Source organism: Schistocerca americana, chromosome 3, assembly GCF_021461395.2.
Source record: "Schistocerca americana isolate TAMUIC-IGC-003095 chromosome 3, iqSchAmer2.1, whole genome shotgun sequence".
Taxonomy (NCBI): domain Eukaryota; kingdom Metazoa; phylum Arthropoda; class Insecta; order Orthoptera; family Acrididae; genus Schistocerca; species Schistocerca americana.
In genome coordinates, this window is record NC_060121.1 from 147,998,437 (window position 1) to 148,108,748 (window position 110,312).

Consider the following 110,312-nt stretch of genomic DNA (forward strand, 5'->3'; position numbering starts at 1 on the left):
TCTCTATGGCCTTATTTTATCGTATAGTGGCAGAGGGGTCATGACCTCTGTGAGCCAATGAGATGGTAAATAGAAATCATTTAAATGTGAACATAGGTTTTTGCAGTCATTGTCACAGTCAATAAAACTGTTCGGGATATGTAACCTTAACGATGAGGTAGACACAAAAGGATTGGTAACGCTCCTACTCAAATTTTTTGTAGTTATTTATGTGTCTTACAGCGATGTCAGAAACTCACTAAAAATGCAAAAGTTTTATTGTGCTGTGATAGGCTACACGCCTTTTTATTCAGCCCAGGTGCTGTCACTAACTGAGACTGACGCTGCCCATTCATAAGTGCTAGTTTGGAAACAGGATGATTGGTGGATCTTGATTCCACTTGGTACAGAGGGAAAGGGGGAGAAGATGACACTTAAGTACAAAGCTGGTCACATATTTGCAGATCCATTTGGACCTGTTTGCTATGGGTTGTATGGCTCTCCTTGGAGTGCCTGAATCCTTAGCAGCGTTTTTTCTGCCGTCAACCATGTCAGTCTCATCAGATACGATTATACCTAAAATATTGCAAATTTCTTAGCCATTGCTGGCTCCGTGCTTGCTGTCATGACCATAATCCACACATATGTATTCAATGTGTAGCCTACCCCTACATGTGCCACATAGTCCTTCTGCTGCTGTATACCTTTGCTCAGATCTATGTACCTCCACTGATACACAGTTGTTGGAGATATGGGTCAGCCCCATAGACAGCTATTTTGTGTGCTGTGCTAATTTTTATACAAACATAATGTATCTGTGTATGAAATTCGGTAAACCTCAGAATTTTACTATATCATAAATTTGCCATATTATTATTATTTCCAACAAAACATTCATCTCAATACGTAAACTATGATATCACACAATCTAGAAATGCGATGATGGCCTACCAAGGGTTTATCTATCAGGGTGTGGTGCTTCTCATACATATAGTGCCTACAGTTCACAATCGGCAAAATTTCAGTGATTGTAGAATTTGCCTTCTTCACTAATTTTGTGACATATGTCATGATGTTATTATTTCTATCAGTAGGAAAACATGTTCACACCTAGCACATGCACTATAGCATCACACACATTGTAGTAACATAGTGGTGGCTTAGCAATGGTGCTTAGCAATGATAAATAATTCGGTGTGTAATCTGACACTGCAAGCCCTTATCAGTGACCATGATCTAATGCACACTCTCTCTCATATCTGCACTGCTTATCTACAGATGAATCCTCTCTGTCATGCAGCACAGGTAAAAGAACAAAAGCATAAGATTATCATCAGGAGATAGTATATGGAATATTACTTAATATAGAAATATATTAAACTGAGTAACTCAACTGTATAGATATAGTTTTCTATTTATCAGTTAGAAAATGTGTCAAATAACAGAGCTGAAATGGTACAACAGCATGGTTACTTGGTCAAGCATTTTATTTATTGAATTATTAATGATGACTAATATAGAGATCTTTGGTTTATAATGTGGATTCATGCAGGAAAGAGCATTTAGATTTATGCTGAATCCAATGTTCAAGGTTACTAGTAGCTATTATTATGTATAGTAGTATTAAATCAGGTAACATCCAGCTATGATGGAACTAGTAGTGACTCTGGCATAAGATACATTTTAGTTGATAAAGGTTTGTATAATTCAGTTTTTTTCATGTTATTTGCTAAGTAAAAATCTTTTATCCTGTACCATTCTCCAAGTATGAGTTCCTAGAATTGATTTTTTGTACCCAAATTCCATTAACAGAACCTAAGGACACAACAATATTCCTTGTCTGCCTGTATCACATCTAGCAGGATGACCAACAGAATATCCAGTAGCCTTATCAGTGTGATCTCTTGTTCCCATTCAAATATGAAGACTCCCTTGTTGTATCAATCATCTATTTCCTATCATTGTTCACTGACTTGGGGTAATACCCCCAATCTCTGATCAGAATCTAGTTGGTCTGTCAGAAGTAACTCCATAATCTATGAGTGCATCAACTGATATACACAACTTTAAATATAGCAACACACAATTAAAACATACAGCATGTTGTGCTGATGTCCCAGCTCAGTAATGTAAGCTGGGACATCTGTATGGCATGTTGTCAGTTTTAATTGTGTATTATGTTACTTGCGGCAAGCTGATGTCCTCTGCTATATATTATTTGATGCAAAATCACTATTTTACTTCCAATATTGTAGCAAGCATGTACAACTACTGCAATAATGTTACAAGATACAATGGTGACAGCATATTTCTGTCAAAGCAGGTTGCCGTAATAAAAAAACTGCTAGCGAACTTACCTAACTCGATTCTCCAAGAATAATATAACTCTCAGATCACCCCCAAACTCATGCAATTTCAAAAATATATGAAACTCAAATGCTTTGTTTGGAAACAATTGCACCATTTGTATAAGTAAAAAAATTGATGTTTTATTAAATAGAATTAAGTTTTCTCGTACATAAGTGAAAATTACAGCTTTTAGAGGAATTTGAATAGGTTTACACTTATTCTATGATCATTGGTGGTATTACACATGTAATGAATGCTATAACATTATTGTAAAATAAGTTTAACTTGAAACCTATTGGTGAAATAGATAAAGAAAATTTAGAATTGATAAATAAAACAAAGTATAGAGTAGAAAGCACATGTTGTTAAACGAAATAATAGAACTATGAAACGGTATTGTGCAAATTCATCGTAAATAATGAAGGATTTTTTGGTCTTCTTGTACAATTTATCAGAAAACACAGTATCTGAGATTCAAAATTATTATTTGGAAACTTCCTTTTCATTTAAGGGGCAAAATCACACTCCAACCACGAAACAGCTGAACTCTAGATCTCTTAGTCTTTTACTTCAAAATGTCATTTATTTTGGAAAGAAAAATAAAGTTAACACAAAGAATAATTATTTACAGAACTGTAGGCTACGAACATAAATATAACCCTACACACGACTTCAAAAGTCTTTACTACTTGGCAAGAAAATACAGACATAATTTTTAAAAAGATAGTTCAAATTTTAAGCTCATTATTTCAAATAAAATCTGTGTACTCATAAAAGAGGCAAATGAACACCACTTTGGCTCAAAAAACAATTGATGGGATAGTAAATGGTTAAGCACATGCAAATTAATCAAATTTTAGTTATGATGATGTAGAAATGCATATTCTTCAAGATGAAGTTTGGTACTTTAAGACAGATAAAAAACTCTAAAATAGAAGATAGGGCTTTATAGCATTATTTCATAAAATCGCTTTTACTTTAGGAATTGCACATTCTGGTGATAATATGGCAATAAGAACCCATTTTAGAATATTTCAGATATAGAATATAGTACAACAAGTGTACAGGAAAAAGGTCTTATAATTGATAATGACAGTGAAAGAAAAAAAAGAAACTGACAATTGAAACGATGTAAATCTTCCATAAATATGTAGATGAACAACAAAATTAACAATGAGCCTACTGCTGATGATGATCTATACATCTGCAATGCAAAATTCATTTGTATAAAGGTTTTTGATAATTTAGTCGCAAATAAAACCACAAGTGATTACTTAAATTTTCTTCTGAAAGGATTTAAAAATAGAACTAGAGCATAAAAAACCAACTAAGTTGTTGTTTTATTAGTTGATTATAAACAATATTAATCTAGTTTTTGACAAAGAAAGAATGTAGCTATCCATTAAACTGGAAACACATACAGCAGAGTCCTGCTAATTCGAAACCCCAGTAATCCGAACCTTTGCTTAATCTGAACATGAAATATGTTAGTCTAAGTATGGAAAACTGTGCGGTAATTTACTGTACATACACACATTTTTAATTTACACAGTGCAGTAAATATGTATTAGAAAAATTGGGAAGAAAACATTAGGTTTAAGCAATGCATAACAATGAAAGAAAAGCTTTCAAACCAACTAAAATACAGTGGACATTTTAACCCTACGTTTTAGATGCCAAAAACTTACTTATTGTTTTCTGGCGCAATTAAGACAGCCTGTTACATGACGCACAGTTGCGCCATCGTCTCATAAACATCAAATCAGCAGGTATAGCTCCAAACAACGTACTGCGAGGTCAAGGGCTTCTGCTGCGTCACAGTGTGGCACCAGCTCTCCTTTGTCGCTTTCAGGCTCATTGTCACTTCGGTCACAGCAATCCATTTTTTCCTGTCTTGAGTCACAGCAGCAACCTAATCAGCGTCAGTAAGGTTCGCCACAAATGCCTCATCCGCTGCCATCCACTTATCTATGTCTCCTTCACTAGCCTCTCCACATCCCGAGATTGTCTGTATCATTTTTAGTAGATTTTCCTCTTCATTTTCAACTAGGTTGTCCTGAAGGGTCAAGAGATGTCCACTGTTTTCTCCACGATTTTCTCAGAGTATTTTCTGAGATATTCTGCCATGCCTCAGCTGCCCAGTAAACAACATCCTTCACATTGGTATTTTTTATTTTCTCCATTAAAGGAATGCTATCATCTTGGATCAGTATTCTTAAAAACTGTTTTCTGTAAATCAGTTGTGGTGTTTGGAGTACACCCTGATCCATCGGTTGTAGAGGTGGTGTAACATTCAGTAGCAAAAACTTCGCCACAATTTCTCCATCACAAAATTCCTCATTGCTGGAGTGAAATGGCGTGTTATCAATCAGAAGGATTGCATGGGGAGACAAATGATTTTTCTGAGAAAACCGTGAACAGAGGGACAAAATGGCAGTGAAACCATTCTTTGAACAGTTTACCATCCATCGATGCTTTCTTCTGGTTGCGGTAATATATGAGCAGGAACTCCATGTTGCAGTTTTTAAAAGCTCTGCGTCTAGGAAATTTGCCGATCGGCATTGAAGGCAGTTTGTGATCACCAGCCGCGTTGCTGCACGCTAATAAAGTCACAAGATCTTTGCACATTTTAAAACCAGGAGCATTGCTTTCTGCTTTTGATTCCAGGCTTTTAGTTGGCAATGCCCTGAAATTGAGGCCAGTCTCGTCAGCGTTATAAATTTGTTGGGGAGAGTACTTTCCCTCTCATATCATTTTTTCAAACTCACCCAAGTGTTCCTTCGTTGCATCACGGTGAGAAGGAAGCTTCTCTCCAGTAATTGTTAGCTGACGGATTCCATGACGTTTTTTGAATCTGTCCAACCAACTCGTACTCACACTAAGAGACTCAACACCATAACTTATTCAGGTAAACAGCCTCCTCCTGAACCACAGCTTCACTCAAAGGAGTTCCCCTTTCTATTTCCTTTTTAAACCAAAGGAAAATAACTTCATCCACTTCATGGTACTGGGACTGTTTCAAAGACTGCTGAATTTCGAGTGTTTTTCCCAAAGACATTGCATAGGACAGTTCAAGTTTCACTTGGTTCTTCTTCCAATCACAAATGGTTGCTTTACAAACACCCAGTTCCTTTGCCAATTTAGATACATTCTCATCACTGTCTGTCCACTTCAAAGCATTCATTTTTCTTTGAGAGTTAATGTTGTATGTTACCGTTTCCTCATGACGAAAGTACATACAACACTACACGATCGATAACACATAACCAAGTGCTGTGCAAGCCAATTGGCAGTGCACGGACCTCAGACACTACAAAGGTCTCAACAATACACAACAACAAGAGCAGGGAGTGAGAGTGAACCATTGTTCCCACACTTGTTCCCATTTGTTACCATGGTGTACCAACTGATCTGCTTGGTATACTTCATTCTAGAAACTCGTCACTGTAATTCCAGCCAATCTGAACAAATTGGTGGTCTGAACAAGGTCTGGTCCTAATTAGTTTGGATTATTGGAACTCTACTGCATTTGTATAAAAGTTACATTTTTTGGCTACGTTAATTACTTGGAAATTGATGTATGTAAAGGAAATAATAAAAAATATAGCCAAATAAAACAGTATTTTAAGAAATAGCACCAATGCATCGAAAAAAATTAGAAACTTAACATGCGTAAAAATATTTATGTCATCCAGCATTATATAAATTGATTAATAAAATCAAGATCTTTTTAGCTGTCAGTAAAGATACACAAGCTAGACAAATTGTATTTATAATACTAATGAAATTTTTAATGTAGTTAATATAAAATAGTATTAAGCATCAGTTATGATATGATTTTTATGGAAGGGGTATTTCTTCTGCAGTCGATTATCACCTAACAAATTTATTTTGTAATGATAAAAATGAACATATGAAATTTGAATTCCTAAGTATCTAAAAATAACCATCTGTAAATTTAGCTCCTTAATTTTTCTAATATAATATATTATTTTATTATATCATGGATTTAGAACATTATTATCACTTCTACAGCATGTAATCGTTGTTTAGCACTTATTAGGATCATTGTCCTGCATCACTCTTTTTGTTGAATAAGCAGTGCTTATAATCATCAAATAATGTTCTATGATTTATAAATCATTTTGTCAGACATTTGTATTTTATGAGTCTCTTCTCCACTTATTCTCCTTTAGACCAGTTTTATAAATTCACTCATAATTTTCCATTATATTCAGTTTTCATCTTTCCTACAGCTTTATTTTTCACTTTTCGAATCTTATATGCATTTGGATAGTCGCTAGTATCAAACAGCTGGATCATATATCTAATATCTTTATAAGGCTCTTCATTTTTTGGTTCAAATGAATGAATCTGTACCTCGAAAGCAAAATTCAGTTATTTTTTCCATATTGTAAGACTAATAAATATTGTAATGACAATCATACATCAATTCTTTTGATAAATCAAAAAGACTCATAGCCACATAAATCAGTTTACTGAATAAAATTACCTTATTTTCCACAAATTTTGGCGGTAATTTTTCATTAAAGATTGACCTGCTTTAAATAATTATTTTAGTTATTAATTTATTTTTTCTGAAGTCATATCTAAATACACTTTATTTCTTTGTTTTCCACAGCTTTTCCAGACACTAAATTGTTAATCAGAGTGTATGTATCCATCTCAAAATCATTTGTTGTTTTTGCCTACATTTGTGTACTGATACATATGTAGTTCTACAAGCAATTTGACTGATTAAAGTTTATATTTGTATTAACCTTTTTAAACTATTATCTAAGTTCTCAATGTTGTTTTAAATTTCAATATTGCAACATGTTCTGATTTGGAGTATGTAATTTTGGTAGTAATTTAAATTCATTTGCTCAGGAACTATTTCATTCTCTGAAACTTGTAGCAGGTCTTTGGATTCAACATGCAGTTATTTCTTATACCAAAAATCTACTTCAACAAAGTAATTTAATCTGAATTATCTTTTGTGCTAAGTATACACTTATTAAATAAATCTAAATTATATTTAGGTCAATTTAACACAATAAATCTTCCATAAGACAAACTCCACATCATTGACCATCTATATAACTTATTAGCATTGTTGTGGTCTTCAGTCTGAAGAATAACTTAATGCACCTGTTCATGTTGGTCTATGCTGCGCAATCCTCTTTATTTCTGAATAGTTACTCCAGCCTACATCCATTTCAATCTGCTTACTGTGCTCATACCTCCCTATACAACTTTTACACCCCCTCCCCACACACAAACACACACACACACACACACACACACACACACACACACACACACACACACACACACACACACACACACACGCTCACACACACTTCCCTCTACTACCAAGTCTGTGATTATGTTTCAGCATATGTCCTCTATCAATTGGTCTCTTCTTTTAGCCAAATTTCCCCAGTCTGATTCAGTATATGCTTATTTTTTATTCGCTCTACCCATACAATTTTCATTATTCTTCCATAGCATCATGTTACAAAGGCTTCTGCTCCTTTGTAGTCTGAACCTCTTATCTTCCACATTCCACTTGCATACTGTACTACAATCCGTACACATATGATCAGAAGAGACGTTCTAAAAGCTATATTTGCATTTGAAGATAAAAAATTCTCATTTTTAGGAACGCTGTTCCTGCTATTGCCAGTCTGCAACTGGAATCCTCTCTACTTTAGCCATCATCAGTTATTTTGCTGTCAAAGTTGTAAACCTGATGTACTACTTTTAGTCTCTCATTTGCTAATCTAACTCTATCAGCATCACATGATTTAATTTGGCTACATTTCATTATGTTCGTTTAGCTTTTTTTATATTCAACCTATAAACTATCTTTAAGAAACTTTCCCTTCCATAAAACTGTTCTTCCTAGGCCTTCATCATCTCTGAAAAAATTACATTGTCATCAGAAAACTGAGAATTATTTCTCCCTGATGTTTGATTGTTTAACGAAATCGTGGAAATGAATGGAATTGATTTGAAATTTCGTTAAAGAAGAATAATAAATTTTATCTTTTGCTTTTAAGTTAATTTTCTTTCGTGCGAACTTTGTTGTAGAACCACTCTCTTATTTTCGTGTGGTAATAAAAATTTTTACTTTCTTAAGAATTACGTACATTTAAAGAAAAAATAATATTTACGTGAACTCATATGAACTGGTTAAGAATATTAGGTTGAGAATTGAGTCCTTTAAATCATTCGGCCTTGGCATACACTTTCCAGATGCAGTGGGTTTTTTGTTAAATATTTTTACTGAATTTTATCCCGGCACTAGCCATAGAACACAAAATTATCTCTATCAGCAGAAAATGTTTTAATTATTGCCAAGCCGACATTTATCACTGATCAAACCTACTTCACTATGCATTTGAGTTATTTTAAAGAACCAAACTGTTTAAATTTCAATGTTAACTAACATTAACTATCCACCTACGAATGCACAAACGTATAATTAATTCAAATTTTATCAGCCACAGGATCACTGAAAAAGAAGAACAATTTCTTAATTCACTATTGATTTTTATGCATCTGTTCCCGATTTACGGGTTTGATAATTTTTTTTAAATATGCCGCCGCTGCTATTGTTGGTCGCGGCACAGCCCAGCAACACCGCTAGAAAATGCTGAAAAATTCTTAAAGAAATTTTATAAATGACGTGGGCAAGCTAATTTACATAAATAATTCACACATTTGATAAATTCTAATATATTTAGATCAAACAGTAGTACAACTCACATTAATTCGTAACGCATCGTGTAATGGCGGCTAAGTCCAGACAGAGACAAAAGAAGTCTACACATTCGTAAAAAACTCTTTCACAGTGTCCTACCGCAATGACTTCTGAACAGAGAAGACCAAAGAATACATAATGCATTGTGCTTAAATAGTATTGCTGACTATTAACATTTCTTTGCAAATTGACGATATTATTCTCTTCTGACAACATTTTATATCTCTGCTATCGCAAATACTGACACATTTTACAATCACATAATAAATACAGAAAAATTCCTATCCTAAATACAGAGAAATATTACAACAAAAAATATAAGGAGAATAACAAATGTCTTTTACACCACATTCAGTAATATTTTTGTTCAATAATTACGATATATACAACTTGCCCAGAGCGGCGTATATGGTACAAATAAACTCTTGTTCTTTAATAACGTGAGTTTGCCAGGGAACGTTACAATTGCCTGTATGAACGTCTCCTGGTTTACTTTACTGCTTGATCAAAGCACAGATTGAGTAACGCTGGGGATAGACTAAAACCTGTCTCGCTCCCTTGTCAACTATTGCTTCCCTTTTCTGCCCTTCAACTCTTGTACCTGCAATCTGGTTTCTGCAGAAGTTGTAGATGAATTTTCGCTACCTCTTATCTTTCTGAATATCAAAGGGTATATTCCACTCAACATTGTCAAAAACTTTTTCTAAAGCTACAGGTGGTATGACTATATCTTTCCATTTCTTCAATCTATGATCCAAGGTAATCTGTATGGCCAATATGGCATTGCGTGTCCCTGTTATTATAAAATATAAATTATTAATTTTCCCATTTGGTGAATTTTGAACTCCATGGCTGTGGACTATATTACTTTAAAAACCCAAATTGATTCTTTTCGATTACCTTGCTTCTTTTGTGAAAGAGCTCTCAATGGAAACATTAGCCAAGTGTCACTAAACATATGTTGTTTCTTATTAAAACAAAGCAAAATATTGAAATAAATACTATGAAGAGGCAGAAGTATACAATTCACTCTACAATATGTTTGTGCACGGCGAAAAAGGTTAACTTTTGACGTTAACACACGATGACATCATTTTGTTCATCAACATCAAAATTTTCTCGATGTGAAACGTTGTCCTTGGCATTTCATCCCATTCTGTCCCATCGTGTTCTGTTCTGTTGATGGCCTGTGTGAATTGAAATGCAATGTGAAATTTTTTGAGGTTCCATCATGTTTCATTTCATTCTGTCAATTAAATAAAAAATATAATGAATCCTATTTATATGTAAATTATAACTAGACAATTAACCTAGGAGAACGAAACTAATTACATAGTCCACTTTTATACTCTAGCTTCCAAAACTAATGCCCCACACCCATCCCATTATTTACTGAATCTAAGTCCAATGTACAAGACATCATATATGCTGAACTACTGCTGTGTGTTATGCAATGATAGATATGATTTTTCTAATACATTCAGTGGTGCATGTGGATACTCCCTGAAAAATATGTTAGGAATAGAGTTATTCGTAAAGAAGCAATAATTTAAATGTCATGCATAATGCTGAAGTTTACCACAAACAAAGAAAATATAGTAAGCGATTAACCTTTCTTCCTTTCATTGTTTTGCGAGAAGTAACAGGCATTAAAATTTTCAAAATGTTTGAAATTTCGTGCAAAGTTTGTTGGCAGCCACTAAGCACTCTCAATCTCAAATACTCTGGTTAATTTGCAGGCTTGAGCTATGCCGCCTCAAGACAAATACACACTTTCTAACTTTAATGCTTAACTTCTTGTGTTAAACTGTAACGTAAATTATTGTACATCTTAATGAGTAGATTATGGTCATATTTTAAGTTTTGTAATTCAGCAGAATAAGATACCATACTGTAGATCAAATCTTTCATGCCCGCAAAGTCTTTACATAGGCAACCAGTAACTGGTATTTAACAACGAAAATCACCAAAAGACTTGAGAAGTTATTTTATGTTCACAACCAATTTCGGAAATTTAATATGCCTTATTCAGTCTCAATATGTACCTCATGTACAGACAATCAATTTGCCGATATTGAGACATTTGAATGTCTGTACTTGAGATGCACATACGGCATCAAGATGGCATATTGATTTGCCAATACTGGTTGTGAAAATAAAATAACTTCTCAAGTCCTATGGCTGTTTGGTGAATTTCCTTGTTAAATATTCAACTAGCCGCTGCCCCCCTTCCACAATGGATCATAGAGTAACTTGTATTGTGCACCAGTTAGTAATTTAGATATGACAGCATGTAGATATTTTTAGGCTTAGCAGAACCTGAAATTAAATAGTTCATGTGCAACAGAAGTAGAGTTCCATAACAGATCCTATATAATAGTAACTATTTACCGAGCACCTGCAGGAAATTATAATCTATTCATAAATCATCTAGAAGCTCTTCTGGGTTATTTAACAGGAAGAAACAAAGAAATTTTGATTGCTGGTGACTTTAATACAGATTTTCTAATGCAATCTTCGAGTAAACATTTACTGCAGTTAGTAACGTTGTGTTTCAATCTAACTCACACTGTAAACTTTCCAACTAGGATCACTAAATCCTCAAGGACAGCCATTGATAACATTTTTTTAGACAAATCAAAGGAACAAAATCACATCATAAAACCTGTAATAAATGGACTATCGGATCATGACATGCAGCTCCTTGTTTTAGATGTAAATTCTAAGCAGATTATAAAGACTGCTAAATCTGAGTACAGGAGAGTACTCAATCAACCAAAAATTGAGTATTTTAGAAAACTGCTCAAAGATATGAACTGGAAAGATGTTTATAGTGTTCATGACATGAATGAAAAATTTAACACATTCATGAACAATGTCAGTACCATGTTTGAAAACTGTTTTCCTCTTAAAGTTACTCAAATTAAACAGAAGTCTATAATAAAACCATGGATCACACAAGGAATAAAGATTTCCTCTAAGACAAAAAGGAAAATGTATCTGTCGACCAAGAATAGCTTCAATGCTGATGGTTTAGCTAAATACAAGGAATACTGTAAAATATTAAAAAAAGTAATCCAGACATCTAAACAAATGCACTACAAGAAGAAGATAGCAATGTCAGGGAACAAAATAAAAACAATATGGGATATAGTGAAAGAGGAGACTGGTAGAACCAGAAAGGAACAGGAGCATATAGCACTAAGTGTAGATGACACATTAGTAACCAATGGGCATAGTGTGGCAAATCTATTTAACAAGTACTTTATACCCGTTACTGATAGAATGGGATTGTCAGGATCAGTAAATAATACCCTTGAGTATCTGAAACTAGCCTTTACAAATAGCTTCAGGTACATGAATATGTCACTCACTTCACCAAAAGAAATAACTTCCATAATAAAATCTTTAAGAACAAACCATTCTAGTGGTTACGATGAAATATCAACATAGTTAATTAAGGCATGTTCTTGTGAGTTTAGTACAATTCTAAGTTACTTGTGTAACCAGTCAATTATAACTGGGACATTTCCTGACTGGCTGAAATATGCAGATGTTAAGCCTCTATTCAAAAAAGGGGATAAAGAGATGCCATCAAACTACAGACCGATTTCACTTTTGCCAGCATTCTCAAAAATTTTAGAAAAAGTAATGTACAGGCAGCTTCTCAACCATCTGACCACAAATAACATATTATCAAGAACACAGTTTGGATTTCTGAAGGGTTCTGATATCGAAAAGGCTATTTACACCTACAGTGAAAATGTACTTAATTTATTAAATAACAAGTTACAAGCAGCAGGTATTTTCTGTGATTTTTCAAAGGCATTCGATTGTGTAAACCACAACATCCTTTTAAATAAATTAGAATTCTATGGTGTCACGGGCAGTGCTGCAAAATGGTTCAAGTCATACCTCGCTAACAGGAAACAAAGAGTGTCAGTGCAAGGGACTAGTGAATTAAATCATCAGTCATCATCAGAATGGGAAGAAATTACATGTGGTGTCCCACAAGGATCCATCTTAGGGCCATTGCTTTTTCTTGTGTACATTAATGATCTCTCATCAGTTACACTGCCGGAAGCAGAGTTCGTTTTGTTTGCAGGTGACACAAGTATTGCAATAAATAGTATGTTGAGTGTAGTTCTAGAAAGATCTGCTAATGATATTTTCATGGATATTAATAAATGGTTTACAGCCAACTCACTGACATTAAACTTCGAAAAGACTCACTATCTGCAATTCAGGATTTGTAAGAGGTTTCCACCCAGCATATGCATAAAGTACGAAGAAGAGCAGATAGAAGAGTTTCACAGTCGTAAATTCCTGGGATTACAACTTGATAATAAATTCAGTTGGGAGGAACACACCACAGAACTGCAGAAACGCCTTAACTAGTCTGTATTTGCAATTCGAATGTTAGCAGACATAGGCGACATAAAAGTGAAAAAGCTTGCATACTTTGCCTACTTTCATCCCATAATGTCATATGGTATAATATTTTGGGGTAACTCGTCAAGTCAAACAAAAGTTTTCAGAGTCCAAAAGCGTGTAATACGTATTATTTGTGGAGTAAATTCAAGGATGTCTTGTAGAAACCTCTTCAAAGAACTGGGTATACTAACTACTGCCTCTCAGTATATTTACTCCATAATGAAATTTGTCCTAAATAATATATCTCTTTTTCCAACAAACAGCTCAGTTCATACATACAATACCAGGAACAAAAATGATCTGCACAAGAACTTAAAAGCACTTACTTTAGTTCAAAAAGGGGTCCACTACTCAGGAACACTCATCTTCAACAATTTTCCAGCAAACATAAAAAATTTTGCTACAAATAAAGATCAGTTTAAAAGGAGCCTGAAAGACTTACTAGTGGCCAACTCCTTGAATTCCATTGACGAATTTTTTAATAGAAACAAATGATGTATTGTATATATTCATACCACTAGTATTGTTACTTCAGCTTAAAAAAATAGTGACATGTTCCACATCCACGAGGATCTCCTCAACACGGATCTATGGAACGAAAAACTAATCTAATCTAATCTCATTATAAAGAGCATTGCGCCGTCGATAGCCTCGAACTTCCCTTGCTGCGGTGTTCTTATAAAAAAAAGTTTTCGAAAACGTAGTTTTCTGAGTGGAAAATTTTGAAACGAGCGCAAGGTAACTCTCAGTACTCTTTTGAGATACTCATTCAATCTAGCCGCGATTGTATGAAAATTGAGGAGAACTGAAATGATGACGGAATGCATAACTGTCATTTTTAGATGATTTTTGTGATGTTTCCAAACGGAGTTGACTCTTTATCGACTGACAATGTCCGAATCGATTTTGAATACCGCAAAGGCGCAAGCATCTCGAAAGACTCGAACACATTTCGTGGTTGGGAAGCCGCAAAGACTAAAAATTTCTTTTGTACTTTTTTAGGAAATTGAACTTGATACAGTAATCTTTAAAAACACTATCAACTGTAAACAAAAGATTTACAACAATGCAGCAGTTACAGTTAAACAGATTATTGTTAAGAGTTAATTCGCACCCTAACACTGTATGTAGATGTTTTGATGAGCGTGTGGAGAAATGGAAGAGTCAAGGAGTAAAACCGGTCTTTTGCTTGTTGGCATTACAGGTGTTGTTGGCATTAAGGAATATTGCTATGTGTATAAGATTTAATGTACTTCAAAAAATTCAGTTCCAGGCATATATTGAGTAAAAGCTACATAATGCCACTCATGCACTTTTGTAGTTTTTATTTTCGTCATCTGTACATAATACGTCTAAGTACTCGTCGGAGAATTTACCGTGCGGTTTAAGTTTTTACTTCGAAAAGTATGTTTATTATGGCGAGGACGTAAACGCTAGGCTACGCTACAGACCTAACTTACCACCGTTTGTATTTACTTTGGGTTACACAACAGATCGGGCTATCACGGCAATCAATATTTAAAAAAAAAGAGGGGGGGGGGGAAGTTCTTTGGCGACAATATCACTCACTAACCAAAATATGTGTAAATTGTTGTGATTGATTTCCTGTAGGTTTGTTTCGGTACTGTACTTTGATCAAATTTTATTGCATTAGACAAATAGTTGAAAAATACTGTGAAATTTCCTGCACCGACGTTTCCTTAAGCTTGACGACAGTGTTTTGAAATCACACATTAACTAATATAGGCCTATTTAAAAGGCTAATAAGATTTGTTGGATGAAATGTAGCCAACAACATAGCAGAGGGGGAACAGATAGGCCGATATTTCAGGGATTATCAGCGTTCATTTTTCTTTGAGTTTTGGTTGTACTAATATGCTAGAGAAGAGAGAATTTATGAATATCAATGACTGACATGTAATGCAATACATTCCTATGTGTACTTAAATCAAAAGTATATGCCTCAGCTAACCAAGACTAGTTGTGTTTTAGGCCTTACGTATAATAAGAATCAATCCCCAATTGTTTTGTCAACTAACAAACAGAAGCTTGGATTATTTTGTTTCTGTAGCTTTCAGTGTTCAAATGGCCACTTGGATTGGTATATACCGCTATACTAAACAATCAGTCCACCACCATATGGTATCAGGATGGTTCATGCAGAGATGTGGGGTTGGTTTGTGTTCCATACACATTTCACTCTATTATTATTTCACCATTAACATGTGACTCGTAGAACGGCTCCATTTGGAAGGTAAGGGAATGGAAGGGATTTCCTTGGGGGCGGTTGCACAACGTTTTCTGGCACTATGAAGTTAATATCATTATTGTGATACATTGCATGAAACTTGAGTGCCTAGAAGAAACCTTCATTCTGAATTGATGTTTTTTGTTCAGCAGAAGTTTAAAAGGCTGGTATTTGCTATCTGAAGTTGTGACGTTTCATATTCTGCCCTCCCAGTGATGGATCAACTGAACCTACCAATACAGAATGTTGCCATCATTCTATAACATAATGATGATGTGGCATGTGACTTCATGTATACACAAACAGAAAGAAAGCAGAACACTGCCAGTATTTCTTTTTTTTCTGAATTAGTTTTTGGAATGTCGTTTGCGGTAGCAGTCTGATCTGTAGTGTATCTCAAGGTCAAGGTTAGGTTGAAAAGTAACATTTTATTGCGAGTTAGGAAAGCCAACAAATGTATGAAGTCATAGATGTGGTGACATACTTATCTGTAAGGACCTAGAATAGGCCGAAAGGTGGCAGTTTGGTTGTGAGTTTTCAAAGGAGTACCAAATGCTTCTGTTAATCTCCAGTGACTTTCCATGTCAGATCCATTAAATACTAGTGCTAAGGCAGAATATCCTGAAGTACCTTAGCAAATAAGTGTTGAGAGATAAGTGCAGTTTTACAAAGAACTTGTTCAGTCCTGATTTGAATGAAGTACAGTAAGCAGTTGTCAGGAGTAGTTGTTCTGACTTGCAGCAAGTTGTTCTGTTCATCTCACTCGGTAAAAACCTAGGCCACATATGGTATCAACATACACACAAATGTTCCTCACATTTTACTGTGTTGTTTTTCTTTTCGATGGGTACCAAGATTGATTGCAAGAAGTCATTATGCCACTCTACCTTCGACTATATTTCTGTGCATATTCCCAACAGCTCTTCCTTTACATCTGAAGTTTTTAATGTTTCTGTTGGCAGCTCTCAGTGCCTGTGCCCTTTCATTTTTCATCTCCTTAGGAACGGCTTCCAGTTCTCTCTTTATTATACTTTCTACTTCGTGTTCATGTTGTTCTGTATTGTCTTCATCCACCATTGTATAGCCTCTCATTGTATTCCTTCTGCACCTCCTTCACTTCACATTGGCCATTCACCATCCTGCCAACCTCAATCTCTGTCTCGATGCTTCCATCCCTTCTTCTTACACATCAGCGCCATCACTTCTTTATACATTGTGTCACGACGGCTGTCAGTCACTCTAACTGTTTGACGTTGTTACATTTCTTCCAGTCTACTTTATTAATTTGTTATTTAAAGTTTTGTAGATTCATTTTCCATCTTCCATGTTAATGCTTTTCTACCTCCGCCTTCCCTTCATTTTACTGATGATTTAATCCATTATGAACATTACATTATTCTCTCTCTAATCTCTATCCCTAACACTTGTTTCACTGCTTCTTTTGAAATACTTTTAAAGTTTTTCTACCTTTCATTGATGTTACCCGGGTGACTGAATTTTATTACAAAATATTCTTCTGCTTTGTTTGACTTTCCCCCTTTCTTTAATGTCTCTAAATTCATAATTTCTCTTTTCATACCTTTCCAAATAATTTTAATATTAACTCACAATTCTCTGATGACTAGGTTGTAATCTGAGTTGATATCTGCTCCTGGATAAGATTTGGCATTTGTCAAGCTATTTTTACACATTTTTTGGATTAATTAATACTAATATGTTGACATTTATCATTTGGTATTGATTTCTAGATGTAGCTCCTTCTTTTGTGGTTCTTGAACAAGATGTTTTGTACCATAATAGGTAACATAGGATGCAGGATGTTCATGACACACAGTTGGTGCTGCCAGAGTTCCCTCTATTACTACCAGCCATGACTTCCCACAGCATGATGTGAGGAATAGCACCACTGAGTCTCTCCAAAACACTGGAAGAATGGGGCCTCACCGTAGATAACTCCAGTACTCATTGACAATGGTCATCTGAGGTACAGCAGAACCGCGATTCATCACTGAACACAGAGCAGTCCATTCTTCCTGGTCATGCACCACTCCAAATGCAACCGTTTGTGTTATGGTGTTAATGGCACCGTATACCGGGGGCAGTAATGCTCTAGTCCACCTGTTTGTATTCTCCAACTATTGGTGCAGTATGACACAGAATGTTGCAGGGGATCTGTTACTTGTTGTTGGATAGTAGGCACAGATTTGAAGGGTTTACGTTGCTGCACAATATGGCGATCCCCCCTTATGGTGGTCAATCAAACAGAACCGTAACAATTGGTATACCAGCTCCCACATTGCCATACATAGGACCACTGCTATGTCCAAATGCCTCACAAATTTCTATACTGCACAATTTGACCAGGCAATGAAATAGAGACCCATGACAAAGCCCCAATCTAAAGCTGTCAAGTGCTGATAACACTGATTCAAATGTGTATGCGGCATCTCCATGTCCTTCACAGTGGTCATTCAGCATCTGACATTGTTCGTGCCCCTTTTGTACCCTACCAGATCTGATAACAGCATTAATGCACTCTGGTGGCAATTCTACTTGTCTATGTGCAACTCTAATCATTTATATACCTGCCGATGGTGTGTACATGTATGAAGTTACATTGATAATCCAGAACGTTATTACCACAGACCTACTGTTGATGTAAACCTGTACAGGTGATAGTAGTGTCACCTGGCTAGGAATGCTGTGTGTCAGACACACGCACGGTGCATGTATCAGTGAGCGTGCTGTCCATGCGTAGAATGGGAAAGGTGTGCCTTCCATACAAGTTTGATCAAGGGCAGATTGTGATGGCCTAGAGGCTCGGCACGGGCATTTCAGAAACTGCGTGACTGATCGGATATTCGAGGACTGCTGTGGTTGCAGCTTAACTGGACCCCCAGTTGCTGAGCACACGGCCCAACACGACATTCTTAATTTTAATGACTGCTTCACAGCCTGTGACATCTGGACCCTTTCTACCACACCATCTTTTCGGAATTCCACAGGTGGGAACTCTCCTTGCTGTACTTACCATGTTCCTGTAATCGTCATGGCTTCAGCCATCATTAGTCGTCGTTCTACACCCATCTCTCCCCTTCCCTCTTCCCATTGTAGTGCTACACAGTCCTCTATTTCACCACACAACAACAGTCTTTTTAATTCTCTCCTTTTCCGCTGCCCCCCCCCCCCCCTCCCCTCCAAAACATGTTCTGGGAGCCCTCTGGTTGCTGCAATCCTTATTGTCTTATAAATCACTGTTTAGAAATTTATAACAAACACCGTCTGATGCTGATTCAAGAATCCCTGATTACCTTATTATAATATATGTAACAGATGTTAAAATTTGGAATCAGGGATGGATCGGTCAGGGCCTTTGCTAAGTAAAAAAGCTAAGCAGATTTAAAAAATGGAAAAAACAACAAGAATGTGTTATACTCAAAATCAGATTATAATTACGTTTTAAATGACCACTGTGGACTTTTGGTTAGGCGTACTGATGAAGTCAAGTTGAGGGATGTGCTACTTTGAGCTATCATGTTTCCACAGCTGATTTTTGAAGTTGTGTTTCTGAATCGAATAGCATATATGATATAGAACTTTTTTATCCCCTCAAATGCATTTGGATGAGATGCTAACATAGTTAAACATCTGCTCACATACACTCTATCTCTGGTATTCTGTACAGAAAATGTACGCAACAGAAAAAAAAAAGCTTTATAATATTCACAACACACTCCTAAACATATTAACTCATGAAAAGCATTAAAAGAAGATGGCATTTTCTACTTCTGCTGTATTAACATTATTTGTTCACAACTAGTTTCAGCTGTATAGACCATTCTCAAGTGGTTTGTGGTCCTATGCAAAATGGAATATATCATGTTACCTCCACATATACAGGGTGATTTTTTTCCCACCTTGTACAAACTGTAGGGATCAATTGATGAGAGCACATGGAATAAAAAGGTCTGATGAACTAATGTTCAAAAATGTATGGTTTCCACAATAGATACCATTTATTCTATCATATATTGTTACAGAGATTGTGGTCTAATACACGCTATACCATGCAGCCACTGTTACAGTACGTGTTGAAAATGGTTTCCATGTGCCTCAATGCTTGTGTTTATGCTCCTTAGCATGTTCTGTCTCAAAACATTCACATCAGTGAGGCTGCAAGCAAATATTGTCAAAGGCAGCATGAATACGCTGCTCCAGTGTCTCGATATCTTTAATGGGCTCTGCTTACACGATACTTTTCAGATGGCCCCCTTAACCAGAAATCACATGGGTTGAGATCCGGCCACGCAACTGGACACCCTCGTCCAATCCATCGACCAGGGAAGAGACAATTGAGAAGGCTGGCCACAAAATATGGTTGTCAGTTATCCTGGCCCACACAGTCCAGCTGCACCTATGCTGATGATTCGCTGTCACCATACAATGGGGGTTCTGCATACTATTCCACAAATGACTTACGAAAGCTGAAGATACCAGTCCTCATATAAAGGTGGCCTCTACTGCAAATAGGGTGGATGACACAAATCCTGGAATCGTGGCGGCCTGGTGAAGAAACGAGTGACGAAACTCCTCCTGATGTGGAAAGTCTGTCACTAGCAAGTCCTGCACATGCTGTAAGTGATAAAGGTAGTAACAATTGTCGTGGAGAATGTTCCACACAATTGTCTGGCTTATTCTCTACTGGTGTGCCAACTTCCTGGTACTGACACGCTGGTCACTTCCACATTGTTAATCACATTTATCTCCAAGTCTGGTGTACAAACGTTTTGGGCACATCCTTCATGGTTTCCTGCTTCCTGAGATGAGTCTGTCTCAGACAAACAGTGAAACACTGTTGCAAGCAGTGAATGCTGTGGTTGTTGTCAATAGGAATAGGTCGCCTGATACAACTTTACTGCCTGTTGGCATTTGCCTTTCTGCATGTAAACGCCATGTCGGCAAGCTCTCGATTCAAATCTGGAACCTTCATGTACAATGCTGTGTCACATCCACTACAAGGTGAGTCAGCAAGAGAAGGGAATTGGACACAACAGCACCAATTACTATGGCAGGAGAGGATGCTAGGGCATGATGTATGAGGAACAGTACCACCCTCTAGAAGGAAACCATGCATACTGTAATCATGGCTGCACAGTACAGCGTGTATTAGACCGAAGTCTCTTTAACAAAATATGATTGGATAAATGGTCTCTAACATGGAAACCGTGCATTTCTGAACATAAGTTCATTAGCACTTTTTTGTTCCGGATCCTCTCATTGATCAGTCCCCAGAGTTTGTACGTAATGGAAAAAATCATCCTGTAGAAATGTAATGACGTGAATGTAAACATGCTGTGTTTTCTATTCATTTTGGCTCATAAATGCTGTCTTGTTGGTTTGACAACTTTACATTTACAGTGTTAGTATATCGATCAAGGGTTAATGTAATAAGGCATAGTAAATGAAGCTCGAATAAATCTGTTTGTACAGAGCTTATTTAAATATTTAATGGCATGCATCTCAATGGCAGATAGCAATAATTTAAAAAAAGTGTCCGAAAAAAGGAAGTTAACACAAACCAAAACAAGAACAGTGTTGCCACCTTAAAACAACATTAACATTGTACCACAAACACCCTTCCACAATGTTAATTATCGATGTTACAGAATCTAAATTACAAGTTTTAAATAAGTCCTAGCCAGGCTCTAAATTAGTCAAATTTTATTTCACATAGTGGCTTTGTCAAAACATCAGCTGTTTGTTCATTTGTGCTAATGTGCTGTAACATAAGTTTCTCAGCTAAAACTTTCTCCCTAACAAGTAAAACTTTGAAATCAACATTATGAAAAGAATAGACTGTTATTCACCATGTAGCGGAACGTTGAGTCACAGACAGGTAAAAAAAAAAAAAAAAACCACACACTCAGACAAATAAGCTTTCGGACAAGAACGCTTTCTTCCGAGTAAGACAAAAAATACACACACACTCGTGCGTGCGCGAATGCAACTCACGTGCACATGACCACTGTCTCTGGCTGCCGAGGCCAGACTACGAGCAGCTGTGCGTGGTGAGAGAAGCAGTCTGGGTGGTGGGGATAAAGATGGGGCGGGGGTGGGGAGAGGGAAGGCTAAGAGGGTAGGGGTGAGGGGTGGTAAAGTGCTGCATATGGGAGCACATAGGGATGAGGCAGAGAGAGGGCTGGGCAGCTAGGTGCACTCAAGAGGTTTCACAGCGGGGGGGGAGGGGGGGGGGGGTGAAGGTTCTGCAGAAAATTAGAGAAATAAAAAGACAGTGGGTGCCTTGACAGGTAGAATGGAGGGTTGTGTAGTGCTGGAGTGGGAGCAGGGAAGGGGATAGGTGGATGAAGGACAGTGACTAACGAAGATTGATTGCTTCAGAGCATGACAGTGGGAACACTTCCTGCAATATATCCTATGTTCCTGTAACCCTCCAGGCCTTTCGTGCTTGTCTGAGACTCAACATCTCCACTACATTGTAAGTAGCAATCTATGCATTTCATAATATTGTCATTTTTCTATCCTGGACTTTCCATTTTTGAAAATTTTTATATCTGTATGATTAAGTTTATGATCGAACTGTGGGTTCTTGCAAAGGCTTATTACTGGAATATTGTCTTTATAAAGTACAAAAGCTCTTTGATTGCCAGAAAGATTATAATACAAATTATGGAACCAACAGGATTTGCTATTGCAGTGGTTAACGGTACAAATTTTTATAGGGTGAAGGGTAAGTATAACCACGTTTTGTCATAGTTCAACTTTGACACCAAATTGCCAACTTGTTATTGAAGATATGATTTTGAAATTTCTCATGCTTAAAGTTTGACTTATTGACTTTTAAACAATATACATTTTGTTACTGAAAAAATAAATTATATGGTCAAATAACTGTTTTCAAAATTTTGTGTTGTGAGGTTACACTTGCCCCACGGTTCGGGGCAAGTGTAACCCCGCATTGTTGTACCCATACAGAGCATTGTAAAAGAGACTTGGTGTAAGTGACCTGATTACCCAATTTTTACTGAATTTGAGGATTTTTAAATTATTAAAATATCTTAAATTTTACTCAAGATATGAACTTTTTTGCACACGCCTCTTTGTATATTATGAAATACGCAGAAAATGTTAGCTGAACTAAAAAATAAGTGTTAGCCTAAACCATAAAACACTGAAACAGAATGCTTCATAGATGATTTATTTTTGTTTTAGGTGAGTAATTTATTAGTTTAAATTCTACAAAAGTAATATTTTTTCTTTAGTAGGCACTTTAACAAAAATAATAAAGTATCTAGTATCAAGAGAAAAGAAAAATTCACTTTATAAGTTCACTTTCTATTATTTTTCATGGTAATTGAGTTAAAGTTGTTGGCAATTTGTGTTTAATACTAAACTGCCCTAATTCAACTTATTATATTCACACTTATGCCCTAACTATTATTTAGTCACTGAACGTTGTATGAATCAAATGTAACACCAAATGTCAGGTCTCCCCTGTGACCCAAAGTAGGCTCAGACAGCACTGAAATGACATCAGAGGATGGAACTTGCATCTCATCTCTTCTATCTGGCCAGTAGAATGTGGTGCCATGCTTTGTCTTATTTTTGCATCTGAGGAAAATCACTTCTGGATCTTCCAAATCACTAATTTTGATAACTTGGCCAATGAAATGAACTTTCTTACATTTTGTTGCAAAAGCTACCAGAACATAGTTTCCAACTGTCATTTCAAAACTGGCTTCAAAAAAGTTTGCCTTCTTCTTCTTCTTCTTCACAGTTTATCATTTCTTTCCTGAGATCTTCCAGTGTTATTATGGTCCCATTTTCTTCATCACTACTTATTAAAGATAGGCCTCCTTCAGTTTCACTTTCTTCACTTACTGATTCAACTTCGTCTTTTTTTCTTGTTACTCACATGAGCAATCAGGGATTTTTTTTTTTTTCCACAACATTCAGAGATGCCATTTCGGATAAAGAAACAGCACTTTGTTTGGAAGATTTACTTTTCATTACCAAGCCCTTTTTTATGCCGATGATGCTTTTTTGTTTTGCTTTCTCCTTATTATTCTTGTTTCCTTTAAAACCTTTTTCTTTATAGATGGCATCTTGAAAAGTGATAACTTCAGCTCCTGGTGCAATCCTTTTCTTCTTTGTTTTACCAGGGAGACTACAGTGTTGGACTGTTTCCAATAATGAGCTTTCAAATGACAAATCAGAAGTTCCAGAACATAATGAAATATTGGTTAGCTTGGGAATGGTTTACAAAGAACTCTATACTGGGAGAACTGCAGGGCTCAGTCGATGTAGGCCTATAAAATTCTTGAGGTTGTTCAGCTGGAAGCTTCCCAAAAATCCGAGTACTTTCTGTTAGAGACATAGCTTCCACACAGTCTATGGTTGCATTATCGTGAGCTGGCAATGAATTTGTTTCTGCCAAAGATTTGGTATGAGCTACGTATCTTTTATATGCCTCTAGATCATATTTAGTTTTATCAATTACTTCTCTACTGTAAGGGAATATTCCTGCTTTTTGAAAACCACTTTTCAACAATTCAGATGGTGTTTCATTCCATACAGCAGTGAGGAGATTGGAAAAGTCACATTTGCTAATTTTTACCCTTGATGATGTCTCTGGTGACGAGTTAACTTTTGGTCCCAAGTAGATTTCACACTGCTACATCCATTGGGTGCAGGATGAATTATCATGCTCAACATTGTTGTCAGTCAAACAATGCTTCACATAATGTACTGTAATTGAAATGGTGGCATTCTTTACAGTTCTGTGTCATATTTTATAAAAGGAAACGTGGTTTAAAAATATAGTAGACTTAAATAAAAAATAAAATATATGTCACACAAACTCAGTAGACCTACAAATCCAGCACATCAGGTATTCTGGTATCCATATGTACAGGAAGGCCAGTTTAGTTGATCTAGTGCGATAGCAATAACAAGGTTATGACTTAAATAGATAAATATGTTCCAGTAAGTTTGTTTGGGGCAAGTGTAACCTCCCCTGGTTACACTTGCCCCAGCCGATTGGTTACACTTGCTCCACATGGGAAAAAGTCGGGGTAAGTGTAACCATGCCTGGCATATCAAGAGCTTTATCAGAAGAGTAAAACGAATCTCATATTTGAAATTATCGTGCAAAAGTTAGATTGTAACCAAAAAATTGTGCAGTTATCTTTAAAACTGGAGTGAAAATGTAGGTGTGTGTGTGTGTGTGTGTGTGTGTGTGTGTGTCTATATATATATATATATATATATATATATATATATATATATATATATATATATATATATATAACAAAGAAAGGAGTAAATAACATGTGTGATAGGTCGGAGGTAAAAATACAGCTTCTTTAAGGCACTGTAAGCCGTGGTTACACTAACCCCATGGTTACACTTACCCCACTTCACCCTACTGTAGATGGTAGAGACACTGTGGGTTGCTTCTTAGATGCCCACGAAACACTACAACCCAAAACCTTAAAAAGGTACCCACATGCAGCTTCCGATTTTTTGTCTCCTCCCACCAGCCCAATAAGAATCAACATAACCAGCTATAGTATCAGTACAGATTTTATCACTAGCATATAACAGACTCAGTTTACGGGCTCTCTTAATATAACACCATAAACATTTTAAAGCATTCTATAAACCCAGACCTGCACATGATGGGTACCTAGTTAGCATACTTATTGCTACACGGATATCTGGTCTGGAACATAACATTTCATACATTAATGACCCTATTAATTTTCTACATCTTTTTTCAGTGTCTTCATTTTCAGATTTTTCTCTTCTTAATACATTGTGATCAAAATTTTCCTTTGTGGGAGTTGAAACAGAATTGCATTCAGACATATCAAAAATTTTTAATACTTTTTCAGGATAGGTACTTTGACAAATAGTAATAGTACCTCCCTTTAAATCTTGAACAACATTCATCCCCAAATAGTTCTGCACCCAAGAACGAGTATTGGAATTAATTTAAGGAAAATAAGTGGAAGGGCGGCCCAACTTGATGTATCGTTTATCATTCCCAAACAAATATTTTTATTCAATAACAATTGGATCATGAGTCAACTGACAGTTGCCAATTTCTTGCAAAATATGTACAGATAGTTAAGAGTTTTAAATTAAATTCATAATTTATTAGGACATTTGCATTGTACATAAAATTACAAACAGTTCTCAACAAATTCCAATTGTGCAACACAATGTGGCCTGACTGTAAACAGTTAATTAAATAAACCTGCTGCGGCTCACTGTTCTTGGAACTAGATCACAACTGTGGCTAATCCCACAAACGGACTTGAATATAAGTTGAACAAACATTAAATAAAAAAAATTGAAATTCATACATCTCCACTGGTTATTCTGCTCTCATACAGACAAGATGTAGCCAAGCTGCCCAAAGACTACCCGCATGTAAAACCAAAGCAACAGTATTACTTCAGAAACCTCCAGATTGAGACACACAGCCCCAAAGGGTTCACCAAAAAGCGTAAAGAAACTGGAGTGCTGGCCAGCACACACTGAACAGAATTAACAATCTTTAAGCACAGTACTTACTAAACAGTCTTCATAGATAACTTCAAACAAATGCCAAGGAGGCCAATAGATTCAGGACTCCAGGTAGGCATGGGATAGTACTGCCCTCATTCTCGTGGCTACAGATAAGTTGATCAATACATCTCGGAATATATAGCACACCACAGTTGAACGATGCCACAAGCCTGTTCCACATAAATCATTTTAAGTGCTTAAATAAACTGCTGGGCCCCTAAAACACAATTAAAATGATAATGACAATTAAACCCTTATTTTTTTTTAAGAAAACAAGGAACCCAGTGCTCATTTTGCCTAAAGACTCACATTACATGCCCACAAGGGCCTTACAATAACAGAAATACTGAGTCAATTACTTCCTAATCCGGTGACACCCCCGTCATGACACTTTATACCAAAAGAATAAGAACAAACTGTTCAGTGTGAGACTGGAGTGGGAGATCCACAGAATTGCATGTGACTTAGGTCTTGTGTGATGACAAGAAGGCTGCGGAAGGAGAAGGAAAACACATCCCTGCCCTGGACCTGCAGAACAACAACAACACATCAACCACTGCTGATGCAAGGCTATCAACATATACCAAACAACAAACAGCCCACTCATAACATTGCAAGTTAACTTTCCCAGCAATATCAAGAAGCAATGTACAAGGTCATTTAAAAGAATAATTACATAATAATTCCAACAAGATTTAAAAAATCAAGGTATACCTCTACTGGGGCCTCTAAGGGACTAATAGACACTGTAATTGGGATACACACTGAATGGCAGGTGATCGGTTAAACTGTAGAGCCATAATCCAAAGGGCTCGTTAACACAGAGTAGAAGAGAGTGCAAATACAAGCATGCACACACACGACCCATACATGCATACCTTTAGTTACAGGTGAAATCCAATATCTTGCCCCAGAAAGATCCATGTGGTCTCCAACAAACAGAAATTACAATCAGTAGTATCAAATACTCAATAATAACAAGTTTAACCATGATTTCAAATATGAGATTAACATTGTAAAATACCAGCTTGGAGCATATTGAAACCTCCAGATTGAGACACACAGCCCCAAAGGGGTCACCAAAAAGCGTAAAGAAACTGGATTGCTGGCCAGATCACACAAAGCAGAATTAATAGTCTTTAAGTACAGTACTTACTAAACAGTCTTCATAGATAATTTCAAACAAATGCCAATGAGGCCAATAGATTCAGGACTCCAGGCAGGCATGGGATAATACTGTCCTCATGCTTGTCACCTTACCAACACTAGCACTATTCTGCACTCACCCCACAAAGTTTCTAACAAAAACCTTATCTCCCATTGTACCCTGACAGGGTCGTCTGCCACGGTTGTAGTGCCTTTCCAGATGGCAGTGTGCCAATTCAGTATTCTTCCTAGCTTGCTGCCAATTCTCCTTGAGGAGACCAGAGTGATTGAGGTGAGTAAAAGGTCATTAAAGCTTCACAAAATGGAGAGGCTAGAATTAAGGGGATATGCTAATGTAAGAGCAGCAGGAACAGCCTCTGAAGCCTCCTGCTGAGTGGAACTGAACGCGAAGATGAGCCAGGGGGATGTGGCATCCCATTTGTGCAGAGACGGAGCATGTTATAAGATTAAGGCCGCCTTATGATTGATCCTCTCCACACAGGACGCCTGGGGATAATACAGCATAGTGGTAATATGCCTAATGGCTGTCTAAACTGCCTGGTGACGAGGGCCAGAGCATTATTGCTCACAAGGGCCTTGGGCCTTGGTTAGGTGATGGATGCAAATGGCAGTTGTAACCCCTCAGTTAGGGAGCAGCCAAACAAAGAGAGAATGCACCGACAACAACCAAGATGTAGCAGTTGCCCCTCTTAGTATGGGGAAGGGGTCCTACGAAATCAGTAAAAAGTTTGTCCATAAGATGCTGCTCTCACTCGGACTGCAGCAACTACATGGCCAGGTAGTGATCGGTTTACCCCTGTTACAGGACCCGCACTCATTAACCAAACGGCAAATATCCTTGTACAACAAAGGCCATGTGAAGTGAGCACATACCTTCGCCAATGTTTTCTAAAGGCCTAAATGATCATCCACCATGAAGTTATGGAAATAATGAAAGATGGAGGGAACTAACTCAACAGGGAGACAAATTCTTGGCTCACTGAGTACACCTCCTTGTTTACACAAAATGACTTCCTTTAAGTAATACTTTGGGACACACCCTCCAGACAATGTTTACTTCCTAATGGGTCCCCACAATGGATCCAGATCCTGCTTGGCCTTATGGTTGCCAAACAGTTGCAGTACTTTGGCGAACACATCACACACAATATCATGAGGCTCTCCAATCTCACTTTCGCCTGGCGGATCCTCCTGTTCAAACAAGTGACTAAGCTCATCTGCTGCCGGGTTATCGGTGCCTTTAATATGGGCATACCTTGAAACGGAAGGCTGATATGTAGACAGCCCATCTCTCAATCCTACCAGTTTTCCTGGGCCTAGTCAGAACCCAACTGAATGCTTGATTTTCGGTTCTTGCATAAAATTCTCTATGTTCGAGATAAAATTCGATCTTTTCAAGGATAAATAGAATGGCTAATGCCTTACACGACTATGTAATTTTTGGACCCGTCAGTCTCCTCGATGCAGAAGCTAAAGGATGCCTTTCATACAGATCCTTGTGGAGAAGAATCACGGTGATGCCAGCTTTTGAAACATCAGTCTGGACAATAAATCTCTTGTCGAAATCAGGCACAACTGACACCGGAGGATTATTGATGGCAGTCTTAATAGTCTCAAAAGCATACCGCTGACTTTCTCCCCATGCAAAGCTCTCTACTTTCCTGCACAAATTATTAAGGGCAGCAGCAAGTTGAGGGAAGTTGGGAACAAATTTACAAAAATAATTAGCCATTCCTATAAAGCTGTCCACCTCCTTTTTAACCGTACATGGAGGAAATTTCTTCAGGTCCGTTGTTTGTTCCTGGTCGATCCTAATGTCATCATCTAAAAGGAGGTGACCGGAAAATAAGATCTGGCACCTGGCGAGGATAATCTTGGATGGCTTCACCGTTAACCCAGCAGAACAAAGTCTGGACAACACCTGACCAAGGTGAGAAAGGTGTTCCTTGAACAAACGACTATAGACATCCACATCGTGAAATTAGCTGTAAACACACACAATTTCAAATCCCCAAGACACGATCCAATAAACGAGAAAGAACAGCGGCTCCAGTTGCGAACCAGAACAGCACGCTACTAAACTCATACAGATTCCACTCCATGCAAAAGGCAATGACATGATTAGATTCTTCGGTCAAGGGAATCTGGTAATAGGCTTGATTCAAGTCGAGCATGGTGAAGCAAACAGCCCCACAAGACCACTTAAAACAGTTGTGAAGATCAGGCAAGGAGATTGATTCCAAAATGACCTTGTTTAAAACCCTGTAATCAACTACCAGCCTATAGTCCTGTCCCTGACCTTTAGGGGCGAGGATTATTGTTGAAGTGGAAGGCCTAATTACCCCATCCCCCAACACAGCACTGATTTTCTGCCTCGAAATTTTCATTTGAGGCCAGGAAAGATGATAAGGGGCTTGTTGAACTGGAATATCACCAGCTAGATGAATATTATATCAAATTAAATTAGTAACACCCAGTTTGTCAGACAAGAGATCCAGAAACTCCCGCACGATGTCCAACAACTGTCTCGGCTGTTCTGGCTGAAGATAACCAACCTCAAACTCCCTGATTTCGCAACTTTCAGAATTAATCAGGCTTGGACCATGACAAGAGCAGAGAGTTTTCTTTTTCAGTAGAGAGAATTTAAAGAACAAAGTACCACTTGCAAATTCGAAGACCAGTCTGGTCAGCCGAATAAAATAGAAGCTTAACAACAATGTGACCACCAAGTCCTTAGCTACGAGAAGTCTGACTGGCCATGAGTATGTACAAATGGATAAACTACCATGTACCTCGCCAACCGGAGGCAACTCTTGCCTATTGGTCCACGACATCTCTGGGAGGCCGAGTGAATGGGAGACAATTTACACAAGTGGCCAAACCCCAGGTACCATTTGTAATCAGGTAAGGAGACCGAACTGCCAGAGTCCAATAATGCACAAATTGGTTCCTGTCCAATACAGGCACAAACATAAGGAAGGGAAGATCTTTCCATAGCGTTAATACACATACAATGAAATGGTAACCTCCTCTGACGTGATTGACCTCTCCCCGATGGCATCGGTTGTTAGGCCTGGGGCTTCTCACAACAGGGAACTCGCATCACCACAGCAGAAACAACACTTGCAACTGGTCCAGTCATATTTGGATCATGGTTTGTTACCTCGCAAAATAAAAGGTATCGATGGTAGAGTTCCATCTGACCCCGCTGCTCATCAGAAAAGGTCAGTACCTCAATTGACTCCAGCTATTCCTGAAGTACATAAAAATTAGTTGGATGGCACGCAAACACCAAGCAAGACCGATCCTCTTGGCTCATACCCTCTACAACACTGAAAATACTATCAAATTTGGTAACCCCCATTTTGAGTGCTGACACAGCCATATGCACTCATTCAACATATTGGCTCAATGTCTTGGAAGATGCTTGCTCCCACCAAGCTCATGCCTGCATCTCTGCTCCTGCTCATTGCGCATGTGCACCAACAATTTTCTTTCTATAATTTGAGCCTTGAGCTGCCCTATGGAGTCCTGATGTTTCAAGGTTTCAGAGACCAAGATACTCGATGTCCCTTTTGTTAATAGATAAAGCAATGAAAGGATCATGTGGTGCAGTATGCACAGGGCATCAGCATGAGACTCAGACTGGACAAGCAGCCACAGAACTTGCTGCAATTGATGCAAATCATCAATAGACAACTCAGATATACCAGTAAGGAGGCACATAATAGGTTTGGGCAAGTTGGCAAAGTGATCAGAGGACAAACTAACAAGACCTCGGGCATCGAACGGCTTATCAGCAAAGAGCTGATTATGACTTACAGCTTCCTGCACCAACCCCACTCCCTCACTTTGTAAACTCAGGGATGCCACCCTAACCTGCAAGTCCCTTACCCACTTAAGTAACTGTTTAACCCCTGGCTTCTCAGAATCATGAAGTTCAATATGACTGAAATCCATTCCCCAGTGTGCTAGTTTGCCTGGATCGTACAAGGCTGCTTACAGGTGGGTTGGCTGCCTTCCAGGAAAGACATCAGCTGAAAAAATAGGAAGAGAGGCACCTATCTCCCCAGTGGTATCTGAAGAAAGGCAAAGTAGACTGTTCACCGATGCATACAATCTGGCTGCCAGTTTTCAGATGCTACTTTCTATAGACAGGCCACAAACCTTTAATTCACACTGCAGATGCTCCCTCTTAAGATGGAAAATCCTGGGGCACCCCCTGGAATCCATGATAGGTACTCACCTCCGGGAAAGCAACTAAAAGCAAAAGTCAGGGACTGACAAATGTATTAGCACAATAGCTCAAAGGAATGAAAAATGATTCCAAAGGGTAGACAACTCTAACCCCATGCCAGACAGTACAAAACCATGCTCTGCTACCAACTGAGACCCTAGAACAATGATCAGCATTAATTTAAGGAAAACATGTGGAAGTGTGGCCCAGCTTGATGCATCATTTATCATTCCCAGACAAATATTTTTATTTAATAGCAATTCAGTCATGAGGCAACTGACCGTTACCGAGATCCTTGCAAAATACATGCTAATAGTTAAGATTTTTAAATTAAGTTCACACTGTATAAGGACATTTGGTTTATACATAAATTTACAAATAGTACTCAACAAGTGTCAACCGTGCAACACAATGGTGGCCTGACTGCAAATAGTGTTAATTAATTAAATAAGCATGCGGAGGCACACTGTCCCCGCAACTAGATCACAACTGTGGCTGATCCCACAACAGGGCTTGAATATAAGTTCAACAAACACATTACATAAAAACCGTTAAAATGCATAACATCTCAACTGGTTATTCTGCCCTCACATAGACAAGATAGGGCCAAGGTGCCCAAAGGCTACCCACATGTAAAACCGAAGCAACACTAGTACTGTGTTAAGTACTTAAATAAACTACCGTGCTCCTAAAACACAATTAAAATGATAATGACAACTAAACCCTTTATTTTTTTAAGAAAAAAAGAAAAGAAACAGTGTTCAGTTTGTCCAAAGAATTGCATCACATTCTGACAAGGGCCCTACAATAACAGAAATACTGAGTCAATTAATTCCTAATCCGGTGACACCCCTGCATGGCACAATACCAAAAGAATAAGAACAAACTACTTAACTTGAGGCTGAAATGGGAGATCCGCAGAATAGCGTGTGACGTGCCAACATTTAGGCCTTGTGCAAAAACGGGATGGCCGCCAAAGCAGAAGGAAAAAGAGTATCGAACAGGAACACGTCAACTGCTGCTGATGCAAGGCTGTCAGCGTATGTTGTTGTTGTTGTGGTCTTCAGTCCTGAGACTGGTTTGATGCAGCTCTCCATGCTACTCTATCCTGTGCAAGCTTCTTCATCTCCCAGTACCTACTGCAACCTACATCCTTCTGAATCTGCTTAGTGTATTCATCTCTTGGTCTCCCTCTACGATTTTTACCCTCCACACTGCCCTCCAATGCTAAATTTGTGATCCCTTGATGCCTCAAAACATGTCCTACCAACCGATCCCTTCTTCTAGTCAAGTTGTGCCACAAACTTCTCTTCTCCCCAATCCTATTCAATACCTCCTCATTAGTTACGTGATCTACCCACCTTATCTTCAGCATTCTTCTGTAGCACCACATTTCGAAAGCTTCTATTCTCTTCTTGTCCAAACTAGTTATTGTCCATGTTTCACTTCCATACATGGCTACACTCCATACAAATACTTTCAGAAACGACTTCCTGACACTTAAATCTATACTCGATGTTAACAAATTTCTCTTCTTGAGAAACGCTTTACTTGCGATTGCCAGTCTACTTTTTATATCCTCTCTACTTCGACCATCATCGGTTATTTTACTCCCTAAATAGCAAAACTCCTTTACTACTTTAAGTGTCTCATTTCCTAATCTAATTCCCTCAGCATCACCCGACTTAATTTGACTACATTCCATTATCCTCGTTTTGCTTTTGTTGATGTTCATCTTATATCCTCCTTTCAAGACACTGTCCATTCCGTTCAACTGCTCTTCCAAGTCCTTTGCTGTCTCTGACAGAATTACAATGTCATCGGCGAACCTCAAAGTTTTTACTTCTTCTCCATGAATTTTAATACCTACTCCGAATTTTTCTTTTGTTTCCTTTACTGCTTGCTCAATATACAGATTGAATAACATCAGGGAGAGGCTACAACCCTGTCTTACTCCCTTCCCAACCGCTGCTTCCCTTTCATGCCCCTCGACTCTTATAACTGCTATCTGGTTTCTGTACAAATTGTAAATAGCCTTTCGCTCCCTGTATTTTACCCCTGCCACCTTCAGAATTTGAAAGAGAGTACTCCAGTCAACATTGTCAAAAGCTTTCTCTAAGTCTACAAATGCTAGAAATGTAGGTTTGCCTTTTCTTAATATTTCTTCTAAGATAAGTCGTAACGTCAGTATTGCCTCACGTGTTCCAGTGTTTCTACGGAATCCAAACTGATCTTCCCTGAGGTCGGCTTCTACCAGTTTTTCCATTCGTCTGTAAAGAATTAGTGTTAGTATTTGCAGCTGTGACTTATTAAACTGATAGTTTGGTAATTTTCACATCTGTCAGCACCTGCTTTCTTTGGGATTGGAATTATTATATTCTTCTTGAAGTCTGAGGGTATTTCGCCTATCTCATACATCGTGCTCACCAGATGGTAGAGTTTTGTCATGACTGGCTCTCCCGAGGCCATCAGTAGTTCTAATGGAATGTTGTCTACTCCCGGGGCCTTGTTTCGACTCAGGTCTTTCAGTGCTCTGTCAAACTCTTCACGCCGTATCTTATCTCCCATTTCATCTTCATCTACATCCTCTTCCATTTCCATAATATTGTCCTCAAGTACATCACCCTTGTATAAACCCTCTACATACTCCTTCCACCTTTCTGCCTTCCCTTCTTTGCTTAGAGCTGGGTTGCCATCTGAGCTCTTGATATTCATACAAGTGGTTCTCTTCCCTCCAAAGGTCTCTTTAATTTTCCTGTAGGCAGTATCTATCTTACCCCTAGTGAGACAAGCCTCTACATCCTTACATTTGTCCTCTAGCCATCCCTGCTTAGCCATTTTGCACTTCCTGTCGATATCGTTTTTGAGACGTTTGTATTCCTTTTTGCCTGCTTCATTTACTGCATTTTTATATTTTCTCCTTTCATCAATTAAATTCAATATTTCTTCTGTTACCCAAGGATTTCTATTAGACCTCGTCTTTTTACCTACTTGATCGTCTGCTGCCTTCACTACTTCATCCCTCAGAGCTACCCATTCTTCTTCTACTGTATTTCTTTTACCCATTCCTGTCAGTTGTTCCCTTATGCTCTCCCTGAAACTCTCTACAACCTCTGGTTCTTTCAGTTTATCCAGGTCCCATCTCCTTAAATTCCCCCCTTTTTGCAGTTTCTTCAGTTTCAATCTGCAGTTCATAACCAATAGATTGTGGTCAGAATCCACATCTGCCCCAGGAAATGTCTTACAATTTAAAACCTGGTTCCTAAATCTCTGTCTTCCCATTATATAATCTATCTGATACCTTTTAGTGTCTCCAGGATTCTTCCAGGTATACAACCTTCTTTTATGATTCTTGAACCAAGTGTTAGCTATGATTAAGTTATGCTCTGTGCAAAATTCTACAAGGCGGGCTTCCTCTTTCATTCCTTCCCCCCAATCCATATTCACCTACTATGTTTCCTTCTCTCCCTTTTCCTACTGACGAATTCCAGTCACCCATGACTATTAAATTTTCGTCTCCCTTCACTACCTGAATAATTTCTTTTATCTCGTCATACATTTCATCTATTTCTTCATCATCTGCAGAGCTAGTTGGCATATAAACTTGTACTACTGTAGTAGGCATGGGCTTTGTGTCTATCTTGCCCACAATAATGCGTTCACTATGCTGTTGGTAGTAGCTAACCCGCACTCCTATTTTTTTATTCATTATTAAACCTACTCCTGCATTACCCCTATTTGATTTTGTATTTATAACCCTGTAATCACCTGACCAAAAGTCTTGTTCCTCCTGCCACCGAACTTCACTAATTCCCACTATATCTAACTTTAACCTATCCATTTCCCTTTTTAAATTTTCTAACCTACCTGCCCGATTAAGGGATCTGACATTCCACGCTCCGATCCGTAGAACGCCAGTTTTCTTTCTCCTGATAACGACGTCCTCCTGAGTAGTCCCCGCCCGGAGATCCGAATGGGGGACTATTTTACCTCCGGAATATTTTACCCAAGACGACGCCATCATCATTTAATCATACAGTAGAGCTGCGTGTCCTCGGGAAAAATTACGGCTTTAGTTTCCCCTTGCTTTCAGCCGTTCGCAGTACCAGCACAGCAAGGCCGTTTTGGTTAATGTTACAAGGCCAGATCAGTCAATCATCCAGACTGTTGCCCCTGCAACTACTGAAAAGGCTGCTGCCCCTCTTCAGGAACCACATGTTTGTCTGGCCTCTCAACAGATATCCCTCCGTTGTGGTTGCACCTACGGTACGGCCATCTGTATTGCTGAGGCACGCAAGCCTCCCCACCAACGGCAAGGTCCATGGTTCATGGACAAACAAAAAACGGCAGACCAAATTTGATAAAAATTAACATACACAGTAATACTTAAACGGGCAATTAAAAATTCACGCATAACATTTCAAGTTAACATTCCCAGCGATAACAAGAAGCAAAGTACAAGGTCATTTAAAAGAAATATTACATAATAATTCCAACAAGATTTGAAAAATCAAGGTATACCTTTACTGAGGCCTCTCAGGGGCTAATAGATACCGTAATTGGGATACACACTGAATGGCAGATGGCTGGTTAAACTGTTTAACTTAAACCCAAAGGGCCCATTAACACAGAGCAAGAGAGAGTGCAAATACAAGCACGCACACACACGATCCATATGTGCGTACCCAGGGTTGCCACAAGTTCTGGAAATCAGGGAATTTCAAACGTGTCAGGGAAACTTAAAAATAAACACTGTAAAAATCTTGTTTTTTGTCTCAGTAGATGAAATGGTTTGTTTACTGAGATGTCCTGCATCATCACTGGCTGTGTGCAGCTAAATATGCGCACTGTTTCCCTACTCCCTCATTCTTACTGCTTCTCCCCTCATATGTTTCTTGAAAGAAAAATCACACAATACCTGTGAAATAATAGACACAACACAGTGGGTAATAGCCTACAATAATGAACATAGTAGAACCAATATTTTATTGGCGGTCACCTATAATGTTGGTTTACACAACTCTTCCCTATCTTATACACTTCTTTCAAGAGACCTTCTTTTTTCTGAGGTTGTTTCTGAAATCAGGGAAGGTATTTTAAATCTGCCTTGCGGCTCCCAGGAAATGCATATTTTTGTCACCAAATGTGTTTCATTTTATTGAAATAAAATAACAACAGTGGTCTTAATGAAACACACATTCCATTTGGCTTGCTTTCTCCGTCTAAAAACAGCTCATTACAAAAGATGTTGATGTTATTATGTAAGATTTTTGCCCAAACAGGGGAGAGATACAGAAGTCTTTACATTTTTTTTGTCAACTTATTTCTTTACTTACACTTGAGAGCTCAAAATTCATCAGGGAAAAATGCTAAAACTTGTCTGGAAATCAGAGCAATATCAGTGAGCCAATTGTGTTACCTTTAGACTGGGTGCTCACAACTTTAGTTACTGGCCAAATCCAATAACTCGTCCAAGGAAGAGCCATGAGGTCTACAACAAACAGAAATTACAATCAGTAGTGTCAAATACTTAATAATAACAAGCCATAATTTCAAGTACAAGATTAACATTGCAAAATACCAGCTTGGCGCATATGGAAACCTCCAGATTAAGACACACAGCTCCAAAGGGATCAGTCACCAAAAGGCGTAAAGAAACCAGATTGCTGGCCAGCTCACAGCAGACTGAATTAACAATCTTTAAGTTCAGTACTTACTAAACAGTCTTTATAGATAATTTCATATGCCAAGGAGGCCAATAGATTCAGGACTCCAGGTAGGCACCAGATAATACTACCCTGCTGCTCGTGGTAGCTAACAAGTTGTTCAGTACATCTTGGCATATTTAGCACACCACCAGTTTGCAGGCGACAAGAGCCACTCCTTGCCCACTAAACTGACTGGTAGCAACAGTCATTGCTGCAGGAAAACATGGGCCCCCATTGCCCAAAGGTCAATGCTGTTAACTTGCTGTAGTAGCCAGGACGCCAAGTACTCAGGCACACTTATCCAGTTCCATGCCCGACACTATTTGCCACCACGCCACCCCAGAGAGAACACACAACCCATTTTCACTCAACAGTGTACCTTTATAAGTTTTTGTAAACTCCAGTCCATTATCACTCCTTAGAACTTTAATTTTTAGATCAGCTTTTGCAATAAAGTTCATGATCAAACTTTTAACTTCATCCTTTCGTTTTAAAGAGTGCTTTGTGATAATGTAAGTAGTCATCCTTCCAAAGTAAAAAGTTTCTTGCTCCTCCAAATGAATGCATCTCCATAGGTCCACAGGCGTCCGCATGAGTCACTTCTTGACAAACTAACAGGTAAAGATGAGCAATGTTGTTTATCATCAGGTATTCTTCAAAAGTGACAAAGTTCACTCCTTTATGCGACAATCACAGTTTCACATGCATCCCGTATTTTACATACTATAAGACGCATTTCTTTTCTTCGAAAAATTGCCTCAAAAATTCAGATTATTCTTATACTCAAAATTGATATAAAAATGTTCAGTATTTGATTTAAAATTCCTGCCAGCCTTAAAATGGCCTTATATTTAACACTATGAGAAAACATTGGATTCAGCTGGCCGCAGCAATGCACCAATGTGACGAAAATGAGTTGCAGCGATTCACAAGCTTGCTAACACAGTCTCCCTCTCTCCCTCCCTCCCTCCCCACTGTCACAATCCCGGAACACTGTCTAGCCTGTGATGTATCACTTCAGTCTACAATGATGATTTTCAGGGATTTTAAAAGACAGTTTGATTTATATAAGAATTTTTTTAGTCTGGATTTGCAGCCTAATAATAAAAATGATAAGAATGACATTCTACAAGAAAATTGCTTAAAAATTAAGGTGCATCTTGTTGGCTGTGGGGTGTATTTTTCCTTCTTTTCCTGCTGCTGTTTATTTTATAAGATTTGTAGTGGGTCTTATACCTTTTATACCAGCACTAGCGGGAAGCTTCACGCCTGGCCAATATAACAGGGCAACATTTTGCTGACCCCAATACACCGCCAGGTGAAAGTAGTATTACCTTTATCTTCTCATCTCAGAGTAATTTTTTTGGTAGTATGGATCCTTCTGTGCCACCTCCCTGTCGATCCAACTGTGGTGAAGATCCCTGGAATGCTTCCGTAAGTTCTCGCTATTGCGCTACTAAATAAATAGCCACACTTCTAACAAACAGGGGTATATTTTGCCCAGCATTTTCACTATTACTTTTCACAACACAACTAACAATTGCTATGGTAATAGCAATTACATTCAATTACATTAACATTGCAAGTACATTCAAATGTCGGTACATGCATACTGTAGCACCCAAGAGAAAAACCAGAGAAACAACTACCGCTCTTCAGTTGTTCAATACGCCCTTTCTGGTGCGTTGTTTATTTTATGGCTCTCGGATTCAGGCACTTGCTGCACCATGGGACAAATGACTTTGGACGACCAGTGGTTGTAATATCATTTTTACTGGTCCCCTTCTCACCAGTTCCACCACTGCTCCACATTCACTGCATACAAGAAAGGAAAACGCACAGTTTCCCTTTCCCACTACATTTATCCTTATTCAGTTAACTTATGAGCATCTCTTGTCGGCAGCTTTCCAATGGTGTATTGGGATGTTTACAAATATCCCGAAACGCTACAATCGTAGTGTCTTATAGTCTGTAAAGCGCAGTATTGCTCTGATGGCACAATTTTTTAATTCCAACCACTCAAGTTTTCAACACGTTTAGACAAACGTACCAGACCACTGTCAATACTGACTCATGAAAGCCACTAGCGTCAATAAGTCAACCATAGAGTGTATTTTATCTGCACACATCAAAGTAACCATTGACAGTTTTGATTGTGTTCCATTTAGGGGAAATAACATACAATATGTTTTATTGACACATTTGGATAGTGCACAAAGTTCACCTTTACTGTTCAAGAATTCACATTGTTTGTTATTTGACACTAAACATATACCTTTGTCCAACACAGTTCCTACCAAAAACGGACTGAATTTCAGGTCAGGGCCAAAATCACTCTCTAAGCAGTGTTCTTATAAATATAGTCCCATTCCATGCATACATTACCACATCCAATGACATCAAGAAGTTTACCAACACCCACAACAACTTTCATTGAGTGTTGCACAACCCAAAGAAATTATGGTCGTATGTAAAAGCTGTTAGTGTCACCAAAGTTAGTGTACAGCCCCTAGCGAATGAGCCAGGAACTGAAATTAAGGGTAGCAAAGCAAAAATTGAAATGCATAACTCTATTTTCAAAAACCCAGGAGAATTGACCCAATTTAATCCTCATACCACTGAAAAGATAAATGACATAAATATTAGTCCCAGTGGTGTTGAGAAACAGATGAAATAATTAAAATTGAACAAAGCTCCAGGCCCAGTCGAATCTCTGTCAGATTCTATACTGAATTTGCGGCTGAGTTAGCCCCTCTTCTCACTATAGTCTGTCATAGATCCCTCAAACAAAAAACCGTGCCCAATTCTTGGAGAAAAGGCACAGGTCACACATGTCCATAAGAAGGGTAGTAGACATGATTCACAAAACTACCATCCAATATCCTAGACATCGATTTGTTGTAGAATCTTAGAACATATTCTGAGCTTAAACCTAAAGAGGTGCCTTGAACAGAATGACCTCAATGCCAACCAGAATGGTTTTCGAAAACATCAATCATGTGAAACCCAACTCACACTTTCCTCACATGACATACTGAAAGCTTTGGATCAAGACAATCATGTAGATGCAGTGTTTCTTTATTTCTGAAAAGCATTTGAGTAGTGTTGCACCTATGCTTATTGTCAATTTATGATCGTACGGGATATCAAGTGAAATTTGTACCTGGATTGAAGACTTTTTGGTAGGAAGGATACAGCATGTTATCTTGGATGCAGAGGCATTGTCAGATGTAGAAGTAACTTCGGGTTTGCCCCAGGAAAGTGTGCTGGGACCCTTGCTGTTCATGTTGTATATTAACGACCTTGCAAACAATATTGATAGTAAAATCAGGCTTGTTGCAGATGATGCAGCATCTGTGATGAAGTACTGCCTGAAAGAAGCTGCATAAATATTCAGTCAGATCTTGATAAGATTTCTACATGGTGCAGAAATTGGCAACTTTCTCTAAATTTTACATTTCTGAACAGAATGAAAAAAATGTAGTCTTCTTTAACTATAATATCAATGAGTCACTGGTGGAATAGACCAACTCATACAAAGCCCTGAGTGCAGCACTTTCTAGGTATATGAAATGGAATGATCACATTGGTTGAGTTATGGGTGAAGCAGGTGGTTTATTGATAGAATACTGGGGAAGTGCAATCAGTGTACAAAAGAAACTGCTTAGACATCACTCATGTGACCAATCCTAGAATATTGCTCAAATGTGTAGGACCCATAGCAGATAGGACTAACAGGGGATATTGAATGTTTACAGAGAAGAGCAGCACAAATGGTCACAGGTTTGTTTAATACAATGGAGAGTGTCACAGAGATATTGAAGGAACTGACATGGCAGATTCTGGAGACAGATGTAAACTATCCAGAGAAAGTCTGTTAACAAAGTTTCAAGAACCAGCTTTAAATGATTACTCTAGCGATAGAGTACCACCCCCTATGCATTGCTCACACAGGGATCGTGAGGGTAAGATTAGAATAATTACTGCACACATAGAGGGATTCTTCCTGCGCTCCATACGGAATGGAAGAGGAAGAAACCATAATAGCTGATACAATGGGACTTCCCCTCTGCCACGCACCTCATGGTGGTTTGCAGAGTACAGATGTAGATGTGGACTGTCCAGTTTCTTAAACAATTGTCTCTTATTCTACATATGCTCACTGGCATGTGTATCCATGAATGAATAATATTCTAGGTCAACTCCTTGACTGACACACATAAGGCATTTACTTCCTGAGCCTAAGCCTTCCTTGGACTTCAACAATCTGCAGTCTGCCTTCAAATGACCTCTTTTCTTACAATAATTGCAGTCTCTTCACTTTATTTTAACAGTTCTTTGCAAAATGGCTCTCTTTACTACAAGCATGGTAGGTAATTTTTTGCTGCCTGCTTGCATTGGTCAAACTACCTCTAGCTGACTAGACTGTTTCTCCCTTGCTCAGTTGGCAATCCTGAAGTTAGCTTGTTAAGTGTTTGCTCCTCAAGGAGGACATTCTCCCATGTTGAACAGAAATGTTTATATCTCTCTGCCGATGGCATTGACAACTTTTATCATTTTCTCTGAAGGTAGTTCACCTGCTTGCTTCAATGTAGTATTGACTTCTTCTATTTTCGACATAACTGTACTCACCAAGTCATCACCAAATGTTGAAGTCGGTGAATGCTCACTGGATACTCTTTCTCACACATGGTATTCAGTTTAGTCCACATGCCAGCTGACATCATACATGAAAGCAGTTGAGCGAGTGGCCCTGCATTCATCTGCATCACAATAAGTTCCTGCATCCTTCTCCGGTCATGTTTTTTCTCAGCTTGTTTCTCCTTCAGAGGCTCAATAACTGTGCCTCTGAAAGTATCTGAAAAGCCTTTTTCTCTGAATATCACTTCCATTTGGAATTCTTACACCACTCAGTTGGCCCCTCCAGACAGCTTTTTCTATTGAAGCTGATGGGATGAGCTCATGGCAAGAACTATGGTATCTTTATCAATTTATACAACAAGTAAAGGAACTAGCTTGCAGTTGCATGTAGTTATAAAAATCACTGATTATTTAATTAAATTGCACTAATGTAATACCATTGATTAGCTGTTTCATAATAAATGGTGCAATTACACTCATTATTATTGATTTCATTTTAGACATTACACTCGTCATTACTGATTTAATTTTAGACAGAGAGTATAAAAAATTTGATTAAAAGTAGTGTTTCATTTGTAACAGTGGAGCAATATATCAGTATAAACGCTGGTTGGACATCACAGTGTTATGTGAAATTGTAGTTACCTACCACGCAAGTTGTTTTTCCATGTCTATAACGATTTTCACCATTGCTTCACTATTTATTTTAAATAGCAACTGATACATCTACGTTTACATTCTGCAGACCACAAAGAAATGCATGGCATATGGTCTTCCTCTTCTGCCACTTATTTGGGCTTCTTTCTGTTCCATTTGTATATGGATTGGAGAAGAATGGTTGTTTAAAAGTCTCTGTGTGCATTGCAATTAACCTGTCCGTGTCTCTATGGTCCCTACATGATTAAAATGTAGATGCTTCTTGTATATTCCTTATGTAATGCTGGTTTTTGGAACTTCTTAAGTAGGCTTTCACGGAATAACTGTTGTCTATCTTTTGTCTGGCATTTTAGCATCTCTCTGACAGTCTCCCATGGCTCAAGCAAACCTGTGACCATACATGCTGCCCTTAATTGTAATGTTCACTATCCCTTGATAGTCCTGTTTGACAAAGGCACCCATATGATAGTTTGTAAGGGGGGATCCTAGACCTGGGAGTATGGAGTGTTTTTAATATTTTGGAAGATGGACGGTAATAAGTAGCCATAAAGAAGTTCCAGCTCTGACCCTGTTAAAAACCTGCACAATACCAAATTTTAATCCATTTTCTTGTTGGAAAACACCTGACTGCACTGTATTTTTTCCTTCCCCTGAGAGCTGGGGTCCATGCACAACCCCCCCCCCCCCCCCCCCCCTCCCCGCCCTTTCCCCAGTAGATGTGCCCTTGCTGTTTGATATGAGTCCGCACACTTGAGTAATATTCTAGGATGGGTCACACAGTTGTTATGTAAGGCATCTATTTGTAGACGGAGTGCATTTTTCTACTGTCCAACTGATGAAACAAAATCTTCCTCCTGCTTTACCTATGACTGAGATTGTGTTGTTATTCCATTTCATATCTGTACAAATCTCTGTATCCGAGTTTTTGAAGGAGTTGACTGATGTCAGTTGTGTTTCATTGGTACTGTAGCCTTAGGATACTATGCTTTTTCATTTTATATTTCTGAATATTCAAGCCAAGTTGTCAGTCTTTCATCTCTTTGAAATATTATCAAAATATGTCTGAATACTTGTGCACCTGTGTGTAAATACTTGTGCAGCTTTTTTCAGGTTGTACTTTGTTATCAACACCTGCATCATCTGCAGGAAGTCTGAGATTACTACTAATATTTTCTGCAGGATCATTTATCTGCAATATAAGCAACAAGTACCCTAACCATATCCCTGGGGTACACCTGAGGTTTCTTTCTACTTCTGTTTATGATATGTAGTGTATCCATTCGTAATTTTTCATTGCAAGGGAAGTTCGTGCCATACCACATTATGGAGTCGACCTTGCTAACACTGTAAGCTGCATGTTAAGGGCTATGCCAGATGAACTTCAAGAGCAAATCCTAGAAAGTTTGTTTACCTTGCATCTTATGGCTGTTCTGATGTCCCATTAGTTATCTTCACCGTTGGACACAGAGTCTTAGTTGACATATTAATAGTGGGATATAGGATAGTACTGACAATCACTAATTCTATCTTGAATGATAAATTCCGAGTCTTTTGATTCAAAAGAAGGGATGCTGTCTCATTTCATTGTTGTAATGAGGAAACAAATATCACACAATAGCTTATTGCCAATTGAGAGCCACTGAAGACAAGAATGCAATGCCTATTCACATTTTCAAACACTGTATCAAATGAAATAATAATCACAGTTTTTTCTTATATTAAATCTTTCATTGTCACTCCAAAGAATGTCTGAAGTATGTGATGAATATCAAGCAACACACAATACTGTTGGTCATCGGCAACTTGTGACTACAGGATACTTCTCGTGACCTAACACGATGGCAGAACCTTTCACTTTGAAGGCTATAGTGGATTTGTAAACTATAGTTCATCAGCACTTGGTTATTACCGCTTATGTTCATCAGATTTCTCTTATTCATCATACTGAGTTTTTAACATGATTATTTTATCAAAATTATTAGAAAAATAGTAGTGTAATTATAGCTTCCAGTAAAGTCCTCTTATGATTTCAGTGACTTAATGATTAATTCTTATGGTTTAACTTTATCCAACTTGTTGTCAGTTTTCATACTATGTGTTTTTCAGTGTAACTATCATCACAGTGTCTCAGTCTCGACTTGACAGACTCATTATCACACTCCTGACTCTTGTGCATGGCCATGTGTCATGCTGGAGCGTGTTATCTATCCCTCGTTGAGAACCATACCTTTATCCATTGATGTGACTCAGTGCTAAAATAAAATCATGATAACAAATTGGCATAAACAACACAGACTATCTATCCAAGATAACGTGCTGTGTCCTCTCTACCAAGAAATTCCATTTTATATCCCAAGTGATATCGTCAGCATTGGTGTGCTATTGAGTTGATTGATTTTTGGAAGTCAAGTTTGCCTTGACCCATGGCTTTCAAGATGTTGTGTGACAAAGTACAAGTTGGATTCCATATCACTGATATTTTTAGATCCTTGCTGGTTTTCTTGTCATTCTGTTCAACATAACTCACCATGTTTGAGCTTAGAATCTGTTCTGAGTTTCTATCTCAGATGGCTGTCTAAGATATTTGATGGTAGTTTTATGTATCAATTCTACAGCCCTTCTTATAGACTGGGGACATGCAAAACCGACTGATTAAAACCAATACTGGCATTTTAGTTCTGAATAACTGATATTTTTCTTGGTATTTGTTTGGTATTGGTTATAACTGATATTTTTTATTTTTTACTAATAGCTGTGTAAAAAATCAATTATAAATGAATTAGCCACAGTAGCAGTGCTAAAAATTTTGGATCTGAAATAAACCTGATTTAAAAAAATGAGTAATTTTTATTTGTAAAATTTCCATTGATTCAGAATTTTTGTTATTATAGAAAATGGGAAAAGGAATCGGTGCTATTTTAATAATAGTGCCAACAGAAATGAGCAACAAACACATGGTTATATTAATTGGTACAGCATTGCTGAGACAGTAATGTACCTGTTACCTTGTGGTATGGTCTATTGGATGATACATGTATACAAGCAGAGTGCATAGCTTGTCCTATATGGTCTATATGATAGTTTCATGCTGTCATCGTCAGACATTAGTTGTTTTACAGGGTGGAGAATCACTGCTCTGGAAGTATTATATGAAGTGTGGTACCATTTCTTTTAAAATATTAAGAATGGGAGGAGCCACAACAGACTTGTGATATCATATAAGGAGAAAACTTATAACTTAACAACTCATTCATAGTTTACAATAAAAATTGAAAGTAGCTGATATGTTGCCTGTGTCTACGAAATATGCCTTCATCTGCTTGTAGCCCTTGGAAATGGACAAATTAACATGCAAAATAGAATTCTTTGATCTGTTTTCACCCTTTAGCACTGACTATTCGTAACACCCATATAGTGGTATGACCCTAGATTAAAACATGATTTTTGAGCAGAATTTCAAATCATTAGAACCAATAGGAGAATACTGTTGTTTTTTGTAGTATTCGGCCACTTATCACTCGTCTAGAAAAGCAGCAGATGGTGGACAGGCAAAGTTTTCGTTTTATTTGCCTATTTAATTTAGTAATTTGATTGTATGTATATTGAAACTGAGGGTGTAAAAATTTTTCAATCTTTGTTCAAATTTTACATTGTTACAGGAAGTAATAGAAATAACAAAAACAGTAAGTGGTTATTTCAGAAACTAGTGATTTTGTACTGTTTTAACTGTCAGGTTAAACTGGCATTGGAAAAAACTGATGTAACCAAAAACCAGTTGTTTCAGCGATAAACACCATCCCTACTGTAGACAGGTGTGTCATGTGCTTTATTCCAAGTACTCAGCAGAGCTTCATGTTTGAGGGACATGTAATATATTATGGTTAAAATAGGGGTTAATGCAGGAGCATATTCTATAGAATTTGGGGGCTTCCATCGGGCCGTGGACCTTTGTTAAATTTTAGCAATTCCAGATGTATCTCAACGTCAGTGACATTAATATCTATATTAATCACCTTTACATCAGTGCAAGAATTAAACTGTGGTAGTATTTCTAGACTTTCTTTTTAAATCTTGAGCAGATGCACCTATGTATAAAGTGTGCCAACCACAAATAACATTGTCATGTACCGTTCAATTGCTGCTTTAAAATTGCAAGTCTGTACCTATTCCTTTATTACTGCTGCAGCTAACAAACTGCTAAGATCTGCTGTCATACATCCAAATGGGCAGCAATAATATAAAATAAACAGCAAGCTAGACAAGAAAGATGTAGAAAATAACCCAGATTCTGGGTTAATGGTACAATCTCACAATGAGGCAGCCGTCTGTGAGAGAATTAGCAATCAAATAAGCAGTTGGACATGATCTGATGAAACTGCACTGTTTAATACTTCAAGTGTGTTGTTACTGTGGCGTAAGACTTGTACACGGCATCAGAGTGATATAATGAAAATTAATTTTATTGTTGTTTAATTAAACAACGATTTAGCTCGTATGATGTCAGTTTATTTAAACTAAGATTAAACTGATTTTGGTAACATAAAGACAGCTATTCTTTCATGTGTACAATGTACATATTCAGCATTAATGTGTTTGCATCTCCTCAGTCGTTCCGAGTGGTGTCTTTAAAATTTTAGCCCTATCACCCAATTATCCTCTCAATCACTGTATATGTCACACAACTTCCACTACCTGCCTCATTTGTTCTTGTAGTTGCTTGTAGAATGTATGCAGTTTATAACACTCCGCAGACACTTCTTGCTCTTGGCACTATGGCAAAATCCATTGAATACTTCTTCCTGCCTCCTTACCTCATTCCACATTTCCCATGCATTAAAAAGTACCTTCAACCTTCAGTGCCCACCAATGGCTGATAACACCGTATCCTCTTCCCTTGAGAGCAGCACTTCTCTTTCCGGGTGCTGAGTCCTCAACACCTCCACCCTGATACAGGCAAAGTGGGAGCTGAGGAGGCTCCAGAGAAAGGCAGCTCCAAAGGTAACAGATTCTTTACTGAAGCATCTGCACTGTGTAGGATACCAGATCAGTGGCTGGCTGGCCACTGAGTTCTGCTGGAGAGCCTACTTATATACCCCCTAATGTTGACACAGTTCTCTGGCATGCACCGGTGGCCTCATTCCATAAACTGGCAGTGACACCGCCGTGCCAGTGGTATGTGTACTCGGTGGTGCTGAATCTCGTGTGGCCCAGGGTGGCACCTAGGCTGCATCATGGTGGGGAAGCCTTCCACAATGAGGTACTCCTCCTGTGATGCCAGAAGACAACTGTGTGCACAGTCTCCTGGGCAGGGTTCTGACATGCTGCTGAAGTAGACCTGGGATGGCCTGCTGCACCACGGCACTAAGTCCGAAATGAACTTAACATATAAAGCTGTTGCCCTAGTTTGGCTTCAGCCTTATGACTTGTGCTAGAAGGTCCATATGACGATCTCACCTGGTATTTTAGTATTGGTTGAGCTGTGAGACTGAGAATAATTTTGTTACAAAATATCAATTACTTTTAGTCAGAAGTGGCATGCTTATAGTGCATAGGTGCTACTACCCACCGTGTATCCTGAAACACTACTACCACTGCCAGTGTGGACATTTGCCCTGCTTCATACTGCATGAGTTTGTGCAATACTTTTGATTCTTCTAGTTCAGCAAGCTAAGCTACGTTGAAATATTGCATCAGGCTTGCTGAATTATTACAGTGACACCCCACACACATCTGCTGTCAGGGCAGATGCAATTTGGTGCATAGACTCACACTGTTATGCCCACACATGGTCAGTGTAGTACATACTCATAAGTATCTGGATGCTAATTTCGGTGTTACGTGTTACTGACTGTTTTTACATAAGGGAGGTGGGGGGGGGGGGGGGGGGGAGAGAGAGAGAGAGAGAGAGAGAGAGAGAGAGAGAGATTGTACCAAATGTTAGTGTGATTTCCTGATTTGTTTGGTGTGCCTTTCATCCTTCCTGAAACTTACATATAGATTCATGATACTGGGCTAGAATTGCTTTTCACCTGCAAAATGTTAACTGATGTATCTTTTTAACAAGGATTATAATTTTAAATTACAGGTGGTGCTGCTGTTGCCATAAGTTTGGCTTGTGCCCCTTTTGTGTCACCAGCTCTAAGAAGAATTTGCCTTCCATATGTCCCTGCTACAACAGTACAGGTTCAGAATGTACTAACACTTTTAAGAAAAAGGAAGGGCAATGTCATTGATCTGGGCAGTGGAGACGGCAGAATTGTAAGAATCTAATTATTTTTGGGTAACTGTGTGTATTGTGCATAACTTATTTCTTTACATGCAAATAAGAACAGGTTATGTAGTAAACATATGAGGAAGAAGAACCAAATCTAATAAGCATCCTCATGAAAGAAGGGCCAGGTCATAAAACCTGTATCTTAGAACTGTAAAGAAGCTACTCCGTTAGGAGAACCATGTGAAAGCAGAGACTCAAAAACCAGGACAGAAGTCAGATGTAACTGAGGTTTGCAACAGCAGAAGTTCAAACAGTGGAAAATCCAGGATGGAATATAACAATATCATGAAAAGGATAGTTGCTACTCACCACAAAGTGGAGATGCTGACTTGCAGGAAGTAACAACAAAAAGACTGTCGGAAAGTTAGCTTTCATCCAACAATGCCTTTGTCAAAAGTAGACAATATACACACAATCATGCAAATGCAGCTCACACACACATGGCCACAGTCTCTGGTAGCTGGAGCCAGACTCTTGTCAGAGCTCTAGCTGCAGAGACTGTGGTCATGTGTGCATGAGTTGCATTTGCATGAGTATGTGCGTGTGCGTATATTGTCTATTTTTGACAAAGGCCTTGTTTGCTGAAAACTAACTTTTCAACAGTCATTTTGTTCTGCCTTTCTGTGCCGCAGCATTTGTGTTTTATGGTGAGTATCAACTATCCTTTTCTTTATATTGTTAAATTGTAGAGTATATTTGAAAAGTGAAAGAAGAGAGCAAAAATTCAGAATAAATCGTGGTGACCATGTGCCATGTGAACATGAACAATTGGGAGCGGAGGGGGGGGGGGGGGGAGAGAAAGAGAAGATAACAGAGAAGAGAGAGAGAGAGAGAGAAAGCTGATATAACAACAGAGAGAGACTCCAAAAAGTACAGAGGAATTAGAGTAAGATATTAAGATATCACAGAGAACTAAAAAGAAGAGCTGGAAGGCACTAGTTTTAAATCAAGGTCAGGTGTATGGCATGGGCCAGGTGTACCTTGAATAGGTAATTCCCTTCTTCGCACTTTGCAGACATTGGTTTTAGGATAGTGTTACAAATGACCCTAATGAAATAATTACCCAGATCTCCGCTTTCCACAATATATCGAGGAACTACTGTATACAGTTTGTGTTTTGTCATTCAGTGTAATTGACTGCTTGGAACTAATCTTGCTAGTAGAAAGCTTTACAGTTTACTTACTACGTACATATTCTGTCAATGGAAACAATCAATTTTTAAAAATGTGATGTAATTGGATTGATAAAAAAAATCTACTCACGGAATGGCGGCAGGAGAACACAAATATAAAGGTACTGAAACCTGCAAGCTCTTGGAGCCAGTAGCTCCTTCTGCCAGCAGAAGGATTGAAGGGGAAGGAAGAGGGATGAATTAAAAGGACTGTTGAGGTGTAGGAAATGGGGACAGTTCGGAAAAGTCACCCAGAACCCCAGCTTTCAGGAGACTTACCGGACGGGATGAGAAGGAAAGACTGATTGTTGGTGACTGCAATGCATGAGATTTGAAAACCTGAGAGCTTAAAGGTGGAAGTGATGGCGTGCTTTTTAACTAGACTGATGGGTTAGGTATGACCAGTACTAGAAGGAGTAAAGTTGTGAGGACGGGTTGTGAGCCGTGCATGGATAGCTCAGTGCGGAAATTTCATTCTTACTGAGATTGTTGGTGGTATGGTTTGTGTCTTCTTTAGATTATGGAGTAGGGTTGAGCAGTTTTGTAGGTAGGGAATATACATGAAAGAAGGTCCTTTTCAGGTGTGTAATACAGAAGGATTTGGGGAAAAAGGGGAGGGTCAAACTCAAAACCAAGTAAATTGTCTTTTGACAAGGCATGGATGCAATTACAGATATGTATATATTTTGACAGTTAATATTTGTCAGACAGTGCTAGAAGGAAGTCAAAACAACATATATGAAATGTGGGTAAACAAGTCAACAAGGATTAAATCATGCCTGTAGGGTGAAAGTAGTAGTGGCAAATTAAAAAGTGAAAGACATAATGAAGTGCAAAGAGAGATGAGGATGGTGTGCTTTAAAGAGTGGGATAAGCTGACAAACAATACTTAATGCAGAAATGATTTTTAAAAAAGTCAAAAGATTTCAGGAATGGATGAAGAGAAAACAGTAAAAGACAATAAGAAAGAGTGGGTCAATAGTGCAAGAAAGTATAACCGCCACAAATTAAATAGTGTGACAAAATGAAATGATAAACAGAAGGGCACCAGTAATGCCTGAAAAATAAACAGAAAAATAATTAAATAAAAGGGGCAGAAATAAATATGGTACCAGATAAGACAAATGAAAAACAATTATTTAAAATGGTTTGAAAGTGTGTGATAAAATGCAGGTTTGAAGATGAAAATTTTTCTTGCAATAGCAAAAATAGCTGAATGGAGAGAGAAATGTGTAGTGACAAGTTATCAGAGCAACTTTTCCTTGCAAGCAGCCAAGTTCATGTTCATCTATATTTTAGTATTTGCTGCCCTCTCTCTCTCTCTCTCTCTCTCTCTCTCTCTCTCTCTCTCTCTCTCTCTTTCTTTCTCTGTCTCTCTCTTTCCTGGCAAAGAAAAAGTTTTAAAAGTCATGAAAAATAAATATTCCTTACCACTTTTTGTTTTTTTGTGTGTCAGCGCTACTCCAGTCACAACTGTTTCATCAGATCATAAATAGACAATTATCTTCCACCACCTGTATGTTTTCAGCTTCTATATTCTTCTGTTAAAAATTTATTAATGTTTGATTTTGTTCTGAACTTTTACAGGTATTTGCTGCTGCCACAGCTGGGTTTGAAGCACATGGAGTGGAACTGAATCCATGGTTGGTAACTTATTCAAGATTGAAGGCTGTTTCTTTAGGTCTTAATAAAAGAACAAAATTCTATCGGAGAGATCTTTGGAAGTTCAGCATTCATGGATACAAGAATATTGTAGTATTTGGAGTAGAAGAGATGGTAGGTTCATTTGCAATTTCCTTAAACTACAGTGTTCAAGTAGAGTTTGGAAACCTTCTTTTGTCTGTTTTAATGCTTTGGAGATGAGCAACATAATTCCTGTGTTATACTGCAAAAAGAAGAGCAGCGTAAGACCTATATCAGCCTTGTCTCACTGTTGTAAATGGATTCCATCATTTGTCTTACCTCTGTCATTTGTATAAATATTCTCTACAATGCTTGTACAACTGCAAAAACCACAGATGACAGCATTTATTACTTGTGTTGGTGGGAAATGAATACAGACAACATTGTGTTTTACTTGCTTTGCAGTATTTGTGTTCCCCTTGTTGCCACACACCATTCCTCATCAGGTCACATGCAGTGCAAAGGGTATTGATTGTTGACTACTACATGCATTGTACTTATTTTCAGTGTGGCGTTACAGTACAGCACTGAAACATAGAAAAGGGCTACCTAATGATCTAATTGCCCATAAGCTGAAAGAACGCAAACTTTAATTTCACAGAAAAGACCGTTTGCTTAGAAGAAACAATGCAGGTGATGTTTGACTTCTTTTGGAGGAGGGTGTTGACAAAAGCAACCTATACTTCTAATCTTAGAAAACAAATTTTCGAGGAAATCCTATTTCAGCTGTCCTTTTAAAATATACATAATTCCAAGTGGCACATGGCCAGAATGAAAGCCAAATAAAGAATTAATTGATGTTAACAGTCCTTTTAGAAACAGCAGTAGTTGATTTCTGTTTCTAACCTGCATTTTTTCACAGCAAGAATACATTTTGTCAAGGATAATTTTCTAGAGCTGCTCGTTAGTTCCACAAGAGATTGCTAATGTCTTTTTGTTGATCATTCTATGAGAATTCAGAATGTCAAAAAGAGTCATTAACGAGCTGAAAGAATTCTGCCATTTCCTCTTCTTCAGGCAACAGATAACGAATTGCTTGAGATCTTTTATTTGAAAACAGTTGCAAGGCTAGATATACGTGTTGCCACTGTCTACCTGTGATGCTCAGATGAAACTGTGACAGTATGGGACACATTTTAATTTCTGTGTTATCTGCGGGTCTGGGGGTTAGAATAGGCCTGAGGTATCCCTGCCTGTCGTAAGAGGTGACTAAAAGGAGTCTCACGCTTTTCGGCCCTGTACATTCAGGTCCCATTTTATGATTTGACCTGCCACTTTCCAAATTCTACAGAAGTGCGGGCCATATGGGGAAGGACACCTTACATGGTGCATGAGTTATCCATAATTCCCTTAGATTCGATCTCCTGAACCTCTTGTCATGGCTTTGCATCTCCACCTGCAATTCAACTATTTGGGCGAGGACACTTTTTCGGGGTATGTCATCTTCTTCCATTGTCTGCTGTCCTCTTTCACCCCCATGACAGCATTGGTTTTCTCTGTGCCCAATATCCAGCATCGTAGCCAGTCCGTTGTGGTGGGGCCATCATGTACCCATTTGGTGGTAGCCCCCTGACAATACAGGGGTCGCACCGCAGATGCCTGAGCTGTAAACTCCCCACACATGCCAAGAAGTAGATGCCTGTCTTCCTGGGGCATCAGGACTCCCAGCAATGGCCATCATGCTAGGTGGCCTTTGCTGTGGCTGGGTGGTGCCCATGGGGAGAGCCCCAGATCGGAGAGGGTGGCATCAGGGCGGATGACTCGCAATGAAGCGGACTAGGTCATCTCTTGCTGGTGGCTGTACGGTGCCAGCAGTCTCTAAAAGGGCAAGATCGAGTCCAATGCTGAGAGATAAGACCCTAAATTGTTTCCCTCCCTTGCTACACCATGGGAGGAATGTAGGGCTACAGAAAGAAGAGAGTCATATTCGCCTCAGTATTTAGTCTGTAGCAGAATGGATGGGGACTCCTTTCTACCTATGAAGCCTCAATTTTTTGTTGAACATCTTGAGGATAAGTTTGGGGAAGTGACAGCACTGTCCAAGATGAGAAGCGGTGCAGTCTTGATTCAGACAGCATCCCCAGCCCAATCCCGGATGCTACTCGCTTGTGACTGGCTGGGTCATATGCCTGTTTCCTTCACTCCCCGTAAAACCCCCAACATGGTCCAGGGGCTTATTTTCCATTGTGACCTCCTCTTGCAGTCTGATGACAAGCTCCGCGTCAATCTAGAATGGTGGGGTGTTTATTTCATCCGGCGTATCTACAGGGGACCCAAAGACAACAGGGTTGCTATTGGTGCCTTCATCTTGGCCTTTGAGGTTGATTCATTGCCTGGAAAGGTCAAGTTGATGGTTTACCACTGTGAAGTAAAACCGTATGTCCCTCCCCCTATGTGGTGCTTTAAGTGCTGGAAATTTGAGCACATGTCTTCCCGCTGCACTTCCAACTCCACATGTCGAGACTGTGGACATTCACTGCATCCAGATACTCCCTGTGCACCTCCTCCCACTTGTATCAGCTGCGGAGAGCAGCGCTCCCCCTACTCACCAGACTGCACAGTACTACAAAAGGAGTGGAAAATCATGGAGTACAAGACCTTGGACCAGTTGACTTACCAAGAGGTTAAACATAAATTTGAACGATTACACCCCATTTGGTTGATGTCTACATACGCTGCAGTTACATTACGATCGCCATCACAAGTACCAATTGTACCACACTCTGTGCCACGAATAGTGAGCCCTCTGGGCCTCCAGAATACATCTGCCACCTTGGTGGCAGGGGGAAAATCTTCTGTAGCTCCAAAAGTACCTAGTTCAGGAACAAGGCCCCCCAAATGCAGGGAACATTGGTCCCCTCCCCACAGCCAGAGAAGCAACAGCCTCTTCCGGCTCCTCTCATGTGGGAGGAGTCCCTTGGGACTCTCTCTCTCAAGGTCTCCACCAATGCCACAGTGGACACTCGCCAGTGGCTAAAGGAGCCCAAAGCTGCTGGATGAAGAGCTTCACAGTCTTCCTCTGTGCCTGAAGCTACTTCAGAGGAGTCCTCCCAGCAAGCCCCTAAAGAGAAGCGAGGGGGCAAGCAAACAAAGAAGTCTGTTAAGGAAACCTGGTTCCCGGCAATGCGGACCCCTGCCCTTCACGGCTATAGGGGATATTACAAGAACCATAGCGACTGTAATAGAGTGTCAGGTGGAGCTTGTGTCTATGTCCTGAACTCAGTATGCAGTGAACCTGTGTCCCTTCAAACCCTCTTGAAGCTGTGGCTGTCAGGATAAGGACAACACAGGAAATAACTGTCTGCAATGTTTATCTTCCTCCAGATGGCGCAGTACCCCTGAACACATTGGCTGTACTGATTGATCAACTCCCTAAACCTTTCCTACTTTTGGGAGATTTTAATGCCTATAACCCCTTCTGGGGTAGCACTGTGCTTGCTGGCCGAGGTAGAGATGTCAAAACTTTCCTGTCTCAACTCATCTCTGTCTCTTAAATACTGGGGCCCCCACACATTTCAGTGTGGCTCATGGCACTTACTCGGCCGTTGATTTATCCCTCTGCAGCCCAGGACTTCTCCCAGCTGTCCACTGGAGAGCCCACAATGACTTATGTGGTAGTGACCACTTTCCCATCTTCCTGTCACTCCCCCAATGTCATTCCCCCAGATGTCTACCAAGATGGGCTTTAAACAAGGCAGACTGGGAAGCTTTCACCTCTGCTGTCACTGTTGAATCTCCTCCATGTGGTACCATTGATGTGGTAGTTGAGCAGGTCACTAGAATGCTCGTTTCTGCAGCAGAAAACACAATCCCTTGTTCTTTTGGGTGCCCCTGGCGAAAGTCAGTATCTTGGTGGTCACTGGAAATCACTGAGGCCATTAAAGAGTGTCGTCAAGCTCTACAGCGACATAAGCGGCACCCTTCCCTTAAGCACGTAATAGCTTTTAAACGGCTCTGTGCCCACGTTCACCAGCTTATAAAAAGACGGAAACAGTCATGTTGGGAGAGGTACGTCTCGACCATTGGGTGGCATGTGTCACCTTCCCAAGTCTGATGTCACCTTCCCAAGTCTGATGTCGTAAGTCAGACGTGTTTGTGGGTACCAGACCCCGCCAGGTGTTACTGGCATTAACATCAATGGTGTGTTATCTACCGATGCAAACACAATTGCCAAGCACTTTGCTGAGCACTGTGCTCGAGCCTCCGCATCAAACAATCATCCCCCACATTTTGCACCCTCAAATAGCAGATGGAAAGGAAAGCCCTCTTGTTCACTGAACGTCACAGTGAACCCTATAATGTTCCATTTACAGAGTGGGAGCTCCTCAGCGTCCTTGCACAGTGCCCCGACACAGTTCCTGGGCCAGATCGGATCCACAGTCAGATGATCAAACATCTCTCATCCGACTAGAAGCGACGTCTCCTCATCATCTTCGACCGGATCTGGTGCAATGGCGTCTCTCCATCACAATGGTGGGAGAGCACCATCATTCCAGTGCTCAAACCTAGTAAAATCCGCTTTATGTGGATAGCTATCAGCCTCACCAATGTTATTTGTAAGCTGTTAGAATGTATGGTAAGTCGGCTGTTGGGTCCTGGAGTCACGTGGCCTACTGGCTCCATGCCAGGGCGGTTTCTGCCAGGGTCGCTCTACCATTGATAATCTAATTTCCCTCAAGTCTGCCATCCGAAAAGCCTTTGCCAGACACCAACGCCTAGTTGCCGTCTTTTTCGATTTACAAAAAGCTTACGACATGACTTGGCGGCATCATATCCTTGCCACATTATATGAAGGGGTCTCTGGGGCCTGCTCCCGATTTTTATCCATTCGCTCCATACTTTCCATATCCAAGTCGGTGCCTCCCCCCATATCCAAGAGAATGGGGTCCCACAGGGCTTTGTATTGAGTGTATCTCTATTTTTAGTGGCCATTTACGGTCTAGTAGCAGCTGTCGGGCCGTCGGTCTCACCTTCTCTGTATGCAGATGACTTCTGCATTTCGTACTGCTCCTCCAGTACTGGTGTTGCCAAGCGACGCCTACAGGGAGCCATCCCCAAGGTGCAGCCATAGGCTCTAGCTGAAGGCCTCCAGTTTTCAGCTGCGAAGTCGTATGTCATGTACTTCTGTTGGCGCCGTACCGTTCATCCGGAACCAGAACTTTACCTTAATGATGATCCATTCATTTTAGCAGAGACATATCAATTCTTAGGACTGGTTTTCGATGCCTGATTGACATGGCTTCCTCATCTTTGTCAGCAGAAGTGGAAGTGCTGGCAGCACGTCAGTGCCCTCTGCTGCCTGAGCAACACCAACTGAGGTGCAGATCGCTCTATGCTGCTGCAACTCTACAGAGCTCTTGTTCAATCCCACCTTGACTATGGGAGTCTGGTTTATGGTTCTGCGGCGCCCTCAACATTGTGTTTACTCGATCCAGTTCACCACTGTGGTGTTTGACTGGCAACAGGAGATTTTAGGACAAGACCAGTGACCAGCGCCCTTGTGGAGGCCAGAGTCCCTCCATTGAAGGTTAAGCGTGCAGAACTGCTCGCCAGTTACGTTGCACACATTCATAGTTTTCCTGAATTCCAGTCTCCTTTTCCCATCCACGGTGGTTCACTCCTGCATTGGAGGCTCAGGTCAGGGCTTAAGATTGCGGTTTGCGTCTGATCTCTTCTTTCTGAAGTGGAGTCCTTGCCTTTACCAACTATACTCGAGGTCCATTCACGTACACCTCCATGGTGTACAGCTAGGCTGAAGCTTCACCTGGACCTTTCACATGGTCCTAAGGACTCAGTTAACCCTGCAGCTCTCTGCTGTCACTTCCTCTCGATTCTTGACATGTACCGGGACCATGAAGTGGTTTACATTGACGGCTTGATGGTTGATGGTTATGTTGGCTTTGCGTATGTTCATGGAGGTCATATTGAACAGCACTCCTTGCCAGATGGCTGCAGTGTTTTCACTGCAGAGCTGGCAGTCATTTCTCATGCTCTTGAGTGCATCCACTCATGCCCTGGTGAGCCGTTTCTTCTCTGTATTGACTCCTTGAGCAGCCTACAAACTATTGACCAGTGCTACCGCTGTCTTTTGGTAGCGACCATCCAGGAGTCCATCTATGCCCTGGAATGGTCCAGTCATCATTCTGTGGTGTTTGTGTGGACCCCAGGCCACGTCAGAATCCCAGGAAATGAACTTGCTAACAAGCTGGTCAAACAGGCTACACGGAAACCGTTTCTGGAAATCGACATTCGTGTAACTGACCTGTATGCTGCAAGGTTTTTCAGCTTTGGGAGACAGAATGACATAATCTCAGTATGCACAACAAGCTGCATGCCCTTAAGGAGACTACGAATGTGTGGAAGACCACCATGCGGACCTCTTGCAGGGACTTTGTGGTTCTCTGCCAGCTCCGCATTGGCCATACACGGCTAACACTAGCCTCCTCCATCGCAAGGACCCACCTCGGTGTCATTGTTGCTCACATATGACTGGCGCACACATCTTGCTGGCTGCCCACTTTTAGCCACTCTGGGGCGGACTTTTAACCTTCCCAGCACCCTACCTTCGGTGTTGGGCGACAGTGCCTCAACGGCAGATTTACAAGGTGCAACAATAAAGTATTGAGACTGATATGAAAAAAAATGTTGCTTACTGTTTTAGTCAAGTTTAGTGTTGTCTCCTTCAAAGTAGTTCCCTTCTGATTGCACACACTTTTTCCAACGCTTCTACCATTAATGGTAACATTTCTGGAACTAATCTTCTGTAATATCCTCCAAGACCCTTGTCACAGCTTTTTGGACATCTTTTGTTGTTTGAAAATGGTGTCCCTAGACCGCTGTTTTGACTCTTGGATATCTGGTGAATAAGGTGGCTGTGGTAGTACTGAAATTTGTTTTGAAGTTAAAAATTACTGTACTGACAGAGCAGTATGGGATGGCGCATTATCGTGATGCAGTTATTATTAGACGAACTGTTTCTGGATTGATGTTCAGTTTTTCTGCAATCATTTTCATGGATAATCTTCGATCAGATTGTACGAGTTCATGCACCCTGGCCAAGTTGACATCCATACGTGAGCTTGATGGTTGTCCACTGCGGTCTTCATCTTCAACATTTGTTCTGCCTTCACTAAGTATTTTATGCCAATGAAAAACTTGAGCTCTTGACATAACCTCCTCTCCAAAAGCCTTCTGAAGCTTACTGTAAGCTGTCGTCACTTTGTCATCCAATTTAACGCAAAAAGAAATGGCTTACCATTGCGCAATATTATGCGGTTCCATTTCCGTGACGAGAGACACAAACACGTGTTAACTTATTACACCACAACTCACAACTGAGCAGTTGCATCGATGTGCAGCTTGGACTAGAAGCAGCTTATAGACCAAGGTCAAAGATATTGTGCCTACTCAAGCCTGCAGGGTTGCCACATCTTGCAAAGAAAATCAGTCTGCTTCCTTTATTGTCGCACCTCGCAGTTTTACGTTTTATTTGTAAGGGGGGGGGGGGGGGGTATCATACAATCTACGGGCGGGCATTTAGTCTTCTCTCTGAGGTCGCCACCCTGCCTCCATTTTAACTCTGTCACGCCTCCTTTGCATTTGTTTGTCTTGGTGGTCGTCTTTTCCCTACATGTGTTCATCTCTTCTAGTCTTTTTGGGGTGGACATTTTAATGTGTTGCAGAGTGGCTGGCTCATCCTCTTTTATTATTGTGATCACCCAGATAGACCATATGCTCTGTGGTTTTAATACACTCTTCTACTTTTCCTTGTGGAGTATGTTTTCCCCATTTTTAATTCATTCCATTCGTTTTCGTTTTAGGTGTGGTGTTAGGTGTTTTTGTAACTTGAGCATTGCTTGCGTCAGGAAAAAGGGACTGATGACCCTGTAGTTTGGTCCCTTTATACCCCAAACCAACCAACCATCTAATGATAAGGGTTCCTCAATTTGTGCTTTTGTAATCACTTTCCCATTGGAAAACTTTATGCCATCATCAAGAAAGTGGTTGCGAAGTAATTTGTAGAGCTGAGGGACATCTGAAAATACCCACACTTGTTTCACTGGGTCCTGTGATTGAGGGAAACATGAACTGACGTGATCAATATATGGTTCATTCAAGGCACAGTGATTTTTCAGCCCAAGATCAGAAACAGCTGCGACAACACTGTAACCTACAATACGAAGCAAGGAAACTATTGAGAGTAGTGACACTGTTGTCATCTGAATGTGAAAGTCATAAAATATCGTCTGTGCTACCATGCTTGCTTGCTGGTCAGAAATTTCAGTCATTGCTATGAACTGTGAGAAATGGTCTATTATGGTCAATATGTAACAGTTACCTGTTGGTGTTCAATTAAATGGCCCTAAATTATCCATTTTGAATGGCTTAGATGCTAATGGCAGTTTCTGTAATGGAATTTGTCAGAGACTAATGTCAGCTTGTTGTGCACAAGGTATGCAGTCCTAACATATTGATCGACATCTTGTTTCCTAGGCCTCAACCAAAATGTTTCTGGTACCCATCAGTCAGTTGGTCTGTAACTGCCATGACCCACCAACATAGGGTCATGCACTTGTTTCAGAACTTCATCCCTAATCACTACAGGTACCATCATGCCTGAACCACGCTTTCTGTGCACAATATGCCGTTGCGTGTCAGAAACCATGGCTGTGACTTAAATGTGTGACAATCAGTGTCTGCTGCCTGTGCTCTCTGCCATTCAGTAACACTTTTGCCCAGTGCTCATAGAACTCCAGTTTTCCTGCTTAAAGTATCAGCATTACAATGCTTCTAGCTTGGTTTGTTCACTACCTCATAATTGAACTCACTCAACTTTAATGCCCACTATGTCAGCCTAGTGGAAGAGTCTTTGAATTCCAACAACTACTTCAGTGTGACATGAGCTGTCACCCCTTTAAACTTTTGGCCACACAAATAATGCAAACAAGAAATACCGTAGATAACCACTAACATTTCCTTCTCCATAATGTAATAATTCCATTCTGCTTAATCTAGTTCTCTGGATGCGGATGCCACTAGGCGTTCCTTATTATATATACTATGGCTGAGTACGCATCCGATAATCACGTTGCTCACGTCACAGGACAAAATTAATTATTTTTCAAAGTTGAGAAATACAGTACTGACATTGGGTCAGACATCAGCTCATGTTAGGCAGCCCTTTACCCAGACACTGTTTATCTTGCTTCCTGCTTTGTCCATCACGTGCTTTATGCCCTACTTCTCCTCACTAATAACATTCTGGCTGATGTCACTGCATTTTGATGTGACCTGTATGCTCACATCTATAATGCTTTATCTCAGAGGAGAAGATACTACGGTCATTCTGTCGCTGAGTAACAATGTCTATTTTCTCCAGTTGTATGGCAATCCTAGTGGCAGCAGAAAAATCACTTCGATTTTCCATTCTGACTGTTCTCAGCATGTCAGCAGAAATACTCCTCACAAACATATCCTCATACATCTGACTCTGTCAGTCTCTGCATTCTGTATTAGCTCATAAGTCTGTGCGTTAACTTTCCTAATCTTGTCAGAGAATGATCCTACTAACCCATTATGCTTTTGAGATGATCCACTGAGGTTCTCCATAAAAAATCTTGCACTGTTCCATTTGCTATAAGGCTGATCAAATATTTGCACTTTACTAACAAGGGAAACTCCCCATCGTACCCTCCTCAGATTTAGTGGTAAGAAGGCCCAGTGGACAGTCCATCAAAAATTGAGCACAGGTCAAGCATGAAAACAGGAAGAAGGTGTACTGAACTATGAAAAAAAAAAAGCAAAATAGGGACAATGAATGGTTCATGGTCACGGCATTGGATTGCAAAGGAGGATATATATATTTTTGTCACTGTTCACTGTATTCAAATTTGTGTCTGTGTCATGCTGTAACATCCATTTGCAGCAGCAAGGTATAATAAAGGAACCTATAATGAAAGTTGATTCTGTACAACTACTCTATTAGCAGCCGGAAGGAAGTGGCTTTTGAATGGGAACCGCAAACCTTTGATGACAAAGCAACAAGTCAATTGAATCCTCCACTGGAAAATAGGTCTGGTGTGTCATACATGGCATTAGTGACAGTATGTGTGTCATATGGTAGGAATCTATTATCGATGCACCTAATTTATACCTCTGGTGAGATATGCCTCCATGTCTGATTTAGGTGTTCATATGAATGTGAATGTGATCATTCCCAAGGAAATGATCAAAACATAATAGTTTGTCTCATAAGCTGCAACAAATGAACACAACAGTTTCACAATCACACAGTTTCTCTGTGCTATATCAAAACATTTGTTTCTAATGTATTTGGAGTTGTGCCCTGTTTTGAGACTTTTTTCTCTTGAATTGCTTTGTTGTAACATAGTTCATACCCATTTTTTGTTGTTTTAATTTCTGTGAGATATCCTACCCATGAACCATGGACCTTGCTGTTGGTGGGGACACGTGCGTGCCTCAGTGATACAGATAGCCGTACCATAGGTGCAAACACAATGGAGAGATATCTGTTGAGAGGCCAGATAAACATGTGGTTCTTGAAGAGGGACAGCAGCCTTTCCAGTAGTTGCAGGGGCAACAGTCTGGATGATTGACTGATCTGGCCTTGTAACATTAACCAAAATGGCCTTGCCGTGCTGGTACTGCGAACAGCTGAAAGCAAGGGGAAACTACATCCGTAATTTTTCCCAAGGACATGCAGCTGTATGGTTAAATGATGATGGTGTCCTCTTGGGTAAAATATTCTGGAGGTAAAATAGTCCCCCATTCAGATCTCTGGGTGGGGACTACTCAGGAGGACGTCGTTATCAGGAGAAACAATACTGGCGTTCTACTGATCAGAGCGTGGAATGTCAGATCCCTGAATCAGGCAGGTAGGCTAGAAAATTTATAAAGGGAAATGGATAGGTTGAAGTTAGATATAGTGGGAAGTAGTGAAGTTCGGTGGCAGGAGGAACAAGACTTTTGGTCAGGTGAATACAGGGTTGTTGTTGTTGTTGTTGTTATTGCTGTTGTGGTCTTCAGTCCAGAGACCGGTTTTATGCAGCACTCCATGCTACTCTATCCTGTGCAAGCTTCTTCATCTCGAAGTAACTACTACAACCTACACTCTTTGAATCTGCTTAGCGTATTCATCTCTTGGTCTCCCTCTATGATTTTTACCCTCCATGCTGCCCTCCAATACTAAATTGGTGAGCCCTTGATGCCCCCCCATAACATGTCCTACCAACCGATCTCTTCTTCTAGTCAACTTGTGCCAAAAAGTCCTCTTCTCCCCATTTCTGTTCAGTGCCTCCTCATTAGTTACGTGATCTACCCATCTAATCTTCAGCATTCTTCTGTAGCACCACGTTTCGAAAGCTTCTATCCTCTTCTTGTATAAACTATTTATTGTCCATGTTTCGCTTCCATACGTGGCTACACTCCATACAAATACTTTCAGAAAGGACTTTCTGACACTTAACTCTATACTTGATGTTAACAAATTTCTCTTCTTCAGAAACGATTTCCTTGCCTTTGCCAGTCTACATTTTATATCCTCTCTACTTCGACCATCATCAGTTATTTTGCTCCCCAAATAGCAAAACTCATCTACTACTTTACGTGTCTCATTTCCTAATCTAATTCCCTCAGCATCACCCGATTTAATTTGACAATATTCCATTATCCTCATTTTGCTTTTGTAGATGTTCATCTTATATCCTCCTTTCAAGACAGTGTCCATTCTGTTCAACACAGGGTTATAAATACAAAATCAAATAGGGTAATGCAGGAGTAGGTTTAATAATGAATAAAAAAAATAGGAGCGCAAGTAAGTTACTACAAACAGCATAGTTAATGCATTATTGTAGCCAAGATAGACATAAAGCCCATGCCTACTACCATAGTAGTATAAGTTTATATGCCAACTATCTCTGCAGTTGATGAAGAGATTGAAGAAATGTATCATGCGATAAAAGAAATTATTCAGATAGTGAAGGGAGACAAAAATTTAATAGTCATGGGGAACTGGAATTCGATAGTAGGAAAAGAAATAGAAGGAACAGTTGTAGGTGAATATGGAATGGGGATGTAGAATGAAAGAGGAAGACATCTGGTAGAATTTTGCACAGAGCATAACTTAATCATAGAATCATAGCTAACACTTGATTTAAGAATCATGAAAGAAGGTTGTATACATGGAAGAGGCCTGGAGACACTGGAAGGCTTCAGATAGATTATATAATGGTAAGACAGAGACTTAGGAACCAGGTTTTAAATTGTAAGGCATTTCCAGGGGCAGATGTGAACTCTGACCACAGTCTATTGGTTATGAACTGTAGATTAAAACTGAAGAATCTGCAAAAAGGTGGGAATATAAGGAGATAGGACCTGGGACCTGGATAAACTGAAAGGACCAGAGGTTATAGAGAGTTTCAGAGAGAGCATTAGGGAATGATTGACAAGAATGGAGGAAAGAAATACGGTAGAGGAAGAATGGGTAGCTTTGAGGGATGAAATAGTGAAGGCTGCAGAGGATCAAGTAGGTAAAAAAACAAGGGCTCATAAAAATCCTTGGGGTCCTCAGGGGCTCAGCATTGATTTTCTGGGTACGGGCTTGGTGACCCTGAGATTCCTGAGCTAGGGACTAGTAAGCGCTGCCAATCTCCTGCAATCTGGGCACGCTTCAGTGACCACTGCATGGCGTGGTGGTGGAACGTAGTGTGTCTCACGGAATGGGTATCTTTGCTTGACTGCCTAGATCACGAGGAGGGGATAAACCTCTATACAAAAACCTCTCAGTCTCAAGGTGCGCTGTCCGCAGCTCGTGGTCTAGCGGTCGCATTCTCACTTCCTGAGGATGGGGTCCTGGATTCGATTCCCGGTGGGGTCAGGGATTTTCATCTGCCTCGAGATGACTGGGTGTTTGTGTTGTCCTCATCATTTCATCACCATTCATGAAAGTGGTGAGATTGGACTGAGCAAAGGTTGGGAATTTGTACGGGGGCTGATAACCATGCAGTTTAGTGCCCCACAAACTAATCATCATCGTCATCATCATCATCATCATCAAGGTGTGCTGCAAACTGATGAGATGCATGGCTGTTGAGGTGGAGCAGTCGTTAGCGGGCAACCTCTGGGGAACCTGGCGCACCTCAGTTGTATAAGGCTTACTCAGGCGTGTGGGGCTCTGTCTGAGTGGACTCTTATTTCCATAGCTGCTTGTGGAACCAAGATGGAACCCTTGAAATCATCTTCTTCTTGTCCCAGCGGGAAGGGTGTACAACCTGGGAGTATTCACACTCATTCATCCAAAAGAATGAGAGAGGCTTGTCCTCCTGATAATAAGAATACTTTGGACTGGAGTAACAGGGCTCATGGACCCATGAATAACAATGTGTTTCTGGTGATAAAGAGAAAGGAGGGGACATTTGAAAAAGTGTCCCCCTTTACTATCCGTAAGGGTTTGGAAGGCCTTGCTGGAACAATAAAATCTATGAAACGATTGCATAATGGCTCATTTTGTTCAAAACTAACAGGTCAAAGCAGGTAGACCTTCTTAAGAGATACACACCTCTCTTAACTCCAGTAAGGGCATTGTCACATACCGAGATATCATGGACATGGACATAGTAGAACTGAAGCAAGAATGGGCATCCCAGGGAATAGTCAATGTGGAGCAACAAACGCACAGGAATAATGGAGCAACTGAAGAGAGTGCCACTTTCATTTTCACATTCAGTACTCTGACACTGTCTGAACATCTTATGGTGAGGTTCCTTCGACTTAATGTTCCGCCTTACATTGCAAACCCAATGTGATGCTATAAATGCCAGCATTTTGGCCATACAACCTCGAGTTGTGGAGGTGAAGCTATCTGTGGGAACTGTGGAAAAGCCGCTCATGATGCTGGGACTGACTGCCTGTCTCCGGCGATCTGCATGAACTGCTCTGGGAACCATCCAGTCCGAAGCTGAGACTGCCCTGTTTTTGGTGAAGAACACAAAATACAGGAGATAAAAGTGACCAAGCAGATCCCCTATGCTGAAGCCGAAAAGGAATGTAAGGCAACGAAACCCCCTGCCTTTGTCATCTCATATTCTTCCATGGTGCAGAAACCTATTCCCAAGATGGGCGTCTTGACACAGATGACACCTAGTGTACCTGTATCCACCACAAGCACCTGCTCTTGCACATGTACATATCAAGGGGAAAAAAGTAACTACAAAGCAATCCATGCAGCTGCACCAAGAAAGACCAACATCAGTTCCACAGTGAGCATCCAGAAGGTACACCTCGAAGGGACAGGGTACAGGGAAAGGCTTACGACATTCGGGTCGAAAGCTGTCCTGAGCGCCGTCAGACATCATTCTTTCCCATCTGACTGATGAGGAAAATATTGTGGAGTTAGATGCCTTGGATCCAGGCAGCCCCTCCACTCCCTCTTGCTCAGAGGTTCCCAAACTTTTGTTTGTCACGCCCCCCTTCTGCCGAAAAGAAAACTTTCATGGCCCCCCTAAAAAAATATAGAGATTTTTATCAATTATCAAGAAACTATTGAAAAATTTGTGATGGTGACGTCATGTAACATGGTGGGCTGTTAATGTATCGCAGTTATTACGTCATCAGTCTAGTCTTGTGATTATAAGCCACTCCGAAAGTAAAGAAAGTCCTTGGTAAACAAGGAAAAATATTTGCGACCTTTGCAGATTAGTATTTGTGGGCTATTATTTTAAGTTGAGTGTAGCTTATTACTTTCACTCATTATCAAAAATAGTCACTCAGTCACGGTGTTAACGAACATCACTGATTTGTATGCCTATAGTGCTCCCCATTGTCATTGCGCATATGTTGGCATTTATGTCAACGACGACAGTTACCGAATGGCGACAAACGCCCAGTTCTCAGAACCAGACAAAAAATAAAAAATTAGTTTTACGCAATAATCGTGCAGACTACACAGAACTTTAAAAAAATATGAATAAAACAACTTCCTTACCTTGATTACATTCCCTTGCTGCACACTATTTCTTCACCCGTGTACGATTTTAGGACTACTCTTCGCTTGCCATTACTAGGATAAACTTTCGCTGCGTCTTCATCCAGAAGAAATACTATTATTAGTTGAAAAAACATACCACATGTAATATCAGAATCCATAAGGATCACATGCAGTATTAATATTTAAATCAGATTCACTATGTTCATTTTATATTGTTTCTTCGAAATAGTTTTTTTATAATTTTACAGTATTACCTACATGTAAGGATAGTTAGGAGGAAAATAACAAGTTCTCTTATAATGTGATGTATTTATTATAAAAATATTATTTCCACACACATATGGCAAGAAACAAACAAGTAAATCAATGTGAAGGATGAGCTTGCATATTTTTTACAAGATTTTGAATTCTTGGCTGAATAGTAGAAACTGCGCAATGTAAATCATTGGCAATACTGAGTTTGCTTCTAAGCTTATTTTTTATCGTCACTACCACTGAAAATGCTCTTTTGCACAAATAAGTGTTTGAAAATGGTAAATACACTTTCAGTGCTTGTTCTGCTGTGCTGGGATACACAGTGACATATTTCACCCAAAATAAAGGCTTATCCATCTTCTCAAAGTCATACTTCGCTGCAGAATCGTTTTTAATTTCTAAGACTTCATCTTGTAGTCTGTCTGGCAACACATCCACGTCAACGTGAAATGGATCCGTCGCTAACCTATAATAAATTTTATCATCACAACTGTTAGGGAAGTATCGTTCGAATTCATCAGTGAGGTGCTGCAAATGGTTTGATATTTTACTCTTAGTATCAGTATCCTTAAAATCGTTTTGAAATCGGGCTTCTTCCAGGATTCCAAACAACCTCGGAAAGCAGGAATAATTGCAGGCTAAAATTTTATGTTTCCATAGTTTCAACTTATCAGTAAATGCTTTGATGGCATCCCGATGAAAAATTATGTTTGACTCTCCACCTTGTAATTTCAAATTCAATGTGTTTAAAGATTCGAAAATATCTGACAGATAATCCAATGCAACATGAACACCGGGCTTTCTAAATTCCACATACAATTCAGTTTGTTTGTTATTTTCCAAAAACTGCATCACTTCGTCTCGAAGTTAAAATAATCTACCTAGCATATTTCCTATTGAGAGCCAGCGTACTTCTGTATGAAGTACTCTGCTCAGAACGAACACTTGTACTAGTTTCACATTCACGTTTTGCACATTTTTCTGGTGACAAAGGGCAAAACCCTGGCATCCAAATTACGAACCCACCAGTTCATTTGAAGCGTATACAGTCTATTAAAGTCACTGTAATCGCATCACATGGGGATCCGCGGGTTGACAGGGTAATAAAACGGCATTTTTGCAGTTATGCAGTATAAGTGATTATTACTCTGATGAACATACGGCTAAAAGTTATGACATGATTACGTTCAGTTCATGTGCACAAATGTACGGAATAGTTAATACCTGACTTTTCTGTTTTCCAGTTGTCAGAAGTAAGTTGTTTACAAATCTGATATATTAGAATTAACGCATGTCGCCTTAGTAATTTTTAGAGTTTCTGTGTGTGACATTCTAAACGAGACTTTCTAAACGTGATCTTCAAAAGCTGTATGTTCTAGGATAGGTTATTGAGATATGATTGCGGGAAGTGGGATGCCAAACGATTGCATTTAGCACCATAATCTATCATTAATACCTGCACATTCACTTTTATTAAAATATCGATATTAAAAAGAAATATTAGGTTTATACCACTAACTCCACCCGCGCCTCCCTTGCAACATCATCACGCCCCCCCCAGGGGGCGTGCTCCCCAGTTTGGGAACCTCTGCTCTTGCTCTTCAAGTGCTTCACCTCCCCAGTGCAAAGATAGGGGTAAATTAAAGCCATACTGGTAACATGGCTTCCATACTACAGTGGAGCATGAATGGGCTCAAGACTCATGGAGGAACTGAAACTCCTAGCACAGGCACATCCCTTGTGCTTTTGTTTACAAGAAACACATTTTAAAGATACAGATGTACCTGTGCTACAGGGTTATACGCTATACCGCAAGGGTGACCTACCAGGGGAAAGAGCCAAGGGAGGTGTTGCAGAATTTGTCACTAATGCGCACCATTCCTCTGCCCTCCCCTTGGCTACTGACCTGCAAGCAGTTGCAGTTCAAATTCATGTGTGTCGAAGAATCACTGTTTGCTCACTGTCTTTACCTCTGCAAGATGCACTAGACTCTGAGGCTCTCACAGATCTTATCGTACAACTCCCACAACCATTCCTCCTCCTGGGAGACTTCAATGCTCATTATATCCTGTGGGGCTCGACCAATTGTTGCCCTTGGGGCCGGGTTTTGGAGGGCCTATGACGTCTCACAACCTGTGCATCCTCAAGATGGGTACTCACACACAATTCTCTTCTGCTACTGCGTCATTCTCAGCCATCGACCTCTCTTTCTGTTCTCCTGCCCTCGCCAAATCTGTTCAGTGGGAGGTAATTGACGACCTTCTTTCCAGTGACCATTTCCCAATCCACTTTCACCTACTAAATTGCTCACCACCTGAAGTTAAGCCCCCAAAATGGATGGTCAGCAGGGCTAACTGGATATGTTTCAGCCAGCTGTCTCTGTTCGAACACTGGGACAGCGTCTTAAGGATGGGTGGACCACATCACACGAGTGATCCATTGTGCCATGCCACTGACCTCTCCATCCCACAGTCCTCAGGTCATCTTAGGAGCCAACCAGTACCTTGGTGGGCAGATGAGTGCCATTCCATGATCCGGGAGAGGCGTGCAGCTCTTTGACAATTTAAGTGCCGACCGACAGCAGACAACCCTAGGGCCTTTCGAGTCGTGAGGGCCAAGGCTGGACGCGTTATTAGAGAGAATAAGAAAAGGTCATGGCAAGTGTTCCTGGACTCCATCAATCGTTCCACTCCTTCTATAAAAGTATGGGAAGCCATACTGAGGATTTCCGGTAAATGCAGCCGTTTACTGATAGCAGCAGTGCTGAAACAGGGGTGCCTCCAAACAACACCAAAAGACATTGCTCAGATTTTTTTGCACAAACTACTGCAAATGCAAGCCAGGATCTGGCATTTCATTGTTATCGTGCAACTGTAGAGAGGGAAAAGTTGGACTTCAGGTCCAAGAGTTCTGAGGCCTACAACTCCCCTTTCTCCATGTGGGAGCTTGAATCGGCGTTGACTGAGATTCGTGACATTGCACCCGGTCACGAGCAAATCCGGTACTGCATGCTTCGATATTTGCCAGCGCCATCAAAGGAAATCCTCCTCGAATGTTTTAATGTAATACGGCAGACAGGGAACTTCCCCAACTCATGGAGGGAGGCAATTCTGACCTCTCTCTTCAAACCAGGAAAGGACTCGAGGGTATGCAGCTTTACTGTATTGTTAAATAATGATGGAGTCCTCTTGGGTAAAATATTCCGGAGGTAAAATAGTCCCCCATTCGGATCTCCGGGCAGGGACTACTCAAGAGGACGTCGTTATCAGGAGAAAGAAAACTGGCGTTCTATGGATCGGAGCGTGGAATGTCAGATCCCTTAATCGGGCAGGTAGGTTAGAAAATTTATAAAGGGAAATGGATAGGTTGAAGTTATATATAGTGGGAATTAGTGAAGTTCGGTGGCAGGAGGAACAAGACTTGTGGTCAGGTGAATACACGGTTATAAATACAAAATCAAATTGGGTAATGCAGGAGTAGGTTTAATAATGAATAAAAAAAATAGGAGTGCGGGTAAGCTACTACCAACAGCATAGTGAACGCATTATTGTGGCCAAGATAGATACGAAGCCCATGCTTGCTACAGTAGTACAAGTTTATATGCTAACTAGCTCTGCAGATGATGAAGAAATTGATGAAATGTATGATGAGATGAAAGAAATTATTCAGGTAGTGAAGGGAGACGAAAATAGTCATGGGTGACTGGAATTCGAGAGTAGGAAAACGGAGAGCAGGAAACATAGTGGGTGAATATGGATTGGGGGAGAGAAATGAAAGAGGAAGCCGTCTGGTAGAATCTTGCACAGAGCATAACTTAATCATAGCTAACACTTGCTTCAAGAATCACAAAAGAAGGTTGTATACATGGAAGAATCCTGGAGATACTAGAAGGTATCAGATAGATTATATAATGGTAAGACAGAGATTTAGGAACCAGATTTTAAATTGTAAGACATTTCCAGCGGCAGATGTGGATTCTGACCACAATCTATTGGTTATGAACTGCAGATTGAAACTGAAGAAACTGCAAAAAGGTGGGAATTTAAGGAGATGGGACCTGGATAAACTGAAAGAACCAGAGGTTGTAGAGAGTCTCAGGGAGAGCATAAGGGAACAATTGACAGGAATGGGTAAAAGAAATACAGTAGAAGAAGAATGGGTAGCTCTGAGGGATGAAGTAGTGAAGGCAGCAGAGGATCAAGTAGGTAAAAAGATGAGGGCTAGTAGAAATCCTTGGGTAACAGACGAAATATTGAATTTAAATAAGGAGAAAATATGAAAAAGCAGTAAATGAAGCAAGCAAAAAGGAATACAAATGTCTCAAAAATGAGATCGACAGGAAGTGCAAAATGGCTAAGCAGGGATGGCTAGAGGATAAATGTAAGGATGTAGAGGCTTATCTCACTAGGGGTACGATAGATACTGCCTACAGAAAAATTAAAGATACCTTTGGAGAGAAGAGAACCACTTGTATGACTATCAAGAGCTCAAATGAAAACCCAGTTCTAAGCAAAGAAGGGAAAGCAGAAAGGTGGAAGGAGTATATAGAGGGTCAATACAAGGGTGATGTACTTGAGGACAATATTATGGAAATGGAAGAGGAGGTAGATGAAGACGAAATGGGAGATAAGATACTGCGTGAAGAGTTTGACAGAGCACTGAAAGACCTGAGTCGAAATAAGGCCCCGGGGGTAGACAACATTCCATTGGAACTACTGACAGCCTTGGGAGAGCCAGTCCTGACAAAACTCTACAATCTGGTGAGCAAGATGTATGAGACAGGCGAAATACCCTCAGACTTCAAGAAGAATATAATAATTCCAATCCCAAAGAAAGCAGGCGTTGACAGATGTGAAATTACCGAACTATCAGTTTAATAAGTCACAGCTGCAAAATACTTATGCGAATTCTTTACAGACAAATGGAAAAACTGGTAGAAGCCGACCTTGGCGAAGATCAGTTTGGATTCCGCAGAAATATTGGAACACGTGAGGCAATACTAACCCTACGACTTATCTTAGAAAATAGATTAAGGAAAGGAAAACCTACATTTCTAGCATTTGTAGACTTAGAAAGCTTTTGACAATGTTGACTGAAATACTCTCTTTCAAATTCTAAAGGTGGCAGGGGTAAAATACAGGGAGCGAAAGGCTATTTACAATTTGTACAGAAACCAGATGGCAGTTATAAGAGTCGAGGGGCATGAAAGGGAAGCAGCGGTTGGGAAGGGAGTGAGACAGGGTTGTAGCCTCTCCCCGATGTTATGCAATCTGTATATTGAGCAAGCAGTAAAGGAAACAAAAGAAAAATTCAGAGTAGGTATTAAAGTCCATGGACAAGAAATAAAAACGTTGAGGTTCGCCGATGACATTGTAATTCTGTCAGAGACAGCAAAGGACTTGGAAGAGCAGTTGAACGGAATGGACAGTGTCTTGAAAGGAGGATATAAGATGAACATCAACAAAAGCAAAACGAGGATAATGGAATGTAGTCGAATTAAGTCGGGTGATGCTGAGGGAATTAGATTAGGAAATGAGACACTTAAAGTAGTAAAGGAGTTTTTCTATTTGGGGAGCAAAATAACTGATGTTGGTCGAAGTAGAGAGGATATAAAATGTAGACTGTCAATGGCACGGAAAGCGTTTCTGAAGAAGAGAAATTTGTTAACATCGAGTATAGATTTAAGTGTCAGGAAGTCGTTTCTGAAAGTATTTGTATGGAGTGTAGCCATGTATGGATGTGAAACATGGACGATAAATAGTTTGGACGAGAAGAGAATAGAAGCTTTCGAAATGTGGTGCTACAGAAGAATGCTGAAGATTAGATGGGTAGATCACATAACTAATGAGGAGGTATTGAATGGAATTGCGGAGAAGAGGAGTTTGTGGCACAACTTGACAAGAAGAAGGGACCGGTTGGTAGGACATGTTCTGAGGCATCAGGGGATCACAAATTTAGCATTGGAGGGCAGCGTGGAGGGTAAAAATCGTAGAGGGAGACCAAGAGATGAATACATGAAGCAGATTCAGAAGGATGTAGGTTGCAGTAAGTACTAGGAGATGAAGAAGCTTGCACAGGATAGAGTAGCATGGAGAGCTGCATCAAACCAGTCTCAGGACTGAAGACAACAACAACACAACAATACAACTTGGAGACACTGCATCTATGGAGCTTTTGTGGCCACCTCCCCATCTTCATACGGTCTTTCCTGTCTCAGCAATTTCGTAGGACCTGAGTTGGTTACACACTGTCTGATTGATTTTAGTGGGAGAATGGTGTTCCTCAGGGCAGTGTTTTAAGTGTTGCCCTCTTTGCCATAGCCATCAACAGTATCACATCTACAGTAAGGAGTCCTGTACAGTGCTCCTTATTTGTAGATGATTTTGCTGTTTTCTGTCCCTTCTTCAGTGTCGCAATGGCACATCGTCAGTTGCAACTTACAGTGCAGAGGTTAGAGGACTGGGCTGCAAAGATGGGATTCCAGTTTTCTTGAGCTAAGTGTGTGTGTGTTCATTTTAATCATTGTCGTCGTCTTTTTAATTTGCCTGCCTTGAATATGGGGGACACCATCCTACATTTTAGTGATACAGTGTGGTTTCTGGGCCTCATTTTTTAGTCCTGGTTGTCGTGGTTACCACACCTAAGAGACCTGAAAGCCAGAACCATGTAGGCACTGAACATCATCAGGTGCTTTAGCCACAGGTCTTGGGGAGTAGACAGGGTGCATCTCCTTCAGTTTTATCGGCTTTTGTGCATTCACGGCTGGACTATGGTTGCACAGTGTATGGGTCAGTGAGGCCCTCTTAGTTGCATATCATTGACACCGTCCATCATGAGGGGATTCGTCTGGCCACGGGTGCTTTCAGACCAGTCCCATACGTAGCTTCTGTGCTGAGGTGGGGAACCACTTCTTGCCATCCAGCACCAGCTCCTCATGGTGCATAAGGCATGTAAGTTCCTTGCAGCTAAAAACTTCACCCACACACCATACTGTTGCTTGTCAACCTCTGGAATGCCTTTTTTCCTACCATCCACGAGCCATGATGCCATCTGGGATCTGCGTGCAGTGTGTGCTGGAGTCACTCAGTATTGAGCCAGTATGACCCAAAATCCAAGATTTTAACCATCTGCTGTCCTGGCTACTGGAGAGGCCCAGAATGATTTTAGATTTGGTGCGGTACAGGAGAGATAGCACTCCTGCTTCTGTTTTTAATGTGATATTCTCTGATATTTTATTTGAGCACCATGACCATGTAGCTGTTTTTATGGATGGGTCTAAGCAGGGGGACTCTGTTGGTTGCCCTGTCATTTTCCCGGATCATGTCGTCAACATGTCAACATCAGACTGCCTCCAGAATTTACTGTCTTCGATGCAGAATTAAATGCTATCTTGCGAGCACTGGAGCAGGTGAGATGTTCTCCCAGTGTTAGATTTCTCATCTGCTCAGGTTATCTGATCACCCTTTACTCTCTCCAATGTTTGTACCCAGCAGATGCAGTAACCCAGAATATCCAGAATGACCTCCTACAGCTACAATGACTGGGGAAGGAGTTGTCTTTCTGCTGGGTACCAGGGCACATTGGAATTGCGGGGAATGAAAGGTCGGATCGAGCAGCCAAGGAGGCATGTCGTGATCCTCTGGTATTTCACTGTGCTATCCTCCTGCATGCTATCACTTCACTGTTGAGGTACAATGTCAGGTGTCGATGGGAAGACGAGTGGTTTGCAGTGGCTGATAACAAGATCCATGTCATCAAGCCCACAACTCGGCTGTGGAGTATTTCCTTCCAGCTACGTCGGCAAGATGAGGTCCTTCTTACTTGTCTTCGCATAGGTCACAGCCCTATGACACATGGATTCTTACTGCAGTGAGAGGACCTCCAATGTGTGGTGCTTGTGGTGTGCAGATCATGGTGCGCCACATTTTATTGGACTGCATTTTATTTGCTGACCAGAGGACTGCAGTGGATTTGCTGACGGATCTGCCATCTATTTTATGTGATGATCAAACGAATGTGGTTAGGGTTTTAAAGTTTTGTGAATTGTCCAATGTTTTCAACAAGATTTTAGGGAGATGTTCTTAATGTGTCAAAGGGTGGCTGGGTTGACCCTAGTTTTCTTGTAAATGGTCAGCCAATCACATTTCTCTGTGCTTTTCTTTTAGTTCTTCAGTGTTTTGATTTCTAGATTAGCTCTCTTCCCTCCTAATTGGTCTTAGTGCATGTGACACAGAGTGTCTGTGTGGTCATTTCGAGTGCATGCGTGTACAACACTTTCAGTTCATCTCCACATTCGTTTGTTTTGATAAGTGTAAGGGCGCTGATGACATCACCATTGGGCACCCATCAGATCCAAACAAAGACACACACAGAAATCCTTGGCTAACAGAACAGGTATTGAATTTAAGTGATGAAAGGAGAAAATATAAAAATGCAGTAAATGAAGTAGGCAAAAGGGAATACAAACATCTCAAAAATCTTATTGATAGGAAGTGCAAAATGGCTAAGCAGGGATGGCTAGAGGACAAATGATGTAGAGGCATATATCACTAGGGGTAAGACACATGCTGCCTACAGGAAAATGAAAGAGACCTTTGGAGAAAAAGAGAACCACCTGTATGAATATCAAGAGCTTAGATGGAAAACCAGTTCTAAGGAAAGAAGGGAAGGCAGAGAGGTGGAAGGAGTATATAGAGGGTCAATACAAGGGCGATGTACTTGAGGACAATATTATGGAAATGGAAGAGGATGTAGATGAAGGTAAAATGGGGGATATGATACTGCATGGAGAATTTGACAGAGTACTGTAAGACCTAAGTCGAAACAAGGCCACGGGAGTAGACAACATTCCATTAGAGCTACTGATAGCCTTGGGAGAGCCAGCCCTGACAAAACTCTACCGTCTGGTGAGCAAGATGTATGAGACAGGTGAAATACCCTCAGATTTAAAGAAGAATATATTAATTCCAACCCCAAAGAAAGTTGGTGTTGACAAGTGTGGAAATTACTGAACTATCAGCTTAATAAGTCATGGCTGCAAAATACTAACATGAATTCTTTGCAGACAAATGGAAAAACTAGTAGAAGCTGACATTGGGGAAGATCAATTTGGATTCTGTAGAAATGTTGGAACGTGTGAGGCAGTACTGACCCTACGACTTATCTTAGAAGATAGATTAAGGAAAGGCAAAGCTACGTTTCTAGCATTTGTAGATTTAGAGAAAGCTCTTGACAATGTCGAGTGGAATACTCTCTTTCAAATTCTGAAGGTGGCAGGGTCAAATACAGGGAACAAATTGTACAGAAACCAGATGGCAGTTATGAGAGTCAAGGGGCATGAATGGGAAGCAGTGGCTGGGAAGGACGTGAGACAGGTTCGTAGCTTGATGATATTGAAGTAGAGAGGATATAAAATGCGGTCTGGCAGTGGCAAGGAAAGCGTTTCTGAAGAAGAGAAATTTGTTAACATCGAGTACAAATGTAAGTTCAGGAAGTCTTTTCTGGAAGTATTTGTATGGAGTGTAGCCATGTATGGAAGTGAAACATGGACGATAAATAGTTTAGACAAGAAGAGAATAGAAGCTTTCATAATGTGGTGCTACAGAAGAATGCTGAAGATTAGATAGATAGATCATGCAACTATGGGGAGGTACTGAGTAGAATTGGGGAGAAGAAGAATTTGTGGCACAACTTGACTAGAAGAAGGGATCAGTTGGTAGGACATGTTCTGAGGCATCAAGGGATCACCAGTTTAGTATTCGAGGGCAGCATTGAGGGTAAAAATCATAGAGGAGACCAAGAGATGAATACACTAAGCTGATTCAGAAGGGTGTAGCTTGCAGTAGATACTTGGAGTTGAAGAAGCTTGCACAGGATAGAGCAGTATGAAGAGCTGCATCAAACCATTCTCTGGACTGAAAACCACAACAACAACAATGACAACAACAATGAGATGTATCTCGGCTGCTCTCACTATTATTCATCACATTTACTTGTGATGGTAATGTATGCTTACCACATGACTCATATTCTATCACCAGTGCATAGTACGACAACTGTCAAGACTGCAAAAAGAGAACAAACATTTCAGTGACTGGACGGACAGTTCATAATGTTGGGGGGGAATAAAAATACATGGCACACGGGAGTATTGAACCCAGCTCATCCACTCTGCAGCCAACACTGTGCCTACTTAACAGCAACGCCATGGCTCTTTCAGTTCACTTGATGTTGCACTTGTTAAGCTTAGACCATTCACTGTTTCTATTTTGCTTTTTTCCATAGTTCAGTACGCCTTCCTGTTTTTGTATTTGATCTGTGTTCAGTTTTTGATGGGCTGTCCACTGGGCCACCTTACCACTAAATATGATAGGGGTGTGCTGGGGAGTTTCCCTTGTAAGAGTCTTTGCATTAGCCACTAATTGTAACTTAGCCATAGTTACACAAGTTGCTTAACATGGCTTAAAAATACAGATAAATCTTTGGTTGTTATCCACAAAAAAGGAATCACTAGGTTAACTGCTGTGGAATCAATGGAGAGGAAGATTACACTCAGCAAGGTTCTTGTCTCTCTTGAATGAGATTGTACTTGCCACTAGTGGCTTGCAACACTTCTGCTTTCCTTTGTAATGCATCATTAACCTCCTTCTGTACAGTATGAGTTCCTAATAGTGTTGTTATCTGCCCTTTCAAAATTTAAACTGTCTTGTGAGGTTGTCACATGTGTTTCTCGTGTTTATGTAATGTCCGTCTTTTATACAGTAGAGTCCCGTTAATCCAAACTAATTGGGACTGGACATTGTTTGGATTACCGATTTGTTTGGATTAGCTGGAAATACAGTGATGAGTTTCTAGGATGAAGTATACCAAGCAGATAAGTAGATACACCACGGTAACAAATGGGAACAAGTGTGGAAACAATGGCTCGCTCTCACTCCCTGCCCTTGTTGTTGTGCATTGTTGAGACCTTTGTAGTGTCTGAGGTCCGTGCACTGCCTGTTGGCTTGCACAGCACTTGGTTATGTGTTATCGATCACTGGCACGCATAACAGTTGTATTGTATTCGTTTAGGTGTAGTGGTATATGTATTTTTGTCAAGACTAAACGGAAACATACAACATTAACTCTCAAAGGAAAAATGAATGCTTTGAAGTGGATAGACAGTGGTGAGAATATATCTAAACTGGCAAAGGAACTGGGTGTTGGTAAAGCAACCATTTGTGATTGGAAGAAGAACCGAATGAAGCTTGAACAGTCCAGTGCAATGTCTTCGGGAAAAACACTCGAAATTTGGCAGACTTTGAAACAGTCCCAGTACCATGAAGTGGATGAAGCTCTTCTCCTTTGATTTACACAGGAAAGAGAAAGGGGAACTCCTTTTGAGTGAAGCAGTGGTTCAGGAGAAGGCTGTTTACCTGAACAAGTTGATGAATGGTGATGAGTCTTTTAGTGCGAGTTCAGGTTGGTTGGAAAGATTCAAAAAACATCATGGAATCCGTCAACTAACAATTACTGGAGAGGAGCTTTCTTCTGACTGTGATGCAACAAAGGAATACTTGGGTGAGTTTGAAAAACTTATAAGAGAGGGAAAGTATTCTCCCCAAACAATTTATAATGCTGACGAGACTGGCCTTAATTTTAGGGCATTGCCAACAAAATCCCTGGCGTCAAAAGCGAAGGCCATGCTCCTGGTTTTAAAACGTGCAAAGATCATGTGACTTATTAGCGTGCAGCAACGCTGCTGGTAATCACAAGCTGCCTTTAATGCTGATCGGCAAATTTGCTAAGCACAGAGCTTTTAAAAACTGCAACATGGAGTTCCTGCCTATATATTATCGTGACCAGAAAAAAGCATGGATGGATGATAAACTGTTCAAAGAATGGTTTCACGGCCAGTTTGTTCCCTTTGTTCAACAGTTTTCTAAGGAAAATCATTTGTCTCCCCGTGCAATCCTTTTGATTGATAATGCACCATCTCACCCCAGCAGTGAGGAATTTTGTAATGGAGAAATTGTGGCAAAGTTTTTGCCGCCGAATGTTACACCACTTCTACAGCTGATGGATCAGGGCATACTGCAAACAATGAAACTGATTGCCCGCATCTCGTGGTCGTGTGGTAGCGTTCTCGCTTCCCACCCCCGGGTTCCCGGGTTCGATTCCCGGCGGGGTCAGGGATTTTCTCTGCCTCGTGATGGCTGGGTGTTGTGTGATGTCCTTCGGTTAGTCAGGTTTAAGTAGTTCTAAGTTCTAGGGGACTGATGACCATAGATGTTAAGTCCCATAGTGCTCAGAGCCATTTGAATCATTTTTTGAAACTGATTTACAGAAAACAGTGTTTAAGAATGCTGATCCAAGATGATTGCATTCCTTTAGTGGACAAAATAAAAAAGACCAATGTGAAGGATGTTGTTTATTGGGCTGCTGAGGTATGGCAGAATATTTCAGAAAATACTCTCAAAACATCGTGCAGAACACTGTGTACAACCCCCTGCGGGTTCGGGGGTACGAATAGGCTTGCGGTATTCCTGCCTGTCGTAAGAGGCGACTAAAAGGAGTCTCAAACTTTTCGGCCTTAATGTGATGGTCCCCTAATGGGTTTGACCACCACCTTTCAAAATTATCTGTTAGTGCGTACCATTTAGGGAAGGACGCCTTACGTGGTGTATTATATATCCATCTTGCCCTAAGATCTGGCACTCCCGATATTTTCCTGGAGTTGGACTTCCATTGAGCTTCTGGCCACATCGGCTGCAGTGTGTTCCGGGTAGCATACATTTCCTCCGTTGTGCACTTCCATCTTTGCCCTCGTGATGTACATGGAAATTTCGACACCCGACATCCAGCACGGTAGCCAATCCGTTGTGATGGGGTCGTCATGTACCCTCTTGGTGGTAGCCCACTGACTACACAGGGATCGCACTGCTGATGCCTGAGCTGCTACCTCCCCATGTATGCCAAGGAGTAGATGCCTATCCCTCTGGGGCGTCGGGACTCCTGGCAAAGGCCATCCTGCCAGGTGGTGTTTGCTGTGGCTGGGTGGAGCCCGTGGGGAGAGTCCCTGATCGGAGTGGGTGGCATCAGGGCGGATGACCCGCAATGAAGCGTGGTACATCATCTCTCACTGGTGGGCCTCCACCAGCAGTCTCTAAGCGATCGAGGTCTAATCTCAACGGCAAGCAATCCAATCCAAGATCATTTCCCTCCCTGGCCACTCCATGGGAGGAACGCATGGCTAAAGACAGCAGTGGAGATTATTCAGCCCGGTACCTTGTCTGTACGCGGGTCGATGGTGAATCTTTTATGCCAACCAAGCCTCAGTTTTTTGTGGAGCATTTAGAGGGCAAGTTCGGGAAGGTGGAGGGCTTGACCATAATGCGCTCTGGGTCGGTTCTCATCAAAACAGCATCCTCTGCTCCGTCACGGAGGTTGCTCACTTGTGACAAGTTGGGGGATGTTTCCGTCACCATCACTCCCCATAAAAGTTTAAACATGGTCCAGGGTATTATATTCCACAGGGATCTTCTACTGCAGTCCGACGATGAACTACGCGCCAATCTAGAATGACGGGGTGTTCACTTTGTCCGGCGTGTCCATCGGGGTCCGAGGGATAATCAGGTAGCCACCGGTGCCTTCATCTTGGCCTTCGAAGGTGATGTTTTACCCAAAAAGGTCAAGGTGACGGTTTACCACTGTGATGTGAAGCCATATATCCCTCCTCCGGTGCGGTGTTTTAAATGCTGGAAGTTTGGGCACATGTCATCCCGCTGTACTTCCAGCATCACATGTCGAGATTGTGGACGTCCTTCACATCCCAATACTCCATGTGCTCCACCTCCCATCTGTGTTAACTGCGGAGACCACCATTCCCCCTGCTCGCCAGACAGTAGGATCTTCCAGAAAGAACGGAAGATAATGGAATAGAAAACCCTGGGCCGCCTGACCTACTCTGAGGCTAGGCAGAAAAATGAGAGGCTCCATCCTGTGCCAATGACGTCAACGTATGCCGCTGCTGCAACGACGGTTCTTCCATCTCCTGTGTCGTCCCGTATGGTTGGAGCTCCTGCTCCACCTTCTTCAGGAGCAACACCCTCCCAAACATCGGGGACATCAGCTCCCCCTTCCCAGCCGGAGAAGCGTAAGACTTCTTCGGCTACTCTCGCCAGGAAGGGATCCCTTGGGGACCTCCCTTCACAAGTTCCGACCAGTGGAAAAGCGGACACCCGCAATTGGCTGAAACAACCGCCAGTCCCTGGTCGTAGGGCCTCACGGTCGTCGTCCGTCCCTGAGACTGACCCAGTGAAGCCCATGAAGACTGAACCACCGAAGGCACAGCGCGACAAGCAGAAAAAGAAGAAAGTCCCCAAGAGCAACGACACTGCGGTGGCACCCGTCCCACCGCTTCCTACAAGCTCTGCGTCTGAGGACGAGGTGGAGATTCTGGTGTCCGCTGAGGACCTCGATCTCGCCGGTCCCTCAGACGCCACAGATAGCGCTAGCACCGGTGCTCAATTGGAGGCAGCAGGTGACCCAGCGGCGTAATCTGCCTTCCAAGTCCCGTCATGCCTTTCTCAGACATGGACAATACCATCCTCCAGTGGAACTGCAGCGGTTTCTTCCACCATCTAGCTGAGCTCCGCCAACTTATCAGCCTTCACCCTTTCTTCTGCATTGCTATTCAGGAAACTTGGTTTCCAGGAATGCGAACCCCCATTCTCTGTGGCTATCGGGGTTATTATAAGAACCGGGATGGTGCTGTCGCGCAGCATGTCCTGGCTGCTCTGATAGCCCAATTGCCGCCGCCTTTCTTGTTACTGGGCGACTTCAACGCCCATAACCCTCTGTGGGGTGGGTCAGTGGCGACTGGTCGAGGCGCCACCATAGAGCATTTATTGGCACAGGTCCATCTTTCACTTTTAAATGATGGTTCCTTCACACACTTCAGCGTGGCGCATGGCACGTACTCCGCCATCGACCTTTCGATCTGCAGCCCTAGCCTCTTACCGTCTGTCCAATGGAGAGTGCATGACGACCTGTGTGTTAGTGACCACTTTCCGATCTTTCTGTCACTGCCACAGCGTCAGTCTTCTCTGCGCCCTTGCAGGTGGGCTATGAATAAGGCTGACTGGGACTTGTTCTCCTCCACTGTCGCTATTGAGCCTCTCTCTAGTGATGCGGTGGTTCAATCGGTCACCACCGGCATCGTTACTGCCGCCGAATCTGCCATTCCCCGTTCTTCTGGCTCCCCTCGGCGGCGGACTGTGCCTTGGTGGTCACCTGAGATCGCTGAAGCGATTAAAGATCGCCGGCGGGCGCTCCAGCGCCACAAGCGACATCCCTGCATTGAACACCTCATCACCTTCAAACGGCTGCATGCGCGGGCCCATCACCTTATCCGCCAAAGCAAGCAGGAGTGCTGGGAGCGGTATGTGTCCACCATTGGCATCCATGTCTCTCCATCGCAGGTCTGGGCCAAGATCCGACGCCTCTATGGCTATCGGAACCCTGTCAGCGTCCCAGCGCTCTCACTGAATGGAGCAGTTTGTACGGACTCCAACGAAATTGCCGACAGCTTGGCAGAGCATTTTGCTATGAGTTCCGCTTCTGCGAATTACCCCCTGGCCTTCCGCTCCATTAAAGAGCGGATGGAACGTCGGAGCCTTTCGTTTTGCACCCACCATCCAGAATCGTACAATGTTCCATTCAGTGAGTGGGAATTTCGCAGTGCCCTAGCCGCTTGCTCTGATACTGCTCCTGGGCCAGATGGCATCCACTGTCAGATGCTGAAACGCCTTTCAGTGAACTGCTAGCGACGGCTCCTCGACCTTTACAACCGTATTTGGGTCGAGGGTGAGTTTCCGTCGCAAGTATTGTTATCCCCATTCTGAAACCGGGCAAGAACCCTTTGGAGGTGGACAACTACCGGCTCATTACCCTCACCAACGTTCTTTGCAAGTTGCTTGAACGGATGGTGAGCCGGCGCTTGAATTGGGTACTGGAGTCTCGGGGCCTTCTGGCTCCGTCGCAGGGTGGGTTCCGTAAAGGCCACTCCGCTGCCGACAATCTGGTGAGCCTGGAGTCTGCCATCCGTACTGCCTTTGCCTGCCGTCAGCACCTGGTCGCTGTCTTTTTCGACATGCGGAAGGCGTACGATACATCATGGCGTCATCACATCCTTTCTACACTTCATGGATGGGGTCTTCGGGGCCCTCTGCCGATCTTTATCAGAAATTTTCTGTCGTATCGTACCTTCCGCATGCAAGTCGCGGCCTCCCATAGTTCCTCCCGAGTCCAGGAGAACGGTGTGCCACAGGGATCTGTTTTAAGTGTCTGCCTGTTTTTAATAGCCATTAACGGGCTCGCTGCGGCAGTTGGGACGTCTGTCTCAGCGTCCCTGTATGCTGACGACTTCTGCCTTTACTACAGCTCTGTTGGCATTGCAGCTGATGAACGTCAGCTACAGGGCGCTATCCGTAAGGCGCAGTCTTGGGCTGTAGCGCATGGCTTTCAGTTTTCGGCTACCAAGACCTGCGTTATGCATTTCTGCCGGTGACATACTGTTCACCTGGAGCCGCGGCATTATCTTGATGGCGAACTTCTTGCTGTGGTTTAGACACACAGGTTTTTGGGTGTAGTTTTTGATGCCCAGTTGACTTGGCTGCCTCATCTTCGGCAGCTTAAACAGATGTGTTGGAGGCATCTAAATGCTCTGCGGTGCTTGAGCCACACAAAGTGGGGCACCGACCGATCTACTCTCCTACGGCTCTACCAGGCGTTAATCCAGTCCTGCCTGGATTATGGGAGCTTGGCTTTTGGCTCAGCATCCCCATCTGCGTTGCGGGTGCTGGACCCAATCCTCCACAGCGGAATACGCCTTGCCTCTGGTGCTTTCCGGACCAGCCCAGTGGACAGCATACTTGTGGAGGCGGGTGTCCCTCCACTGCAGTTACGGCGCCAACATTTGCTGGCCGCTTATGCTACCCATGTTTTCAGCTTGCCCGGGCATCCTAACTATCGGCTACTATTCCCACAGTCGCACGTCCATCTTCCAGAACGTCGGCCCAGGGCTGGATGTCCGATCGCGGTCCGCATCCGAGAGCTTCTCTCCGGGCTTGGGGCTTTACCTCTTCCGCCTCCATTCCGTGCGCCTCTGCGTACACCCCCCTGGTGTGTGCCTCGCCTTCAGCTGGAATTGGCACAGTGCCCGAAAGACTCAGTCCCTCCGGAGGCCTTCCGCCGCCGCTTTCTTTCCCTCCTCACAACGTATCAGGGCTCTGGCATTGTTTACACTGACGGCTCGATGGTTGCTGGTCGTGTCGGTTATGCGCTAACTCTAGGGAACCATTCCGAACAACGTTCATTGCCGGCTGGCTGCAGCGTTTACACTGCTGAGCTGGTTGCCATTTTTCGAGCCCTAGAGTATATCCACTCGTGCTCAGGTGAGTCCTCCGTTATCTGTAGCGATTCCCTGAGCGGTTTACGAGCTCTCGACCAGTGTTTCCCCCGTTCTCGTCTGGTGATGGCTATCCAGGAGTCCCTGCATACTCCTGCCAGTTGCGTCTGCTCTGTGGTCTTTGTGTGGACCCCCAGTCATGTCAGTATCCCGGGCAATGAACATGTTGACCGCCTGGCGAAAGACGCCACCAGTACACCATCTCTGGACATTGGCCTCCCGGTGACTGATTTGCAGGCACTATTATGTCGCAACATTTTCGTCCTCTGGGACACTGAATGGCGCAACCTGCCCATGCCCAACAAACTTCGCCCTATCAAGGCGACGACGACTGTGTGGCGGTCGTCCTTTCGGGTCTCCCACCAGGAGTCTGTTGTCCTCTGCCGGCTGCGCATTGGGCACACTCGTCTGATGCACGGCCACTTATTGCGCCGTGAGGACCCACCTCTGTGTCGCTGCGGCTCCGTTTTATCTGTGGTCCACATTTTATTGGAGTATCCGCTTTTAGATGTGCTCAGGCAGATGTTCGCACTGCCTGACACACTCCCTGCCCTTTTAACAGATGACCCTGCTATGGCTGGCTTAGTTTTGCGTTTTATTTGGGCAGGGGTTTTTTATCATTTAATCTGAGTGTTTCTGTTTTTTAGTGTTGATTCTGGCTTTTGGCCTCCAATTTTAAACTGAGTTTTTAATGTGTTCTCGGTGGTTGGCTTTTCCTTTTTTTTTTTTCTCTCTCTATGGTCGGCCAACCACCGTCACACTCTGTGCGATTTTAATTTGTTTTGTCTGATCTCTGTCGGCGTATTTCTTGTCCCGTGTCGTCTGACGTCTTTCCTGCTGTTCGTTTTTATTCTCTTTGAGTGGTTTTACTTTTTTGGAAAAAGGGACCGATGACCATCGCAGTCTGGTCCCTTTAATCCCACAAACCAACCACTGTGTACATCTCTTGAATTTTAGGACAACCTAGTTTAAAATGAAGAGGAAAAATCTACTACAAATGATACAGACAGTCCCTGGATGTGAAGAATCTATAGTGCGCGTCATTTATGTTGGCGGCCGAGTTTAGGTTCGTTCTGCGCATCTGACGTCACAAAACACAGTAAGCCAATTAACAGAGAACGACGTTGCCAGATCTCGACTACAGTGCAGAGCATGGATGAGTGTCTTCAGTTTTAGAAACGTTCAGTCATCAATAAAGTAATAGAAGAAAAGCAATGTCTTGATAGCAGACTTTCTTTTATAGAAAGTTTGGAAAAAGCATTCTTTATACCAATTGCTTCATATTCTATTAATTAATTAAACAAAACAAGCAATAAGACTCCTAATTCAGGCGATAGCAAGGAAAGGTGTTTGTATCAATCTCACGAACCGCTTTTTCGCAATAAAGAACAGCGGTAATTGTTTATTGTACTTCGACGAAGCGTGAGTAATTCATAGTCATACCAACAGTGTTTGTCAGTATTTTGCGTGATGCGTTAGAGACCTCATGGCGTTCTGTACTCACGCGAGCTGAGTTAGCGTTACCGTTAAGGTGTTGGCCTTCTAGGTGAAAGGTTATGAGTTCAAACCTTGTGCGGTGCTTAGTATTTTCATTATTTAAAAACAATATCGAAGTGCCTTACTTCATGAATTATATTCGTTTGCATGCAATTTTTTGAAATTTCTAGTGCTTTGTCTCTTCATTAACCCTTTCGCTGCTGCAGACACGTGCTCCCCACATTCCGTGCTGTGCACAAGTTTGTCATCACTGCACTGCTCACCTGTGCAGACACATGGTGTTCCCACTGCTTTGACGCACTTATCATTCGATTCCACAAAAACTATTTGGCCGAAAAATTTGATATTTACACGTCTTCTTGACTGATACCTTTCCCCCGTAAATGACTTAATTTTGTTTCGATGTTCAACGCAGTTATTATGGAGCATTGAATGTAGTAAACCATTGCACGAAATTTTGAAGAGTTTGCAGAGGTAAAAGCCCATAGAGTATACTTTCCGTATGGTCGATTTTAGTTGCCACAATGTTGAGAATGAAATGTGGACAAGATACCTAAATTTCATATAAAATTTACTGTAGAACAATATCTCATTTAATTTAAGTACCACAAAGGTGTCATATGTAATACTGAGAAATAGTCCGTCTTTCACGACTGTAATAAAAGTTTTATTTACACCGCACGCGTTTGGCTTTATTTTAAAGCACTTCAATCAATGAAAGGTATGGCACATGCACAATGGTACTCATGTTCTCTTTCTTGTTTTTGTTCCACAGTCGCAGTTTTACCAATGGTATTGAAATATATTCCTCTTCTGCAACTGTAATAAACGACTTTCTTAGACCAGACGCATTTCTCTCTTTTGAAGCATCTTCAGTGGACAGTATTTTGTCTCCTCCATTGCCAAGTCACCTTTCGTAGTTTTGTGCTGCAGTAACACAATATTCAACGTTTGTGTTGGCTGATCAGTGTTTTAGCAAATAAATGTTGCTTGTGTGTGCCACACACAAAAATTATATTTGATATAGCTCAGAGCACTTCACTGATAGCTGGTATATTCAAGTCCTAATGTTTTTGTAAGTCCACAGTTTTGTTTAATGTGTTTCGTCTACTTCCTTTTGATTGATTGAAGTACTTTAAAATAAAGCCAAACATGCCCAGTGTAAACAAAACTTTTGTTACAGTCGCAAAAGATGGAATATTTCTCAATATTACATACGACACCTTTGTGGTACTTAAATTACATGAGATATTGTTATACAGTAAATTTTATATGAAATTTAGGTATCTTGTCCACATTTCATTCTCAACATTGTGGCAACTAAAATCAACCATACGGAAAGTATACTCTATGGACTTTTACCTCTGCAAACCGTTCAAAATTTCGTGCAATGGTTTACTATATTTAATGCTGCATAATAACTGCGTTGAACATCGAAACAAAATTAAGTCATTTATGGGGGGAAGGTATCAGTCAAGAAGATGTGTAAAAATCTAATTTTTGGGCCAAATAGTTTTTGTGGAATCGAATGATAAGAGTGTCAAAGCAGTGGGAACACCATGTGTCTGCACAGGCGGGCAGTGCAGTGACAAAATCGCACACAGCACGGAATGCAGGGAGCACGTCTTTGTAGCAGCGAAAGGGTTAATGCGGCCATGGTGGCTTTACTTCATGAACTGCGTGCTCCCCCCTAAACGTAAGCTAGCGAACTATGCTATACTATGGCGCTGCTTCTCTTGGCGCGTGCGTCGTGTGCAACTGGCAACGCAGCAATCTCCCGCGTCTGGGCAGGCATGCGCGAGCCGCCAATATAAAAGAATTGAACTATAGTGAAGGAGACATAGATGAATGGATGGCAGTGGATGGGGCATGTGTGGAGAACTGTACAAATGCTGATTTACTTGCTGCTGCGACTCAAGACCAGGAAAGAAGACCGAGCGAGGTGGCGCAGTGGTTAGACACTGGACTCGCATTCGGGAGGACGACGGTTCAATCCCGCGTCCGACCATCCTGATTTAGGTTTTCCGTGATTTCCCTAAATCGCTCCAGGCAAATGCCGGGATGGTTTCCTTGAAAGGGCACGGCCGACTTCCTTCCCCATCCTTCCCTAATCCGATGAGACTGATGACCACGCTGTCTGGTCTCCTTCCCCAAAACAACCCCCCAGGAAAGAAGTGGACTGCTGTGACAGAAGTGACAATGCCTGAAAGCAACAAAGGAGAGCTGGTGCCACGCAGTGACGCAGCAGAAGCCCTTGGCCTCGCACTATGTTATTTGGAGCAACAGCCCACTGCTACACCTGCTGATTTGATGTTTATGATATGATGGCGCAACTATGTGTCATATAACAGACTGTCTTCATTATGCCAAAAAAAAAAAAAGGTAACTAAGTTTTTGTCATCTAAAAAGTAGGGATAAAATATGTGCTGTATTTTAGTAGGTTTGACAGCTTTTCTTTCATTGTTATGCATTGTTTAAACCTAATGTTTTCTTCCCATTTTTTCTAATACATGTTTACTGTACTGTACTGTGTAAATTAAAATAGTGTGTACGTACTGCAGTTTACCATACAGTTTTCCATACTTAGTCTAACATTTTTCATGTTCGGATTAACCAAACGTTCAGATTACTGGGGTTCAGATTAGCAGGACTCTGCTGTACTAGAGAAATGAGGAAACTGTACCCACAGTGCACTAGCAAGAAGTAAACTATATTATTCCTTGTGGTGTATCATGGCAAATGAGATTCCGTGCACTGCTGAGTCTCATGGCCAAACCTACAAGTATCACACATAACTGTTAATGCCATAGTACAGGGCAACTTATGCCCAGACAGATTACAGAATTAACGCCTCACTGGTCACATTATGACTTCCCTACAATAGCCATTATACTGGGAGAGAGCCACAGGCTCCTGCGGTGTAACGAGGTAACTTCCAAATTCCTATGGGTGTCCCTATGACTGACATGTCCGCAAACAATAGACCAATAAAAGACAGTCTTTCATTGTACCATGCAATGGCTGACCACAACCTGTAGCAGTCGAGCTTGAGGATGAGCTGGACACATGACGTCGGCTGCTGAGGCTGTAGACCGGTGGATATGGTAACAGGAGTAGATAACAGGTGTAGACATCTCTATAGATGGCGGCCACCCCCGGCACCAAAATAAGGCTTCTGACACCAAGCATAGAAGGCTGGAGCTCACACATAATGGCTGACAGCAACCTGTAGCCATCAAGCTTGAGGATGAGCTGGGCACGACATTGGCTACTGAGGGTGTAGACATGTGGATATGGTAACAGGTGTAGATGTCTCTACAGGTGGTGGCCACTCCTGGTACCAAAATAAAGCTCCTGACACGAAGTATAGAAGGCCGGAGATGTGGCCTCTATGATTGCCACGATGGCACAGAGCGGTGTGCGGCAGTGAGTATCTGTCAAATGTCCAGATCCACCACTAAGAAATTGTTAACAGAATACGTATTTATCATTCGTGGATACACAGTCATCATCTTTCACAGCTGCCATTACCCAGATGAGCAGAAGGGCGCTAGCTGCATCAGTATGTGCTGACATCTGCAAGTGTCACTTGTCATCAACTATATGTGTAAACAAACACAAAATCTGATTCCTAATTAGTACTACTTTAAATACATAAGTAACTATAAGCTGAAATTCAGATGTTGCCATGTAAAAAATCCCATTGAAGATAGCACAAAAATTTGTGAAACATGTTTGGGTAAAGAAAACAAGTGAATAGTGTCTTGCATAAGGTGGAATATCTCTCCAGTATTTTTCAGCAAGCATGGAAAGAAAGAAGAGCATCAACACCCAAAAGATAGTTATGATTTTAGACTGCTTTTCTTCGTCCAGTGAACAGTTTTGGCAAATCCAGGGTGTATACGACCCGGGACAACCGGGAAACCTGGGAAAAAGACGGGAATTTTTTCGTCCGGGAGAAAACCGGGAAAAACCCGGGAATTTTTTAGAATTCCGGGAATTTTTCGTCGTTTTAGTTTTCAGTTAAATTTTTGTACTTTTGACTGGTAAGAATCGATACTCTAACAAAGGGTATTACTGTATACCGCAATTGCAGAATAATACTACAACAATAAAACGTGAGCGAGAAAAAAAACTAAAATAAAACATAAATTGCAAAGGAAATGTGCCATATACAACAACAAAACACAGTGCTCATACAAGCGTTTACCAACAGCCAAATGTGTCAAAGGTTTTAGGAGCGAGCTCATTCGCATGCGCAGTTCAGTGGCGTATGAGTAGTATCGTCTCCCGTTTATAGCTACAGAAATGTGGCTGTTGGTTGTGTAAGCAGTCGCAGCAAGCAGCTAGATGCAACTAGGAACAATTTTACTACCGCGCCCAAACTCTCAGATTCACGCATGCGCAGTGGGCCCGGATCTTTGAAAGAGAGAAGAGGGGGGGGGGGGGGGGGGGGCAAATTCATATTCGTGAGGAGAAAAAAAACCTTGTTTCACAATGCGCCTAGCACCCAGCGCACGTTGGGCTATCGTTTACTCTTATGATTTTCATATTTTCATGCACTTTCCTGTTGGTTTTTGAACACACTTGTAAGTTGATTTGTGAATGAAGCATAAGCCGCGCGGGGTAGCCGTGCGGTCTGAGGGCGACTTGTCACGGTTCGTGCGGGTCCCCCCCTCGAAGGTTCGAATCGTCCCTCGGACATGGGTGTATGTGTTGTCCTTAACATAAGTTAGATTAATTAGTGTGCAAGCCTAGGGACCGATGACATCTTCAGTTTGGTCCCATATTAAAAAAAAATCATAATTTGATTTTTGAAGGCGTGCATAGTGTACGTGATGTCTCTGTCGTGAGAATCCTCGTCGCATCTAGAAATAAACTTTTCTGCAGGCAAAGGGGGACCGGGCTATACAAGCTGAGCTGAGTAAAGCTGAACGAGTGAACGCCAATCGCTGTCTGATTATGTTGTTGATTGGGTTTGCGAATGATCAGCGTTGTTATAATTACTAGGGAAAACCCTAAATTCAGACTACCAGAGCGGTTATAAATGACTAACAGGAGTTACAGGTAAGGAGGATTACGTATTATCTTCGGGGTGTATCTAGGAAAATGAAATTTTGTCAGAAATTGTTTGGCCAGACCGCTACACAAGTAAGGGCCAGTTGTACAGTTCCCGTCAAGCAGCCGCTTAAGTTCTATTCCGGAAGTAGCGCGAAAATGGTTTGTACGAACATAGCAACGCCTAACCGGAGAATAATCAGGGATAGCTAAACCGGAGATTCTGGCAGGGTTAGTGAGGTTAACCGGCGAATAAGTTCTGACAAAGGCAGGAATAGTTCCAGAATTAGTCATCACAAGATTGTTTGTTAGAACGAAAAAGGAGAGGAAACGGGGACATATCATAAATTAGGGAAGAATAAGACACATTTCCAAATTTAAATAAACATCTCGTACTACAACTTTTCGATCTCATGCTCGAGAAACTGGAGCCTATGAATGAAATGTGAAACTATTTTCTAACATAAAGCTTTTTGCTTGTAGTAGGCCTAATAGGCATTTAATATTGGTACTCCGTTAATTATATCGTGTTATAAATATGACCATTTGGGCCAAAACAGTCTCGTTTATTTGGTGTTTGTTACAATTGCTGCAATATTAGGCAGGCCTATTTCGTTTTATCTAGCAGACAGTGACAAAACACACGTAATTAGATCGAGAAACACACCGCTCTTGGGTACTATTTGTATTAACAGCTTTTGCACTATTCGACAACGACATTTCGATTTTTCATGTAGCAAAAAGTTTGACGAACTTTGATGAGGCAATAGATTCTTTCCCAGAAAGGAAAGCACGCCATGTAAAGCTGTAGCATAAATAGAGAGGGAAAAAAGCTAGGGCTTAAGCTCTTTACTTGTTTTATGTATCCTATATTTAATTTTATGTCAAACAAAACAGCAAGTTATTAGCTAACAGGCAATAATAAAGAGTGCAAAATTCTTTAGCGAGTTCTTGTTCTCCCAATTACAAATAATCCCATCCAGTATTAATTATTGCGTGTTATTTTTATTTACTTATTTTTTTAAGAGGGGCAGGATGTCAAACCGGGCTACTGGGAGCAGGAGAGGCACCACAAGACGTTTTAATTTCCACTGTCCTGAATATAGTTTGATGGCATCCAGTACAAAATATACACGCTTCAGTTCCACAGAGCGAAATACAGTGACGTGCGATAGAAGAATGCTGTATGAAGAGGGGTGGCACTGCACTCTGGCACACGTAAGACCAAACAACATGTCTTACATTTCCTCGAACATATATGTTTTATGTATCAGACTCTTCAGAAAGATGTGCGCTACAAAATGAACATTTTTGAAAATTCGATTTTTCTAAATTTTTTACACCCTATCTCAAACGCTCGAGGGAGGGGGGGGGGGGGGGCGCCAGTATCTTAGTATTGCCCAGGTTCGGAAATATCGTATATCCGGGGCTGATGCGCAGAGCAATGTGAGTTATAGTGGGGAAGTGTGTAGTCTCAACGTGACCTGTTTACATTTAGTGATTTTGCTATTTACTCTTCGTTTACTGCTCTCACGTCAAATGAAAATAAAATGGATTTCTGTTGGCAGGATCCATCAAGTGAATTAAAATACATTCACATAATTACGGAAGGCTAATATACGTTATTAGTTTCAGATTTTATTTCCACTTTTCTGGCAGCCATGCATGAATCGCCTTGTAGAACAATGAAGTTATTTTTGTCGGTTTGCTAAAGAAGTTTCGTTTTTATTAATCTTTCACGCTGAATCAGTCAATGTGTTTAGTTCCACACTATTGGCTAATTTCAACTATTCGCTGCATTTCAAGTGCACTTTTTCATCTTCTAGCACGTGGCATTATGCCATAATAAAGAATCACATACGAGTTAATACAGTACTGGTACTCCAATAAAATTTACATTCCGAAACCAACAATGAAAAGCTTAATATCAGGTCGAGTCCTACTTCATTGGGACTCTGGACATACGAATGTGCTTTTTAAGTATGCACTTTAAATGTGCCATTTTAGTATGGTTCACGAAATTACGATGCTCTTGGAGTATCCTCTGGTGTTTTTTTCTTTTATGACGTACTGTAAGATCTTTTAATGTTTTATACGTACGAATATACGGACTTGATGCGTCATAGCAACTGCCAAAGCGCGGTGGCGCCTGATATCTGGCGCTCTCTGACGAACCTATTTGTAACAGGACGCGCGGGAAAATATTGCGAATGGTTGGTTGTAAAGCCTTATTTTCAGTGTAAATTTCCTTTTACACAAGCTGAACTATGTGGGAGAGTGTACGATGAATTTCTGAAATCACAGAGCGTTTGATGACGAGCCATTTAGAAGAATTTCGAGCCCAGAAGATCAGACATTCACGTCGTTATTATGAGCAAATTGATGTATTGCTACGGGAAGCTCTCTCTCCTCCGCGGTAGCTAATTTATTTGTGGAAAACTCTGAGAACAGGTCACTGGACTCGGTTAAAAATTTTACTGGCACGTTTGTGTGATATATCTTAAAGTATAACGCTCAAAAAATATCAACATTATATGTGAAAACTTAGCTTCTCTTGCAGCTTAGAGACCAATATTATATGTGAAACCTTTGCTTTTCTAGTAGCAACACTATGTATATTAATTTAAAACATTAACTTTTCCTGTTGGTGTATCCGCGCTACTTAACTGTGATGTTTACATCGCGTGTCCTGTGGTGATTAACCGCTGTCATCGGCTGGCGGGATCATTACATGAGCTATGACTGGCTTACAAAAGCGCATCGCAATCTCGATTACAATGGTTTGGAAAGTAACATGCGATGTATGGTGGAATTCGAATTTATATTTTCGTAATACGAAAATATGCAGCGTACATGTTGCAGCTCATCAAAAATCTTTCCGGAGTGTCTTCCCTGAGTTTCGTTTTCTGTGCCGAGAAATTCTATGCCCCTGTATAAAAACATTACCATTCAAAGGACTGATAAGTTTTACAGTTCCGAGGGAAAATATACTGTCACTTAATAACACGGAAAAAGTGTGTTTTCATCCAGGAGAAAGTGTATTTTTAACCGGGAAATCCGGGAATTTTTTTTCCTTGTCCATGTATACACCCTGCAAATCTTATTTGAGAGTATTACATGTGATATTGAAAACATGCTGTCCGAACAGGCCTTGAAGGCCCAATGGTACCAACCGGCCGCCCTGTCATCCTCAGCCCTTAGGCATCAACGGATGCTGTTACGGATGGGTATGTGGTCAGCACACCGCTCTCCCGCCTGTTGTCAGTGTTCGTGTTCGGTGTCATTGCTTTTCAATCAAATAGCTCCTCAGTTGGCCTCACAAAGGCTGAATGCACCCCGCTTGCCAACAGCATTCGGCAGACCTGCAAGGTGACCCATCCAAGTGCTAGGCAAGTCCAACAATGCTTAACCTTGATGATCTTATGGGAACTGGTGTTACCACTGCAGCAAGACCATTGAAAAGCAGTACACAATAGTCTGTGTCAACAGTAGAGTTCACTGCTGTTACTGTTCATGACTGCTTGTGGAAAATGAACCATTAATCATCTCAGGAACATATAGACATGCATTTATAATGTTTGATGCATAGGATATAGTGTCTAGAAAGCTTAAAGTTTTGCAAGAGACAAAATCTTTATAAAATAAATTTACCATTGTGGATAGAAACATACCTAGAGAGGTGGTAGCCAAGAAAGAATTATTCATCCACTAAAATTAGAAGTTATGTGGGTGAAGCAGCATCAAAAGCACCCATCTGGTCACATACAAAAATATGGTGTGGAGAGTAGTGGCAGGGTAGCAGCTATAGCCCTGTTATGAACAACAATGTGCGCAAGCAATGGGGCTAAATGATATTGAGGCCAGAGATCCTTTTTCCCCAGTGGATTATCCAGTATAGTAATGCAGTGTCTAACTTTCTACAGTTTATATTGTTCACTGGTGAAGCCCTTTTCAACTGAAGAGTGAAAACCCATTTCCACTATAGCTGACATATTCGTCTTGTGAGAAACAGTGACTGTTGATATTTAAGTTAATTCTCGTTTTTGTCCTGTCTCAGTTGCACATTTTGCACTGTCTCAGTTGCATGTTTCGATCACTCAAGATCATCTTCAGATGTAAAACAATGTCAAACTAAATATGTACCATCTAATATTTTGCAATAAGTAGAAAAAAGAATTGCAAATAAGTGTAGAATTTACCTAAGTAATTACATCAGCAGTCTGTCTTGTCTACTCAGAACTGCATCTTAGAGTACTGTGTTTTGTAGCTGTTGGCAATATTTTAAGTAGGTATATGTTGGGGATAGGGGACGGGGGGGAAATGGAGTGAGGCTTATTGGGGGAGGGTAAAGGAGGCAGGGAGGGGATGGTGAGATCTTGCTAGAATTATGGAACATATAATTATGTAAAAATACTAATAATGTAGAGCAGTGCATATGTAAGAAGTAAACAGCGTAAAATAGTAAAATTATAAAATGGATTGTTGGGAATTGAGAGTGGGGTAAGAAGGCAAGGGAGGGGGGAGGGAGGGATACAGGCAGGGATGCTATGGATTTAACAAGAAAAGGTCTTACACTAAAATTGCAAAAAGTCAGTTACGTAAAAAGCTTTCTGTTAAAATGCCAGAATATATGTGTAAGGGGACAAGAACTAGATTATAAAATAGCAAAAACTGAATAGTGTAGTAAGATATTAAAATTGTGGAACTTTGAAAGTATTAAACCATAAGGTATTACTCTGGAAGTATAAAAATAAAATAGCATAAATTTGTTTCGTTAAAATACTAAAAGTATAAACAAGAAAAACATAACAATTGTAAAATTACAGAAGTGGAATTATGTAGAGGACCTAAAACTGTGTGAAGTGACATTAAGTTAATTTTTTTGAAAACACTGAAAGTATAAAACTGTAAAAAGTATAAAACAATAAATTATAAAAGTGAGACTACCTGCAGCAACTAACGTTACAGGGAACACGGTGTGACAGTTATAGTTAGTTGCATTTGTACCCACAGGGACCACAATGCATGGGAATAAAATTTATGATAAATTAAAAGGGAACAAGTTAATGCAAATGAATTTAAATCCATTTCAAGGAAAGCAGTGTATGGACACTGAAATTTTATTACTCAGTGGATGAATTCATGTAGAAGAACTGGAAATTTGAGATGGAAACAACACATTATATATTCAAGAAAGATCATTTTAATGTTATTATTTGTTTTAGTACTGTTATTTATTAATGTAAAAATCATTGTAACTGTATTATAAATTTTTGATATGTCTCCTGTTCACACACGAAATGAGTTACAAATGTACATCACGAGATGAATGAACTACAATGTATAAAATCATTCTGCCAGGCTTTTGCTTACAGTGTATAAAAATCTCTTTTCTTCCAACATTGTCGGGAGTTGTCCCTTAAGTTCATTGTGCAGCACTTCCAAATATGTATCAATAGTTCCAACAGCATGCTTCGACGTTAAAACGTGCTCACCAAACATTGTTTTATTGCTGTGAATTGAAGCATGTTCTTTGAAAAGACATATGTCAGATGTCCTGTCTATTTGACATACATAAGCCCGCATCTCGTGGTCGTGCGGTAGCGTTCTCGCTTCCCACGCCCGGGTTCCCGGGTTCGATTCCCGGCGGGGTCAGGGATTTTCTCTGCCTCGTGATGGCTGGGTGTTGTGTGATGTCCTTAGGTTAGTTAGGTTTAAGTAGTTCTAAGTTCTAGGGGACTGATGACCATAGATGTTAAGTCCCATAGTGCTCAGAGCCACTAATTAGCCACTGACATACATAAACTTTTGGACAGTTTTCACACTTTAGTTTACATACACCTGCTGCTGTGAATTTTGAGGCTTTTCTGTTCACATGGTGCCTCATTCAGAAGTGAATAATCTCATTTAAATTGGCATTGTAAAATTCTTTAGCAGTAATTTCTGAAACCTGTTTTTTTATATCTCATGGGCACACACACAACTTTCCTGTCTTCCTGTTCACCTATTAGCATGCTGAGATTGATTTTGCGCTGTTGTCTTTTAATTCTCTGTACTAACTTAGTTACTGTTGAGAATGGATAACCATTGCTTACTGCAACTTGCTTTATAATAGTGATTTCTTTATTTCTTTCATGTTCACTTAATGGCAGTTTTAATAACCTAGTAATCATGGATCAAAAATATGCTACCTTCATTCTTGCAGGATGCCCAAGACTTAGAGTCATTAATAATATCCACACTGTAAATCTAATTTTTGGTTGAATAACACTCGTTCTCTCCACTATGTCAATAATGTCATTTCGATCTCCTTTTACTAAAAAAAATAACCTCATTCACATAGCGGAAGAAGTAGAAGTAGAAGTTTATTGTCTTGTAACATACAATTTCAAGCCATTGACTTAAAGTACTGGAGACTTGTCAAAACACAAAAACTGGTTTACAATTTTCCTGATAATACCAGTAATATAATATACAGTACTGAATAATTACTTATGCAATTAATAATTTTTCTTCAAAAGTAACAGATTTTTAAGATTAACAGTCCTAAGTACTTGCTCTCTCCTGCTCAAATTTTCACATTGTCATTTATGAATTCTTCTACTGAATAGTAACATTTCTGTACTAGTTTCTCATATAAGGATTCGTTCAGTGTTTGTGAATTTATACTGAGCAATTCTCTTCCTTTCACTTCGTTATAAATTTTCATACCCATATAATGTGGAGTTTGAGTTTGAGTTTCAAACGGTGGGTGGGCAGCATAAAATTATGTTGATTTCTGGTGCTGTAATAATGCTGAAAAAGATTTGCTACAAATAATTCAGGGTTACTGTGTACAAAGATAATCCACTCATATATGTATAGTGAGGGAACATTTAATATACTTAGATTTTTTTATGAGTGGACAATATGATTTTCTTCGCCCTATGTTGTGCGTATTTCTAATGATGGTTTTCTGAAGTTTTTGTATTCGACACACATGGTTTGAGTTACCCCAAAATACAATTCCATACCTTATTACTGACTCAAAGTAGCTATGATATACTACTTTTCTTATGCCCGTACTGGTAGCATTGTACAGTATTCTCATTGTAAATGCTAGGCTATTTAATTTATTTGCAAGGTACCGTATATGTGATCCCCGTGATAGATTTTTATCTAGTTGCATTCCTAGGAATTGACACACCTAGCTTCTTGCAAATCCTGGTTTCTGTGTCTTTCATTTTAAATATCATTTCATTTTGCTTGTTTTGTTTTAAACTGCATTAACTAAGTCTTTTCCAGGTCTAATTTTAACCCATTTAAATCAACCCAGGTATATAATTTTTCTAAAGTATTTAATGCAGTTTGTGAAATTTGATCAGTACTGTTACTTTCAATCATTAAAGATGTGTCATCTGCAAATAAAACTGAGTGACAGCCAGTATTAAGTGGCAGATCATTTATGTAAAACAAAAACAGGATGGAGCTAAGACAAAACCTTGGGGTACATGTGAAATGGATTTCCATTTTGAAGTATAAGTTCCTCTCTCTGATGTTATAACCACTCTTTGTCTTTGGTTGGTTAGATATGACTCAAACCATTCTAATACTGTGCCCCTAATTCAATACTTTTCCAGTTTACAGAGTAGCAAGGAGTGATTCACACTATCAAAGGCCTTTAAAGGTTACAAAAAATTCATGTGGCATGCAGTAATAGTAGAGAGCCTTGCAGGCTACTGTGGGGTTGTTAGTGCAAAGTTGGCTTCCAAAATGATTAAGGAGAACCTCAGTCATAAAGATGGCTATGGAGTTTTCATGGCTAGCTCTTCAGGATGATGGTATATCTTATCGCTAAACATGAAATGATTATAAGATAACAACAGTTCTAGAAGTTTCATTAATTCAACTATTTCTCCTACAGCCATTTTTTTGTGTTTTACAAGGTTGTTTGTAATTATCTTTAATGTCTCATTGACAGGCACATTAGTATACAAATTCACCACATCTAGGAGTGCAGTCATGTAATAAACTAGTATGACTGCTCATAAAATGTATCCTTCATGCTAGCATTGCATTTATTGGGGCATTAGGACTCTTTATCATGTTGGAAATAACCATCATGGACTTGTTCTTTTTATGAACCTTTGCCTCTGTGGTTGTGTCTGGCATTTGTGGGTTCATACTATATATCGCTTTTTTCCCTATCAGAAAAACAGAAAATCAGAGTTTTGCATTGTGCATTTTAGTTGTGCATGGAACTTTTTGTATGGTCTCTAGATATTTCATTAATCCCATTTTCAGAAAAAAGAAATTTGGTTTTATTTACATAATCTTTGGCACTCATAAAGATGATAGTGCTGCCTTTATCCACTGTTTTTAATTTCTTACTTAAGTTATCTACTTTCATTATCATGCTTGCTTTCTGATTGCAAAAACCATTTTTAATGCATTGGTGACATTATCGACTAGGTCATACTGTTTATGAATGGGAAGCTTTGCTACATCACTAGCAAATTTGACCTCTGTTATAATTCTCTTTATGTCTTTCTATCTTTATGCTGGTGTGGAATTATAGTTTAAACCTTTTCATAGAAGAGATATCACTTCAACTGCAAGAGGAATATCTGTAAGATTTACAAGCTTGTCAAAGAACTTATGTTTTTTTAGGCACAGTATTATTTTCACGTTTACTTACACCTGTCATATATAGTATTTCTTAAGATGTCTCGCAATTATTTTTCTTCTTTCGGTGCCCACTCTATCATCAGTAAATGTACTTAGGCTGTCAACCTTTAGAGGAGATAATGTTTTAGTTACCATTAAGTGTAATAAGCATAACTCTTCATTTAATATGTTCTTGTTCTTGTAGGCCTCCCTCATTTCTGATTTTTCTCTTTTCTTTTTAATGGACAAGAATTGCTTTTTTATTCCTGTTTGTAGAGTTTGCATAGCTTGGAATTACATTGTGATGTAAGCATTGCTTGTTAAGTTTAATTTTACAACAGTATTTCATTAATTTTAGTTTCAAGTTCAGTAAAGTATAACAGTCTCTCACCGTCTGACTAGGCACCATTTTCGTTATGGCTGACATATTCATCTTGTGACAAACAGCAGCTGTATTAATATTTAAGATAACTCTCATTTAGTGTATTAATATTATTAATATTAATTGTTAATATTTATTTATTTATTAAAATAAATTATCATTTAGTGTTATTAATTAGAATACATTTTTCGAACACTCATGATCATCTTCAGATCTAAAACAAAGTAAAACTAAAATGTATCATCTAATATTCTGCAATAAATAGAAAGAAGAATTGTATATAAATGCAGAATTTACCTAAGCAGTTGCATCAGCAACCCATCTTGTCTACTCAGAACCACGTATCAGAATACTGCATTTTGCAACTGCAAATTTTACTCTGATAAAGGTGTTAACAAAGTGAATAGAGATCCCACAAAAAAATTCCACGCACAACTAAAATGCAAAATTCAGAACTCCAATTTTTTGTTTTCTGACAGGGAAACAAAGCAATATATAGTCATGAAACCGTAAACAACAGACACACATGCACAGGCAGAAACAGAGTCCTACTGCCCCAATAAATGCATGCCAGCATGTAGGTTGAAAACACTATATATATCTTATGGGCAATATACTTTAAAAATATTCACTAGTTTGCAGACAATGTTAAGGATACAGTCATACTAGCTAATTCCTTCTTTGCTTCGGTAGATGTAGTGAGTTTAAATACTAACGTGACTGTCCATGAGACGTTAGAGATAATTGAGAATAACCTTACAAAACAAAACAAAAATGACTATAGGAGAATTAGTTGTATTAATTAAGTTTCTAGAATTGATGTTATCTTATATCTATTTCATGTTTAATTGTAAGATATATCACCACAGTAGCCTGCAAGGTTCTCTACTATTACCCCTATTATCCTTAATCATTTAGGAAATAAGTTTTTCACTAACAACCATGCAGCAGCCAGCAAGTTCGCTACTGCTATGTAGATGATGATATTTTTTTAGTTAAAGGAAATCAAAGTGACATTAATGGCATAGCAAAGAGGATGAGTGCTATTCACCAAAAATTAGGTTTATAGTTGAGCACGAAATAAAGGAGCCATCAACTATCTCAACATTACAATTACAAGAGAGGTTGGTAAACACCATTTTAGCATATACAGAAAACTGATCAGTGTAGGTATTATTAATGACTCTAAGTCTCAGCATCCTGAAAGAATCAAGATAGTGTATTTTCAACCCATGATTAACAGGTTATTAAAACTGCCATTAAGCAAGCATGAAAGACATAAAGAAATCACTATTATAAAGCAAGTTACAGTAAGCAGCAGTTATCCGTTCTCAACCGTAAGTACGTTGATATAGAAAATTAAAAGTCGACAACAGCGTAAAATCAATGTCAGTGTGCTAATAGGTGAATTGGCAGACATGCCCATTAGGTATAAAAAAAGGGATTCAGAAATTACTGCTAGATAATTTTGCACCACCAATTTGCGTGTAGGGTTTAAGACTAATGACATTGTTTGCTTCAGAATGAGGCACCAAGTGAATAGAAAAGCCTCAAAATTCACAGCAGCAGGTGTATGTAAGCTGAAGTATGGAAACTTTCCTTAAGTTTATGTAGGTCGAACAGGCAGGGTATTTGAAATATGTTTCAAGAAGCATAATTCAAATCACTATGATAAAACAGTGTTCGATGACCATGTTCTAACGTCGAAGCTTGTTGTTGGAACTGTTGATACCCATTTGGAAGTGCTGCACAATGTAACTAAGGGTCACCAATGGACAGCGTTGGAAGAAATTGAGATTTTTACACACCATATGCAAGAGCCTGGCAACACACTAAATCAGCAGAACAATTGTATTAACATTAAATTTTTTTAAAATTATGAAAGCCTCCTCCAGTCGTCCACCTCATTATAGCACGTATAAGATAAACAACCCCACTTACTGAGAAGAGATAGCGGTAGCACATCAGCTCATACACTGTCCTCACAGTGGGTTGGTGTGCAGACTGGCTTCTGTACATACTGCAAAACTACAAACTTTCATTGCATTCCAGAATGAAATTTTCACTCTGCAGTGGAGTGTGCACTGATATGAAACTTCCTGGCAGATTAAAACTGTGTGGCCAGACCAAGACTCAAACTCGGGACCTTTGTCTTTCATGGGCAAATGCGCTACCACTGAGCTACCCCAGCATGACTCACAAGTAAAGCTGTGAGGATGGGACATGAGTCGTTCCTGGGTAGCTCAGTGGTATAGCACTTGCCCATGAAAGGCAAAGGTCCCAAGTTCAAGTGTCAGACCGGCACACAGTTTTAATCTGCCGGGAAGTTTCGTATCAGCGCACACTCTGCTGAAGAGTGAAAATTTCATTCTGGAAACATCCCCCAGGCTGTGGCAAGCCACGTCTCTGCAATATCCTTTCTTCCAGGGGTGCTAGTTCTGAAGCATTGCAGGAGAGCTTCTGTGATGTTTGGAAGGTAGGAGATGAGGTACTAGTGGAAGTAAAGCTGCGAGGATGGAGTGTGAGTCGTACTTGAGTAGTTCAAAGGTCGAGCCCTTGCCCACAAAAGGCAAAGGTCCGAAGTTCGAGTCTCGGTCCGACACACAATTTTAATCTTCCAGGAAGTTTCAGTGCATTCTTTCAGTGTTTCCTAAAAATTAATTTAATGGCACTCCATGCAGACACTCCTCTTCATAATTCCACTTCTTCAACTGTATCATCTTCATGTCTTTCACTATTTATACATCTATTGTTCTAGGCCTATACTTAAAATATTTTAACAAAAGAAATTATACAATTTTAAAGTTTCACACTCTTAATATCTTGCGATACTAATTCAGTTTTTGCTACTTTATAATCTATTACTTTATCACTGTTTACAGTTGTACATGTTCATTCTGGTATTTTAACAGAATTTTTTTTTTTTTTTTTTTTTTTTTTTTTTTTTTTTTTTTTTTACATAATTGACTTTTTGGAATTTTAGTATAAGACCCTCTCTTATTAAATCTGTAGCTTCCTTGACACTATCCCTCCCTTCCTTCTTTCCCTGCTCTCAGTCCCCCTTGCTCCATCTTATAATTTTACTATTTTATTCCATTTACATACATATTGTTCTACATTGTTAGAATTTTAACAAGAATTTTTACATAATTATATGTTCTATAACTTTAGCAAGACCCCTCTTGTTAAACTCATGACATCCCTGCCACCCCTTTTACTGTTTCCTTTACCCTCCTCCAAATCAGCCTCACTCCATTTCTCTCTCTCTCTCTCTCTCTCTCTCTCTCTCTCTCTCTCTCTCTCTCTCTCTCTCTCCCCCCCCCCCCCTACCCCCACCCATTGTCTCCCTTTCGTCTATGTCCAACACATACCTGTTTAAAACATTGACTGCAGTTGCAAAACACCATACTCTGATATGTGGTTCTGAGTGGACAAGGCAGGGTGCGGATGCACCTTCTAAGGTAAATCCTACATTTATGTGCAATTTTTTCTACTTATTGCATTATATTAGACAGTACATATTTATTTTTACTTTGTTTTAGATCTGCAGATGATCCTGAATGATTGAAATATGTAATCTAATTAATAATGTGCAACTGATATAGAACAGTAAATGAGAATGATCTTAGAAACCCATTTGTCACATTCATCTTGAACACCAGCATCTATTCTCTATCAACTTCTGGGACTGCTCACAACTCATGCAACCCATCCTAGAATACTGTACAAGTGAATGAGACCCATACCAAATAGGACTAAAGGGCATATTGAATGTCTACAGAGAAGGACAGCACAAATACTCATAGGCTTGTTTGGCCTGCAGGAGAGCAGCATGGAAATACTGAAAAACCAAAACTCCCCAAACGCGTATACAGTATACTTATAGAGTTTTGAGCACCACTATTAAGTGAGGAATGTAAGAAACCACTATAGCCCCCTGTGTATCACTACCACAGGATGTACAAAGATTGCATTAGAATAATTACTGCACACACAGAGGCATTTAAGCACTCATTCTTTGTTCTCTCATACCCAGTGGAACATGAAACAACCCTCGTATTTGATGCAATTGGAAATACTCTGTCATGTAATTTCAGGTGGTTTGCAGAGTATGAATGTAGATATATATGTGAGCAAAATTTTTCAATATCTACCAATGATGAAAATGTTTGTGAATAGCTGAACAACAGATGCCCTTATCATTGGTTTGGTAGTGGAGGTCTTCTTCCATGGCCAGTGAAATTGCCAGATGTCTCTTCTAAGGATTATTTTGTATGTGGCACATAAAGGAGTTGGTGTACAACACTAGCAGGAATTGAAGAAGATGTGTGCAGTAAGGTCTTAGCTGCCTGTCACACTGAATGACAGATAGTAGGGATATTGGAGAGAGTTGCAGCAAAATTTTGTGCATCAGTGTAATGCACAATTTGTGACTAGCAGTCATCAGTTTGAGCAGTGCTTTGAGCTTAACATTGCTATAAGGTATAAGGTGTTTCTGTCAATAAAAAATTGAATGTTTCTTTCTGGCAATTAATCCCTTATCTCAAAGTACTTATTCCAGAATACTCTACCATCTGTGTAATACTGACCCTAAAGCTTTGGTGCACCATGTATAGAGACAAATTTGTGAACTGTATCAGAAGTGCCAAAAACTATCCAACATTTTCATCATTGTTTGATCTTCGTGGAAGATTTTGCCAAATTTTTAATACTTCTCAAAGTCTGTAAATGCCATCCTGGTGGACAGCTGATTGGTAGTTGTACCAATATGAGAAGCTATGCAATGCTGCAGCAGAGCTAGTATATGACGTGGCTTCTTTCACAGGTGGCCCTATCTCTGGTAAGGTAGGATAAGCCTGTGACAGGACTGGAGTAGGAAGTGCTGGGTGGGTGGATTGGGCAGGCCTTGCACATGGGTTTTCCACAGGGATATAATCCCTGTGGCAAGTGGTTGAGATTGGGAATGTCAAAGGGATGGACTAATATGTTGTGGAGGTTGGGTGGATGACAGAACACCACTTGAGGAGAGGTGGGAAGGATCTTTGCTAGGGTGTCCCCAATTTCGGGACATGGCGATAGATAATAAAAGCCCTGACACAGAATGTGTTTCAGTTGTTCCAGTCTGGTTGGAACTGGTTGATGTAGGGAGCACTCCTTTGTAGCTGGTTCTTGAGGATGGTGGAAGACTCCCTTCCCACAGGGATCATATCCCTGTGGAAGACCGAGGTCCAAGACCTGCCCAATTCACCCATCCAGCACTTCCTGTTCCAGTTCTGTCACAGGCTTATCCTACACTGTCAGAGGCCAGGTCACCTGTGAAAACAGCTATTTCATATACCAGCTCTGCTGCAATCATTGCACAACTTCTTGTATGGGTATGAATACCAACCAGCTGTCCACAAGTATGAATGGCCACTGCCAAATTGTGCAGGCTTATCCTACACTGTCAGAGGCCAGGCCACCTGTGAAAACAGCTATTTCATATACCAGCTCTGCTGCAATCATTGCACAACTTCTTGTATGGGTATGAATACCAACCAGCTGTCCACAAGTATGAATGGCCACTGCCAAATTGTGGCCAAGAGCCTGGTAAACCACCTTGCAGTACAACACACACCTGAACATAGCACGCATGTGTTCAGTGGCTGCTTCACAGCCTGGGCCATCTGGACCCTCCCCATCACTGCCACCATGAGTTATCCTTACAACACATTCTCTGCTCCTGAAATTATCTCAGCATCAAGTTACGGTAAACTACTGCCCCACACCCTCCATCCAACAGTTTCAGCCACCTGTGTTTTCTCACTTCCTCCCTATTCACGTCCCCTCACCCCCATTGTGTGCCACCCTCTGCCAATGCATCCACCTGTCTTTCCCCTTCCCTGTTCATCTCCTTTTCCACTTTCCACTACCTGTCCCCCGTCTTCTCCACCTCCCTTCCCCCACCTCCCTGAACCACAACCTCCCAAAGCTATGTCTAGCAGTCTTGTCTTGTATCTATCTAATCCCTGTACACTCACCTCCCTGAACCACAACCTCCCAACGCTATGTCTAGCAGTCTTGTCTTGTATCCATCTAATCCCTGTACACTCAGTGAGACAGTGCTCTTCTCTGCCCCCTCACCTGTACCCTGATACCCCTTCCCCTTACCCACCCCACTCTGGATTGCTGCTTCTTTCAACAGCAAGAGCTGCATTCTATTTGCAGTTGCCAGAGATAGTGGCCATGTGTGCAAGAAATATGCTTGCTTGTGTGAATGTGTGTGTGTTTTCTTTTCTGAAGAAGGCTTTTACTGAAAGCTAAATGTGTAACAGTCTTTTCATGGTGCCTGTCTGCAACTCTACATTGCATCTTTCCATGTTTTGAAAATATGAGAATAAAATAATGGTTTGAAATGTGAATGGAACTAATGTGAAAAGAAATGGTACGCCCAAGATTCAAATAGAATCTCTACGGGCTCAACTTGTCCTGCAATCCAGGTCACTGTTTGATCTGCACCACTATTCCTCATTCCTCTTTGCTTCTTGGTATAGCCATATTTATTTTTCTGTGATGGTTGAGTGGAGTCTATCTGCAATGTTAGTTTTTACAATACAGTTTATGTTATTGTTATTGTTTATTTTTATTATTTACATTTTTATCTGCAAAATACGTTGTTGTTGTCTTCAGTCCTGAGACTGGTTTGATGCAGCTCTCCATGCTACTCTATCCTGTGCAAGCTTCTTCATCTCCCAGTACCTACTGCAACCTACATCCTTCTGAATCTGCTTAGTGTATTCATCTCTTGGTCTCCCTCTACGATTTTTACCCTCCATGCTGCCCTCCAGTGCTAAATTGGTGATCCCTTGATGCATCAGAACATGTCCTACCAACCGATACGTATCAAACAATGGAAAATCCAGGATGGAATTGGTATTGTTACAACCGATACGTATAATATATCTATATATATTTGATACACAAAAGGGAAATACTATTACCAAAAAATCTCGAAAAGTACTTGACTGATTTCCTTCATATCTTTACATGATGCTCTAATAAACATTGGTTGGACATAGGGTATACATTTTTTTAAGCAACAATGTACCGATTGTTTTGTAAAATCAACTGCAAATAGGAAAATTCTGTGCTGTGCCATGAAAATGTGAGGTTTTGTTTTCGTTGTGTGGTCAGTTTTACAGGAAATGAGCATTTATGGCTTGTCGGCTTATTATTAGGCTACTATTACAATCTGAATCATCTGGAACTTATACCTTACCCATTTGCAGATTAAAACTGTGCAAAATACTGTCACTGAAACTATTATCCTCACATATCCAACAGCTGGAGAGGTCTCTCTAATATCCTGTTCACCAGTAACCCCAGCCAGTTTATCATTTCATTGTAGGCAAGTTCAATTCCCAATGAAGGTTTTGTTTGCAATAATAATAAACAAGGGTTATGGTCAGAGAGAGTTGTAGGGGGACAGAGAGGGGAGGCTAAGAAGTTTAGGATTTATATGCAATTCCCATACGAATTTAGCAATAGCAAAGCATTGCCAGGTTTTTGTAGTACTTAATAAATTGCTCATTCATACTATTTTAAATGTTACCTTAGATTTTTTAAAGAAATAGTAAAAAAATCAGTCAATTTAAAAATTAACATGCAAATAGCTTCAAAGGAGATAAAGTATCATTTTAATCTATACAGAAAAATGCTAATTACATATGCATTTTATTATGAGACTGTTAGTCTGTATTTCTGGACAGTCACTATACTTAATCATAGCATTTATTTTATAACTGCCCATGTGAGAAAGTATTCAATGCAAAGCCTGTGCAGTTATGATATGGTAAGGAGCTGAATGAGAAATGTTTACCAACCAAGAATCCAAAGTGTGTGTGTGTGGGGGGGGGGGGGGGGGGGGGGTATATCAGTGCTGTAAGATGATTGCTTGGTACTCTGAACTCACCACCTTATAGCCATGATGTAGCACCTAGTTATTTACACGTATGCACACCATTGGCTATCAGGAAATATAGGTATTCAGCACACAAGATTAACTGGGTTACATATTCTGGACTCATCACGAATTGCAAAACAGAACCAAAGTTCCTTTTCAATATCATGGCTGCTCCTTGGGTTCCTGTAGGTTCCCATACTGCCACTGATTTGAACACTTCTTTTTCATGTAATTTATAGTCACACCACAGAAGCTACTAAATGAATTGGAGATAGCTGGTAGTCTCATAATTAATAGCATATTTAGCAGTGTAAACGCTGATATTGTTATTGCATGTTTTGTAATATTTTGAACGTTTTGAGATTTATTTTGTAAATGTAAATCTTGTATGCCATTGTTGGCTACCTCATATCATGCAGTTTTGCTTTATTCATACTTTTTGGGCCTCTTTCCATTGTGAAATTTGTGGGTTGTTTCTTAAGTATCATGGTTTCATGTAGAGCAGGCACAGGTAACCTTTAGTGACCTGCCAGGCTGACTCACATAGTTCCTTAAGCTCACAGTCCACTTCATCATATGACGCAACAGCATAGAGTCAAAATTATAGTGTCTCCGACATTAATGTTTATGGGGTAATGTATCGATATAAGTGGTACACCTTTCCCAACACACCACGCCAAGAAATTATGCCTCAAAACATACGTTTTTGAAAATTTCACCCCACCTTCATCTGCACTGCTTAAGTGTTGTGAACATTGTTTCTTTACTTGGGACATTTTAAAAAAACTGCCTCAAAAACTTCCTTTGCAAAATTTTACAATGCTGTTAGCAAAGACACGTATATAAATGTAACATCTGAAGATGGGATGCCAGGCATCTTGAAATGTAATCATGGAAAAATAAACACCTATAAAACATGAACACACACACACACACACACACACACAAATTTCTTATGCGGACTGGATAGAAACCAATCATGGGCTAATTGAAGATGAGTTAGATGAACAAGGGTGAGGTTGAAACATGGCATCAGAAAATACTCTATTCCTGTTTCATAGCACCAAGTGTATCACTGACCTTATAGTTATATCAGACATAAGGTACTCCTTCCAGTGTCACAAGCTCTCACTCTCAGAAACTGCAGAGAGATTTGGAACTCAGTACGCAAGATAACAACTATAAGAAAATTATACTACCACCTCTTCAGTGATTAATGTACGAATGTTGTGTTGAAAATTTCTTTTCTCTACAAGATTCAAACCAGTGAGTTCCATACAAGCATTATGACAGTAGCATTCATTATTAGCCTCAGGTTAAGGTATGTTGTCTAAATCTTGAACGAAATAATTCATTTATCATTCAAACAATGGAAAATCCAGGATGGAATGTAACAATATTGAATGTAACAATTTATCATTCTCTAGAGAAATGAATAAAATTATATTGAAATTACTTTTCTTTTGCAGATGCCGGAACTGGAGGCCAAAATTAAAGCGGAAGTTTCAAAAGATACTCATATAATAGCCTGCCGCTTTCCTTTTCCATCTTGGACTCCAAGTGTAATTGTAGGCAGTGGAATAGATAAAGTTTGGTTGTATGAATCAGAAAAATATAGCAGTTTTGCATCATCCCTCTGAGTATGTAATTGTGGAAATATTGTTAAAATGGTTTCATGTGTATGTGAGAAAGTAATTTTTACTTGCTGATTTTAAATATGCTTCATTTAAAAGGTTTTAATATCAATAAAATTTTATTGAAACATATGGTTTATGTTAAAATTTTCATTCTTTAAGTATCATTTTATCATATAACATAATCACAGTGAGCTACTTGTTGTGAGATGAGGGAACTGTGAGGTAAAAGACAGTCATATTTGACATAAATTGGAATGGGTGGCAGCTGTCGTAACGGAGGTACTGTTGCTTGTTGGTGGGTTTGATGTGGACGGACGTGTGAAGCTGGCCATTGGACAGGTGGAGGTCAACATCAAGGAAAGTGGCATGGGATTTGGAGTAGGACCAGGTGAATCTGATGGAACCAAAGGAGTTGAGGTTGGAGAGGAAATTCTGGAGTTCTTCTTCACTGTGAGTCCAGATCATGAAGATGTCATCAATAAATCTGTACCAAACTTTGGGTTGGCAGGCCTGGGTAACCAAGAAGGCTTC

General features: G+C 40.4%; 1 protein-coding gene across 1 annotated transcript; it reads left to right on the forward strand.

Moving 5' to 3' along the window:
* The first annotated feature begins 14,576 nt into the window (after positions 1-14,576).
* LOC124606953 (ATP synthase subunit C lysine N-methyltransferase) lies at positions 14,577-109,910 on the forward strand. Its single transcript, XM_047139077.1, has 4 exons — positions 14,577-14,735; positions 48,868-49,040; positions 51,816-52,004; positions 109,614-109,910. Exons 1-4 carry the CDS (start codon positions 14,687-14,689, stop codon positions 109,782-109,784), a joined length of 582 nt encoding a protein of 193 aa, XP_046995033.1. The 5' UTR covers positions 14,577-14,686; the 3' UTR covers positions 109,785-109,910.
* Positions 109,911-110,312: the final 402 nt, after the last annotated feature.

Excerpts from the sequence above, each read along its gene's own strand:
- LOC124606953 (XM_047139077.1), top strand. The coding sequence starts at position 14,687 with ATGGAAGAGTCAAGGAGTAAAACCGGTCTTTTGCTTGTTGGCATTACA. Across the intron at positions 14,736-48,867 it reads TTTGCTTGTTGGCATTACAG|GTGGTGCTGCTGTTGCCATA; the intron begins GTGTTGTTGGCA and ends TTTAAATTACAG. Across the intron at positions 52,005-109,613 it reads TATTTGGAGTAGAAGAGATG|ATGCCGGAACTGGAGGCCAA; the intron begins GTAGGTTCATTT and ends TTTCTTTTGCAG.